General features: G+C 42.6%; 2 protein-coding genes across 6 annotated transcripts in view; one reads left to right on the top strand and one right to left on the bottom strand.

Moving 5' to 3' along the window:
* Positions 1–5,932, top strand: part of SMAD5 (SMAD family member 5) — a 9,805-nt gene extending 3,873 nt beyond the window's left edge. For 2 of the 4 annotated variants that reach the window (XM_082006132.1, XM_082006131.1), the window contains exons 3-6: positions 290–409; positions 1,058–1,279; positions 3,768–4,024; positions 4,643–5,932. In XM_082006132.1, the coding sequence (XP_081862258.1) occupies positions 290–409; positions 1,058–1,279; positions 3,768–4,024; positions 4,643–4,786 (743 nt within the window). In that variant the 3' untranslated portion in view covers positions 4,787–5,932. The remainder of the gene's footprint in view (positions 1–289; positions 410–1,057; positions 1,280–3,767; positions 4,025–4,642) is intronic. The other 2 variants (XM_082006133.1, XM_082006134.1) reach the window with 2 other exon arrangements.
* A 62,818-nt stretch (positions 5,933–68,750) lies between these two features.
* On the bottom strand, positions 68,751–139,343 carry TRPC7 (transient receptor potential cation channel subfamily C member 7; the record flags this gene model as incomplete). 2 transcript variants are annotated; one of them, XM_082006164.1, is made up of 12 exons in its annotated part: positions 68,751–68,893; positions 69,640–69,715; positions 71,036–71,089; positions 74,248–74,328; positions 77,316–77,537; positions 80,399–80,594; positions 86,835–87,099; positions 89,011–89,244; positions 94,715–94,931; positions 100,820–100,984; positions 117,534–117,716; positions 138,591–139,343. In XM_082006164.1, 12 exons carry the CDS (start codon positions 139,341–139,343, stop codon positions 68,751–68,753), a joined length of 2,589 nt encoding a protein of 862 aa, XP_081862290.1. The 2 variants fall into 2 exon arrangements, with proteins under 2 accessions (XP_081862290.1, XP_081862291.1); XM_082006165.1 differs by lacking the exon at positions 71,036–71,089.
* Positions 139,344–144,179: the final 4,836 nt, after the last annotated feature.

The raw sequence follows: 144,179 nt of genomic DNA, 5'->3' as shown, positions 1-144,179 counted from the left end.
CAGGAGTACAATTGGTAAAGAAAAAAGGCAAAAAGAAAAAAACACTTCTCTAAGTTTTCCTCAAGTGTCCAATCTTGTTATTAGTCCCATAGGTAAGAATCCAACTATTGAAGGAGATTACTGTAAAGACAGCTGGCTGGGTTATCTTCTGGTTACTTCAAAAGTGGGTCCAAATGTTTTAACATCTCTTGTTCAAGAGTATTTTTGTGTGTTTACAACCATAGAAGGAATGAATATTCTGAATTGCTGAGGTTTATTGTGGTTCATTGTTCTTATTTCATATATGTAGCTGATACTCCACCTCCTGCATATATGCCCCCTGATGATCAAATGGGGCAGGATAATTCTCAGTCTATGGACACAAGCAATACGATGATCCCTCAAATCATGCCAAATATTTCTACCAGAGGTAAGTGGCATAGTATGGTGTAAAATTAACATAGTTTGGCTTCTTACAACTCATGACCAAATTGAGCAAATAACTTCAAAGGCACAGTAAACCTTGTTGATAAGTGGAAGCAGTTCTCCAAGGCAAACTGGGGCTGTAACAAAAAGAATTGAGAAATAAAACTTGCCTTGCTTATTTGCATCTCTTACTTATAAAGCCTCAGGTGCATATTATGGCTTATGACAAGTTGAACTTTTTTCATTTCTGAGAATTAGTCTTTTCTGCTACCTTTGCCTGCTGTTGGAATTGTATGTGCACAAATGTTCTGAAAATTGAGTCCCAAAATATCTATTAGAACAATTTTTTTAAGAGGACAGAAGAATCATATTTAACCTGATGTCAGTCATCTTTTTTTTGTGTGTGTGTGTGTAGGGTTTTTTTTGTTTAATATCAGGTTTAAAATAGGAAAATAATTATTAACATCAATGGACTAGCTAAAATGCATGAAATAGAAATCATTAAGATCTTAATCAGGACTGTTTTTGCCCATTGTAACTGCTGACTAGGCTTTTAGTTATCTGTTGATACTTTGGAAGGCCTGCTTTACAGTTTTAGATTTAGTATTTTAACATTTATCTAAACTGGTATTTCCATTTTGCTTATTTTCAGATGTTCAGCCTGTTGCCTATGAAGAACCCAAACACTGGTGTTCAATTGTGTATTACGAATTAAATAATCGTGTTGGGGAAGCTTTTCATGCATCGTCTACAAGTGTCTTAGTAGATGGGTTTACAGATCCCTCCAATAATAAAAACCGGTTCTGCTTAGGTTTGCTCTCAAATGTTAATCGCAACTCAACAATTGAGAACACTAGACGACATATTGGAAAAGGTAAAGCTTGGTTGTGTTACACATGATTAAGAAGCTAAGTCCTCGTTTTGATTTCAACTTTTGTATAGTGCAACAATGGTTATTCTCAGATAAGAATAGTAGAAGTAATCTGTGATATATTATCTACTTCTCCAGTATCTGAAGATGACTTACTTAGGCATAGTTTGATTCTAATTCGTCTAGGAATTGCGTGTGTTTTTCTTCGTGACTAGTTTAAAAGATTTCCTTACCAAACTAGATTGTCATAGGGGCTTGTTTGTTACGTTTAATGGCATTCTGTATGTAGAGTTTTGTGTTTCAGAACCAAAAAACGTATTGCAGAACTTCTGGTATTCTATGTTATCTGTGCTTCTTAAATTAAAGTATTCATACCACTTTACAATATATCAAAGATTTTTTTATTTTGTTGTTCATGCAAGGTATTATGCTGCTGTCTACAGTATGTTCAAATATCTTGCATGAGTTGGCAGCAGGACTTTGAAGTGCTAATGCAAAACTGCAAGGGCTCATTTGTCTGAGTGAATCCATGGGGTGTGTATGTGTGTGGGAGGGATTCCTGGAGACAGCAGGTTTTGCAAGATCTTCTAGTTTTCCCGTACTGTTTGGCTGATAGCACATGTAGATGCACAGTTTACATCTTTGATGGAATGTGCTCTGATTATCTTAAAATGTAGTACTCCTTTTCTGAATATCTCATTTTTTGTGACTAAGTCAGTCCTGAGAAGACAACCCTGTTTCTATGGCACATAGCTGAGGCCTTTTTAACACTTAAGATCATCTGGTACAGTTGCTTCACTTTTGTTTGAAAGTCACTGTTCTGTGTAATAGTGTATCTTCAGGACCCATCCTGTCCCTTAACAGTCTTTTAATTGGAAACCACTATAAATACATCACAATTTTGCACATAATCTGGAGGTGATGAGTTATATTAGTATCTGTTGGAAACTTGGCTCTGCAATGCTGTTGTCTGAGAAAATTTAATTTTATAAAGCGAAACAACTGATTTCTGGGGTGCAGGTGGTTTGTCAGGTTCTTTTCTTTTGGCTTACCCCTTTTGATGGTATTGACAGAGAAATCCTGTGCACCTGCCTGAGGTCAGAAATGTAACAAGATTCCAGCATCATGTTGTAGAATAGTATTGGCTACAATGAGCTTTAAAATGTCTACGTCTGTAATACTAATTATTAAACTGAAACTTTGCTTTATGGTAAGAGTTCTGAGAACAATTAAGATTGTTTTGGCATAAAATACGATTTATTTATGGCTTTTGTTTGGAAGGTCTTGTGTTTTTGCCTCCTTAAAACTACCATATCCTATTTGCTTTTTTCTGTAGAAGTATTGCATTACAAGTGCAAGTGACTTCTCATTGTGCATTGGATGATTTTTGAAGTATCTATGTTCTTCTCGAACTGTTATATTACCCAGCTCGCCTTTTCAGAGATCTTTCGGAAGGTCTTTTACCCAAAAGAACTTAGCTAGCAAGAGGTGGTCTCTGTCTTTTTAAATGACTAGGGTTGTGAAAATGCATTCTTGCCCACCCCGGATTTTCTGATAGATGCTTATAGTTGGTGAATCCAATGGTTCCTCTGTGTAACCTTCATCCTATGTTAGTCCCAAGTGGCTCTAGCAATGTTCACAACAGTTGCTGCTGTCTGAAAGATTAACTTGCATCTCTTGACTTGCTGCAGCCTCATCTGGCAAACCACGGGATAGTCTGCAGTGGATTCTCAGGGTTTTGCAAGGAAGACTTAAGCTGAACTGCATCCCAACCATATAAGAGTGGTGGGTGGGGGAAAGGGAGATCATCTGGGAGAAGGAAGGCGAGTATCTCAGCTGAAGTAGCAGTAAGAATCTGTGCTCAGCTTTTATATATTAATTTTTAGTCAGTAATAGTGTTACATAGGCTTCAGAACATAAAGGGAGGGAAGCACTTATGTGCATAGCTGAATCCAGGCAGATGTGATAAATCTAGGGGCTTTGATCTTAAAATCTGTAAAGCCTGATGGTATTTAAGTTGTGCAATTAAATTGGACTTACCTCTCCTTTTGCTTGATAAAATACATTGAAAATCAGAGTAGATTAGGGATATACTTTCTCATTCATGTCTGTCACTGCCCATTCTCCGAGGACACTTATATTTCTGTTGGAATTGCCATATGGAGAAGCTACCAGTTCTATAAACTGGAGTTTTAAAAGCCACATAAGTTCTCCAGGAAAGTAGATTGAAATGACTGTTGATGTGTTGGAAGCAGTTTTTTCATTTTATTCTGCAACTGAAGAGAGAAGGACATCTAGTGGCTGATGTGTAATGAAACGTACTGTATTTTGAAATGAGAAAGTATGTTATAGTGCGGGCAAAAAAAGAGCTTTTCTGGAAAGTTCCTCAAACAGAAAATTTACTTTGTCTCTGATTCCAAGGGGATTGTATGAAGTACTATATTGGGGGGAAAATAAAGTAATCTGAAACATTTCTGTCTTTGTTTTCAAGGAGTTCATCTCTACTATGTTGGTGGGGAAGTCTATGCTGAGTGTTTAAGTGATAGCAGCATATTTGTACAGAGCAGGAACTGCAACTACCACCATGGCTTTCATCCAACAACTGTATGCAAGATTCCTAGCGGATGCAGTCTGAAAATTTTTAACAATCAGGAGTTTGCTCAGCTTTTAGCTCAGTCTGTCAATCATGGATTTGAAGCAGTATATGAGCTCACCAAAATGTGCACCATTCGAATGAGTTTTGTGAAGGTAAACAAATTGTTTGGGGGGCATTCAAATTTATTGTGGATTTGGGTATTCAGCAGTCGTTACATTAGCACTCTAAGAATGTAGCAAAGCTATTCTGACCTGATGTGGTTCTTTTCAGTGATAAGTAATGTTGAAAACAGTTAATCTAGGGAGAGGGAAGTCGATGCAAGAAAAGAAAAGCATGGATTGCTGTACTGAATGTCGGCTATGCATTTAGTTACTTCAGTATTCAGGACAGGGATTTAATCATTGTGGTTGCTATAATTTTATTAAGCGGTATTTGAATTATAGGTGCTAAATTTGAAGGAACAAAGTGAACTACAAAACCACTAAAAGATTGTGAGTGCAGAAGAGCATAAGTGATTGCAGAAAAATTGTAACTCTTTCAAATATATTATTTTTTTAATAGGTTATGGAAAAAAGACATTATTTGGATTTATAAAGTCAAACTGTGCTGTTTTTATCCCAGTAATGTTTTCTCAACATCATCAACATGAAGATGCTGTCTGTTTCAGATTTAGCATGGAGTCTAGACTTGGGCATTCCAGGTTTTGGGGTGGGTTTTTTTTTTCTTGCATCTTGTCCAAAAGACTGATAACACTTTGTTCATTTTTATAGGGCTGGGGAGCTGAATATCACCGACAAGACGTCACGAGCACCCCATGCTGGATAGAAATTCATCTTCATGGGCCCCTCCAATGGCTGGATAAAGTACTTACACAAATGGGTTCTCCTCTTAATCCCATCTCATCTGTTTCATAGTGCTGAAATTCTATCTTCAGCGTTATTTTTAGCGAACTTATTCTAATTCTAGAGAAACTTCCAGTGTGGATACTGTGAGCTATATGGAGAATGGATCTTATGGTTTAACTTTTTTTTTTAAATCCCTTTGTGACCAATTCCATTGTGTATAGCTAATCAGTTTTACATTTCAATTTGTTCTTGTGATGCTTAAATGACAGTTGAGCCCTAAGGGAAAAACAGTCTATTGAAAAATTCAGAACACTTTTCCCCTTCTTTGAGTAGAACTTAAACAGGCTTATGTCTTAACTGGAAATTTTTTTTTTCTTTTTGTCCTGTAGGGACAAGAATTATGAAGACTGACTTCAGAAAATAAATACATATCATAGTTTGGGGTTTTTTTTTAATGTTTATGAAACTGTTTGAACATGTGCAGCTCCAGCTTGCAAGCTGTATCTTTAGTGTAGTTGTTTAACATCTTAAGGTTGACATCTGTCATAAGCAAAATTTTATTATGGCTAATTTGCCTCAGATTGAACAATGTGATTTTTTTAAGTGTACACACGAAATGTACTTTTTACAAATATTGGAGTGGTGTAAAAACACTTGTATTGTCTATTGGAAAATGCTGTCATAAACACACTGTATATAATGCAGAATAGCAGTTCTTAGCCTTTTCCCACTTCAGTTTTGTAATATCTCTTTTAACCACCGTTTTAAATAGTAATTGATACAAGGTAAACATCTTGCACGTTTCTGGAGTAGTAATTCTTGTTTTGCTTTGATTTACACTCATGCCGTTTGGATTTGGTTGCTAAGGCTATTTCTTTTTAGGTACCCGTCTCTATTTTAACATAAACACTACTATTTGTAAATGGCAGTGCTTACTACTTTTTGGAAGGAATAAGTTTTTTGTTTTCTTTTTGGTGTTTTAGCTGTTTATTTTACCTGTCTGGAATTGATCTGTCTTAGGCCTTTTTAATCTCTCAGTAGACATTACGCAGTATTAGTGATTACACTGTATTTAATTCACTTTCAGTATGAGTTTGAGTCTGTTTGAAGACTGTGAGTGGCTTAGCAAGTTAGCAACTGAATGCAGAAGCTTTTACTTCCAGTTCATGTAATTTAATACAGACCTGTTGGTAATGACCAAAAGTAATCACTTCTTTGTAGCCTACATGAAACAGTGGTCTTGATCTTGTCCGTGATGTCAGGTGTTCAATCAGAAGACTTGTAACTGTAGCTGGCAGCTTTATGGGATTGAAGGACTGCATTAATATGATGATGAAATTTCTCTCTTACGTGTAAGGAATCCTGTTGCCTGTGCTGTTGTATTGCTCAGTAGAGAATATAAACACTGTACTAAACACTAAAAGAAATCAGTTAAACAACGTATGCATATTTTTCCCCTTTAAATAATAAAAAGAGGCTGAAAGAAATATTCTAAGCGAATTAGAAGTGAATTATATACAAAATTTCTTTGCATGCAGAAAAAGACCTATTGTATTTTTTAACATCTCACCCTCCTTTTCCTCTTTCCTGAACACCTCTTCAGAAAAGGGTTCAGTGTTTGGGGGAGAAGCTGAAAACTCTAAAATGCAAATACTTATTGAAAGATGTGTTGCAGTTAATAACTGCAATCCTGAGACATTGATTGCTTACACAAGTTCTTGTGTCTTCTGTGGAATGACAGTTTCTGCTCAAATGTGGAAATCGTGCATCATATGGTACCTAAGTAACAAATGATCTTAAAGGAATAAAATTGTTTACGTGTCATTAAAATGTTTCTTATGAAATGCCTTAAAGGAATAAACTGTAACACTTCTGCAGAACCCTAATGTTCTCTTGTACAGGAATTTCTATATTACTTGGTGTTTTGGTTTTTTTTGTTTTGGGCTTTTTTTTAAGCAGTTTCTCAAGTGTGTTTAAAAACAAACAAGTGCATCTTCAGGAGAAGAGGAATAACATTATTTGCCACTCACCTCTGGGGTCTTCTCTTTCATTCTTTGGAACTGCAACCCACAGATGGTTCTTTTGGAGTAAGATGCAAAGTCGGATTCGAGTTACTGAATATGTATATTTGACACTACAGGATTTTTTTTTCTTGAGTAGTTTTTGTAATAAATGTCATGGCACATTGGATTAAGGAAAGATCTCAGTTGTAGGTACAAGATTTTACTTTATCCAAAATGTTTTTCACCTGGCTTCATCTCTGTTCACTTGTATGTTTAGATGTGGCCAACTGGATGACTCAAGAATGGGTGCTGAAGTGGGTGTTCATGAGCCAGAGCTGGTGCTTAGTGCTAGTATTGTGGTTAGATTGGCTACCCATGCACTGAACCATAATTTCTGCAATAATATCCAGTTAACCCACTTCTGATGCTGTCATTAAGTACTAAAGTACTCTGGTGTCTTTCTGCTTGTGTACATATTCTTGAACTGTAATATATGCAGTGCTGGGGATATCCTTGCGACTGCTGATTTTGCCAGGGTAGGCTTGCAGGAGCAGACCCAGTAAGATGTGTCAATGTTCTACTTTTCCTTTTAAGTAGGACTTTTTGAGAGCTTTCTAGTTAGCAAATTTTACATGCTACTGGTTCATGGTGTTTCTAATCATGTTTAGTTTCGCTGTGCTGCTGATCAGATATCAGTGCACAGAGGGATTGGATGAGAACTGTTTGACCCTAACGACGTTTTAAATATAGCGATAGCAGAGAGTGCTGCTACTATTGCAGCATACTTGTGTATAAGTCACTTCTTGATGTAGATGGAGGGATGGAGAAATTGAATCAGCCAGTAGTGTGATAGTGGAAGATGGAGCCTTTCCAATATAGCCCAGCTTAGACTGAATGTTACTCTTCAGTGAAAAGTGTTTTGGCTTTTGTAGTGTAAGTATTTTCTTCTGTTTGGGCATCTTTCTACTTTGCACCAACCACAGCATTAACTAACGGCTTTGGCAATACCAGCAAAGAACCTAGAACAAGCCTATACTGAAGTTCTTTCTGGGTTTGCTTTTATAGTCACTAAGATAAGATAGTAGCTTGGGTATTCCTCCTTTGAGGACTTCAGTCTTGCTGGCAGTCAATCCAGTGCCTTGTGTAAGTATTATGTTCATTTAATTGCATTAGGCATGAAGTAGTTGTACGTGAGGGGATGACATTGGGTTATAGTATCTATAGGACCAAAATAAAACTTTCTAGTATGACTGACCGATGAGAGACAAATCTGACAGAACAGCACATTAGCCAAAAGAATGATGAAACAGCCCATGTTACGATGCGGTATAGAATTGTTTAAAATATTGGAACTATTTTGGGGTTTCCTTGAGGCTATGATTTTTTTCCCCCACAGTGTTACAGTGTGGAAGTTGTCAATTCTTGGGCAGATACTCTTGCAGTGTAAATCTGGAGAACATTAAAATGTGTCAGGCTTTCTCCCTAGTTTGAAATAATAATTTTTTTCAGGATATTGTTTAAGTTGCCCAAAGTGTTGCTAGTGATGGTTTTTAGGGGTGAACAAAAAAAACCCAAACAAAAAACCACAAAACATTTTCTAAAAAAGACAAACATGTGACTACCTTTTTTTGTAGTTATGAAGTTTCTGTTTAGGAAGGTAACCCATTCTGAATTCAGATCAATAGACCAAACCATCAGATTACAACATAATGTTGCTTTATTGTGCTGCTCCATAAACCTGCTTCTGTGTTTGTCGCAAGCATAACCTTTATGCTTTTGTTTACATTGTAGGAAACACAGTTCTAGCAATGAGTTTTTTCATTTAACTCTAAACATCTTTTTATTTTGTTAATTTCAAAATTATTAGGTTTTGCTATGTTATGTTTTTAAAGATATTTTTTGCATACTGCTGCTCATATTTCAATAAACAAAACAAAAAAAAAACCCATAGATTTTTTCTGATTTCCTTTATCTACAATTCAGTACTCTCAAATATTTGTTTACAAGGGTTGATTTATGACTTCGTGTAACTCTCGATGCTGGTGCCTCACCATGTACATATTCCTCCTCATACAAATGTGCTCTTGTAATTTTAAAAGAACTTTTCTATAGCTTTTTGGCAATGGAAAAGCTGCAAGTGCTCTCAGGAGCAGAGACTAAATTATTTAATTAACTTAAGTGTTCTTTTTTCTTGTAGAGTGCAGCCAGACAAAACAGCACAGGTTTGTTGGTATTTAAAAAAAATACTTAAATCAGTAGTACAAAAAAAAGTATATCTGTAAGACTTCAGCAACACTCTGGTTATTGTGTTGGGGTTGGTTGGGGGTTTTCTTTTTTTTTTTAACCCTTGTGGCTGACCATAATGTTTTTAAACAACTGTCGTCATATTTGAATGTGTAGAGCTTTAAACTGATGACCGATAGCCTTGTCATTGAAATGAAGGCTGTTCCGATATCTCTTGAAACTCAAGTACTGTTGCAAATAAAATGTAAATTTAGGAGGAGCTTAGTGAGCTGCTCTCTTACTGTCTATGAGCCTTACTTTTTAAGATTGAGGGGAAGAAAACTTTTTTTTTGCCAAGATTCTACAGAAATAGAGGTTGAAATAGTAGTTGATGATATGCACAGATTAAAAGAAACCTCTCTTTTGGCAGGATGAGTACAAAAATACTGAATCCCTGTTCCACAGGGGTGTCCATATAAGAACTACAGCAAGGACAAATTATTTAGTATAAAACAAACAAAAGTGTTGATACCTGTCTGTGTTTCCTGGTTTGGGATTTAATTTGGCTAGCAGGCTGCCACCTTGCAGTAATACTCTGAAGTTCTCTCATCTTCTCAGCTTTTTTCCTCTGAACGTGCAGCTGCACTGTGCTAAGGAGGATCCAATCGCTCAGGAAGTATTTTTTATTTTTTTTATATCTCCTAATACTGTTTTGATGTTTTTCCTTCCAAATAAATGACTGCTGTGTAAAGTTCCCGAGTATTTACTATGATGGTGTTACCTAGATGATACAGTCTAATTTGTAAGTAGCATCTCGAATTAAGTGTTGCAGTGTCTTGTTGGCTTTCCAGCAACTTTATATATAGACTTGTATTAATAGCTTTCTATATAAGTAAAAAACAAATGAAAAATAAATCTTGGTTATTAAAAGTTTTAAATAATTTCATAGAATTGAAGAGGTTGTGTTAATCTTACTAGTCTTTCTGGGGAATTTAGAGGTACAGTAACAGTTGATAATTACTCTCTGAGTAGCCAAAGTAACCTGTGAAATTGTTCATTTATATTTTTTATCAGAAGAAAAAAAAGCATTGGGCAAAACACAGCTCTTCAGCCCCCACTCCAGCTTGCATTTCTTGTTGAGTCAGAGGCTACTGCTGTTCACTGCTACATAAGAGGCAAATATCTCACTGGCATTTAAAGTAATTAAATGGGTGTCCTATACCCTGTGCCAAGAGAGATCTGCCTTTCTTGTCCAGGAGTGCTCCCTGCCCTGTTGTGGCCGTGGACCTGGCTACATTCTCTTGACACCATCCCAAGAAATCAGACTTTTCTAGAAAAACTGTTTCATAGAAGTTAGGAAAACTTGGGAAATGACTTTTACTGTAAGTACTCTGATCAGAGGACGTTGGTGATTGGAGTGTCAAGTCAGTGCACTAAATCAAGCTTTTCCAGTTAGCTTTCCTGAACTAAGTACTTGGTATTATGGAAAGGCTGGTTCCATTTAACTTGCCAAATTCAGTATTTTGGCCTACATGACTCAGAGCTTGCGTTTCCTAGACACTGCTAGCATAAAAAAAATCATTGGACTGCAGTCAGTGATGATAGTGGCTCTAGTTTCCCTTGAAATCTTAAGCACTGTTAATCTTCTGACTTAGGATGCAGAGCAAGCTATCTTCTGTGTGCACTGAGGCATTTGTAAAAAGTCCCCAAGAACCTGCGAGTTGTCAGCTGCTCAGTTAAATGTAAATGTTTTTAGATACTGTCATCTTAATGCTCAATTAGTATTGGTGAGAGAGTTGGCTTATGCTGACTAAGGTTTTGTAGTCAGCCAGTATTAGCACTTTGGGTTGGTAACACTGAACAGAAGTCATCATTCCCCTTAGTTTTGGGTATCTCTGTATAAACTTTGAAGTAAAGAAATGTCATCCTGTGTGTTTTTATCATACAGGCACAGCAAAGATGGTTTTAGCTCCATTTAGTAGTGTGAATTCTCACTCCAATCGCTCGCAGATTTCATAGCAAAGCAGAAAGGTGCATGCTGAAAAGTAGCTTACCTAGACTGAAAAACAACACCTATGAAAGCTATGGAGTAGAGGTATGACCCTTGTGCAAGCTACCTGTCCCTGGACTTGCAGTTGTGCTGTGGGAACAGCAAAAGTCAAAGTGGAAACTAAATGGGGTGGGGGAACCACCCTATTAATCCCCACAGCGTAAAACCATCACCAAAGCCACTGAAAGGACAATACTCTGAGTCCTTCTGACTTGCTGCTTCTCCCAGATGTTCAGTTCAGTTGTTGTTTTCCATGACTTTCCAACTCCTGCGAGTTGGAAGAAGGGTCCTTGAGCCTCTTCAGAAGCAGGTAAGTCTGAGGCTGGTTTCATCGGCTGGTGCATGCGGTTGTAGGGCACGTGGGGGTCCAGTTATAAGCAAAATGTTGTGGCCACTGACAACATACAACATTGAAATGACAAAAAATGTGAGTCTAAAAGTTCATTCCAAAAATGTGGAGGCAGGCAATCTATCCCAGCAGAGGTGCCTTGCCAGGCATTTTTTTCACTGTGTCCTGGTTTCAGCTGGGCTAGAGTTAAGTTGGTGCTGGATTGGTAGTTGTCTGCTCTTCTAAGGATGGCAAGAAGCCAGCATCGCAACAGTGGCCCGTTTTCTGAGGGCGATATCACATCTGATCCAGAACAAGCGGTTGCTGTTGGGCAATCCCTCAGCAAGCAGTTCCATGTGAATGTCTCTGTTGAAGGAGCTCTGCTCTAGAAGAACACTAAAAGTATTCATTTTAGCACAAGAAATGAAGACACAGATCTGTAGAAAATCATATATGAGAGAAGCATGTTGTTAAATTCTTTTATCCAGAATTTTTGCTGTGCTAGCTGCAGTGTTTCCCTTCAATGTCTGTGACTGGGGAAACTGCTAACAAGCCAGACCAGATACAGCTGCAAAGTAGGTTTATGCCAGGTCAGTCAGTTCTGTAATTGATTAAACTCTGTATTGCTGTTCGAATGGTGCTTGCTGGTGCTCTGCTGGAGGGAAGAGAAGCAGGACGAAAGCAGTAAGGCAGCACATCCAGAGAGTGGTCGTGGGCAGCTGTGGTGCCGTACGTCCCCGGAGCCCACCAGCCTCCCGCACGAGGTACAAGATGGTTTTGGCATGGGACAAAGCTGGCATTGGAGTGCTCCGAGTTACCGGGGGCTCAGCTGCTCCGGCGTGGGGTGGTGGCTACAGAAACACGGACAGCGTTGTGGAAATGCTTTAGGTGCCCGTACTTGCTACGGGCAATGTAGGACGACGGTGGCAAGGTAAAAGTCCAATAAAGACAAAATGATAGGTAGCTTTTATACACATCGGTGAACTCGTGGAATCTCAATTTTTGTCAGTCTTACATCTTGTAAAAGAAAATAAAATCTGAACTGGTGTTCAGAAATGAGTCTACTTAGTTATCGCCCCCCCCAAAGACAAACCCTGTATGACTACTTCACCTGCATGGAGATGCGAGGTGAGGGGTTTGGGTGTGAGGTTCTGGGGGGTGGAAGCTGTTGGGTCGTTTCCAGCCATTCAGTGTTCCTGCTCCTCGCAGGACTCTCCCTTTTTTCCATAAGACTTTTTTTTAAAAAAAAAAAAAACAAACACTCTTAGAGTTGGCAGCTGTTTTGTTCCAAGGCCAGTTTTATTTTGTTCTTTATAAATACCTTTTTTGCATTCTCGAAGTTACACATCTGCTTTTTGCAAACAACGCGGTTATTTCTAGGACTAAATAAGAAGTGCTGTGTAATCCAGTCATTCCTGTGAAATCCTGTTTTCTGAAGTCTCTTAGACCTAGAAACTGCTGTCAGCAAACTCATGAGCCTCTTGAGAAAACTCCGAGCTGTGTGGGTGATCTCAACTTTAGAGCTGGATTGGAGGCGTTTGAGAGACAATGCAAAACGGACAGAATAGACTCTTTTCCGTAGAAGCCAAATGGAGACTCGTGTCCTGAGATGTGTGAGGTCTCCGGTGAACAGTCTGACTCTGAAAGATCTTTATAGAAGGAATTCCCCTTAAGTTTCCTCTAAGAGATTAGAGGTAAATATTGTATCTTACACCTGGAACTGCAAGTTCACAAGCGAACAGCTTGCGCCCACGGAGGTTATTCACTGGTCATGCTACAGGCACTGCCTGGGCAAGTGCTCAGCCCCGTGGGGAGGAATTTCATATTGCTATGAGGGTAAAAGTGTGGGAGAGGGGAGCGAAAAAATCCTTGCAAGATGTAACTGGGTCTGTAACTTGCCCAGGAGACTTTATGGATTAATGGATTTAAACCAAACCTCTTTGCTTATATGGGCAGTTTCTGCATTTGCTCAGTGTCTTGCGAGTTAAGGCTCGGAAGAAACAACGTCCTATCACCAAATGTGCTGTGAACACAATCCAACTGTGTCTTCCGTTCATCTTCTCAGTCTGATGTGCCTGCCACTGTTTTAAATGTTCTGAATACCAGGTAGGTAAAGCTCCTGGCTCTCGGAAGGTTTAGGAGCACGAGGACCGTGGCGAGAGCAGCGTTCAGGGAGACACACTGTGCGTGGGCAGAGCAGAACCAAACCTCTTGCCCAACGCATCCGCTGGGATCAGGTCTGGCCCCGCGCTCCTGTGTACGAGTCGGGAGAAGCTGCTTGTCACTAGGACCCTTCAGCCGTTCTTTGAAATCAGTCTTTGTAAGTTTGGAAGGATGGAAAAAACTCCTGAGGTGTGTAACTAAATTGTCACTCTTGATAGCACTTGCTAACGGCTTTACCCAAGTCCTCAGCCTTTTCTTTTCTCTTAGTGGAAGCTGGGTTGCAGAGGAGCCTTCGTCTCGGTGATTCCTCTTCTGAAGTGGTGTCCTGGGATAAGAACTTTTCATTTCTTTTGAAGATGCTTCCAGAAGAAAACTCAGTAGAGCAAGTGCAGTTACAAATTGCTGTGGCTCTTGTGGTTTGACCCCCGTTTGGAAAGCCTGATCATGCAGCGCAGCTTTGCTTTCTGCTTTGCCGTGTGGCACCAGGGCATTTACCAGTCTGAGGCACCCCGAGTAGATGTGAAATATTTGGCTTTTGAGATTTATTTGTTGCCTTTGGCCTTGCTGTGTAGTTTGACAGACTTGCGAGTCCTACAGATGGGTCCTTTCCAGGCATCAGTTGTGATGGCCTTGTGGCCTAGAATCACAGAATCACTAAGGTTGGAAAGGACCTTCAAGATCATCAAGTCCAACCATTAATCCAGCACCACCATGTCCCCTAAACCATGTCCTGAAGCGCCACATCCACACGTTTTTTGAACACTTCCAGAGATGGCGACTCCACCACCTCCCTGGGCAGCCTGTTCCAATGCCTGACCACTCTCTCAGTGAAGAAATTTTTCCTAATATCCAATCTAAGAAAAGGCTCAGCTCCTGGTTTTTGCTTGGGGGAAAGGGAAATACAGGAGGGTGAATGCCCATAGAAAAACCCACCACAGCCCACCTACAGGTAAGAAATACGAGAAGAAAGATGGCTCCTGCTGGGTCTCCGAAATGTTAACAAACCCAGTGTGCGGGAAGAGCAGTGGGATGAGTGGGCCCTCAATTTTGGGGTGCTCTTGCAGAGGAGCGTCATGCTGGCGGCTCCTCCTGGGTCACTCGGTGCCAGCCGTGCGGCGAACTCCCCACGGGCAGCGTCTGTGCCCGCGGCTCGAGCAGCTGGGTTCAAAACCATCCGTGGACGGAGAGATTAAAGCCAACAGACCGAAAGACAACACTAATAATAATCTGTTGGAAGGGTGGCGTTGGATGTGGAAGGTCTCACTGCTTCCAGGTGGAAGTGATGAGGAGTTTCCCTGGCTCAGGAGAAAAAGAGTTAAAAGCTTATTTAACACGCAGATCCTGATTCAGCAGAGCACGTAGCCGTGTATTTTAAGCGTACGGATGCTCTCCAAAGCGTTGTGGGAGCTACTCATCCTTTGAAAGCAAAGCATATAATTAAGAGCTGCTCTGAGCTGGGGCTCCCCCGCTTCCCAAATCCCAGATTTCTGGTGTTTCACTCGTCCTTCGTTGGTTTAGCATGTCGACCTCCATCCTGCCTTGAAGAGAAGCCGTCGGGCAGGCGGCTGCTGCGGGGCTGCCGGTGTCGAGAGGTTTTTTTGAAAGGCACGTAGGGAAAGTGGGGTTTGCTATGAAGACACAGCGAGTGGTGTGTTTGTGTCGGGGCAGGAGCGCGGCTGGCAGAAGGCGAGGGGAAGGGGTGGAGTATACGCTTGGGACCCCGCGTGTCTCGTGCACCTAATAAACCGCTTATATATAATGAGCCAATAAACGCCTGTCGGTCCCTGTGGATTTTATGGATTGGTGGATCCATAAATGATCCACTATGAAAGTGGATTTTATGGTCAGCTCGAATTTTGGGCCTGGTGAAAGAATATTTCAGATGTTTTCTATACGTATGTTTCATCCATTGGTTAAAATGTCATTAATAGAACTTTCTTCTGCGATAGAAATGATGCTGGGTATGGATGAGAGCAGCACAGGGCATGCGTAAAAGCTTTCCCAGTAAATCAGCTAGCACCCTGAGCAGGACGGGTTCTTCTGGGGTATTACTCCAGAATTCTGGGGTATTACTATCAGGCTGTGGAGAAAAGTAGTAGTATTCTGGGATTGCTCTTGAACGTTTACATAAAGTACGGTAGGGTGCAAAGCAACATGGGCTTTATCAGGTTCTGAGGCTTTTGCCAGCAGAAATTCTTAGACCAAACTCACTGTGGCTGACAGCTGAAGACGAGCGATTGTTACTTAAAAATAAATAAGAAATGCCTGATTTGATAAAACTTGATTTATTCAAAAAGGGCTGAGACAAACACATTTGAATTCATTCCCGCTTTCCACGTTAGAGTAATTACTTGGAATTACACCAGTTAAATTTGGTTCAGAGAAGATCAAAATTGGCCACCTATTGAGGAATAAAATATTTAAGCCTGTTATATAGTAGTTTAACTTACTTAAACATAATAGAACGTGGTAACCAAGACAATGACATGGAAGTGTTTTCAACTGTGCAATTTCTGTGTATAAAAAAACCCCTTGCAAACAGGCTTCTGTAAATACACGTTTTGCCTGTGCGCTCGTGTGCAAGCCTGTATGTGTGTGTAATTGCATTGGAAAATCTCCTCATTTGGATTAAATAAGTTTATATACATATATACAGACAGCACCTCTGCTGTACTCTGCATGTTAAGAATAGATTTAGGAGTACGGCATCTGACACCACTTGAACCCCCTTCTTCTGATAAGTGATCCACTAGCAAAAACCGGAGGAAAAATAGGATTTAGGACTCCTGGATAGCTGCAATTCAGTTGTATGTTGAGCCACTGGGGTCAAAAAAGAAAAAGAAAAAGCCCTTCGCCCACTCTCTGTGGGAAGTACAGATACTGTTCTGGGCTTCGTGCAGTTTGATCAGGAACTGTGCTGTAACTGCAAGTTTACTAGAAATCAGCATCTACAAAAGAGCCTGTCAGCCAACAAGGTTAAGCAGAAGCTTTTAGAACAAAATCTGATAGCTAATAACTTAAAACGGTGGTTTTTGCCGGTGATCAATGTTGAATCAAGCTGTTGCCGTACTGATAAAACCTGCTTCTAATTGTGCTAGATTTATATAAAGAGCAAGGAGAGGGATATTGTGCATTAAAGCACAATTCCTACAGAACTGTGTTTTATGGCTTTCAGAAGTTATCTACTTTGTGTGCTGAACTCGGAGCACTCTGCTCTCCCCTTTCATTAGTTTACCTACTATTAATGATATTTATTTTCTCTCCTTCCTTCTCCCCATCCTGATTATTTTTGTTTCATGCCGTGGCAAATAATTTCCTTTGTAGCTTAACAAAGTTGAAAACAAATTCCTTGGGTATTTAGTGTTTCACGTAACCGGTAACTTAAAACCTGATTGACGAAGCAGTAAAACATTAAAAATACCCTTAACGGAATCACAATCAAAAGTCTCAATAAACATTTTTCCTGTTCTCCTCCTGCCTGGCAGGACTCCCGCTGCATTACCACGCAGTTTCAGCAGCCGTTGAGAGAAATGGGTCTGGAAAGTAAACCGGTATCCTCAGCGTGGAGCCGTTGGGTAAATATACTGTGTTTTTTCACATTTGATGCCATGGTTTCATAAACATGGATAACAAGCTCCACCAGATGCCCAAATCAGAGATTGTTGTCAATGCAAATATCCTTGTATGGACACTGAATGGGTGGATGATGACATTTGCATACGTATAGAGCTCAGTCTGGAATCATGGGGCAATTTTTTGCACAAAACGGTACAAATTTGCTAAAGCGTTCTCCCTTTAGCCCGTAACAGAGCTTTTTATTCACAGCTGTGCATACGGCATATTTTTCGGCAACCTTTTCCCGTTACTCTAAGGAGGGTCACGTCCGTTCACTGACACTAACTCCTTATTGCGCAGGGTTTCTGATGCCTGCTGCTGTTGTAATTCGGAGTTGCTCTCTAGTGTCAGACAGCTTGTGTCCTCCACGGGCTCCTCGCTTCTCTGAGCGACCTGTCGTAAGGAAGAGTAGCAAAAAAAGAATTTTTCAGCTGGCAGTTTATGAAGAGCACAATGAGCGTCACAGTCAAGAGCAGAAAGAAAAACAGAATGATGTAAGTCACCAGGTCTGGCTTATTTATTTCCCCTTCTTTTAACGCCCTGGCTGTCGACATGTAAAAAGCGGAGGAGCTCACGGGTCTCGGCGTGCCGCTCAGGTAGGGCGTGTTGGTCTGAATGATCAGGTGAGCTTCGGTGGCACTGGTTGAATTTAGCAATTCACTATACATGTTCTTCCCTGAATTTCCTCCACGGTGGAAGTAAAGCAGGACAGCAAACGCAGTCACTCTTTGGCATAGGAAAGAAAGAATGTTCCTGCTTGCAAAAGGCTGGAAACCAGCCGCATTTTGTCTACCGGAAAATTAATTCACTTGCATGGCTCAGTGACTTTCTTTTAAATCTTCTTGGCTCATATTTACAGCATTCATCCACAAATATTAATCAAAAATGATACAGGTACCTCGCGTCCTGGCCCTCGATCCCCCAGCACACCTCTTCTGGGGAAACGCGACGGATCGCCTGCTGCTCGGCCGGGATGTGCCGGGAGCTCTGGGAGCCCGTGGAGCCCTGCTCCCCCCGCGTGGGAGAGGGCTCCCGCACCCAGCTCTGGGGCGGGCAGCGCGGAGCCCCGGCTCCGGCTGGCAGCGCTCCCCGACCGGGCGGGGAAGGCGCGATGGATTTCCAGCTGATTTTTCAGAAGTGGGATGCGCACAAATCCGGGGTTAAATGGCACCTGCGGGGGGAAGCGGCTGCCGCTCTGCGATCGTGTTGAATTCGTGCCGTTGGAATCCTGGTGCTGTGGAGCATTAGTTGACTTTCCTAATCCCAGTTAACGGCGTGCTGCGGAGCCAGCGTTAAGAGGCTGAGCTTTCTGCCTGAGCTCTCCAGGCACTCCTTGCGATCGCTTTGAGAAAAAGAAATTTAAAATAACAAATAAAAATTGACCAATGTCCCTTTGTTCAAAGAAAGAAACCCGCAGAAAAGCCTCCCTGTAAATGGGAGGGGGGTCAGTTCTTTGGAAACCTCCTCTCCGCCCTCGGCTCAGCCGAGCTGCGAGGTGGGACTGTGCGGGGTTCTGCCCAACATGACTTTTTTTTTTTCCCCCTCGACAGAAGCTCCACCGCAGCGTCACTCGCTACCGTGGGAAGGGGAGGAACTGCGTGGTGGTGCCGACCGGCTCTGCAGCCCCTGGTACAGACAGCATCAGGCAGCGACACGATGCTAGAAAGGAAGAGATCTTCTGATAAGCCCCTGTGAGTGCCTGAGGCTCTGGCTAGAGGGTTTGAGCTGGGGGAGGGTAGCAGAGAATGGGACAAAAAGAAGAAAATTGCCTCAAAACCTTTCTTTCTTCCTCAGACCTTTATTATTAAAATCTAGGGTAATTAGAAAACGTCTTCCCCCCCCCCTCCACCATCTATATGGTCCCAGCACCCTCTCCAGCCTGACAATTAGCATGTCAATTTTTTTTTTTTCATCAAACTGCTTTTTTGCTGCTATTAGCTGCTGGCCGCTTGCCAGCTTGCTCTCACTATCTCTCGCTCCCATGCATCAGATAATGCCGTTAATACTTTTATTTTAATGCATTGCAACTTGAAAAGGGGGCAGGGAGCACTTGGTAACGGGGCAGAGCAAGGGGTGAAACACCTTCTCCGTTCCCAGGGTGCTGATCCAAGCAAACGTTAAAGCTGCTTATGAGGAGATATTGCAGCCAACAGTCCCGGGTGGTTAAATGTCTCAATTAGCATAATAAATGTTTCTGCTGGGAGAGAGGGAATGAAGAGAGGAGGAAATCTGGGCAGTTAGATTTAAATAAAATAAAATAGCCTCTGCTAGACGGCAACACCCTCAGGGCCTGGACAGCGTGTTCCTCATCCCCTGCCCAGCTCGGGTGCTCCAGTTAAACCCCTTGTGCCTCCAGCAGCTCTGCTGGGGCAGCTGAAGGCTGTTGCCTCCCTCATCACACCCCTCTGCATCTGTCCTCAGAAGAACCACCACCTGCACGTTTACCTCAGAGTCTTGGGGACCTTTTGAATTCAAAGGTCTTCCTTTAAGGTTTTCTTGTTTTTTTTGTTTCTCTTTTGCTTTTTTTTTTTCTTTCTTTCTCATTTTTCAGCCCAAGTGAGCTGACTTTTCCACATGCTGCTCTCCAGGATGGCTGGGGGGTCTTTCCCTGCGTTTAACGCTCCTCCTGGGGACACATCTCCTGCCCACAGAGCCGCAGTAGTTACACCTATTTATTCTGTGCTGGTTCAAAGAACAGGACACGGAGGCAGGCAGCCAGCATGGGGGTTGGAAAAATCAACAGAGTCAAAGCTAATACCGTTTGTAACTGTTTTACCTATCGAGTCTCCTTGAAATAGGAGAGTTTGTGAGCAGCAGCATGACATGGATGTCTGGTAGGCTGGGTGTCTTCCCAGGGCCACCCCATCATCAGCTCTCTCCTCCCTGAACTGTTTTTGACTTTAACCAAACTTTGCATCCTTTTTTATTTATTTACTTTACTGTTTTTATTAGCCTGGAGGAGAAGCAGGAAGGCATCTGGGGGCTGCGTCCTATAAATAGCGTGGACAGTCTTAATGTTTCACATACTTTAGCAAAAAGTTTGCTATAAACAGCTTCTCTGCAAATGTTACCAACTCTGCAGGAGTGGGGAAGAACACTGTAGAGGATGCACGTGAGTTTTGTAGTCGTGGGTGCATTTTGTCCCTGCACAGAAGTGTGTTTTTTGGTAGCCCTGTGGCACCCTGCTTGGTGACTCGGAGTCAAACTGGGCAGAGGTGGAGAAGGAAGGGCTCTGCCAGGGTGGCTCCTGGGCGGCCGTGTGCTCATCCTCCACCTCCCGCCTTCCCCCCAGCCTGCCGGGACCGTTCCCCTGAGTCCCTGGAGGTGGATGGGATGGTCTCGTCGATGGGACGGTCACGTCGATGGGACACTCGTCCCCTCACTGCTGAGGGGACCCTGCCAGGTCGGTGTCTCTGTCCCATGGGGCTGCGTGTCTCCTCCCTGCAGGCACGGGGTTCCCCCTCTGAGCCTCCTCTCTCCACCCGTTCCACATGCGGGTTGCACACAGACACAGAACCAGCATCTTTCTTTATTTGTTCCCTTTTCCTCCTACAAAATGTTCTCTCTCACTCTTGGAAAATTTGTTTTCTGCCCCGAAGACACAGCAGTTCAGCTCCAGTGCTGGCGCTTCGGGCCGAGGACCGTTCATCACGGTCACGGTCCAACCACCCGGCGCGGGGATAAATTCTCTGGGCGCTTTACGAGCACCCTGTGTGTGCGCGGCCTCGGGAGCGCGCCGGACCCCTGCGCTTTGGCTGGATGAAGCTGATGCAGCAACTGATGAGAAGCCCCGGGAGTAAATCAGGTGATGTGTTTTCTGCAGCACTGTATCCAGGCTTAATCTTAAAAAAGCTAAATTGCCATAAATAATACCTTGATGGCAAAAGTAAGAGCTGATCCTTTCCCTTTGTTGTTCTTTATTTGGAAAAGCATTTAAAGTCTTCAGTTCCTTGTAACCTTTCCTCATTAATGTATTTCTTACTTAGTAGCTTTGCTGTTATTGTTTCTTGTTTTCTTTTTTTCCTTTCTTTTCTTTTTCCCCATGGCTTCCAGCATTTAATGACTTCTTATAATAGTTTGTTTTTTTTTTTTTAATGCGCCCTGGCAATGATTCTGCAAGGACAAACACTGGCTGGAGTTTAACAATAATAAACCTTTGAGTGTTGCAACTTCCCAGCGCATCTGGCAGCTGGGGCAGCATCGCCAGCGCGGGCGGCATCGCAGGGGCAAGTCCCGGGGACGGAGAGGCTCTCCGCCTGCTCCTGCCTCCCCCTCCCCTGCGGGCATGTCTGCCCCCAGCTACGTTCAAGAGCAAGAAATCTTGTCTCAGAGGTGTTGGAGCCTCCCAGAGCCCCAGCTGACTCCAAGGAATTTATCTGTGGTCGCGGTGACTTGGTGGCAGTTCTGACCTGAGCTTTGTCCGGTCTTGCCATAGAGTGAAATAAATAGTGGCATAAACTATGCAGAGCAGAAAGAGGGGAAAACGGAGCCCGTGGCCCTCAGCACCACGCAGCTGCCGCTCTCCGGGCTGGCAGGGCCATCGTATTTGCTGTGACAATCCTTCAGCCAAGCTACCACCAAACGCGGCGCAAACCTTAGCGGGTGGGAACGGCTCGGAGTTCAGCCTCGCTGTGAAAGGCTGGATCCTTTCCCCATTTCCAGACTGGTAAATAATGCATGATCCCTCTCTTAGATGCTTACGCAACCCCTACCACGATAAATAGCAACCGAGGGAAATGAAAGTGGAAAGAAATATTATCTTCCTCAGTAATGCAACCATTTACAATCTGCGTTACGATCCTCCCGCTCTTAGGAGTGAGCAGCAGTCGGGGGGATGTTTCTATTAGCAGACCAGAATGCGACAAATCACAGGCTGTAACTTTCCAGTGCTGCATAAAAGTAGCCTTAAACCCGTATAAAGGCAAGGAAATAAAAATAATACACAGAAGATTTCCTTTTTCAATCACTCCAAAAGAAAATACTTATTTCCAGGAGCTTGAAAATCAGGTGTTAAAGACCATATTTTCAAATGCAGGAGCATGAAACTAAGCACTAGACACCTAATCTGGGGCTCTTGCCTTTGGTGCTTAAATATGGGGCTGGATGCCTGAAGAAATTGGCCCAAGTGCGGAGATGTCTTTTGTTTCAAAAGAGCTTGTGTGTGCTACTTAAAACCAACTTCTACCATTAGGTTTCCTGGGGCATGTTTGCACCAGCTGAAGCAGAAGCATTCAGAAACTTTCCAGAGAAGCCTGTGAAAAAGGGAGCTTGTGTGCATTTTATCAGGGTTGCATCCGAATCCTTCGCTCTTCTCTGGGTTGTGAGGAGCACCAAGATTCACCAAGGCACGTTCCATCGGAGGATGGGGAATAAACACCCCGCGCCTCCTGCCGTCCAGGTAAGCTTTGCCGCTGCTCAGATGGACGTAGGGAAATAACTCGGGCAGTGTCCCAGCCTCCCTGCCCTCCCGTCTCCGGTCCAGCACGCTGCGGCAGCTCGACGGAGCTTCAGAGGGGTTTTGCGGCACTAGGAGCTTCACCCATAGCGCAGGGTTTTGTGTCCTTGTGTGGTAGCTATGTGGGTTCCCTGTGTCCTGAAAAAACCCCTAATTTTCTCTTTCCAATAGCTTGCTTGGTGTATACAGAAGGGAAAGCACAACTTTTATGTGGCTGGGAGCGTGTGGGTGGGTGTCCAGTGATGCTCCAGAGGATGCAGCATCAGTACATCCACACGTGTAGCACGTGAGCAGGTCGGCGTTTTGGAAGTAAGAGCAAAAGGTGTAATTGTAACGAAAGGTTGTTTTTGGTACCTGCTTTACACTGAGAGAACCGATTTCTAGTCTCGAGGCGCCGATTTGCGAGCTGGGCTGGGTGGGACAGCCCAGCTCTGGGCAGGAGAAAGGCTTCGCCCCGCTCGGGGGGTGTGTGTCAGCCCGGTCCTTGGACCCACGCGGGCGGCAGCTCTGCCGGCTGCCTGGACGTGTCAGCTTGCGACCGTGGCCGTCCCGTCCCTGCAGCACGAGGGAGCTCCCCGGGGCTGGTTCCTGGCCGGGGACATGTGTCCAAGAACAGGTACGTGCATTAACAGGGCTGCATGCGCGAGGCAGTGTCTGTGTTCCCAGCGTTTAACCCTGATTACTGGGGGTTGGATTTTAGTTAAGAAAAGGAGGCACGAAGTGTTACAACTCCCTGTGAGGTTTTAGTTTTGAACACATTTTGCTTTTGGTGTTAGCAATCCCTTACCAACCTGCCATATGAATAAAAGGCAATGTATGTCCCGTCCCGAATACGCTCTGAGGATCAGAAGCGGATTTGGGAAGGCTGTGGGGAATAGTGCTTTTCATCTCCCTCCTATTAGTGTCTCTTCTCAAAGGGAATAGAATGAGTCTTTCTCCAGGCTGCTGTGCAAAACATCCCACCTGTACGTATAATTCTCGTCCTGCCTGTTCTACTGGTGTGCTGTAAAACTTCATGTTTAACCATAATAGCTTCGTTGTAGAGAATTCTGATGAGGGACTGTGGGGTCCCCGTCATCTTTTGAGAACGTGTTGAAGTCTCAGTTATAAATCCTTTTCCTCTGGCATTGCCTTGTTTCTCCCTACCTTAATTTTGCCAGCATTAGGTGTTTGGGGTGAGACAAGGATTGTTTGGGAAGCTTCACAGGTCGTCACAGGACTCTCTTATTAGCTAAGCCTGTCTTTATTCATGACTTATCTCTTGTACAAATCACCTGTCTGATGTCAGAAATTTTTCCTCCTTCCTTGCAGGCATCTGGGCACGGTCTGTCAGTGATGGGAAGCTGTGGCTGTGATTATCAGACAGCAAATGACAGGTTGGGTAGACAGGATTCCTCTTTTTTCCTCCAGTTATTGATTTTTTTGCTTTGTTTTTTTAAGGCCCTTATTGATTGCAAAGTTTGAGGGGGAGTCAACACCAAGTAATGAGGGTGAGGTATCAAACCTAGGTGATGCCCGAGGTATACACAGGGAAGTTGCTTTTACAGAGAAGGGGCACCCCCGCCGCCCTGCACGCATGCCAAGCCTGGGTATCTCTGGTCAGGTTCTGTGCAACAAGGGGTCTGTTCTGCAACCCCCTTCCCGGTTTGAAAAGTGGACTTGATAACCCTTCCTCACCCCGCCGGGGTCTAGGGGGTTAATCGCCGAAGGCGGCAAGGCACTCTGATGCAGTAAAAAAAGAGTAAAGAACCGACTGGAGCAGAGTGGGAGAGGGAATCACAGAATTACTAAGGTTGGAAATGACCTTCAAGATCATCAAGTCCAACCATTAATCCAGCACCACCATGTCCCCTAAACCATGTCCTGAAGCGCCACATCCACACGTTTTTTGAACACTTCCAGAGATGGCGACTCCACCACCTCCCTGGGCAGCCTGTTCCAATGCTTGATCACCCTCTCGGTGAAGAAATTTTTCCTAATATCCAATCTAAACCTCCCCTGGCGCAGCTTGAGACCATTTCCTCTTGTCCTATCACTAGTTACTTGGGAGAAGAGACCAACACCCTCGTCGCCACAACCCCCTTTCAGGTAGTTGTAGAGAGCGATAAGGTCTCCCCTCAGCCTCCTCTTCTCCAGACTAAACAACCCCAGTTCCCTCAGCTGCTCCGCATAAGACTTGTGCTCCAGACCCCTCACCAGCTCCGTTGCCCTTCTCTGGACATGCTCCAGCACCTCAATGTCCTTCTTGTAGCGAGGGGCCCAAAACTGAACACAGTATTCAAGGTGCGGCCTCACCAGTGCCGTGTACAGGGGCACAATCACTTCCCTACTCCTGCTGGCCACACTAGTGCTGATACAGGCCAGGACGCTGTTGGCCTTCTTGGCCACCTGGGCACACTGCCGGCTCATGTTCAGCCGGCGGTCAACCAGCACCCCCAGGTCCCTTTCTGCTGGGCAGCTCTCCAGCCACTCCTCCCCAAGCCTGTAACGTTGCATGGGGTTGTTGTGGCCAAAGTGCAGGACCCTGCACTTGGCCTTATTAAACCTCGTACAGTTGGCCTCTGCCCATCGATCCAGCCTGTCCAGACCCCTCTGCAGAGCCCTCCTGCCCTCCAGCAGATCAACACTCCCACCCAACTTGGTGTCATCTGCAAACTTACTGAGGGAGCACTCGATCCCCTCATCCAGATCATCAATAAAGATATTGAATAAGAGCGGCCCCAGAACCGAGCCCTGGGGAACACCGCTTGTGACCGGCCGCCAGCCAGATTTAACGCCATTCACCACAGCTCTCTGGGCGCTGAGCCCTGGGAGCGATGGAGCTGACATCGTCATAGGCGCCGACGCTCTCTGGGGAGCGAAACCCCCGTCCCGCTGCTCGGACGCAGCACCTCCGCCGCAGGTTTTGCCCGTGGCGACCCTCGCCCCGGCGTTCGCTGCGCGCGCCTCCGGCTTGCGGGAGTTAACGGCACGAACGTGTTGCTGGAGGCCGGTTGTTCGTTACCGGCGCGGGTGTGAGCTCGGCCCGCTCCCCACGTTAGCTCAGGACGCAATGAGCAGATGAACGGGGCCGACTCGCAGGTCTGTGGGTGCCCCGCGGGGACAGGAGCAGCGGGTCAAATTAGAGCGTGGCACCTCAGCCTTCTCAGGCTGGGCATAAACTTCAGAGCTTTAGATAAACTTTATTTTGGGAAGTACCAGAATCTCAGTGTGGCTGGCTACCACTTTAAGGCACGCTTCCACCTATGGCTGCAGAAAAAATGAAAGGAAAATGGAACGCAGTGCTCCTCAGCAGGTCAGAGAATTGGGGAGTTTAATTGTTTGTGTGCTGCTTGATAAAGCAGAACAGTTTTAGAATGTCTGATTTGTCATTCATAAGTCTGACTCAACAAATCACACTGCTCGTTGTTTTTTGCTCAAAGGTCTTTTTGGTGTTAACATAGAAGCCTTCTGCAAAACACTGGAAGCGGGTGGCCTGCCCTCGGCAGGGGATGGGGCTGCCTTGGCCACTGTCAGTCCTCAGCAGAGCCCAGCTTTCCGTCGGTTGAACTCTTGTTTCCCAAACAGAACAAAAGGATTTGTTTCAATTATTTTTTTTTAAATCCTTCATTAAGAAAATGCACCTCTTCCTTTTTTTCTTCTCTCCGAAACTACCTGCAGATGTAAAAGAAACTGATAAAGTTGTAGTTTTGATTCCTACAGCAGAACTGAGCTGAAAGATTTACCCCGTTCCCCGAAAGGGGGAAAAAGGCTCATAGACCTGTACGTCAGGTTTCTGTGTCTGTTTATTCCTTCTTTGGTGGTGAATTCCTTCTTCTGATTCCTGGAGAAGGACTTGATATACATTATCAGCGTTCTATATTTAGGCTTCATTTAATTATATAAGTGACTATCCAGTGTCCCTGCCTGGAGCAGACCCAGCCTTGAATCAGATGAAATTAGTCCATTTTTCTCAAGTTCCAGATTTCTGAGGTTCCCCATAAACCTAGGAGCACCCTCTCTTTGTTTCTATGGGATGTTGCTGGTCGGGCCCTTATGGAAAGCAAGGTTTGCTTTTGGTTCTTTGTGTCTTTGTATAAGCCCGGAGAAGGAGGAAAGCCCAGCTGCCAGGCAGAGATGGGAAAAGAGATCTGCGAGCGGCAAGCCCGGCCAGCAACGTCTGCTGGAGGGGAGACCGCTCTTACCCATCTTGATCAGCGTGGCTTAACCTTGTAGGTCCTCTTCACGCTCTGATGGCTCGAGGTCGTTGGCTCTCATTGCCCAAGACTGGAATTATTAGTTGAGGCAAGGTACTTGCCCATGGTTGCCAAATGGGATGGGACCGCACCCTGCTGGAACAGCCCTTGCTTTGGGAAGCCTTGGAGGGGTGCTCCATCGTAGGGTGGCGGCTCATCTGTGAGCATGGAGCGTTCTGATGTTGAGTGGCCACCACCCAGGGAAGCTGGGGGCTGCCCTCCGCAAAGATGGTCTGAAACTTAGTGCTTATCGAATACACCTAGAAAGAAAATCGATCAGCACGTGACGAGGGTTGTTTTAATAATCTAAAATCTTATTGCTTCTGGAACATCTGCTCTCCCGTGGAGCAAATAAATCAGTTTTAATTTCATTGCCATAACTTCGTGGAAATACATTTGAAAAGCTCAAACCCCGGTGTCAGGATAACAATATTATCTCTTTCACATCTGTAATGGTGCTTACAAAAGGAAAACTGCATGAAACTTAAAGCAATCAGAAATACCTCAAACCTCAGCCCCTTGAACTATTTACAGCTAATGCCCCCACTCAGTAAAATGAAACTTCACCTGACTTTTGACTTTGTGGAGGAAAGGAGTATAATCAGGTGCTGTTTCTTCTTGAGACAAGGCAGGAAGATGTTGTTACTCAGTCATGTTCCTTGCCTAGATAGAAGCAACTATATTCCAGTTGTGTTTTAATTAGTTCTCAACCTATGCTGGTGAGAATTACAGTACAGTACTGTTATTAAAATATTCATGCTCTATAATCAGTACAGTTAGTAAGGTCTGCGAGAACTGCGAACTAAAGGACTTTTAACTTTGGTTAATAGTGGATTTATCTAACTCTTGCTCTCATTTAACCCGCTGCTAAATTTTTAAGTAGGGAGAAAGGTTGTGATCACGAAGAGAAATCATTACATTGATCTTAAAGGGAAAGGTTGTGATCCTTCTCAAAGGCTGCATCGGGCCAGCCATTAATTATGAATGCTCATTAATTATAACAGACTGTCTGCCATAAAATCTCTTTGGCTGAAGTTTTGAACTTAACTTCAGTAGGGCAATTTTGAAAAATATAGAAGGGACTGTCCCTTTTGAAATGCTGGGGTTTTCTCTCTCGCGGCATCCATATTTAAAATTAAGCAAAATGACTAATGAAGTTAAGAAACACATTCTTTAGAAGATCAAAGTAATATGATTCTGTTAATTCCCTTTGGGACAAAACTGTATTATAGCTAAGAGATTTTTCCCTGTAACTTTTTGATGCATTTTAAAACTCTCTAATTGTTCCCCAATAGAGTTTTCCTTTATATTTTCCTGTAAACTAATTTGCTGAAGTGTCAGGACAAAAAAATCTCTAGGACAAAACCTATCTTATAGTCTTCTTAACATATATTCATGTTAAAAACCAGCGTAACACCCTGTTCCTCCTTAATAAAACCCTGCACAAGCTCTTTGGTTCAGGTGAGAGTCTGCTGGTGTTAGAGTACACAAAATCCACATTCACAGAAAGACGGGGATAAATCTTGGTGGTTTTGCTTAGCGCTTATACTTCTGGTCTTCTCCACTCTCAGCTGCCTCAGTCTTCTCTTTTTGTGGTTCAGGACTCTTTGCTGAATGTGTATAGGCTAAATTTCAGCTGAATTTCTTAAAATCAGCCTTCCCATGTGTATTTTTGTGTCCCCGTCCATGTTTGGGGAATCGTGGAGGGTAGGGAGGACCAGAGACACTTGGTTGTTGAACTTGGGGAGTGCAGGTGCCTTGTCTGCACAGCCAATGGCAACTGCATGGCTGTAGTTTTTATCTAGCTTTAACTGGAGTTTTTAACTCTTCCAGTGCCAGTTTATTCCTGGAGCCGCTGTCATTATTTGCCCTGTCTAGTATTGCATTTGGCTACAATATCACAGATCTACCTGGTACCCGCTCTGTAGCCTGGAGGTGCACATCTTTCCAATTACTGACAAATTTCCATAGAAGTATTTTTCCCTTTGATATTTCAGAAAAATCTTGTGGGATGAAAACATTGCATCAATATTTTTAATGGTTATTTAGAGAGCGAAGTGTTTGGACATGCCTGAAAATACCGCTGGGCACCTATTGGCATGTGTAGGTGCCTAAATAACTGAGAAAAACGACCATCTGGTGTCTCCGGACTTGGATCCTCAGAAGATATTTAGCTTACTGAAATGACAGGAATTTAGGCACATACATTTGATGATTTGTTCAACTTTTAGTGTCTTTATCTCTAATGTACAGAGGAAGAATATACAAAAGCCTTTCAAAGGCTTCGATACCTTTGTACTGTCCACGTGCGTTTTACAGATAACATTATGGAAGATTAGCAGGACAAAACCCATATATTTTGTACAAGTATTCTTGCATTACACTTTTAACATACCTTTGAGCTCTTACTTTATAACATAAATAATTACATTGGTGCCTATGTAGTATTACCAATTACTTCTAAATCAATTAATTTCTGAAATAATGTTGAGCTACCTCAAGCTACTTCCCCTTTTCTAGCAGAATTTCAGATTTGGTCTTAATTTGCGTCCAAATCCTGGGTTGGCTATAAGAGAGGATTTGGCCTCAGTGTGCTGGAATGCAAACCATTCTGATGTTAGAAAACTGAAATCCGACCTGCTTTATGCATGCCTTTACGTGGCGCAGAAGACAGAAGCGTTAGTACCCCAGTGCAGAACATTTTCTTGCCTGGGCATGGTGTCGCTGCTGCAAAGCAATACAAAAACCTATAATTCAGAGCTAAAAATCCATATTTTGCCAGATTTGGGAGGAAATTCTCCCAAAGAGATCTGGGTAACTCCCAGTGTGTGACTGCCAGCATTTTGGGTTTTTTGATGTTTACTCATTGGATTAAATGAGCCCCCTCAAAAAAGCCACTCCTAAATCTAGAAGTTGTTCCAGCGTCTACAGGGTGAAGCCTGGGACAAGGAATTAGAGAAATTATTATTAATTTCAATGTTGGCTCTTGAAATACAGGACAATGTATTGATTCTGAGCCTCTTACATGACCATTTTCCTGCCGTGTTGGCAGTAGTTACTGCCAAAATTAATTAGATACTCATTGATGCTGGGCCAATTCCCTGACTTGCACATTGTCAGTCAGGTAGAAATTCAAATATTCGCCCACTCTCTAAACCGTTTCTTTCTCCCTGACGACATCAGAAGCACATGACACATCTTGTGGATCGTGTGGAAGAAAATCAGATATTCTTTCCTCCTCGCTCTGATGGAAAAAAAAGCCCCATGATTCTCAACTGTATAATCATTTCCTATAAAATAAATTACTTTATCTGTCTTAATACTGTCACACTTCGGTTCTCCAGTGATCTACTTCTTGCATCTGTGTGCATAACTGTAATTTTTTCTACACCTACTCTATGTACTCTCAGATGTCAAAATCTAGCCTCAATCATTCCTGTCATTAGTCTCTTGCTGCTGACAGGATAGCGGGCAGAACATCACGGTCCTCAGACCTCTTTGGATAACTTCTGGGCTTGCTTTGCAGAGTTTACGTGAGCTATCAGAAATACGACACTTGGGTTTTGGTTTGGTTTTTGTCACTTGAAATTTTCCACTTGTTACTCTTGAAATGACTGGGTATTTTTATTGCTGTGTGTGTCTTGTCTCCATCGTGACTGCTGCTGCAGCTAAACGTGTAACTTCAGGAGACACTCACATTACCCAAATCCTCTGAAAGTTGACTTGCTGTTTATTATTGAGTAATTGTGTGACTCACGCTTTGTTCTCTGATATAATTTTTTTATGCTCATTTGCAGGACATTGTTCAGACAATTGTGCTTACTTACCCAAATCATCATCTTCTGTAGCGAGACGGCGCAATCACTTTCCTCTTTCATAAAGCCATTGCAAGAACAATGGGGTGACCCATAAATTACAACCATCTTGTTTTCCTTAAAATACAGATTGTACTTGGCTAAACGAAATAACTGCAGGAAAAAAGAAACCCTCTTGGACGCTATGCATCTTCATAGTCTAATGTGACAACGTGCCTCTCCTGCTGAGCTGTGACCTACTTCGCTCAAAAAATGCTCTCGTTACCTTCCCCCAAACACGAGACTGTCGGAGCCTCAGGAATCCTTCACCTCGGGATCTGAGTGTCAATCGCTAACGCCCAGTCCTGCAGTGGTTTCCTTGTGAATCGGTGTGTCAGGCGCTGCTTATCGCGTCTCGCGTAAATACCCCCTCTTCTCCTACAGTTGCTGTTTGTATAATTTCTTCTCTCTGCTCCAGATTCCACACTGCCCTCAGCGTTCACCCCTCAAATTCGGAGCTGGATAGATTTTGCCATCTCGTTAGAGATTTTGATACTTTTTTTGACTGATTCTTTTTTTTTTATCAGCTCAATTAAAATGTTTTGCTCTGCTGGTTCAAAACATTCTCTCCCCGCCCCCTTTCTTTTTTATTATTGAAAAGGAATCCTTTTCCTCCACCCAATATATTATGTGCATCAACATGTGGTGGGATGCCTGCTTATGGAGAAACAGGAGGCAAGAGATAAAGCGTCAACAGCCATGGGAATGACCTACAACTTGGTAATTATCCAACCTATGTTAGACATAAACTCATGCAGCTCTGCTAAATCATGCAAGTGGAGAGAAAGAAAATGATGGCAAATGAGTGCTCCCAAAGATAAATTTCCTTAACTATAGATTCATATTTTCTGGCTCTTCAACAAATGCTTAATATCCTCTTGTTGCATTCAAGTTTGTTACATAGCAAAGGCTTGGCTTTGAAAGGTGGTTATTGGTAAAAGAAGAGATGTTTGCAGCATAAATGTCCACAGAGAAGAATTATTTACAAATGTGTGACTGCAGGGACTGGCTGTAAAAGGAAGCCTGTGCTGGTCTAACCCTGCTCCCATTGGAGTCAGGGGAAAAATTCTGATGCGTGTCAGAAGACAGAAGAAGGGTAAAGCTGTGGACTTTGAAAAATCCTCCCACTCTCAATGTCTGGTATTTTATGTCCAAATGAGGCAGGCACTTATACTTCCAGAGGGGTGAAGTCATCAGTGTAGAGCAAACTTCCAGCAAGGAGATCTGTAAGGTTACGTACAGAATAGATCTCTTAGTACCAAAAATTAGGACATTCTGTCCTACCAACAATGGATGCTGAGTTGGATGCTACAATACAGTGAATGGGATGGAACAAGTCTGCAGAAGATCCAACATGTCGCTGTTTCTACTGTCACAAGTTTGGTCAGAATTTCTTTTTAAAGAACCTGATGGCTCCTGAGAATCTGCTCTCCAGCCCTCAAATACATATTCCAATTCTTGTCTTAGTTAAGCATCACAGCACTCACATGTAAAGACTTGAGTTTGTCCATCTGGTTGTGCATTTGCAACTTACAGCTAAAGGTACTGACCACAGCACACTCATCCACAAGGAAATGGGGCTCCCCAAGAGGACAGAACTGCAGAGCTGTGAGGAACCTCTTCCCTGGCTATATGGATGTCCTGGCGCTCAGGGAAATGGCTGAGGCTGGTGTGATTTCTGCAGGGAATTTTTTTTTTGCCCCAAATTACTTGTTGTTGAACCTGGTAACGCATTGGAAAACCAGCTTCCATGCATAATGATTTAAGAACCCTGAATTAATTTACAAACTCCCTCTGAAAACTGGTCCAGTGTGTAATTTCCTCCCTGAAACTGGAACTTTGAGTTACATTAAAGAGTTTTATTGCACATTTATCAGCTTGAAATTTGGATACCACTATATTGTTGGGTGTAGAACTGTTGTATAATAATATATACCATTATTTTTTAAAATGCTTGTCTTTGTAATTAAAGAAGTCATGTACGGAAGTGGCAGAGTGAAGTCAAGGTATTTATAAACCACGTATTTAACAATACAGCCCAAATGATCAGTCATGGAGTATTCTGTTATAGTAAGGTGTAGCCTTCCATCTTTTAAATGATCAGAAGTCGCCCCTTTGCAATGATTCTCAAAGTCTTTACATAGTACTTATGAATTCATTTTGTATTATGCTTTGCCTGCTTATGATATTGCTTTACTTGGAGTTAGAGAACTCATCCTTTCATATAGGAAGAAGCTGTTTGCACTGTAACTTCTAGGAATAAAAGGCTCTAATCCTCTGTACTCGGGTTAATAAATATTTTATAATTCCGTTTCAAATATTCTCCTTGTGAATCTCAGCAGCTCTACTTTCTGAAAATAAGGCCTGATTCAAGGATGAAAACTGTCCTCCAGGTTATGGGAAATAAACACACCCCAACGCTGCCCTTCCTCAAGAAACCCCCGAACAATAGCTGAAGTTTCAGGTGTTGCTGCATTTTCCCTCTCGCTGCAGCGTGCTTCTACCCATTGACACACATTGTACAGCGAGAACTTTATTTGATGAGAAATAAGTGACATGTAATAAATAACTCCTCTCTGAGCTTGCAGGAGCCTCAGCATCTTCCACTGGCAGCAGAGCCAAACGGGGATGTCCTGTGCTGTTCTCGCCAAGGAATAACACGGAGCTCCTCGACCAGGAGGTAAAGCTGCGGCACTGTGACGGGAGGACGAGAACCAGATCCCGCCTGGTCCCGCTGCTATGGGCTTCCCAGGGTCAGCTGAAGGGGTGAGAGAGGGTGCAAGAGGAGGAGGGTGTGAGGTAGGTGAGGAGCTTCTTCCTAGCACCACCCAAGGCCATCTTGACCCAGAGATGCCCGAGAAAATAGTTCATCCAACACCCAGTTGTCTGGGTTAAAAAATGTGGTGTGATATGGAAAAAAAGGGGAGGGCAGAAAGGTTTTTACATGGTCCTGGCACTGGGTTGTAGCTGAAACCACAATCCACCACCGGAGTCCATTTATCAACAGTGGGTCAGACGCTGCTCGCCTTCCTCGCTTTGAGTTGTTCCTGACTCTGCAGTCGAGTTCATTGATTTCACCGGGGCTGTTCACGCTTGTAAGTACAAACTGTTGCAAGTAAGGGTGAGACAAGCGTACCCTAGTCCCCAAACTGTGTTTCAGACCTCTTTGTCCATCCCCTAAAATTTTGATGCCATCTATTCAGGGTGAAAAAGTGAATTGTGTCAAAAGTCTTGGGCTTTGCTAAGAGACTTGAATTGTTTCTTTAAAAAAATTTGTGAAACTACCTCTCAAAATGCTGCAGATCCACTTTTTGGATATGTAATTTTCATTCTCTTGAATTTTTTGACGTGTGGTTATGTAAAGCATCTTATAGCAAACTCTAATCATTTACACCTTTCAGAAGGCAGTAACTTCAGGAGTTAATGCAGAGTTATTTTTAGTATGTATTCAAGTTTATTCATGCTGAAAGGTGGTACTTATCTTTTGTAATTTTAGAGTACTTATTTGAATAAAAACATGAGTATAGTTCCATTTTAACTGCCATGTGACATTTGGGAGCTGATTAAAACCTCTCCCAAGATATGAACATCTCAGCACTTTTTCTTTGCAACACCTCAGCGGTACACACAATACCTGTGCATGTGTTTGGACCTATGTCTGTAAATGCATAAAATATGAATTATCTACTATATGCTAAGAGAATATTATGCCACAAACAAGGAAAGTATCCATCGGCCAGGCTAAAGTGCAATTTTCAGTGTTCTTTGTAGAAAAAGCTTGTTGAAGTTCAATTACCCTTTTGAGTCCAAATTCCATATTAAACTATCACCAGAGACGTTGTTAGATAAAAATCTGTGGCTGAGTATTTTCCCTGGAGCTGGGTACATATTTCTGTTAGCCAAGTGACTGAGCCCTTTTTCAGTTCATAGACTATCTGTGCAGAGGTTGCAAGTTTCTCATGTTTTGGGGTCACTGTTTAGATAAGCATTATGCTGTTGTTTCTATTCTCTAATGGAATACTGAAAAACAAGGGGGCTGCAAAATCGGCGTGTAATTTTGGTGGAAGGAGTTTAACTGTTTGTCCGAGAAGACACGCGGGGATTTGGCTGGGACAGACTAACGTGAAGGCAACAGCAAAATGTCAGCAAAACGAATTTTGCAGAATTTTCTTTGTTCCCAGTTTGATTTACAAGATGGGGAGTATAAACCTCTTATTTAGAGATAACTGTGGGTCTGACACTGGAAAAAGCTATGCAGTAAAAATAATAAGTGAGTCATGATGATAATGAGGCTGTAGTTATGCAATACCAAGTTATCCTTATTTCCTTTGCGGGCAATGCACGATTGTAGATTTTGATATTCAGGATCACCTGGGTTGCCTCTGCTTTGGGGCCTGTATTGATACCTCTGTGCAGTACCTTCTTGCAGAAGAAAATATACCAATATTCGCAGAATATGACTTTCACGGTCTCTTTCACAAGCAAACATACCATAAAAGTATTTGTACTACTGGGTTCGTTGACAGGAATGTTCAAAGAGGCATTTTACGACGTGTTTCTTCTAGTCTGTATTTCTACTCAGGGCATTTTGAAAGCATTTCCCAGCTTGGGAGCCCGAATGAACCAGCCCTGTATACGCCTGTTTCCTCAGCAATAAACCCTCCTCGCTCCCAAGCAGCATCTGGCAGCTGAGATGGCGTGGCTGCAGATCAGTGGGAAGCAGATCCATGGCAATTCCTCGTGATGTGACCAAATCACAGCAACAGGGAAGCGCATTGAGCCACCAGTATTTGCGTTCGACTTCGCCCTTGCAGCAGCTGAGAGGTAGAACAGACCCTTTCTGCCAGCGCAGGCTATTTTCTTAGACCGTTAACTGTGCGTGGTGTCAGGGCGGACACCACGCGCTCCCATGGAGGAGGTTGGACCCCAGGTCTGCCCAGCTCCTTCCCGAGGGCTGTACCTGCCTCTCCAGCGGTATCCCAGCCTCTGCGCCTGCCTCCAGGTCTTCCCTATGGCTGTTCTGACTGCCGGCAGGTGACAGAGCACTCACAAAACACGAAACAGCCCTTACTCCAGCTGTTGGCTGCAGCCTTTGGTGTCAGGGTGAAGGGAGGGGAAGCTCATCAATTTGTTCGGATGTGCTGTTAATTTTCACGCCAAGAGTGTGTATCTTTTCCTAATCCTTCGTCTGAATGGAACATTTCTGTGGCTTGTTAATGGAGCTAATTCCAGAAGAGTGTGAAGAGGTCCGGGACTGAGCGAGCTGTCGTAATTCACTGGGACAAGACTCAGCAACGTACGTGGATGCAAAGAAAACTGAAGTAAATCCTCTTTCTCTCAGTTATAGGCATTTTCTCTTGAGTTTGGAATTTTCTTAGTGAGAAGAAGCTGTAAGAGATGCTCCTTCCCTCCTAGCATTGCTGCTGAGTAAGAAATAAACTTTGGTAGAACCATTATTTAAATGAAGGAACCATTTTATGCATGCAGCTCCCAGAGGTCCTGTGGGAGCTGTTGTGCTCTTCTTAACAACACTGCAATGAAGGTATTTGGATTGTAGCTAATGTGTTTAACTCCAGGCAGGTTACTGTTTCCTATTTACCATATATTCTCATTAAATTCCTCATCTTCAACTTCTTTTTGAGAAACTGAGGGCTTCCTTACTTAAAAGATGTTACCAAAGACACTCCTGAGGAGTCAATTCAGGTGACACACTCTTGATTTTTTGCTTTGGTTTGGTGTTTTTGCAGCCAAACCCTCTCCCACGTGTTTCTGTTGGCACAAGAGTCCATGTGAGCTCTCCCTGACCGGTGCCAAACATGGACCCTCCAGGATCTCCCATCGCTCCTGTCCCCTCCGGGCTCCTGCTTCAGGTAAACTATGTGCAGTGTTGAACAGAGCCTCCCTCTTACCCCTTTTTAGAAACATTTATCATAAGGCTCATGAGATGCTCGCCTGGATCCTGCCAGCTTTGGTACCATCTCTAACACGGCCCTGGCCCGTGGCTCATTTGGATCATGGCCACTCGGGCAGGTTTTACCTGGAGGTGTCACAGAATCATTAAGGTTGGAAAAGACCTTTAAAATCATCAAGTCCAACCGTCAGCCCAACACCACCATGCCCACTAAACCATGTCCTGAAGTGCCACGTCCACACGTTTTTTGAACACTCCCACTGATGGTGACTCCACCACCTCCCTGGGCAGCCTGTGTCAGTACGCAGCCCTCCAGGTCTGGCAGAGGTGTGGTTTATCAAGGACACTTGGACAGACAGGAAAAAACCCCTCTGTGCACAGCTGTTTCATCCCTGCTGCAACGTCGGGACAAGTAATCCCTGGGTATGGAGAGAAATCTGGCCATATTTCTTCAGCTGCTTTGGAAATACCCACAGGTATAGTAAGATCCTCGAGTTTGATAATTCTCTGTCTCTCCTGATGTGAGAAAGTTGCTTTGTATTGTGCTCGTCTTCCTCTGGAAGGTGGCAGCGCCATCCCTCCTGCCCCTTCACTGTTCAAAGATGCATTTTTATCTTCAGCCAGAACGCTTGTTAAACACAAAGGTCCCGATACTGCAGTCTCTCTCGCTGGTCCGCCCTCACCACGCTGGTTTGTGTACACCAAGAGCCAGAGGAGCATCCCAGTTACCAGAATAGCTGCACTTCTGGTCCCTCCTTGAGGGCATGTCTTCTCCTCTTCAACCACCCCATCCCAGGTGCCCACCCGTGCCCCTGCTGAAAGCCCAGCCTGACCCACAGTGCCTGCAGCTTGGCTTCTCCAGCAGGATCAGTGGAACTAAGCAGTGCAAGGCATTATTTATTTACCCCTCGGCCCTCCTCGTTTTGCTAATCTGTTCATTGAACTACTAATTGATGAATTGAGGCCGTCTCCTTCCTCCTCTTTCCACCTGCATCCTTCCTTTCCCTCAAGGGCTGCCTCACTGTTCACAAAAATTGCTCTGCTCCTACAGCCGGTCTCTGCGTTTGTTCTTTCTGCATTTCTGAAGCAGAGTTTTGAAAGGAATTACCTAAATCTGGAGAAGCACCACCATGAATCAGACCTGTTATCTCCCCGATGTTTTATTCTTTTGTTCGACTTCTCTTTAAATATATTTGGTGGCAAGTGACATGGTGAGACAGATCCAAAAAAGTCAGTATCGAAACTTCCGCAGCTAAAGCCCTGGTGCAGCACGTGAATTACGTACACACGAGGAAACAGGCACCCGTCTGCCCCTCCGCTCCTTGCTGATGAGAATTTTAAGTCTGCCAGGAGTGAAAGCAAGGCAGGAACTTGTCCCCGGCCCCGTTACAAAAGTCTCAAAACAAAAATTCACGGTTTTGCCCTGGGTGGTCTCCAAGCCGATGGCAATCAGCAGGTGGATGGCAGCTCTCGGGCTTTGGAGAGCTACATTAGATGTTGCATGGATTTTGAGCTTTGAGAAAGTAAGAGAACAACGCAGCTTCTGCTTGTGCAGTGAAAATGATAGGAAGCTTCTGGCAGTGGTACCAGCACGTTTCTAAATTGGCTCTGCCTCTCTTTGCCTTTTAAGTCTCCTGAGAAATAAATTGGGAGAATTCGTTTGTGAATTAACATAAGGTGGCTATAGAGATATGAAATGTCTTTGCCAGGTTTCGTTCTTACAGCTTGTGAGCAAATAATTTAATTAGTGGGAAACCTTTATACTAAGTGCATGTGAAGACTCTTCGCTGAGATCTCGGGCTCTGTGGCAGCCCCGGGGAGCCCAGCCTACGGCATGAAGGGCCGTAAGGGTCAGATCCTGCCTCGGATACGCTGGCTCCTGCTCCCTAAGCTGGTGTCTGGTATCTCTGATTTCAAAGGTCAAGGTGAAAAGTGATTTTTATCAGTCTCTATGGCAGCATCTGCACTGCTCTACAGGGATGACCTGCAAGGCTGGACTGATGGCCAGACAGCATGTTTTGGCTTGTCCAAAGATGGCCAGGCTCACTTTTGGGGTGGCCTAGGCTGGAGGGGAGGGGGGTCTCTGCAGTGCGGGCTGGCCTCCTTGGCTCCATCCCGTCTGTCTGGCTGCTCAGGGACCACTTGCCACCGGAGCTCGGGTCGAGCTCGGGCTGCCGGGGGCGGCGGGCGCCTGGTGCCTGGGACCCCGGCTCCCCGCCTCGCCCCATCCCCTGCTCGGCTGCGCCCGAGGCAGGACGCAGAGGGGATGTTGTGGGAAGGACCTGAAAGCAGCAGAACAGCTCTTCCGTAATCCCCTTCAGGTAGTGTTTTTTCTGTCCTCTATAGAGGACCTAAACACCTCCGAAGTTTTAGGGAAAACAGAGCTGATCGCAGTATTCACATGCCTCTCTGGTAACTAAGAATAATGGGGAAAAAAACCAGCTCTTGTGTTTAGTTTTTTTTTAATCTCTGTATCTGGCTTTATTTATACAATCCGTCACGAGGTATCTCACCAACGACGTTATTTAAGCTGAAATAGGAGACTCTATATTAGTCTTGTAAATTCATAAGATAAACAGTTTTGGACACTTAATTTGTTGTATTCAGGGGAAGAATAAATTACTGAGCAAACATTGTTCAGAAAATATTTAAGCAGAGGAGAAATCAGTGTTCTTTTTATACCAGGACCATATATTTTGCGTGTTCTGTTTATTTTTCTATTGGGTAAGATGAAGCGTGCAGTTTGTATTGTTTGCTCAGGGAATAATTTAAACGTAGCTAAGGATGGAGCATCTGTCGAACAACTCTTCGGTCAGTAAACAATATAAGATATATTTTTATTAAACGTACCCCAATGCTTTCCCCTTTGCATCCCTGCTGCTGGCGCATGAATTATCTTCAGCAGAAGGCACCAGGCTTTGCTGTGCGGGAAGAAATAGCTGCTTTGTTTCAGAGCTACGCGTGCATCTAAACAATTTGTGCTGCAAAGAAAAGAAATGAGGGGTAGAGCCAAAGCAGCTGGGCTCCAGAAAAAATAATGAATATCAAATAAGTGAACGCCTGAGGTACCATCCTCCAAAAGAAAGCAGAAGCTGGATTGGGCTGGTGGATAATAGGTTTTCCATTAGGGTCCCCAGGCCCACCGCTTCGCTGGGCTGGTGTTGGCAGATCACGGATGCTGGTACGAAGGTGGCTAACATGCCTCCTCGAGCGATGCGGCGGGTACCGCTACCTGCTGGAATCCAGGAGCGGCAAATGCAAACAGACACCGTGCAGGTCAGGGTATTCCCCGAGGGAGGACACATGGAAGAAACTCGGGAAACACAACTGGGTCTGGTATAAAAGGGCAGTTTGGGGCTGTTGGGACTTTGCCCTCTGCATCTGGCAGCGCCCAGAGCTGCCTGGCCCTGGCCCTGCCTTCACTTGCCTTGGCCTCCAGCGCTGGTGGTGGTTGTGCCAGAAAACACCCCGACCCTAGTATCTGTGGTGAATCAAACATCATGGTTACGCTTTTAAAAATCTCTTTGAAATCTAGTAACCGTTGAGAAATTGTTTTAAAAAAAACAACAGGTAAACATGGTAGAGGTGAACATACGGCTTCTGATTATTTTATCTTATTTTTTAGATTTTAATAGCTTCTGATAAAAAACCCACACTCGTATGAGTGAACGTGTGGAATAGACCATGGAGAAGTTTTGCCTCTTTTGCTCTCCCTTCCCTCCACACATTTGTCTGCGGCTCTCGCCTCCTTCTGACCTGCAGCGACGAGATCCTAGGGCGAGCTGGGCTTCCATGCAAATAATAAATGGTAAGTCATAGTCAAAAGATATTTACACGTACAGCAGAGCTATTTTGATTATTTCTAATGATGCGTATGGAACTCTCAAGTTTGGGTACCAATTCATTAATTACGCTCTTCATTTGGTCTAATGGCAACTGTGGTACAAACAAGGGAGACGAGGCTGGGACTGAGCAGACCTTGCTGGGAAGCCACTGCAGAGCAGCAGATGCTAGAGATTTTGCTGAGAGGTTGGATTCGATTAACTCTTCTGCATTGAGTGCTATAAATTTGGGAGCTGGATGGGCCAGACTGAAAAAGAGAGGTGGCAGATGGGAGGCAGGGAAGATGATTAATAGAAATATAAGCAAGCAGCCTTGTATCACTCCTGCTGCTTGCTTTGAAACGTGCAGACTGAAGATGGAAGGAGCAGGAGGTGGCACAGATGGGGAGAGGACCGAGCGCGACGTGAGCTAAAACCCGAGACGACAATCTCAGGATGTGAAATCCTCAGCTGCTTCGCTGTTGGGTCTGGTGGGAGGCAGGGCTGTGGCAGAGGCGTTAGCTGGAGGGTCTGGGTCAGAGCAAAGCTGCCTTCTCATTTTGCGTGTTTCGGTCTGGAAGGAGTATTGCAAATGGAGCCCGAGTAGATGCTAATGAGACTTGAGGAAGAGTTGGCAGCAATGTGCTCTGAAAAGTGTTTGGTCTTAGTTTCTTAAACACTGGAGGAAACAGAAGGGGTGTTGTGAGGATCATCTCTGGTTTTGGGGCCAATCTGTGTCTCTGCGGTTGCATATCACGTGTTGGGCTGCAGAAGCACTTCACTGTCCACGTTGCTTACAAAGCTGGGAAATGAAGCAGCAAAGGAAATTAAAAAAAAAAAAAGAAAAGAAAAAAGGGATAAACAGGAACGTAGTCCCCAACTCCCTGGAAGAGGCTGAGAAAGAGGGACAGAAGAAGAGGAGCTGCAGCAAAAAAGCCTTAAACAGACACCCCGACAGGCATAATGACAGAGACAAATTTTTAGATCAGTAAGAAACTGTGAGGACAAGCCTGTTCAATAAAAAGCTGATGGTAGGGAACCACAGGGGTAGTATGCGCTAAATGACATCATTTACCACTCTGCTTGTTATCACTCATTATACTGCATGATGCTGTAGATCCTATTACATGCTGCTTAATGCAAATCTGGCCCCCGCTGTCAGGCACAACACACAAAAAGAGGAAAAAAAAAAATTTCTTTGCCCCAAGGGGTTCATGATGGAGAGTAAGGAGTATAGCTGTGAAAAATTGCATCGTCAGTTCTGTGTTGGAGACTGTGGAAGATAGTGACAGGTGGAGAGCGTATTTCTCAGAGTCCACAGCTTTGTTACAAAACTAAATTATATATATAAAGTAGAAATGACTGTTGGCTGAGTAGATTACAAAGAGAACCTTGGCAGGTATAGCTGTTTCAATTTGTTGAGGGGGAGTGATTCATTTTAGTTGTATAGAGAGGCTGGAGATTTCATTTGATCTAAGATTTTAGTAGGCTACGAATCTTAACCTGTTCTAACTCAAAGAACCAACTCCTACGTGGTTTGATGGTATTTGTGGCTTTCATTTGAAACTTGACAAGCTTTGGCAACAACTCTTGCTTTGACATGGTGGCTTCTTCCAACGAAGAACCCAAAAATTTAGCAGGTGATAAATACCAGAAAAGAGAAGGATTCAGGCAAAGGCTTGTGATCCAAAATTATCTCTTTTTAAGTATCTCCGGGAAGTCTGTATAACACAACGGCAGCGTGAGATTAAGGGAGGAGCAGAAGTCAGCAAGAAGAGATGGCTGGGAGGAGGTTGTGGTCAACCTGTCCCAGGGTACGTGCCAGTGGCCCTCGTGGATTTCTCTAAATAGGGAACCAAGAAGGACACATTTAATATAACAGGGTAAACAGCCGATGTCCCTGGTCGCAGCGAAGAAAGGAGAATATGCAAAAAAACAGCCACAGAGAGGTTAACTGAATTTAGGATCAATAAGAGATTTTTGTTTGCAACCCTTGGTAGGAAAAAGCTTGAAGACATGTAGTTGGTTTTAAGCCAAAATTGTTCAGTTTGGCTGGCAGGGAGCATCATTTGCTAGCTGTTAATAGCTATGTATTTGATGATAGCAGGAAAGAAAATTCTCTGTGAAGGAACGATTCCTCCCAGGAGCTGGCTTGTAGCTACACAAGGATGCATCCCAAGCCTGTGGTGCCCTTAACAGCCCAAACAACTCTTTAAAGCACACAATTGTCCTGAGACCCAAGGGAGAGAGGAAGTTTCTTCCAAATTAATCTGTTGTTATAAATGGGATTTGGGTATTTTTTGCAAGAATGGCGGGGTAAGATATGAAGTTCAACAAATTTCTCAGGGTATGAATTAAACTGCACGAAGCCTTGTCACACTTCTCCATACATAAATGTATGTTTAATTCACACATTTAATCGAGCAAATTCAGGAATGCATAGCAGTGCAGGACTATGCTGCCCTGGCCCCTGCAGGGAATCCCTGCTACAACCTCCTGGAGGAAAATCCAAGCCTTAGGCTCTGCCATTTGTATGCTAAAATATGTGTTGGAGTCAACCACTGAATGAGTGTGAAAACAGCACAAATATTTCAGAGTAAAGGACTTGGATGGGAAATTCATGCCAGCCCATAGTGCCTCGTCCAAAGAAAAGACCCACTCAGAAGAGAAAGGCTGAGGCCAGACTAAAACCCAGCGCTTAGTTCAGCCACAAGGAAATTGCTCCAACTCGATTTCCTCAACTTAGTTGGGGTTAACTGGCTTTATTTTGAAGAATAGACCTTATTCTATAGAACTTTCCATATTCCATTTATTTCCATAAAGTCCCCATCAGCTGGAAAAGTTTCCTCCTTTGTTTCATTGCATTTGACAATAGAAGAGAACTTTCCTCTCTCAGCTGGCAGATTAACCTTTTATAGTTTGTCAAAAATACTGTCCAGCAGGGTTAAGTCATTCCACATAGATGGCTTTGACTTTGCTATGCCAATTATTAATTTTCATGAATTTCAAAATATGTTTTATGCTGATAAAGCTTCTTAAAGTGTTTCCTCTAAAGCTGTATTAACAAAAGTGGCGTTTACATAAGTCCTTTGGAATACCTAATGTGCCATGGCTTTTCCTATAAATATTCACCCGTTCATTATTTTCACCAAACTTCACAAGTGCGTAGGTATTGATTATTTTACCAGTTACAAGAGAAAAGTCTTGGATACTTGCATACGAGCTGAGTAAACTTGCAAAGCAATCTGCTGCTTTCAGTCTAGCCAAGTAGGCAATTATTTTCCTAGATTTCTTACCTTCTGTTTCCTCTTGAGTTGTCATATTTTTCTGCTTTTTTGTTGGAAATTAATTTGCTGCCTGTGAAAAGCATTTTTACTGACAGGATTGACCCAGAAAACTCTCTCCCCCTCAAATCCAGAAAAGTTTTTCACACCAGGGAAGAACTTTAAAAATATGGGAGGTCTGGGGGGGTAATGTGGCTCTTGGCAGCTGGGTGATGGTCGAACTGCCCCACAGCAAATCCTTCCTCTGTGGGATCGACCAGATTTAATGCTCCATCTTCACGCTGGAGCAACTTCTCGCACAATTTACCCTAATTGCCCTTATTTATCATTGTCTCTGACTCCTCGCTTAAAAGGCCTGCAGTCTTGGGTTGATGAAACTCTGGCTGAGCCTCTGCGGTGGGCTGAGAGTCGCTTTGGGGTGTTTGTCCACACAGTTACATACAACTCAAATATTCTGACTGCTAATTGATCCCTTGCTACTACCTCTAACAGGCCCAATAAAGCAACCGAAGAGCTGTCAGTCTGGTGTGTTTTAGGCACCTTGGAGCAAATGTAGCATGCTTGACTGCTGATGAAACTGTTGTCAGCTGAAGGACTTCATGCACGCTGCACTGGTGACATGCCATCAGCTCTGGGGTGGTTTATTTTTGGCTGCTTTGCTTTTCCTTGTCATTTCTCACACAGGCATAATTTCCAAGGACTCATGTTCTATTATGAAAGTATATAAAATGATCTTTTTATGACAAAGGGAAAAAAGACCCAACACAATTGTCCTCTCACCTCCACCATGGTTCAGGAGGTTCACAGACATCCTGAATATGACCTCCAATTAATCCTGAAATTTCAGAGTGAAATATTTCCCTTATTCCCAAATATCAAAAGTAAGTTTGCTAATTAGGGAAAAACAGAGGTCTTTCACCACGGGGAATATTTTAAGAAATCAGAAAAGTGTCATTCTTCTCTCACAAATGACACTTACTTAGCAATAACAAAATAATGTTTAATAACAGCAGAGGTTATTTGCTGCTGGTGGTGCAGAAGTCTGGAACTTCGAAGGAGGAGAAAAACTTGATCTGGGTTTTCAGCTTCATAAGGGAAAAAGAGGAAAAGGTAAAACAAAACAAGGTAGTGGGTAGGAAGTGAGGCAAGATGACTCTCCCACCTTGCGATGGAAATACATCCAAAGACCCATCTGGAATATCTGAAGGAGCAAGCAGAGACGATACTGCTGAGTCGCGGCTTTTTGCACTAATTTCCACCACACCACCTTCACTCCTCTCCGAAATTACCTTCGTGCTGCTGAGCTCAGTTCAGCTTGGGAACTGGGTTAGGCTGAACCGGGAGAAAATCATTTCAGCGGGGAGCAGGAGGACTTAATGCGAATGCTTGTGGCACTGACAATTCACATCTTGGATGCTTTGCACTGATTTCTCAGTGGAGACAAGCCCTGGGGATCTGACTTGGGTTGTCAGAGTCAAGGAGCTCCGCGTTACCTTAATGTTGTGCTGAGCTCATCTGGCCCGCTCGTGCGGGCAGGGTGCATTAACCACGCAGCCGAGCGTGGCCGACGGCAGCCGAGATCGGGGCGGCTCCAGGTGCTTGGAGAAATCCCGGGGAATTGCCTAGCCTGGTAGGAAACTGCGCCAGAGGAGACCGCAACAGCAGCATTTGCTCATGAGAGATGAGCCCTAATTTATTTCTGCTGTAAGAGGTTTTGGGGACAAGGTTACCCTATAAATAATGTTTAAATTGTAATTTTGTTAAATACCCTTCTCCTGTAGGAAAAAATAAATTGCTGCCGCCTTTCATTATTCCAGGTATTCAGTAACGCACCCTCAGGTCCAATGCTATCGTTTATGTTATACAGTGTATCTGTATTTTTGTATAACGTGTGTATGTTTATGTGTGTGTGTATATACACATATAACATCTATGTGTATATAGTGTATAGAGAGATATATATGTTTATCAGGAGAAAGGTAATTCATGGAGCGATGCTGGCTCCAGCTGAGATCTTCAGAGGTCCGTCAGAGCCACGGGCAGCCATCACAGCCGTACCCGCCGCAAGGGGACACAAGGCACCGTCCCTGTGGCACAGTGGGTGGCATCTTCGGGAACGTGTCACCAAGGCATTTGCTCCCCAGAGGGTTTCCTGCAGCTCATAAGCAATGAGGAGGTGCTCTCCTCCCGACCAGCGATGGACAAAAAGCGGCTGAAACGGGACGTCGGAGGCACCGGCGCGGCGAGGGAAAGGGACAGCCCTGGCTGCGTGTCCCCGTGTCCGGGCGCTCGGTGCTTGATGCGGCGCGTGAAGCCGGTGAATTCCTGTCTGAACCTTTTCCTAGAAAGCCTCAGACGTGGTTCTGGTCTGAGACGGAGCAGAGGAAACTCAGACAGATGAGTTCCCATCCCGACCCCCTGATTTGTTCTGATTCTCTTCACTGGGGTCACTGACAGATTCTGCGGCATGTGCGGTGCAGGGACCGCTCTTTCCCAGCGCTGCCTGTCGTTCGTACTCTCTCTGTGGCGGTGATGTATGTGGCTTCACGGCTACGTGGCGGGGCTTTACCCAGCAGCTCACCAGAAGCAGAGGTTTCAGCTTGGCGGGGAGAAAGGCAAGCTGCAAACGCAGCCCTTGGAAATCCTCCTCCTTGTTCTGGGGGCATGGAGCAGAGGGGACGCGAACTTTTCTCTGTTGACGCTCGAGAGTGACAAACCGTGGCTGTTTCTTTTGAAAGAGCGATTATTGATGCGCTAGCTGGCTGTTAGCTTTCCCCAGCAAATGAATGGGACGTCGTTGGGGTTTGTTTTAAAGGTTTGATTTTTAATAGCAATTTGGCACTTAATGCCATCATATTGATTTTAAGAGCCCGTTGTGACAAACCTGCTTATATTTTAAAATAATTATTCTCATAGAGACCCTTGCTCTCCTACTGTAGCCTCATGACTTGGATGTAATTTCTGAACAACAAACAAGACATTTCTGCTATCATCTGGCAGTAGGACATTAGCAAGTGAGCCCGTCTCAGTCCGTAGGGATATGTCAGCCAGCAAAATTCTGGCTGATGTCTCAGGTCCAGGCTGCTTCTCTCAAACAAGGAGAACTATTAACCTTGAATCCAGGAGGCGAGGAGTTTGTCATTTAAAAGAAACTTAGAAAGAAAACAAAAAGAGGTATTTGTTTAAGCCTGCCTTCAACAATTTAGTAGACAGTTAGAAACTTTTCTACCCTTGAGCAGGTTTGCCGGATCATGACATGAGCTTGCAGCAGTTCCACCAAAAGCTGGTTTACAGGTGGGGGTATTGCAAATATGGTCTGGAAAAACTGTTCTGAGGGGTATGAGTGGGAGGCGTAAGGGGGTGCAGGGCTGGCGACAAATCACCGAGCAACCCAGCTCGTTTGCTGGCTTCATCCCAGAGGTGGCTGCGAGGAGCAGACGGGCCCCCGCCGCCCGGGCGGGCCGGCCCCATTACTGGCGCTCACCCCAGCACCTCCCCAGGTCTGGGCTATGCCAAGCCTAAAGGTAAGTCTCCAGGGGTCCTCCTCCCTGGGGGATTTTGGCAGCTGCAGCACATGGTGCCTTGCAGCGAAGCGAGACTGTCTGCTTTCCCAAGCTCAGGGCTGTGTCCCCTCCTGGATCAGATGCAGCCAGTGAATACCGTTTCCCCCACCTCCTCAGAGACATCGAAGCGCTGGATGGATGTCTCCTGATGAACACCAGGAACTTGCTCAGCCTCTCTCCTGGAAGCCTATCCATGCTTGGAGGACATAAAGGCACAGGTAACGCGACATGACAAAGGTCAGCAATGGGTATGCTGCATGGCGAGGGTAAAAATCTCCTAAACAATCCAAAAACCTTCACGGAGAAACCAAGGAACTACTGGCACTAAAAGAAGTTGCTTGCAACGATGAAACAAGTGAGTTGTCGTGCCCCAGGGAGTCAGAGAAACTTCGGTTTAAGTCAAATTTGATTTTTGTCCATTGAGGAAGTCCGAGATGGGCCTTGCCATAGAGATTGGGGAAGGACTTCCATAAGCCCCAGCGATGCGCCTGCACACGGGGCCGGGGGTCAAGCTCCCTGCTTCACTGCAGCTGTCTGAATGGGAAGTTACCTTAATTGCCAAGTCATTTGGCTTAAAGGTGCGTTCCTGCCTCTCTGGAGTGCTGCTGCAGGTGAGAGGCACTCGCTGAGGAGCAAAGTGCAGAAGTTCTGGTTCAGCAGGTCCCATCATTGCCAGGTTAGAAGCCTGGAAAAATCATGGTTTGCAGAAGCAGGCTGGCTTAACCTTAACTACAGATGCGCTGCCTTAATTACGAGTGCTGTTTATGTGCAGAGCCAAGTCTGTTGTGTGACTTTTTTTCTTGGCTGGAATTAATGAAAGAATCCAGCAGCCCCATTGACTGAGCAAATCAGCAGTCAGTTAAGTGCATCCTGTCAGCAGAAGGGGTGGTTTTAATACTAGGCCAGTGGTCTCACTAATTAAAATAAACATTTATTATTTGTTTTTGGGATTCTTGCCAACAAGGAAAACACAGTTCGGGGCAGCTTTCAGAGCTGATTGCCTTCCACAGCCTGGTCTGTGCTTGAGACCGACACGAGGATGATCTGGGAGGCGGAAGGGAGGGAAAGATGAGGAGGAACAAAAGGTGTTGAAAAGATCAGATGAGTCTCAAAGCTGGAAGAGAAACAAATCAATGTCAAGAATTAGAGAAAGAACAGGCAGGAAGAGAAAAAGGAACAGAACAAAACCAAAGAAGACAGACAAAACATGATTGATTGGGAGGGAGGGTGGCAAAAGACAGCTGAGTGACTGGTGGGGGTAACGGCATAGATATGAACCCGGGGAAGTGGGTCTGGAGACATTGTCACTGGGCTCTCTAAGAGTAGGCTGGAGAAGCATTTGCCAGGAGTGACGTTGGTGTGGTTGTTGCTCTTTGGGGTGGAGATGGGGGAGATGACCCCTGGAGGTCTCCTCCAGCTCCGCTCGTGGTCAGGCGTCCCATGGCCCCCACTGTCTGCCTGTGTCTCCCACAGCAGCCTTCACCCCAGAAGGACTGCAGGTAGAGGCCTCACAGGTAAGATCTCCTCCCAGGTCTCTTGCCAGTCAACACAGGAGGTAGCCAGCTGAGGGGCAGGCTTGGAGACTTCTGCCCGGCCAGCAAACTGGCCAACAGCATGTACATACTGAGCACACGTGCAGAGCCCAAGGCCAGCTGGAGTGCACGCTGCTCTTGTCCCACTGTGTTTGTTCCGTGACAAGTATCAGGTAAGCACATCTTTCCTCTGGGAACTGGGAAGAAGTCCCTGGTACCTCCACGGTGAACAGTGAAATGGCTGTCCATAAAACATCAGTGTCAGGGGGACATCAGGGGAGTGCTCTGACCCCAAACCCACAGCCCTCAGAGGCTTCCCTTGCCAAGGCAAGGATGGAGATGCTGTAACCGGGTGCAGATTTGGGTTTGGGATGCACAGCCCCAAAATGGCAGGATATTTCACACCTTCCAGATTCCACCCATTTGTTCTTGTTCCTGTAGCCCCTGGGACTTTCATGCCCTGTGTTGTGAAAGCATCCATGTCAAATCTGAACGAGTTTCCTTAATTTTCTACTGCTGCAGAAAAAGCCTGAGGGATTCCTTGGGATTCCCAGGTGAGTGTGGACACAGGGAGAGCCTGCGCTGTGTGGCCCACATGCCAGCTGATAAATGCTTAGATAAATTCCTTAATATTATTTAACTCCCATGAGGTTTCTACTCTTTGATGTTGAAGTTAACGGCCAACAGTAGCAAAGAGTCACCATGATACGTTCAAATATGAGCTAAAGGCGAGACATTGCTTGTGTGCTGCAAATTAGAGCATTTGCTCAAGTGTTCTGTTGAAGAGGGAACGTTTTCCTCCCTCCTGTTTCACACTATAGGGAAACCAAAACTGGCTTTCAAAACAGCTACAGACACTGCCTGGTTTTAATAGGGTGTTTATGGAAAGATGCTCAGCACCTCCTGCGTGGTTCTCTGCTCCCACTGAGCAGTCAGCACCGTGCAGGATGAGGCCCCGTGTTGGTATCAGTTTCCAAGGAAAGCGCCTCTGTAGAAATGGAGCATCTGTTTCCATTGGCAACAGCAGCTTCTGCATTTAAGCATGTGTTTGAGCATTTAAGCTCGTTATTGAATTGCGTTTGTTTGTGGGCTTTTGCAAGACTGGGGGCTGCGTGGCGAGAAGGGAGCGGCCACAGGAGAGCAGGTTACTGTCAGTGGGACAGACGGTGGGGGAGGCAGGAGAGGGGAGGCACGATTCCTACGTTCCCCCGCTGTAAGGCTGGGCATCCCCCCCGAGCCCGCCAACACGGTGGTTTGAAAGCCAGAGAGCCTGGGCATCTGTGAGGAGCAGAAGTGAGCGTGGCCGAGCGCTGTGCCCCGCTGCTGCCAGGAAAGCCCAGGGCCCTCCTGTTATGTCCAGAAAGCTTCTCCCAGCCGGCAAGGACAGACTGACGCTTCGGATAGCAAAGGAGTGAGGTAACATGGGAAAGCTCTTGTGGGGCAGTTCTCTTTCAGAAGCAACAGGATGCTGCCAGTATGTTCCTGTAGCTATTCCCGGTAGGTACACGGAGACGGAAATGATTTCTGCCGTGGTGACTAAGGCAGTGCACGAAGAGCCGTCGCCTCTACCTTCCACCGCCGAAAGCGCCGGGCTCAAAGTCAGCAGGCGAGCTGGGCCGGGACTGCAGCCAAGCCGCTCATTCGCCCCGGTGGGCTGGGGATGCAGCGCAGCGTCGGCTCTGCCTTCCCGGCTACCCGCACGTCTGCCGCCTTCGTCCGTAGCAGGGAAACAGCCGCTCGAGGGAAGCGGCCCGCGGGAGGACGAAACGCAGGAGCAGGTTCAGTGAGGAGCCGCGCTGTGCTTCTGTCCGCAATGCCGACAGAGCAGCAAAAAGGAAGGGCACAGCTGCCGCTGGAGAGCAGCCACAAAGCAGTTGTGAAAGTTTTTTCCTATTTACCCGGAGGAATTTTGTTGCCTGTCTCAAGGAGACTTTCACATTTCCTTCGGAAGATAGGCTGCAGTCACCCGGAGAAATGGTGTGTGAAAAGACTAGGGTGGTATTCGCCAGTGAGACGAACATCCGAAGTGAGCCACGGACAAAGTATTAATGTTTTCTCATTAAAGAGAACAAACCCATGTAGCTCAGAGGGTGCATGAGGTGAAAACACACTGAGGTTCATCTCCGGTTCTGACTTTTCCTTGCATACAAGCATTACTCCTACGAAGCGGAACTATCGATTTCTGCAATAGAAAAACTGAATTCTTCTGACTCAAAAAGTTGTGCTGGAATGGCTAAAACTAATCGGGCAGGGTTGCTTGGTAGCTTATAGCAAGTCTAAAAAGCTGAGCCAAGCTTACAGCAATTCAGCTAAGCAGATTAACACGTATGAATCTTCAAAGCTGTCGGTCCCTTGCAGAGGATTTGTGTTAGGCACTTTCGGACACTTCTGGCGAATGCTTCCCAACTGGTATTGCTTGCTCACCACCAAATTCACTGAGCATGCAAACTTTTCTTTTCTTCTCGTGTTTTGTATTTTGGTTTGTTTCCCCGAGAAGGTGAAAAGGAAACACATTTGTGTACTGCCATGGTTGCAAAATCTGTCATTCAAAAGGCAAAGCAGTTCCCTTTGTATGTCCTTGGGTCAGCTGAGATGAAATGAGGGGCAAAGAATGTGTCTGAGCCCTTCAGCGTTTGGATGTTCAATGAGAGAAACATTTAAAGGACATAGCCCGGAGGTCTCCTGCGATCTTGCTGAAAGAGCTGCCGGAACCATCTCCACGTGATGCTTGCTACAACTCCTCAGCAGATGGTAGCTGGCATAGCCAAAGCCGACTACAAAAACTACGTAAGGGCTGGTACTTCTGCACAAAATCAGCTGGTTTATTTTAACAACCGTCGTCGGTACAATTAGTGACTGACACCCGTGAGCTGAGCTAGCAGGGAGGGCAGGGGAGGTGTGCTGGCCCTGTCTGCATCTCCAGGCCACCGCACACAGCCCTAGGGCTGGGGTGGAAGGGGGAGATGCAAATAACTTCTCAGCTTCCTCCATGCCAGTCTGCTGTGGAGAAGTCTGATGAAAAGTGGGTGATTTTAAGGCGTTTGAGACCTCGTTTAAAAAAGGCACACTACTGCAATTCCTGAAGAGAGCGGTGCGTGATGCTGTTTGGGAAGTAGACGGCAGCTGACTCCTGCGAGTTTCCTGGTGCTGGTGAGTGTCTCAGGTTTGCTCAGCAGGCAGCTTCGGGAACAGTTTCTGGTAGTGTTGCCGAAAGATCTTGCTTTTGCATGATGTTACAAAGCAGTTGACAAAAATAGGAAATACTGCTGAGACAGCTCATTGCACTTCTCGCACGCTCTTGCCTCGCTCTTGCTGTTCAAAACTGAATATTTGCTGTTTTTCCAGTGCTAAAATTATGTCTTAGTCCTCCCATGTACATTATTTTTATTAACAACTCCTCCCATGGATGCTGTTGATGCTCTGCCCAGTAGAGCAGAAGGCAGATGGGAAAACACACGTTCCTGGAGCCCTGCTCTAGAAAAATACACCCCAGGGCTGTTCGAGTCCCCAAGGTCAGCAGCGAGGGGCTGCCCTCTGTGCTGGCTGTCTTCAGTGTTCGATGCGGTTGGAGGAAAATGGGTCAGGCTGGGAGTACAGCTGGGATCATTCCTCCCAGGTATCCATCTCTAATCACCCTCACCTTCTGCCGTGAAAAGGCACTGCTGCTGTTGAGATCCACCTGCCTGGAAATGAGCTTTTCCTGAGCAGCCTAATGCTCTGCATCCTAGACGAATTATTATAAAAGTGTTTATAATTAATTATTAATTTTTTTTTTTTTTTACTGACACAGGTGCTCTAAGACCTGGTTTTCTTTGTCTTTCTTCTACAATGACGTGAGAATTGCAGAGTAGTTATTTCTGAATAAAGACAGTTTCAGTCTAGAATATAGATTCCTTAGAGAGGAGTTCTATGGAGAAGGTATAGAGGAAAAGGTATTCAGCATCACTATTGCCAAGCAAAGCCCGTTGCAGATGCCCATCCACAGCAGGTGAGGCTTATCCTCTGCGGGATGAATTCAGAGGGACGGTGGAAGTTGCAGAGGTGACGTTAACCGGGCAGTGAGGACACTTGGCCTCTGGCTGAAAGTACTTTTGTTTATAAACTCAGCATCCACTTCCCAGGAAAATATTTTTGATGTTGACTTCAGACATCCTCTTGCTGAGAACGGCTCAGCCTCCTGGCTTGCCCAAGAGACAATAGAAGGAAAACAAGCACAATAGGTGCATGTGCTAAACACTTTAATGAGCACTTCCACACCATTCTCCTGTATTTCCCCACATCCCCATGAGTCAATAAGCACCTCATGCAGCTTTCTGGATAATGTGTAATAAACTGATACAGCTTGTGGACTATCCCAAACATTTGTTCCCATTCACTGAATAACTGATAGAAATGTGAACTTATTTTGTTCTGTGTGGATATATAAAATGTCTCAATATCAGATTTCTAGTAATTTCTTTGCCTGTGTAAGCTTTCTACAGTGAGATTATGCTTAAAACATTTTAGATACAGTTATACAATTTTGTGCAAAAGACACTGTGACACATTTTACACATGCACAAATACACAGTTGATTTATCTGCGCCTGCAAACAGAAAAAGGCCCTTGCGTTTGTTGCCCTGTGGCTCTGGAAGATGTCTATCTCTCAGTTGTCTCAGGTTCATTTTGAATAGCAAGTTAATGACAGAATGCCAGTCGCCAGTGATTATGCTTCGGTTTCCATTGACACCCAACATAATGTCCTCCTCCAGCAGCACTTTGTGATGTTGCTCGGTGATGCACGGGGCGTTCAATGAGAAGAGCTGTAAGTTCTGTATCAGAATATCAGTGTTTATAGTATTTACTTGGGACAATTTTATCTCCTGGAGACAGGGCTTTTAAATAATGACTAATACTTTGCATTGTATTTGGGACCCTTTCCTCTCCATCTCTCTGTCAGATATTTAGTCCAGATAGAAGTCCTAAACCACTGGGTCTTTCTCTTCCAATTCACACAAGAGAAATGTAAAGGGCAAATTATCAGGATTCAGAAAATGTATTTATTTTTTAGTATTGTTTACACCCACTGAGGAACCAGTAACAGGACCCGGAGCAAGTGATGTGGGTCACAAAGCACTGCGAAGAGAAAAGGGATGTGGGTAGAGAATACTTAGGTATGGGACCTTTTAGATGTTGATAAATACGAAATATGCTAGTTTAGGATGAAATTCTGCCTCCATGTCCAAAGATGTAAGTTGGCTGAGGCCAGCTATTTCAATAAAGTTGGTCTGGCATCAGCTTAGAAATTGTTCTGATCATTTCTGCCCCTCTGCTTTAATCGTAGTTCTCCCTGTTGTTTGTATGATGAACTCCAAACTGTAGCTTGGTTGGCAGCTCAGTATCTTTTTAAGTCATTACTGGTTTCTCCTATGTCATTAATATTTTATTTATGTTGTATTACTTTTCGCATCAGTCTCCATGCCAACAGTTCATGCCAGGAGCAATGTCTGGTAGAATAATTTAAATCCTCAGAGATAGGAGCACTTTCCTTTTGGATGGTATCATTAAGTCAGATTCATTCTGTCCTTTGTTTTGCAGTGTCAGAGAGCCAATACTGGGCGAGCTCCTCCTTTGCCCCATCCCTGCAGCAGTGTCCAACAAGGACACCTCTTCACGTGGTGAGACTTGAAGACTAACACTCAAGCCAGCATCAAGTGTCACCTGCGACTGACACCAAACCCATAGGGAAAGGCAGAGCCCTTCACCGGATCAGATGGTAACGCTGGGAAAACACAAGGGTTTGAGTAGAAAATCGCTCCCCTGGGATACTTAGAAACTCCAGCTTGTGGAGTTGCACCATCCTGGCTACACCACTGTTATCGCTCTCATTCCCCTGTAAGTGCAATCCGTGTAATGACTTTACTGTTTATATTATGTAGCTGAACTGTAGGTTCCTAACTGCTTCTGCTACTGTCAAGCAAATCCTTCTGACGCTGGACTGGAGAAGAAGCCACTGAGAAGGAAGCAGAGGTAAGCTTATCTCCCTCTTAACCACATACAGGACGGTCACAATTCTGATTTATGCTGCAGATCTGCCGGGATCCATGTAAAGTGCCTTCTTTAGGCACACATCTCCTAAAGTGGTAATGGTCAGTTCTCAGCAGAGGAAGTTCTGCAGAATACACACAGCAAAATGATTTTTGCAAGGAATGTGTAACCCTGTGCTCATTCCGCTCCTGGTTCCCAGAGAAAGGTGTGATACTCGCTGCTGTAGAGCACACGGCTGGGACAGGGTGAGCTGGTGGGTGGCTGGCCCTTGGCTGAGCTGCACTGGGACCTGCCACATCTCCTACCAGCTTCACTCCTCCGGCTGTTTTCTGAATGTGTGTGTTACACATCGGCATGTTTGAGGGTCACATTTCGGCCTTTAATAGATGTTCAATAAAGAGCATGGAACAGTACTCAACCACGCAGCTCCTGCAAGAAGGGACCGCTCTGCTGGGACCGTGTGACCTCGGTCCTGCCCCCTCTGGGATGCTCACACCAGCACTGGAGGATTGCATAGACCAGAAAGAAATAAGTGAAAAAGTGAGTAGAAATAAAAAAGAAAAGCAAACTATTCAGGTTTAAATAAGAGAAGAATAAGTAGGAGGGTACGGCCAAAAAAGGATGGATTGTCAAGGGAAAGAGCAGCAAAAAAGCTTGAGTATGTTTCTTCGTGTTTAACAAAAAATGGATACAAGGGACTCCTAAAGGATTGTTATTTGAAATGCAAAGTCTGGATAAAATAATGTAGCAAAGAAGATAATCTAATGCTGCACAGGAAAGATGTGGCACTGCAAATACTTCAGACTCCTGGGGCCGGACAAATTCAAGTTTTCTCCCACCGTATTCTTAAAACCCTGAGTCTGCAAGACTCGGGGAATGGAATTAATCACGGGTGTAGCCAAAGGCAGAGATCCAGGAATCACAGCTGCCTTCATAAGCCTCTGCACCAGAGAGGATTAAAGACATGAGCTGACTGGAGGAGCTGTGGAGTTAGCACATAGCATCCCAGGAAGCAATTTATCGGTATACAACACCTCTGTGCAAGTGAAGGGGAAGGAAAAGAAAGACCTCAGCAACAACCTCGGCTTATACACATGGCTGCATTGATTTTCCTTGCCAATTAATGCCAGCTAAGAATACGTCCCTGGAGACCACACAGTGAGCTCAATAGACAAAATCGCCTCGCCTGAGATTACAGACGGCTTTGCAGACTCGTGGTACCAGCCCTGCTTATTTGCTTCTGTTTCTTTTATTAAAAATCCACAGTGGGAAGGAAACTGGTGCGTCTTCCTGACACTCGCAATGTAGTTGAGGGAATATCTGTCCGCTTCAGCAAGCCAAATCTACCCTCTACCTTGTTATCTCTTCTTTTAATTTTGTTTTGATTTGTTCTTTGTGAAATATAATGGGTGGCCTTGCTTATTTTTCCCAACTAGCAATTCCTTTACAGATCAAATTGCAAGCAGCCCTATAGCTTTCTGACACGGCAGGATTATGAATGACCTGCAGAAGTGCCACGCAGTCTCTGCTGCGAAATCTGACAATTTAAGAGGTTCCATCCTGGTCCTGACAGTGATGATTTTTGATACCCTTTTAAAATGCACTTCTTTTTCTGCTCTGGCAGGTATTGGAGAAATAAATGAAACCTGCAAGCCTTTGTGCAGATGGGAGGGCATTAGATGATTCACCGGCTTCGAGGGCGCTAACAGCCATCCTTTACACGTCTTGTGTTTGTTTAATGGGTGGTTTGCAGCTGTAGGATCATTGCTATATTTTGTCGTTTTGTTCTATTATTAGCTATTAAAGCAATATGAGACCACAGACAGCGTTGTATTAAACTACCAGTTCCTGTATTTATTGGCACCGCCCGGGGATTAAAACAGATGCTGTCACTCGGCAGAGTCATCTTCAAAGCAGGGGAGATATAATGAATACGTGATGAAAGCGCCCTCGCTTTGTCCCGTTGTGCAGTAATTACAGATGGAAATGTTTTCTGAACCGGCAGCGTTGGCTCGGGGGGGACAAGCGGCGCAGCGGCTTCGCCCACACGGCAGGAGCCGGCACGGGAAAGCAAAGCCAGTCCCCGAAGCCTTCAGTGGTTCAGAGGTGGGAACTGATGCTGTCTTGTCACCATGGCCTCTTCCCAGGAGAAAGCCGCTGCAGGAGGGTCCGGCAGTACCCTCCGGAGCATGTAAATGCCCTGTGGTTACCCTCTGGGCATGTAAATACCCCGTGGTTAGCAAGACAGCTATTTATTCACAGTGACCAGAACCATTTTTATACTAAAAACTCTTTCAGGGACCTTTTGTGATAATTTGAGCTCATTCTGCTGTAGCTACTGGGCATGTTTCTGCCTCTCCAGAGGTTGATTGGGACCTTTTCACCCAAGAGGACCTCTGCACCCAAGAGAAAACATATTTACCTTGAAAATAGCATGGTAATCTGTGTTTTGGAGGAAAATTGGAAGAAACAATTGGAGCTAGGGTAATGTATGAAATCTGTGGCAGAGCCACTAGCTCATGTTCCTTGCATGTGTAGGCAAAAGGGACACAATAAATAATGCAGCAAATTCACAGTAAATCTTTCATGTACTGTGCAGCTCAGTTGAGACACCGAAGGGCCCCTCCTAATTTGCAGTGCCTCTCCCTTTTTGCATCGCAGGAGGTCTGCAGCCTCTCAGACCTACGTCGGTGGCATCCTGAGCCTGTCCCCTACCCGATCACCTTTCCAGCCACGCAAGGCCAGCACAACCCTTCTCAGCGCTCCGCCTGAAAGGCTTTGAGCTCAGCTGAATCGGGGCCAGCGTTGGCTGAAATATCTAAGGTGCGTCCACCAGCGGCCACGTTTTCAATGTCAAGTGATGTCTCCCAGCCACCTCGGGCCCTGAGCTGCTAGTGCAGGGTCTCAGAGACTGCCTTCGAATGCTAATGGTGATCTTTATGGTGTTGCTGTTCAAGGTTTGATGATAAGAACATGTTGTGGTTAATGCTAAATGTTCCTCCTTCAAAAATGTGGGAACTGCTAAGGGAAACCTGAAGCTTGAGGTTAATGAGGCAAAGGCAAGACATGTCCAGGAGCTGGATCCCTGCAGCCCTCACGTTCTCGCAGAGCCCTCATTATAGTTATGAATAAAGCACCGTTCTTCCAAATCACTTTCTAAAATAAACCATCCAGATGGGTGTAAGCAAAGACCTAGTCATCAGGATGAGTAATGCTTATTTCGAGTATGTTAACCAAGAAATGTGTACGATTGTGCTGAATTATGCACAATGCAACTCAAACAGATGCACACGCAGAAGCACGAATATCACAAGTGTCAGACAGCGGTGGTTCACGTGGTCGTTCTGGTCTACAGGACTGTCCTGAGAGCTATTGAAGGGTGTCTAGCATGTAACGTGTAGAGAGGAAGAACGTCTTTTCTCTCCTACAGCTTTATAGGCACTGGAATCCCTCAGAAACATATAACAGGAGATACTCAATGCTAAGAGAAGGTAAATGTTCTCTCTTCTTTTGAGAGGAAGTCGGGAGGACAAAGAGATTTTCTTACAGTCAGTGAGAACAAGGTTACTTGGCTTTTCAGCGCATACTGGGGTTCTTTCCCCTCCTTTCCCCCAGGATGTCCAGCTCAAACTTGGAAAGAATAAAATTTGTAAAGCAACGCTATCAGAGGAAGGCAAAACCCAGGTGCTCTGCAAGGGCTGCCTATGTCCATAGTGTAATAGAGTAAAATAGACATTCACAGAGAGGTTTTCTAGCCCGCTCTGCCCAAACGAACGTGCTTGTCTAGTCCTGAAGTGCCTGGCGGAGGCAGAGAGGTGTGCTTGACTGCTTTTAATGGGCACACTCAGTGGGATGGCTTTCAGCAGCATTTACTGCCCGGGCGGTGAGGAATCCTCACAAGGTCTGTCCAGCTGAGGGACGCTGGGAGGGTCTCGTTGGCTGCTGCCGCTGCCTTATGTTTCCTGATGCCACTCCTCAAACCTCAAGCAAAAAGCTTTCTGCAGGGAACACCCCCCCACGGTGCACGGTGTTACGGGGGCTGCCGCGACGCGCCCCTCCGGCGCGCGGGCGGACGGGAGGGCTGTGCATCCACGCAGGAGCCCACCTGCCCACGGCGGAAGCTTCAACTGGGAAAAATGCCACCTGAAACTGCCTTTGTCCACTACACACCAATTTACGTAACTCAACTTTGTGCTAAAATACAGCCTGAGTAATAGCAGTTGCTTTATTTATTTTTTTTTCCTGAATGTAATTTTTATTTGCTGTGAAATCAAGCCCTTTCCCCAGATGGAATTATGTGAACAACCTTCATGTATAGGAAGATTATAGTGGTACAGCAGAGGAATAAAACTATCAGAAGCTCTTGAGGCATAAATTCAAACCCTCATTAATCTCTGTGGGCTGTATCTCAAATCTGAATTTTTATAGAACGTGGGTGGTATTTTGAAAGCGAGTTGCTGGAATAGGTTGGCTTAGAGGATCGACTTAGACGATAACGGTATGTTTCTGAACCGCAGCCCTCTGCCTGAACAAGATGCAGGCTGTGGTTTGTGCTGTGTACGTCACGATACACGGTTGTGCCCGTGGCGTGGGGGTGGCTCCAGGGCCCTGCAATTCTAGCGCTGGAGAGCAGAAGGGCTGTGGGGAGTGCGTGAAGCAGCGGGACTGACACACAGAGCTGTTGATAGACCAGTTTTGATTTTTCTGATACTCGCTAATTCAGTTGTGGCATGCTTTTCATATGTCTTTGCTTTATACTTTTTTTCAAGAAACAGTTGAACTCCCTTATATGGGACAGCTCAGCTTTTTGACTGTGAAACCCCAATTGAAATTGAAGAGTGTGGGGAATGTGTCATCCCGATAATTCTGCATCACTCCTGTCTTTCATCCAGCCCTCAGAGGAGTCCCTTATTACTGACAGTGCATCTTGGTGTCACTGGAGACCTGTCCCTGACCATCCTGTCAGGGATGAGGTTACGCTGGCTTCGGCGCAGGAGAGGTGCACTTGACTCTTGAGCTTTTGCCTGACTTAATTACACCTGGGAGCATTAAGTTCGTTGGTTTAAGCTGTCATAATGCAAAGATTTCTGGCTCACTGCTGCAAGAAGAATAGCGAGGAAAGCTACAGTACTTGTGGAAGTTTAGGTTATGACTGAAGTGTTGTCTTTAATCAAGAATAGACTTTGTGCCTAGAAAGAGTAAAAGCTAAATTCCAGCTCCAAGAAGGATACATGCTGGAGGGATCCCCTGTGGATTTGAGGAGAGCTATCACTCGCTTTACTATCACAAGTGTCTTGGTACTTCGTATCTAGGAATTTTCCATATTTTGTTAGAAATACTCCTAAAATTTGAAAGATGGATGGATGGATAGACAGATGGATGGATGAGGAAGACCCTTCTTATTATGTGAGATGAGAGCAGAAACGCGATTTTGTTTTCAAGTTTGAAGCAGTTTGGTTTTGGCTTGGATAGGTAGGGATTGGAGAAGAACCTAATCGTCATATTTTTTGAATAAGTATAAATAGATGAATCTCCATTTTGGGGCAGCAGCAGCTGGTGATTTGGCCACAGTAGGTCCTAAACACAAAATTCAACTGAGAGGAAAATTTTGCATATTGAGCTTTTTGTCTTTATTTTGTGGAGGTGTGAATGAGTGCAAGATATTGAAAGATGGGATCCCCTGGGAGCAAAGTAGATATTTACAAAAAAGAAAAAAAAAAAGAGTAAGACAGTACAAAGAAGAAAACCTACCTGAGTGCATCAAAGTCAGCTGAAGAAATATTGTCTTTCCTTCTAACAAGAAAGCAGCAGTTCAACATTTCTTTGGTTTAATAATACAGTTTAATAAGAGCCAGATTCTTGCGGCTTCATGCGTTGTTAAAGCACGTAGGCAGGTTGCTATAATGAGCTGAAGAAAAACCCTGCAGAAAGAGGATTATTTTTTTTTTTTTTCTCTTCTCCTGTAGCTTTGGTTTTACTTCAGAGCATCACAGAGGCAGAGCTGTGGATTGCTTGTTCATGAGCACAGCCTGCCGGCTCCAACCGCAACCAGCAGTGATGAGCGCGAGTCCTCCTCCGTCACCCGCGGGGTTTGTGTTTGAGTTTGGGAATGCTTTACATCGTGTTTTCCCCTGGGGAATGGACACACCCACTGAAATCCCTATGAGATACCCACAGCCTTTACTCCAAAGCATGGAGAATGTATAGGGAGACAGCTTGCAGCTCTCTGCAGGGACAAGAGGTTTGAACTTTTATGGGTAAAAGCCAGAAAAAAACCCCTGAAACAATGGAAAAGAAATAGTTCCTCTCCTCTCAGGCTACCTGGGGGTCTCAGGGATTGTGGGCTTATTGCAGGCTGCGGCACCACTTGACATTACCAAGCACAATTATTCCTCTTACCTTACGATGCTCTGTCTGAGCTACACCCAGCACTTAGGTTCAGGGTTGGCTTTTAGCAGAGTCTGTATCTATGCCTATGCCACGTTGACACCCCGGAGGCAGCTCTGAGGTAGCTAGTGTGTCTGCACAGCCTGGGGGGAAAGGTGTTCAGGGGCAGCAGCTCGTGCTGTGTGGCTGTACCTCCAGTCGAGGAAGGGCTATTATTTTGACTTACGCCTGCTGACGCCCATCTGTAACACTTCTTCCTCTCATTTCATTAAACTTTTAGTTGCACCTTCCCCTCCTCATAATTTTCACCTTTGGAAGGCTGCAGAACATGAACCCGACAAATCCTTTCCTAAAGGTTTAAAAAAATCAAGAAGCAAAGCCCAGAGTGCGTGGGCTGTAATTTATGCACAAGGGTGATGTTCGCCGCAGTCTCCGTGCAACGGCTCAGCTGCTGTGGGTGCAAATCTCCTGCCCCCATTGCCCTGCCTGTCCTGCCTGCAGCCGCCTGCCCCCGCCTTGTTCTGCTCTGAAGGCAAAACCTGCTGGAGGGATGGGGTTCAGGTCTGTAACATCATCTCTCCCATCCTGCCCTGGAGGAAAGGGGCAGCTGCTTTGCTCCAGGAGCCCGTTCCTCTCTGCAGCTCGTGTGCCTGCGACGGGCTACCTCTGCTGTCGCGCACCCGCACCGTATTTCCCACGACGATACCTATCGCAGCAGAAGCAGTGACTGTGGAGCACCATGAAAAATGTGGTTCTGGTGTGATGCCTAGACGGTAGCAGGGACTGAGCCAGGTGTTAATGGTTATGTGGTTCAGAGTGTTTAATAAGTTCAAAAGTCTCCCTCAAGTTGTGTCTTTTTACTCTGCCGTGAATATCGCTTCTGACGAGGTATCTGTTATTTGCTCGCTGTCGTACTTTAATCTCAATAGCATTGCTCTGCAGAAATCAGATACTGCCGGAAAGCCACGAGCTGGAGTGTTGCTCTTGGATGTGCTTAGGGGCTGCCCCTCGAACAACGTTGGTGGCCTCTCTTTAGCTAAAGGTTCGCCTAACTGTTACGTCTACAAGCTTCAGGTTTGATGGCCCTGAAAGCTGTGACATGGATATGGTGTCCCTGTGAATTTTGGGAGAAACAAAAACCAAAATGAAAATCACTAAGCGGATTTGGCTGGCTGCAAATGCAGAAGATGAGTAGCTTGCTGAAGCACTGTCTGCCTGCCTTGGGTGGCTGATAAAATCAGTCAGTGCTGTTTTTAAATGCATGTGCCCAACGACCTTCTTTATAGGCTGAATTCACTTTTGTAATTTGTGTGTAGGAAGCATCATGCAGATTTGGCCCAAAGCATGTTATTGCACAGAAAACACTTTTGCATAAAATCAGCTTTTTAATTTGATGGAAGCTTTCACCTTCAAATGAAAACCTTGCAGTGAGTTACCACAATCCCTATTCCACAATCCTTGCCATCAGAAGTGATGCTGGACACCAGTATAACGAGACTGGGAGACCTGCTCTGAGGGGAGAGCATGGCTGCAGCGCACGATGCTGCCAGCCGCGGGGGTACGGTGGGAGGTTTCCTTTTGGGATTTGTTTGCTTGTTTTCAAAAGCAACGTGCTATGCAGCCTGTGTGCCAGCCATCTGGGTGTACAAGAGAACAACCTCCATCCTGAGGAAGACCTCCGCCGCCAGCCTCCTGCCTCCCCGGCGGGCGGGCATGCTGTGGCACCTAACACTGTGCCCACCGTGGGGGGAGCGGCCGGGGGAGAGCCCGGAGTTGGGGCCAGCGACTGCCGCACGGATATTCAGCTCAGCGCCAGACCCCCCCCCCGCTCCTGCTGTGTAAGCCCTAATTAAACCCTTGCAGCAGAATAATTAATCATTAGTAGGGGAATTAAATATTAGTCTGTGTTATAGTAAACATTAGTTATATATTAACAAGCTCGTTAGCTATTCATTAACCTTTTAAGCCGTTCCAAATCCCCTTTATCATACTGCAGTTTTGTGTTAAATATCTGTCTCAAATGACCGTAAGCGAGTGCCCTTTTGCTTGCTATTAAAGGCAGCACAAATTCCAGAACCAGTTTAGTTATCTTGCCCCTTTGGTTTTTATCTCGCTTTCTATTTGGCTTTATTCAAATTCACCTATAGCGAAGACTTCTCTCATTATTGATATGGAGCCATTAAAACCTCACAGAGACTGAGGGAATCACTTCCCAAAATGATATACGGTAACTGAGGCGATGATCTTTTTTTTTCTATTGCTGGTCTTGTGCTGCTTGCATTGGGCATTGGCAGATCTTATTGCTCACACTGGAGTACGTGCCCTACAAAGATGCAGAACAGGGACCAAGAGAGGGTGAAGCTAAAGGGTATATACAGCCCCAAACAAGATTCGGAGCCACAGCCCCATTTTTGGCCCCTGACTTCCAGCTCGTTAAGGCAAATCCCTGAATTCCTCTGCACCTCCCTTCCCTCACTGGAAGCTAAGGCTATTTCTCCTTGTGCCCTCTCTATCCTTTTTTACTAAAAATGTAAGTAAGAAGTTCCTTCAGGCTGTAGGCTGGTGTCCAGCATCAGGTCTCCCGCCTGCAGGGTTTACAGCCCAGCCACTGGCAAGGTAAAATGACAACCATGAGCCAAGTGGGTGAAGAGGGGAGTGATGGGACCTACTGACTTAGAGCATCTTAAGTCCATAGTGCTGAGAGTTTTCTGGCCAAAGTAAGGGCAGAGCTGCTTTTAGGGGTCAGGATGGGTCACAAGGAAAGTATTTATAATGTCTGGATAGGGAAAACCTCTGTCCTCCCCATGTGAAAGCCATCTTGCAGGACAGTCCTGGTAGCCTTGGCTATGAAGTCATAGAATCATAGAAACTTTGGGCTGGAATGGACCTTTAAAGGCCATCTAGTCCAAGTCCCCTGCAATGAGCAGGGACAGCTTCAACTAGATCAGGATGCTCAAAGCCCCATCCAGCCTGGCCTTGAATGTTTCCAGGGATGGGGCATCCACCACCTCGCCAGGCAACCTGTGCCAGGGTTTCCCCAGCGTTTCCCTGCCTGTTGGTTAGTGAGGGAGGCAAATGCAGACCTCACTGGGAACGAAAGACCCGTTTGCCAGGTTCCTGCTTGCGGCGTGAGAGGCGGCAGATGTACCCTGTGGTGTACGTCATCGCGGTGCTGCCCACGATGCAGGCAGAGGTCCGCTGTCAGCTGGAGGTGTGTTTGAAACCCTGTCCACGCTCCTCAGGTCTCCTGCGTTTGTGGTGATGGACTGTGTCCCGGCTTGTCCTTGCTGAGCGATCCTTAATCTCTTACGTCTTTTAATTAGGGTGTTTTCTTTTGACCTGCTGGAAATGCTTTTCTCATGTAGATTAATTAAAAATAAAGCCCAGCTCTGACGATTTAATGTGCTGTGAGCCCTGCTCAGGGTGCAGGCAGTCTTCTAAGTCATTATTCATTACACCATTCTTGCTTCTTATTTACTTTTAAACGATGTTTTGTGGGAACTGGGGACAGTAGGAGTTAGTCTAGTTAGTTGTTAGTCGTTCTCGGTAAAGTTACAGGTAGAATGAGTCCAGCTGTGAGAGCAAAGCTGGGTATGAAACATCACCTCCACCCTGAGGGCTGCAGAGCCCAGCCCGTGCTCTGAAATGCAAGATGCCCCATGCCCTCGGGCAGCTCCTTTCTTTCAGGATTTGCACCCCTGGTCAACGGGGGTTCCTGGCTCAAAACCTTGCAGTTCAGCTATTTTAAGGCATGTTAATGGTTTCTGCTGCTTGCTCCCTTTCTGTTAGCAGCAACTGACTGGTTTGGTCTTTGCAAGGCGTGAAACAATTGTCTGAAGACTTGGGCAGTTAACAAATCGGTATTGGCTAGTTAATGGCTTTGTTCTGATCTTCTTCAGGGTGTCTATTTAAGTTCAAGTTTGACTGGCTTGCGGGATTTGCAGTATTAGGATGATTTCTTGGAGAATATTCACCCTTGTGTGGATACTCCAGGTTCGTTTCCTCTTTCTCTAGCATATTCCCCATAAAATCATATATTATAAAATCATAATTCTGTATGTAAGAAGAGCTTGGGCAAAGTTCCATTCCTTCGCAGTATGAATTTGTCCAAGGAACATTAAATCCTATATTTCAAAGCCAAAAGTAAGGGCTGTTACGGACTGGATCAAATCTGCCTCAGCCAGGGGGGTTGATGTGATACAGGCCTGCCATGAGGTCCCATCGGTGATGGGAGATGGGACAGGGGACCCTCATGTCTCAGGGCTAATCCAATCTGGCACCCACCTACTATGATTTTTCCTCTTCAAAATCTCTTAAGTTCTCTCAGGCATCTTTCAGTAAGGTTTCTTAATTTTAATTTCTTATAAACAGAGCTTGGAGAATAAACCATGAATTTAACATCGTTTCTGCTGACAGCACATTAATACATAGTGTGCAGCTTCCTGGGGTGTGTTCCTGGGCCCAGATGAGAAAAGCGCTCTGATGAAGTGGGATTCTGCTTGTCATGAATATTTATATAAAAAGTCTCAGTGCCTTGATAGTTCCTGGAATGTAAATGCAAAAGGGGAGATTTTTTTTTTAAGCAGGGTTTTTTTTAAAGCAGTTTTTTTTAACAGTGTTTTTCATACATCTTTTAGTCTACTTTCGAAGTCTTAGAAAATATTATGCTCTTTCATAGCGAATTCCCAAATGCAGAGCAGCATGCTAACCAGCTGTGGCAGGACTGCACGGCTTCACTTCTACATGTGCTATAGGGGCAGCAGGCAGTAGCTGAGAGGGCACGGCTATACGTCCACCTGGGCCCACATAATTCAGCAAAGCGAGTCACAGTTGGGTGTTATTTGTCCTGACCAGAACATGTGTTGACTACAGTATTCAGCAGTAGGAGAACATTCCTGTTGGCGTTGCTGGACTTTAAGATAGGTCTTTTGTTGAGTTGCATTTAAATGTACAAAATGCAAGTAAATGTCTCATAGTCTTTCCACTTAACTTTCTTGTGTGATTTGAAATGCAATATCATGAGAAATGAAAACTATGGTGGTTATTGTATGTTCTACCTAGAATAATTCTGCTTAAATTCCTAAGGGATGCTAGAACACTGAATGGGAAGGGTAAAGCAGTGCTTTCATCAGCAGCCAGATGTAGAGTTGTAATGGAATTCATTTTTAAGACAGAGCTGTGGCAACAGGGCTGGATTTTTCCAAAACTGAAAAAAAATTTACATAGTGGCTGGAAATGGGGCAGGGGAAGCAGTATTACCGTGAAAGATATTCCTTCTTTTTATGGGGAAAACTGGATATTTGAAATCAGCAATATTTGCTGATTTGAGTAGTGGAAGACAGCCCAAGCCAATGAGTTATCATTCTTGCAGATATTATTACTTGCATTGTCTGCCTTTTTACACTGGCATTTGATACTCTCTGCTGAACATTGACGTTTAAGTGTTTCATCATGACCCTACATTGCAAGAACTATCACGCCAAAGCAACAGGTTTCCCACATTTATAAATAATGGCTGTGAGAAATGCTACCCTGTGTGGGAGGGCTGTAAAGTACCGCTTACCCAGATGGGGTAATCCAGGGGCAAATACTGTTTCGGTTGTTTTACCAGCTAAAGCCTGTAAACTTCAGTGTTACTCATTTGGCTTTGGACTGTACACTCAGTACCAGCACTAGTCTTGCCTGAAGCCAGCTGAGCGGAATTTCTGTTCTTGGAACGCAATTTTACAAATGCACTAATAAGGATACAATGATTTCAAATTAAGCACCACAAATAAGGAGGCATTTTTGCAGACTACAGTTGGTTACAGAACCTTTAATTTCTGAGTTTTACTCCTTTTAAATGTATTGTAGTTTAAGTTTTCTTTTCTGACTCTGTCGGGCTTCCGAATTCCAATGGAAAAATTGCTTTATGTAATGATGTCATTGTTCACTCATGGCAGAAAATCAAAAAAAGTATTGGAGAGTAAAAGATCAGGCAAATATTTCACCCAATGTACAACAAAATATTATGAGGTAATTTTATTTTTTTCCCCATTTTTAGGTAAAAATATTACAGTATACAAGATAATCTTATTAAAGGTAAAAATACAGTATTTTGCTTTTTCTCTAAACAGTTCTACGTACAGTTCACTTTTTTATTTTGTGTTTTTTTTTTTTACAAATATAACTATTATTCTATTAGGCTATCTGTGTTCTCATCTGGCACTTAAGAACTGATCACAGGTCACCTTCTGGCTCTGCTTGTTTTTCTTAGATGATACCTAAATGTAATGTTCATCTTCTAGGTGTCTCTTGTAAACAAACAGTACAGTTCGTTGGTTCCCAAGTAGTAAGGTGTGCTTTAAGTAGTTGAAATCATGTAGCTAAACATAAAAACACAAGCAATCCAAGTTTGCACTTGTGTTGCGCAGACACATCACTTTCTAGTCGTTAGAAGTGCAATCCAAGTACTTGTATTACCGCAGCCTATAAAACAGTTTTAATCCCTTCTTCATCCTCTGTAAGAGCCAAACACATAAAACCATATCTGCAATGTTTTTTCCTTTTTTTGTCAGAAAATTTTCAGTGGAGTTGAAGCCTTTTCATATTGATATAAAGGTTTGAAACTACTGGGATATGTTCTTCATGATTTTTCTTACCCTATGGCTTGCTGTTTGACCTTTGGAATCCAAAAGCCAAGCTCAGTTGCATCGCTGTCACTGGATTAATGTCGTTCCTTGAACTGAACACATTAGCACAATGTACGTTATTTGTGGGTATTCCTGGGAAGTGAGTTTCACACCATTATGAATATTTCAGTACGCTGTTGTTGAAGCTGGGATCATCTAAGGGTAAAAGAGAGGCTGGGTGTGTACAAAGAGACGATATCCATTAGTGGACTAGCTAACGTAGCTGGAAACAGCAGAGAGGAGTTTTTGGCTGGGAATCCCTTTATCAGTTTCTAGCAGAGGGTTGAAAGGACGCTTCACCCAACAAGGTTGATTCACTTTTTCCAGCGTTGCCATCCAGTCTCAGAAGTAGATGACCTCTACCTGCCTTACTTTACCTTGGTGATTTCAGCAGATGATTTCTCATTTGCTTTTCAATAACCACAGTGCTTTTCAAAGTTACCTTCATGGATGCCTGTGTAAACATAAAAGGAGAATACACACCCAAGGATAGGAAGTCCAAAAATTTTCCAAGGAATATGCGTGACACATTTTTTCTTCGGAATTCACCCAACTCTGATCAGTACAGTCTCAGTTGATATAAATGAGCACAGTTGCATCATCTTCACTAGAGTCAGATGGGTGAAGATCTGGGTTTTTTTGCCTTTAACTAGAGGTGCCTTCCCCATGGTGCATCTATTTCTGATGTCAGAGGACATATATTTTTACCAGTAAGTCACTTTTGTATCATAGAAGATTTAACTGGTAGCTCACCAAGCACAGGAGTAATGCAAAGTGTTCCTCCCAATACTTGCTAGTTAGCAAAAGTTGAGTGTGCGGTACCCATCTTTTGCATGGTTTTTGCCCTCCTACGATGCTGGTTGAGACTGAATAATGTTTAGAAAACCAGTTGCCTTTCTCTGTGTTCACCATCAAATGTCCTTATTTAAGTTCTTCCCAAATTTGTCGCTCAGCTGCTGTATTAGTCTTGCCAGCTCACCTGTAGCTTGTGACTTTTCCTCTAAAAGTTCATAGCGGAGACTAGAAATATCTTGCTTAATCTCTTTAAGTTCTCCTACAAGGAGGAAAATGTTCTGGTTAGCAATATTGAACCAAATAAGTGATCGTTATGGTTTTAAGACCTGAGAAAACATTAATTTCAGTGTCCTTGTTCATGAATGTGTGTGGAGCTCTATATGATGTCCTTGCATTTATGCACTTAATATTTGACTTACAAGAAATAACCTGTACTTACAGTAATGGTATTCACAGCAATAGCAAGTATGTATGGAAAGTTAATCTTTTTTCTTAAGTCTATTCCCTCTCCACATATAGATGTCCACCTACACAGGGCATTTGCAGGAGGGTAGCTGTTAAAAGGTCTTAGAAGGAGGTTCTTTTCCATCTGGATACAATTCCTACATGACACCATGGCCATACAAATCCTTCTCCAGTTCAAAAAAAGTCCTTGGGACAGGCATGGGTCGTACAGTGAGAAATTGATTTCCTTAGATCCCAAGACAAGGTTTGGTGTTGGCAACACTGTAGGTGGTGTAAAGCAAGGACAGGTAGAACTATAGGGCAGAACAGTGTTATGTAAAAACAGACCCTATTATATATGTGTTCTGCTAAGGAAAATTAAGGACCCAGAATTTCAAGAACGTAAAGGTGGCTCAGAGTCACTACTGCTCACCTTAGTACGAGCACGAGCATGCTCTCTTTCTGCGGAGGATGTTATCTAAGCTCAACCCTATTGTTGGCCGTATAAATAGCAATAACATTACATGCTCTAATCTGTGTCAATTGTAAAAATCCACTTGCCTTCATTGACCTCATCATTTTCTCGGTCAACCTGAGCCTTCAGTACATACCGCTTAATCAGACGTTTCATTATTTTCTGAAAAGAGAACAGAAACACTTATCTTAACATGAACTTATCCACATTGCCTTAATTCTAGACTTACTATGAGCAATTCAAACACCTGATTTCACCATGGATAAAACCTGGCTTCAGAGGATGCAAAGAGAATTTTTTATTGACTTCCCACTTATTTTATACTTTATATTATGAACTTTGTACTATAATAGTTGATTGATAGCCATTCCATAATGAGCCCACATAAGAGGCACTCTGGGGTATTTTGTGGGATGCACATGAATGTAAAGTATGTATGTCCCACAGACAGAAAGAAAATACAGATGACCCAGTAGCAAGCCAAGAAATGGGATCCAGAGCCTTCTTTTAATATGTTGCTCTTTAATGTATCTATAAAAAATACTTTACAGGAAGAAATAAGTGGTTAATTAATGATGTTAACAAACTCACTCAGGATGATGAACTAAACATTCGGCCTGAGGTTAACAGAAAAACTCTGTTTGTCTTGCAATAGGGGTTTTAGGAGAGAAAATAAATTTAGTGAAGGATAGAGAAAGAGAGTTTGAACAGAAGTGGAGACATTGGCTTGAGAGAAGTTTCTTAGGGAAATGGCAGATTTTAGGGACATGCACAGGGGAAAAAATAGAGCCATGTAGACTTATAAAATAGGATGATTGTTAGTAAGGAACAGTGCATATGGAAGTAGGAGATGATGGCTATAGATATGAGCTTGCAATGTGATATTGTTCCAAAAATGCATAAATTACATTTATCTAGAAGGAAAGTAACTTTGGCAGTCTTGGGCTGCACGCTGCGTTACAGCTGAAGGCTTGTGTCATTGCCAGTTCTTCACTACAGAAAAGATATTCATCAACAGGGAAAAAAATATCAACTGTGAGAAACATAAAAAGGATTGCTCTATCAGAGACAATGATTTAGATGCATCCTCTGCAAAGAGGAGAGCTCAGTGAGCATCCAAGAACAGATACACAAGTGTCTTTCATTGACCAGATGGCCACTGTTAAGGGAAAAGCGTCGCCCAGCATGGGCTCACTTGTTCACAGAGCAATCACATGCCTCTGCCTTGAACGTGACTGAAAAATGCTGCAAAGAGTATGAAACGTGAATTAAGAAGTCAGTACACCTGCTCTTTTTTCTTAGTAGCCAAATACAAATTATAGCGGTGCGAAAGGCAAATGAACATCAAAGAAGGATCCAGTCATTTGTATATAGGTCATGCAGTCACGGAATATGGGATGTCTAAGACTGTCCTTGTATCAGAGGCATCTGGCTAACTGGGTGGGGCGTTAAGGCAACAGAGATGAGGCACAGCGCACGTACGGTGTGTTGGAGATGGCCAAGGTAGTAGAATCCAGAGGGAGGTAGGGTTGTCACCTGAGAAAACATAAATGAAGTAAAGTTTGGGGAAAGTAGGGAAATCCTGGATCCAATAAGAAATGACTTCTAGAACAGACGACAGAGGAAATTTAGACTAAAGCAAGGAATCAGGACACAGTGAATGCTCTTATTACCTGGAAAAATCTGATAACGTAACATCTATCTAATCCAGTGCCCATACAGCCTGTATTTTTGATGGACACTACTCAAATGCTGTACTATATGAAGCACTATGTGTGACAGAGGTCACAGTCTTAAGGCTGCCTAGTCTATCAAACATATGTTGTAGTCAGATTTGTCTACAGAAACTAAATATTAAAAATATGACCACTTTTTAACACGAGTCTACTTAGGCGCTTAGTAGATATTTCTGCAAATAGCTTTAGGAAAGTAATTCATTTTTGCCTGAATATTGCACTGTGGCTTCTAAACCTTGCTTCCTCCCTTCTCCCCAGTACTGCTCCTTCTAGCTGCAATGACTGAAATAGCCTCTTGGCAAAATAATCCTGGTTACTGCAGGGAAATGCTGAACAAAACTTACAGACAGCTTCTTGGTAATGGATGCTGAACTTGAAACAAAACAAATATGTCTGATTTCTCTAAAGTACTGTTCCTCCATTCTCTAAATCTTAATTGAAATTCTTCAGGTCTTAGACATCTTTTATACTATGCAACGCTCAACTACTGAGTGTTGCTCTTAAGATGGTCTTAAGAGAATAGGCACTTGTAAATTATAACTCTGCACTGAATCCAATCTTTTTTTATGTATTTAATGGCACAGCCTTCAAGGTCTGCATTTGCCATCAGCTAGCTGAACACCTTCTATACCAGCTAGCACAGAGGGAACCGAGAAGAAAAGGACAGATTTACGGCCAAGGCACTGAAATTGAACTCATGAGATTTGGGGCTCAATTTCTGGTTTAACCATAGGCTTTTTGGGTCTGATAAGTCCCGCTGGACCGCAGCTCCTTGTCTTTAATGCAGAGGACGTGACGTGTTCCCACATCACTGTTTACAGTGTTTTATTCTGGACTTCACTTATATGTGCCATTGAAGACCACGTTGTTACAGGCCTTGGTACTGCTGTGTAATCCACAGGTTTCTTCCTGATGCTGTGTTTGTGGAGACAGCAGATGTCGTTTGGCATGAGTGCCGGCGGTCCCAGGGCAGCACGAATGGGAGGAAATGCTTTGCACCTTCATGTGCCTGGTCAAAATCAAGCGCAAGTCAGCAGTGATCAGATGGGACAACTGCTCACTGGGGCATCAGATCCCAAACCTGGCGACCTCAAATGCACATGCTATCCATTAGGAAGTAGAAGAGCTTGAGTGAAGCAAGCAAAGGAATTTGCTCATTTCTCACCTCTTTGTTATTTTGTTTCTCCAAACGTTGAAGAAATATACTTCTGAGACTTTAAGAGTAAAAACTATTCCTTCTGGTTTTTTTCCTGACAAATCGTTTCCTGAGTTTCGTAGATGAAGATATTGTTGGTAGCATGACACACTCCAGTGCCGAATGTGGGAAAAACTTGTGAGCTTAGCCCAGCGTTTTAGCCATGCTCCATCTTAAAGTCTCAGCTCAAGAGGAATTGATAAAGGTATCATTGCCTAGAGTAGTTTATTCCCAGATCACGGCAGCTGTGTGTTGACTTGTTTTTCCTGCTTTTCAAATTGTTGCATGTTTAAATTCTGTATATTTTTGTTATACCTCAAGAGCACTGTATGTATGTATGTATGTATGTATGTATATTCCAAGTACACAGACTGCCGATATGTTACTTGATAAATAAAATAAAGAAAACAGTTCAGCAAGAAGCTACTGCTTCAAAGGTTTTGCCCAGTTGTAGAAGAAAGCTTGCTGGCTGGTTTATCAAACTGTTTGTTCTTTATATTTAGATAATCAAGACTACTACACTCTCCTTATATTATTTGGGCAATTTCTTCCTGCAGCAACTGAAACTTTCTAAGATCTTTTGAAGACAAGCCTAGTAGGAGCATTATTAAGGCAAAATAACAGCTAGTTATCTTTTTCTATCTATTTTTCACAGCTGCCTTTAGCCTTTTCAACCTTGGAAATAAGGGTCTAATTTACCACAAACATTAGGTGGTCTAATTTAGAAATAACAGCTACAGGAAGAGAACGAGTCCAGCAGCGGGACAAATACGTCTGTTACCTGGGGTTTGAATGGACAGGAAAATGTCAGAAATGCTGAAATTCCATTTTGAGTGGGACACAATCATCTCTTCCGTTTGCCTTTGATGGTATCAAGCCAACTAACTCCAGATGCCAGAGTGAACGTATCCCATTTCTAACTTAGATTTTTTAGACACACCTTCTATCCTGGCACAAAAACCTGGACAACTCTTAAAACCAGTAGAAATTTAGTACTGGTCTGCTGGTCGTGTTGGATGCTGTACCAACACAAGGCAAACCAATTCTAGACTGCCACTGCACATTTTATCCAACTTAATTATTACTTTCTTCAACTCTCTTTAATGTCAGTTCCTTCAGACATATCACTTGCCATCAGATGCCTTTTGACTTTATGTTAAAAAATAAGGAAAAAATCCTGTGGGGCACATTTTGCTTGTTGTGTTACCCTACTGCACATCTTTGCACAAGAAATAATGCATCTGCTGGGACGAACACTCCAGCCGAATGGACAGTTGTGTTCATTCCTGCGGTGGCTGGGGTACCCCATGCCACCGCCGCAGCCACAGGTATTTTTGAACCGTACCACATTGCAGGTTTAGCTCGGTAGGACAAGTCACCGCCGGAGAAAGCACATGCAAATGTTAACGCGGAGGCTGGAGAGATGACGCTGCATCATGACAAAATGAAATGCTGTCAATGCAAGACTGGAAGATTAAAGCTTGAATGTTATTTCTTGTATTAAATTAAATTAAATACCCTTGAGTGGAATTAACCAGCATGCCAAACGCCAGCACCATGTGTATTTCCATGGGTGACAGGCTGCGTTTGTCCCAGAGCACTATGAACGTGAAGTGCCCAAGTCCCGTCCTGCGACCGTGCTAAGCCACAGCCTGGCACGTCCCAGGGTGGCATCGACTGGAGGAAGCAAACAGGACCCGTGCAGGTAAGAGCTGTTCGCTGACAGATCTCTTTCCTGGCTCTTGCTTTCATGCTGTGATTACCTGATATCTTGTGGGCTTGTTATAAGCGTTCTTCCCAGAAAAAATTTCTGTATTTCGAGTGCTAGAGTGAAAACGAACTTTCTGAAATTGTAAAACATCATGATACAATTAAATCAATGATAGCTTCTCATATCCAGACAGCCCCAAATGAAACAAAACTTTATCAAAACAGTAGGAAATGGTTTAACGTATGAGTAGAAGAAAAGCCAGAGCATTCAGATCTAAAAAAGGAAACTTTTGAAAGGCAGAAAAGGGTCAAAACCCACAAATTACTGAAAAAATTCAGATTCTAAATTGTCTAGACAAAAAAGGTATTCTCACATGAGTTTTAGACAAGAAGGTGTTAAGAGGCACAAAATACGTTATTCTTAAATAGATTGGTGATTATCAACTTAGAACGTAATCGAAGAAAGGAAGATACATAAATACTTGTGTTTAAGGAGAACAAATCAATGCGGTATGAAAACAAATTCTGAAAGAGAATTTATTTTCATCAGTCCTTTTAAAACAGTAGTACCATTTGCTACTTTTTTAGCTCAACAAAATTATGCTTTTTTTTTTAGATGGAGCAGTATTTTTTATCAGTGGACATCACAGCTACTAATTTTGTGCTCTAGAAGCTTTGCAGGAGACTTTTCTGAAGACTACACACAATATTTGTAAGATATTTCTTTGACCCTGTTTTCCACCACTGAACTTTGTGGTCCAAGTTCTAATGAAAAAGAAATCACTTATTCAAAGGAATTAATTCATACCATAGACTCAAAGGAGCTAATAAATATCGCAGATCTCTGCACCTACATGCAAGTGTATATACAGGGAAGGCCCTGGGTAAGGATTTTTCTTCCTTGACTGGACCAGACATCTTAAGACATAGGTGATGTTTTTTTCTTTCTCTTTTTTTTTTTTTTTAAATCAGTATGCCGATAATGATTGGTGTAAAAGTCTGAAGTAATAATGTAATTTTTAAGATTTATTTCTCACTCATCAGGTGTGCCATGGTCTTACAGAGACTGTTTTGAAGATGATCTGTGAGCAAAATCAACAGGCAAGAAAGAAATGACTGATACTCTTAATTGTTTATGTCAAAGCCATGGAAATTATGAATTTTGCATAAGTTCCATGAAAAAAGGCAAGCCAGGCACTTTCACTCATGGGGCTTGGGGAAGGAGAGGCTTAGAGAAAATTTTATTACTTTGGTTTATGCTTTGTAGCAGAAATTAAATTTCAAACAAAGCAAGCTTCATGTTGTTAGATTTAAATAACTTTTTAAAAATATTGCCTTTTTTAATCATTATTTGAGCTATTTAAGGGATAAACATTTCTTTCATTTCAAGACTCCACTTTTCTAGTGAGTCTTTCAGTAAATTATAGTAGCGTTAAATGAATTTATAGAGTAAAATGCCCCCAAACGCATATCATTCTTGGCAATGTTCACCATGTTGGGCAGATTAATGGATAACATGGAGGAAACCCCATGGATATACTTCTCCCTCCAATTTAAGCTCTGGCAGAGACTGAATGAACATCAGACCTGGGCAGCTCTCAAATTCATGGGAGAATGATCTTCTCAAAGGCTGTGGGCTTTGCCTGGAGCCAGATGGCTCACCATGAGTTGTCGTATTGCTCAGCTATTTGGTCCTTCAGGGAGAGCCAAGAGATCAAGACAAAGCCCAAAAGCAGCCTGCACGTTACAAAGGCAAACTCTGCAAAGCCTCCTCCAACCTTCTTTTCCTTTTCCTCAGTATCTCTTACTACACGTCTTCCCTTCTGCAAGGTTAAAACGGGGGGTTGGCTGCCCACTTCTCAGTTGGAGAGTCCCAACATCACCCACTTCCTCCCTCTCCTGTGCAGTGCCACACAGCTGGGGTTTTAAAGCCTGGACAGATGGATCTGAGCGTGGGCTGAGGGAATAGCAACATGCCTTAGAAAGGCTGGCCAGCCTGCTGGGGAGCCACATCAGCCTCTCACGTGCAATCACTGTAAGAAATAAGAGACAACATATTTTGGAGGGCTTTTCTTTCCCCCCAGGAATGGGTTCCCAATGTTGTTCTCTTGTTTCAAACCCAGCTTGAGCTGACAAAATTAAATAAAGGCCAGGACACTTTTAAGTGAAGCTGCCTCTTCACATCTTTAAATCCAGTGAATTTGATGACAGCAGCCAAGCCGCTGTGGCTGAGTTCCTGTGAATGTTTTGGGTGTTTTCTTCTCCAGTGTAAAGCAGGTGGACTTGCCCTATGAGTGGGATTCTGTTATAAATTTATGTGCTGGGAACGCTTCATCCCAGTGACACTCTGCACGGCGTTGCAGATAAGCATTTCCATGGGCAATATAATTTTCTCTAATTTCTCTGGCATTTGCCCATGGGGGAGCAAAGCAAATTCTGTTGGGATGGGTTTGGATGCTAACCATATTCTTACATCTCTCTTGCTTTGTCATGCGGACACTCACTAGTGCCAAGGAAAGCGTGCTGCTGCGTAGCCAGTATTTCCAAAGCAAATTTCTACTTCAAATGACCAGAGGGGCGGTGGCTGAGGCAGGATCTACCCATGAGTGGCTACACATCACTAGGCAGATGTAAGTAGAGAGGTGGTTAATTACAGCTTTAGGTATTTAGGAGGTGTTATTAAGCCCTGCTTGGAAACCTGTTCCCAAACCAGGAATGGCAGTAAAAATTAATTTGGAAACCACTAAAAGGAAGGTGGATGTTTTGAAGAGGCATAAAGACCTGCTGGGTAGATGAGGAGCCAGACAAGCTGGCATCCTATTTGTGCCTCTGCTTCTGCCCTTGGTCTTTGTCCTTGCCTATTTGGTCTTGAGAAACTCCCTTATAAAAAGCCTGCTTTTATAAGTCTTGCTCTTTCCCTGGTGTCCAGACAGGGCCTAGTATAATGAGGCCACAAGTCTGGGAGGACCCCCCAGGTGCAATGTAATACAACTAACATGGAATGATGAGGCTAAGAGGCCGTGCTGTCCCTGATCTACCTGTGTGCCATGCAGCCCCCTCCAGAAGGTCCATGGCATGAATCTTTTCTACAAAGAAGATGAAAAGTGAAGATACAACATACCCGTTGTTTGGAATTCAACATCCCCATCTCAAGATCATTTTCACAGTTTTTGGCCTTAGATTTGCAGAGTTTTATGAGGCACATTTTTATTCTCAGTATGAGATAATAAAATGATTTAGGGCTTGGCACTAGATTAAAAGGAGCAGGTAAAGTCCTTCCTTCATCAAAGTAGGATAGCCAGAGCTTAGCACGTGCAAACTTCCACTCCACATCTGCGTCCTCCTTGGGAAGGGAAGAGAGAAAAAAATACAACACCCAAACACATAATTAGTAAGTAGGAAGGAATTTAGCTATGACAACGACAAATGTACGGGTAGGATTTAATTAGAATTGGGTTTCTTTGTCAAACCAAGACCCCTGCACACAAAGCATCTTTACAGGCTTCTCTGTGGTGATCTCAAAATAAGGAAAATATGGACAAAGCAATGGATAAACAGGAACTATAAGTCCTCCAAATACTAGACTATTTCCTATTTTCTTGGATATCAAAGGGCTTATCTTTCAGTAACAGTCTGGTGCTTGTGCTATGCTGATAAATGAATATATCAGAATATATATGGAGTCATGTAAAGCAGAAGAAATTGTTCTGTGCACAACAACAACAACAGCAACAAAGACTGTCTCTGATTACCTGCGACGCTATCTAACTGCCAGCTAACTGTTATCACTGCATTGGCCAGGAATCCCCCATAGAAGAGGCTGGGTTGCGGATTTCTTCTATCACTAGCTGGTTTCCTCGTGGATCCTCTTTGCATTCACCATCACATATCCCTAGATCAATACACCTTAATTCTATTACTATTCACCTCTGGCCACTGATGAAGGTGGAGAAAAAGTCTGTCACTCAGTGCCTGTGAATCTCCTTTATGAACTATCAAGGTGGGCCAGGATCATTTCCAAGTACAAGGGCAAAGTTAGCACATACTTTATGGATCTGCTTGGCATTTGTATAGGAGGAGGATAGTCAGGGCCATGTATCAGGCAAAAGAAAAGATGAGAGACAGCTGCTCTACAGCTGTTTTCATTGTGGTCTATATGGAAGCCAGCAGCATCAATAGAAGTGTGGGTCTGCCAACACCCTGCACTCATGTACATCTGTGTTCTGCTGAAATCAGTAACCTATGATTACTCTGTACCTCTGAAAGCCAGTCAAAAACTGGCATAACACAACTGAGATTAGTTCTGCCACAGTTACAGCGATATGTCTTTGCCAATGGAGCGGCCGTCGTTTCTGCGGTTTGGTTTTCTCATTGTTTGGGGTTGCACCTCACAGAAGGCTTAAGCTGAATTACAGTAGAAATCAGTTGTGAATGGTTTTGATGCTTTTCTGTTAAGCACTTAAGAAGCTACTGATGGAAGTAGTTCTGATTTCTGACTGGCAAAACTATTTTTTCTTTCCATAAACGCAAAGTTGGCTGGAAGCACTAATATTTGAGGCATAAACAGAAGAAAACCAGAAGCAGCTGAAGAGAGGTGTTCAATGAAGCTCATGAGAATACGGTCTTGTCACTCTAGCTAACAGTAAAGTCTGTCCCCACTGACCGTAATGGAATTTAATTCCTAAGTAATGACCATCCTCTGTCGTTATTGACATTGTTGTCATCAGATAAATGCATTGGCAAAATTTTGCAACTACACTCTGCAGTCAGTAGGATGACTCTGTCTTTCATCTCCCTACTGAGGATTGAAAGGAATTCGCATGAGATTTACTAGTTTTTCCCAGTCCTCAAGCAGGAGGATCTGGGCCAAATTGCTCACACTTACTTTGCTTGCTGATAGTTACAGATAGTCTTTAAGAAAGATTTGAAAACTTCCGTGCAATCAAGAAGGATTATAAAGCATTTTTCCAGGAAAATGGTCATCACAAAGTTTAGACTAGAAAGTTAATATAGACCATCTATTCAGATATTTTTAGAGATTTTTTGTGAGAAACTTTCAAGAGCATCTCTACCTACTACAATAAACTAGAAAATGCAGTAAGAGGCTAAGACCCCTTCAGACATAAATCTTGTTTCAGTAGAAGAGGATTCAGGAAGCTGCTTGATCTTAAGTGAGTAGAAACCTTTGGGGAAATGATTGCCTTCTGCATGCTGGAAAGCTTCTGGGGCAGAGAACATTTGTAAGGTCTCTCTGATATTTAGACTCAGCTACACACACACAAGATAACGTTATATTTGCACTACGGTACATGGATGAATCAGACATTACAGTGAGAAGATATTTTCAATTCTGGCCTTTTGCAGTGTCAGGTTATGAGGGGAAACTAGAACAAATAATATAAACCCCACTACAGAAACTTAACATTTCACAAATCAAAAGAAAGAGGTGACTCAGCACTAACATCTAAATATTTGGGTTTTTTCTGCCTTTATTTACATTAGCAGGGAGTTGTTTATGTCCAAAGCATTTAACAGATCCAGTCTGCTAATAGCAATATTACTGAACAAGGTTGGTAAGCCCTGCAAATACCTTTCTGCAGAAATGTATTCGTTTCCCTTGAGGGCTGTGTTCATATCCTTTAAAAGTTGCTTTTTGTGAATGTTCGTGCAGTTATGTTTTGCAGACCTAGACACTCCTCAAAAAAATCTATAGCAAGGTTGTATACCTGGTAGTTGGAAAATACGAAATCCTTAAATATGCATACATGAGTTTCAGGTGTGGATGGGCTTGGGCGTTTAACCAGTAAAAAACAGGGCAAAAAGCCAGAAGAAATATTACTTGATCTGTTATAAGTGAGCAACACAGCTAAAGTAACACACATGGATAAACTATCATAACTGACACAAGGAGCAAAAATATCACAAACCGCTGACATTAAATACATGTAAAGGAAATTTGCTTTATTCACAGATGGTCATTAAAAACAAGGAAGTTGAAGTTGTTCTAGAAATGATTCATTTTAATTATTAATCCAATCGGAATTTGAGGACAGACACAGCTTTAACTCTTACCCAGTGTAAGATATGTATTTCAACAGCACTAATATTGCATATGGAATAAGCTACATCTTCCTTGGTTTTTTTACCAGTCATTGTCAGTGATAATTAAGTACATTGAGTTTGTAATCTAATGTCTTATCTTACCTCAATTTCCTGATAGGAGTTGTTGATCATGGCTATTAGCATATTAAGCAGCACCACCACCATAGTCACGTTATATACTCCATAGAGTACATATCCAATATTCTCAATGAATTTGTGATCGTACTTGAGCACCACAGATATCACTTCAGATAAGCCAAATATTGACCAGAATAAGGTTTTAAAACTTTCTTCTACCCTAAAAATAAAACAAACAATCACCTTACAGAGTTGACACCAGATTAGCCAGGTCAAATGTTAGTAATAAAAGTGGCAATCCACCAATATAAATATGGTGCCTTGGCGCAGGCTTTGCAAACCATTATCCATCACCCAGGGATGTGCCAAATCGTATTTCCGGATATGATAAAAAAATATGACTACTGGTTAATACTATAAAGTTACAGTGCAGATATTTGCTCTATCTGTTCTTCTCAGGTGTATTATTTGTCACTTGGATTTTGTGTCCCTATCAAGGACTTCTCCATGGGCAAATTGTACTTTGAAACTTTCTGTGTAGGGCTTTTTACTTCTACTTGCTCACCCTTTTCTCATCCAGAGAAGGCAGGCAGAGATTATCTGGGAAAGGGAAGAAATTTGACCTTCTTTTATGTGGTTTCCAGAGCAGAAGAGAAGCATTACTTTTTACTGAGGAAAAGTTCTGATTTGTGGCATTGATATGAAGAACACAGAGTGCAAATATAGCCAGACCATAGTCTGATGTTCTTCCCATCCTGCTTTGGGACTGCAAACAAATCAGGCACTCAAGCATTTGTAGCAAAAATTTGAAAGTAAGGAGTGGTAAAAGATGTTGGAGAGAGGCATTGTAATACGATTGTTATCCTTGCTTGAAAGTAGAAAGAAACCAGAGGAAAATAAAAAGGTTGAAAGATAAGGAAAAAAAGAGGGGAATTATCCGTTGATGAAAAGAAGTTGAGCTGGAAAGGATGTGGCTGGACTGACAGGTCAAAAGGAGAGTCTGATGCAGAGGAATCAAGGCCATAACAGGCAGAAGGGAAGCAGTCCCAGCTGAAAAGGAAGGAAGGAAGGAGGAGGAGGGACGCTGGTACTAAATTTTTTAGCAGTTTGCTTAATTTTTAATTTAGAAGCAATTTTGCCTTCACTGAACAGTCCTCAGCATGTTAACAGAAGATTACGTCCCCTCTCCCCCTGCCTGTAGGAGGTAAACACCTTGAAGAAAACAAGGCCATTGGCAAACTATTTTGATGAAATGTTTTTTACTAGGGTGGCAGCTTAATCCTGCTAAATCTGTTTATAAAAACAGATTATAGGCACAAAGTATGACATATCCCAAGGGAACAATAAGCTTTACATCAACTCCAGTATCAATTACGCCGTGTATAAAAGCAAGAGAAATTAATTTCAACCCTTTGAAAGGCTAGTACAGAGCTATGGGCGATCCCTTTCTGCCACAGCAAACTGGTATTTATCTCCCAACATAACTTATGGCATTCCATATTAAATTTACAAGTAATAGTAAGACTGCAGTAAATATTTAGGTATCATTCTCGGCCAGCGTAACTGCAGTGACCTGTGGGGAATAACCTAAGTGGTGTTTCAAGTAGGTGTTGCCCAACATTTAAAATGTGGCTTTCCATCAAGCCTCCGTGACACCCAGAGTCGCTGGTACCACGTTCACTCCCGCTTGCTGCTTTGCCTGAGGCAAAGACACGCTTGTGGGATGAGCTATGACTGTGCTGCAGACAAATGCCACCACTTTTCCACTTGCTGGACATTTCCCCTCCTGTAACGCTCCGCTCTTGTCTCAGGTCCTCACCCGCAGCAAAGGGCAGCTGGCGGTAACGCGTCAGATACACGCTTCACTTTTATGGTAGCCATCTGGCCAGTGCTTATTCTATTAAATGTTGTGCTTTCCAGTCAAAGAATACGTATAACACCAGAAATCTTTGGCTTTGAAACCCACCACCTAAGTCACTTACCTAACTGATAGAAACCATAACCCCCAGCCTCCATCCCAGCTGCACCCTGCTATTAACCTTCCCTTTTTAAATGGGAAAGGTTCCCTCAGTTTTCCATCCTGCTGGCAGATTTTAATACAATGTGTCAACTTCGCTTCTATTCCACAGCTTAAGCATTAACCTTTGTTCTGGAGTCGTGCCAGATTCTCCTTGAAAAGTTAATTACGGAGTGCGAGGGGCCCTGGCCGCCTGGAGCGCGGCAGAGGAGGCAGGCAAGGGACAGGGCACGGGGCTCGGGGAGTCCTTCCTCCCGGTGCCAGGCGAAGGATCAGTGCCAATGGTGATGGGACAGGGACGGCGGTGTGAGAAGTGGACCTGACCTATAGGACCCCGAAACAGTGCTTAGCAATGCCCCCAGGCAGATGCAGGTCTCCCTCTTATAGAGGAAACATTTCCAAGGAGACCTTGTACTAGTCCACCCCCCCGCCCCCAAAAAGCCTGGATGGCTCTTTCTCTTTCCCTTTTCTGCCAAATTGCACGAGATTTGGCACAGGTCACAGGGAACATCAGCTCGGCTTTTTTTTTTTTGAGAATATCTCACTAAAGCACAAGACAAGGATGTCTGAGGCCAAGTTCTCAAAGATTCCAAGATGCTGATGTGTCTCATTCTTGCCAGCCAAGCAATTTACCCCCTTCCTGCAAGGTCAGCAGGAGTTTTATCCTTCTCAAAGGCAGATAAATGAAGGAATGGAGGAAGTCAGGAGTCCTGCCCAGACTGACAGCTCCTGGCAGCAGGAGGATCTGGCTGTTGGCAGATTGACTGATGCTCCCTGTGGAGATGGGTACTCCACACTCTCTCTCTACTGTGGTAGAGTAGAGAAGAGAGCAGAGAGATGTTTTTGTTTCAATATACATAGTCCTGTGAAAGTTAAATAAAGATTTTGCATCAAGGAAGAAAACAGAACATAAGCAATCATGTAGTTGCAGATTTTCCTTGCATCTGTAAACAGCAGTGTGCTGTTCATCAAAAAACATCATAGCAAGGCTATGATTTCATGTCAGCCTTGTGTCCTCCTCTTTAAGAAAGCTTAAGGCATCCTTTCAGACTGATTTATTTCCTTAAATTGATCGGTTGAGGTTTAACACTGCCAAAAAAGCAATGCAGTCAATACAATCTACAAAAATATCACATTTTGACAAAGTAAAATGAGAAGAAAAAAAGCCTTCAAGCCTCGAAGTAACATTGGCACTGAACAGTGAGTCACATTTCCCTTTGGGGAGAGGGAGACAGAAAACCTTGCTTGTCGCCTTCAGCCTGATTTGTGATGTGGAAAGCAAGATGAACACAATCAGTCTTGCCTCCATTTCAATTTTGTTTGCATAGCTTGTTCTTAATTACAGGCTCTTTTGAGAGCTGTGTTCTGTACACAGCATACAATAAACAGATAAACATAGTTGGGGTCAGTTGGAACAGTCATGAAAATGGTCTACTTTTCAGCATTGAAGAACTTCAGAAAAATTTTGAAAGGATTCCATGGTTGATAAATAATCTCTGTATTTAACAGTATGAAGTGAAGTCTACTGCATCTTTATTTCTGTTGCATCAAGAAAATTAAAATGGAAGAAATGACAGAAACTTTGCATGATAACTCAGTTCAGAGGCCACTGGGGTGCTACGTGCTTGCTCTGTAGATGGCAACACAACCAAAACCGAGCACATGATTTCAAAAGTGCAATAGCAAGGGAAAATGAAAGTTAAGTTATACCAAACATTCACTGATTGTTATCATTAGAACTAAGCAAGCAATTCCCTCTGAGTGTTATTTGGACAACTGTGCACTCTTTTCTGTCCTGGGAAGCTGTGGTTTTCTTAAGTGTGTCATTCAACGTTATTTCAACGAGTAGCTCTTTGTCTGTGAGGTTTCTCCCTGAGGCTATCCAGTGAGCTGTCAGTTCAATGCCCTTTGAAACTGGCCACAATCAATAAGCGCACAAATCCAATGGGTCTTTTTCTGTCATGACTAGCCAAGTGACCGCTGAGAATCAGGTCCCATAGTTGAATAGTCATATTTCTGAGTATAAAATTGCTTTCTGAAAAATTTCACCCACCCTCATTTCGCCCCACCTCACCCAAGTCATAAACGTGCCTGCCACGAAATGCATTCAGTGAAGTCACAGAAGGGTTATGAGGACACCAAAGTAAGCATTTTTCTTCTTTGCTCCAGTGAATTTTCACAACAGTTGAGTTACTTATTCAGCTCTAATACTGAAATCTTCCTTCTATTTCATGAAGAAATTAATTGCAGCAGGAGCCTGCCATGTTCAGCAAGGCCCACAGGCAGCTCACAAAAACTAGAGAAGGAAACGTTGCTACAATTGGTAGCTGCCCATCTGCCAATATAACCTTGTCATTAGCTGTTTAGAATTGTTTGAGTCTGTATGCCTCAGGGTTTCTAGCTTGTTGAATGAGAAGGATTTTCAGGATGAATGTTAATCTATTCTCTTTGTTTCATATGATGAAAGGGCTCATTTTCAGATCATCATTTAACACTCCTGTGTGTTTAAATAATCAGAAGAAAGTAAGTCTATTTTAAATCTCTTCCAAATTCTTAGAAGGAAAATTTATGCTCATGGAAAATTGGCTTCATAACAACATGAAGTCCCTCCAGGGTAAGAAGTCACCAGGCTGAAGTTAAGGAGGAAGAGCACTGCCTTTTGACAAGACTCTCCCCAATCCAAACATCCCTTGGGCATTTAAGCAATCTTTCTCCAGTGAGCAGTTATCATTTTAGTCAATGTTTGCTCATTATTTCCATCAAAAGATAGTAACTACTGGAAGATCCACTTAGGTAATGAGTGCATCAGAGACTGGAATTTGTTAGCAACGCCTGGGGATACCAGAACTGAGGGTTACTGTGCCACCAGGCAGTCAAGGACAGTTATCGACTCAACTTCTCATTAACTCCTGTGCTTCAAGGGCATTTCCTCTCCAAACAAGAAGCAAGTCACATACCACACACTCAATTTTCTTCTACCTTTCTAAGGAGCACGGATAAATGTAATTGCATTTGGCTTCATAAATCCTTCCATTAAAATGTATCCTGAGGTTACAGGAGAGGTCTAGAAGGCATGTTTGGCTCAATTAGAAAAAGCAAACATTATGTTGCAAGGTACATGTTGCGTAACAGGGTGGTGTGGTAAAACCGGCTCCGGTGTATTTGGAAGGAAACAGCCACTTGCAGGACAGAAATGATGCTGAAAAGGTCATTTCTCCTAGAGGAGCTACGAGCTAAGCCCCCAGCTTGCTGTGTGACACGTTAGAGAAATGACACATCAAATGCCAGCTGCTGTTTGCGCTGCATCTGGTAAATGCCGTGGGTTCAGGCACTAGAAGCGTGGCGTGGCTGCCTGGAAGTCAGATCAAAGCAGGGGGAAAATATTATGCCAAGCTTTTCTCCTCCCTCACAGACAGGTGTGTGGGAAGGAAAGTCCTCACCATGTCCCTAAGGCAAGTCATGGTGGTTTTGTGAGACACAAAGCTGACTGCCACGGTGATATGCTGGTGCCACACTGCAGTGCAAGGGAGGTGGCTTTCCTGCGGATGCATGGGACACATCCCTCAGACATGGCAGAGTACCAGGCTGTGTCCCCCTCTGAAAGCTCCTTCAGGACCTCAACTGTCCCCCACAAGGTTGGGGCTTGGCTTCCCAGGGTCCTGGAGAATCAAGACTGCATTTTGTCCTACCTCTGAAAGGCTGTAGGCTTTCCCTTTTCAAAAGCAGCCTCAGTCGGAATCTCATTCCAGAAGCATTTGCCAACCTCTTTCTCATCCTGACATCCCTGACAAGGTGGAGATGGCCTCTGGCACAGCCACCTACGCAGGGCTGTGCGGCCACGCAGTGAGTGCTGGTAGGTGAGCGTGACCCAGGCAGACCCTCTGCCCTGCGTGGCCAGTGACCTGGCATGATGCTCTGTGCAGCTTTCACACGGCCTCTGCTGAAAAGTTCCCATTCAGGATTTAAAAGACACAGCCTAGGCATCCTCGTTGTTTTTGCTTTTTTCAGCATGGCAGCTAGCAGCTGGCTCTGCAGACGTGCACCTAATAATCACAGCTGCGCTCAGGTGGTATCCTAAACCAGACCTCACGCAAGCAAAATCCTCCCTTATTTTACACACATTTTGGCTTGCAGTTTTAAGAACAATAATCTTAGGTCTAACCTCTTCTCCACTGCTTCTCTTGACTCATTAAACTGAACATTTCACAAAACATTTTCCTGATCTGTTATTTTGATTTCCAGAAATAACCATTTCTGAACTATACGTCTCCCTACACTCAGGCCTTGAGCTGGCTGTCGGGTCCGTACAAGTTTCCTTGGCAAATTCTGGGTTTGACTTCCCCACGTAGCTGGAGTAGAAACTATCTGAGCAGACCTTGCAGTACCAATGGACCAGAATGGATTGAGCCCTGCAAGAGCAGCCACTCTTCCATAGGTACTCACGTTGTAAAAGCAGGGTTGTATTTTGCACCAAGGTAGTAAGAGTAAAGGTTGAACATTCCAATCATGAAGGCCAGGAACACCATGATGAAGATGACCATGAACTTAAAGATATCCTTCACGGTCCTCCCCAAAGAGATCTGCAGGGGGCCGAAGCTTTCGTTGGCTGGAAGAATGTAAGCAATGCGGGAGAAGCTGAGTACCACAGCTATTGCATACAGTCCTTCTGAAATGATCTGAGGATCCGAGGGAAGCCACTTGTTCCTGGCTAAAACAATACACGTACATTAGGTATTAGTAACAAAAAGTGTTAGATGGAAGTTATGATGATAAATGACCCTTTTTCAAGGCTGAATCTTGGTTTTGGCCAGGAGTTAAAGAAAAAAAAAAAAAGGTTTGGAATAACTGGTCACTGAAGTCCTCAGTATGCTCTACACATATGGGTGAGAAGAATCAGTTATATTTTTCACATGGCAAAGATGAGAAATGAGCAAGTCATTGGGATTTACCAAAGTCACACAGCAAATAAATAGCATGGCTTTAAACAAATTTGATATTTTTTGTTTCCTAGTTGAACGTCAACTGTGCTGTGCCTTTTCTATCTGAAGCTCTTGAGATGGAGAACCAAAACCACAACACAGGACAGCTTGGCTATAGATTTGGATACAAGACACTGTGTCAATATTTGGAAAGGAAGCATTAGGGAGACTGAGATCTCTATCCGTACCATTAAATAGGAAAGTTAGGATTTGTTTGGATAAAGTAGATATCATTGTGTGTCATTTTCATGTTATCTTTAAATTAAAACCAATTCTTGCCGTCTAGTCACTCTCATATTTTTACTTTGAAAAGCTCCTTGTTGATACCAGATATGCATCATTTATTTAATCTACTGAAAATTTGAACATTTCTATTAATAGAGCTTTATAAGTGTCCTTGCATCAACTGAGCTTCTTAATGAAAAGATTGTGACTCAGAGCTAAAACATGTGACGTCTTTAAGGACACAGCAGTAAACCTAGGTATTATTTTCGGTAATGTGAAGCAAACAAAAAGCAGCAGATGGAGGAATTCCCAGGATCTGGTTGGGACATTCTGTTCCAGACCCTTTGCACCTTTGTATCATGAACTCACTTTAAATGGGTTGGTGGCAAACCAGAGAGAGGAAAAACATAGCATTATCTCAGAGGCCCCTTGCTTGCCTGGGCAGGGAGAGGGAAGCTTACCTTCTGAGGGGACACACCAAGCAAGAGGCTGAGCCCTGGTGTGGCCAGCTCACGGACCCGCCAGCGAGCCTGTGGCTGTACACCCTGGTGTGGGCTCAGGGCACATGTCTCTGGTGCCACATGGTGCATGTCTACAGTGGATGAAGTTTCCTGTCCCAGATCTTCCTCTCCAGCCCAAGCACATCTCTAGAATAACTACCTTACAACCCTAGGGAGAAAAAGGGCCTCCTTTGTGCCCAGCTCTCTAGCTCCTGCAGCCCCTCTGTGAGCAAAATTCCTCATGTATTTTGCTTGGGGTTACATCTAGAGCTTGCAGAGGCATGCAGTGAACCCAGCCCCACACTGGGGTGGAAAGCTCTATTCATTTGATTTTGAATATCAAAGAAAAACCATTTCAGCCATCAAAAATAATGTTGTCAAGGCTGTGCTACTGCTTGCATTTCCAAATGTTAGCACTTAGAGATGGTATAGGCTCTCCAAAATAAAGATCTTCCTCTTGGAGGAGCAGCAGCTTATATTTCAATAATTCATATAACTGTTGGATGTAACAGTGGTGCAGAGTGCACCAACAGTTAGAAATGCAGCTCCAGATCCTATGTTTGTTCACACATCTCCCCCCTTTCACATTTGGAAAACCAAACAGGTTCATTCCTCTGTAATTTAAATTATATTCTACTCGCTCCCAGTTCCTGATTGTTTGTTGCTGAAGCCATTTTGTCAGGATGTGATTGACCTCAGTGTAGCCTTAGCACAAGATCTGAGACCGAATGAGGCTCAGATCTCAATCGCTTTCTGACTGTTTAGGAAGATGGCTGGAATGGGTAGCTCTTAGAAGAATAATTTGGTTGAATTAGAAAAAAACTACATAAATATGGCAAAAAGAAAGCTGCTTTCAGCACTGCCACATGTTAGCCTAGAAGAATAGGAAGCATTAGATAGCAGAAAGCATCTTACCATAAGTAAAGTAAGCAACTTCAGGGGGAAGGGTGACATTATTGAGGTCATCATCTTGAACGTACTGATCTACGTACTGTTGTGCTTCAGTTGCTTTGAGAAAAGCCATGAACCTGGCCGTGAACGATGCCACAAAGATGGACAGCATCCCAAAGTCCAGCAGGTTCCAGAGGTGCACCACGTATTCGCGTGGGCCCTCTTCCCAGATCTCCTTGCACTCTGACCATATCATGCCTGTGGAAAGGCCAAAGCACATTTTACCAGCAAACACAGAAGGTCCAGACAGACCCATTTCCTGGCTAACAGTGGCTCCTAAGACCAAAGCAAATAACTTTTCAATTAAACTAATTTTCTTGAGAATTTTTTGTGTCATCTTTTCTAAAAAATTATTAAAAACTTTAAGTTTGGATGTCCTTTTGTGCATATGAGGTAAAAACTTCAAAATTTCACTATAAGAGTCAACGGTAACGTAGATTTCTGGTGATGTCAGAGAAAACACAGTTCAGGAATACTGAAGACATTAGCAAATCCTACTGCTGATGTATTTGGAAAAAATTGACATTTCCTCTCTTGTCCCCAAAATCTCTGCTAAACTGTGTCACTGAATATGGTATTGCTTGCTCTGCTGATGTTTTCTTCCTTCCCTAAAATAGTGGGTGGGCTCATCTTGAGAATGGAAACAGATCTTTGTGAGAGAAAATCTGATCCAGGAGTAAATACAGTATGATTAGAGAAAAGGTAAGACAGAAGTTCTGCCCTTGCAGTACTTTTCATATTAATGGGTTGTTAATTCCACACAGACCATTACATGGTCTGATCTACCACTTTGAAAACACTGAGTTTAGCATGAATTTGGGACTCTTCTGACAATAGACTTAAAAATAAACCTAAATGCCAAACCCAAAAACTCAAACGTTTTGACATCCATGTTCTACTGGGGAGTACTGGGGAAGACAGGTGAATTCAGCGGGCAAACAGGAGCCAAGATCTCAGGTCAAACTTACCAACTTGCCCAACTTGCAATCACAGCAGGGCTCCAGGGCCAAAATCTCTCTTCTGAATAGCTAAAATATTGGAAAATGTAACCCACTGATAAATATTTCCTGCACTCTATCCAATCCTGTTTCCATAGCAGCAGCAAAATCCACATTTAATCAAGCAGGAGGAATGCCTGCCAGTTTCCATGTGGCCTCCTGCAACCTTGTTCTTTTTGTGAACTCTTCTTCATCCTCTTTGCTGGAAGCTCTCGTGGTGTGGCATGTGAATACATTTACTTGGCCACTTCAGAGACTCCTGGAAATGCATGGTGTCCCAAGAGGCACGGCTGAACGCTTGGTTATAGGGAAGGAAACACAAGTCAGTGTGAATCTAGCTGGAGGCTGGAGGAATGAAGAACTGCTGCTGTCAGTCCTTGTGCACGGGGAAAGTTTTGAGAGAAAAAGGAAAGCTAAGCTATCGATACCACTGGTGGCCAAGGCACCGCTAGCCTGTGACCTCCATAGTCCTGGAATCTCCAGGCAGGTCCTTGGAGCTGTACCCTGATATAGGTTATGCCCCATATAGATCTGTCTTGGGAGAGAGCCTGAGGTCTGCTGAGTGCTGAGCAGAGCCAGAGGACAGGCAGGAGAGGAGCCTCCCTGCTCTTCTCCAATCCTCAAGTGCTCGGCTAAGTAATAGCAGGAACTTCATCCCAAGCCGTCATCCACAACGAGTAAGATTTAATAATAAATAGCCTAAGGGAGAAGGTGGAAGAATTGGTTTCTCAGGAACTGTCCTGGAGTGAGAATGAAATATTTAGAAACATTTCTAGCTAAAAAAGAAAGTATCCCAGAAGTGATAGATAGGAGATAGCCCTATGCCTCACGCATGCAAGTTGTATAAAGGTACTAAAGCACTTCAGGAAATATCGCGTGCGTGGGAACATTGCCGACCAGAGTACTTGTTCACTGATGCCCAGAAATGTCTTCTCTGGTTTAAATATTAACTCTTCCATCCAAATTTATTTCTAATCTTGGTCACTTAATATACCTAAGTCGCAGATGAATGAAGTAAAGAATGTCTAAAACTGAGTAGACTGACTAAAATTAGAATGAATCTGTGAAAGTATCGCACTATTGGCCTATAATTTACATCATTCTTTTTGTCAACTGTGTGGCAATCATTTTTTAGCCACACATATGGAAATACGTCTATTCAGGACAAGTAGAAAAGTTACAGTAATTATTTGGTCAGTACTGCTGAGTACTTGTATATACATCGTGAGAGAGTAATTCAAAGCATCTCTTTAAGTAAAAATACTGAGAAGAGAAAAAGAGCTAAAATTCAGGGAATGGGATGCAAGATGGGATGGAAGAACAGAAGGGAAGGCGACTAGGGTAGAGCAGATTTGCCAGGACGTGATTACATTTCAAAGCGGTGTTTCTGAGGCCCCTGATGGCTCTGGAGAGGTTGTTTCCCTGAGCTTGACGCACAGAGAGGAGGGATATGAGCAGCTTCTGCAGGTCTCCTGTGCCTGTTCTCCCACAGCAGGGGTAATCAGAAATGTCACCTTGACAGGCATTTCTGGTTTCAGCAGGGGAAGGAGAGTCAAGCTACAGGCACACAAAGAAGAAAAATAGAAGTGTGCAGGAAGTGCTGTTCACCACCCGTGCACAAAAAGGAACAGTTTGTCAGATTTTTATATCCACTGGCCTGGTACATAAATCATGAGCAGCTGATGTTGAAGAGCTGCTTTTGAGCCTTCCTGGATGCGCCAAAGTCTGTTGGATTAAGAGAGCGAGCCGTGCTCAGATTGCGGCTACCCCGAGCTTAACTGCTACCTTGGCTGCTTTTGCAGCGAGGATTTTGTCCCTCTGAATGAAACCTCCCTGCTTCCAGTATGCACTTGTGCCCATACTGCTCACGAAGGAAATCCCAGCCTTCCCCACTTGAAGGCAAGAAATGGGAAGGTTCAGCCACGGGGGCAGGGGTAGCCAAGGCATACAATGAGCCACAGATGCATGAGTGGAAACTGCCGTGCCCCGTGTACGAAGGGGCACGTTCTCCTTTCAGAGCGTTGTGGTATTTCTCTGCCCTGACAGGTTTATCATCTTCAGCCCTTGGATGCTCATTGATAACAAAGAGGAGTGAGACCAAAAAGGCGTTCTCCCACTTGAAATGCGATCTGGCTGTTCATGGGGATGTTAAATGGGCTACTAACACTACCTGGCTGATACAGCGATGCTCTACAGCCATTGCAGAGGTGCAAGGTAATGGAAAGTAAAGCCTCTGATATGGATTTTTGGAGCAGGATGAAGTGTTTGCCAGGCTGAAAGTCGTTGCCTCTGCTTGGTTTACTCCATTACTCGCCTGCATTACAAATAGTTGGGAGAGGGAGATGGCAATGGTATCTTTTTCCATAACTCCAGTCTGAAATTCTCCTACTGGTAGTTTTCTCTTAAAAGATATACACGTGGGTCAGTTTTCGTATCTCCAGCAAAATTATTGCAGGGAGTGCTATCACAGGGTGTGCTCACTGATGGCCACACTGTGCTATGCTAATGTAGCACATTATCCTCAAATAATGCTATTCTGTACATGCGTCACAATTTTATGGTTGATAGTCAGATAACTCAGACAGCCAGTTTTCTCCCCAAAAAAGAACCAAGTTCAGGGACCTGTAAACTAATTTCTCAAAAATGGCCTGCTATGGTTGCAACAAGTAATGTGTCATCAGCATTCATCATTGCTGCCACAGTATGAAGAAGAAAAAAGAACGAACAGAAACAGAAGGAAGGACTTACAACCTGAGAATAAATAAAATTACACTTTTTGATTGTACTATGAATTGAAATGTAGGTAACACACCTACACTGTTGAATCTGAAGACAGCAACTGCAGGCGTTGCCAAGTAGGATTAAATATAGCTGTGTATATTTAGTACACAAGAGTTAAATTTATAATACTTTAACATATACTTACTGTCTACTTACATTTGCCTCTCTGGAAAAGCATGTCGTGGCAACTTCACCTGTGATATTTATCTACAGCATTTACTTTTATTTAATTGTATTTCTACTTACATACACATATTTGTAACAACTATAAGATTTTTGCACCAAAAGGCTGGGCAGTTCGCCGCCCTTCGTGCTTTCATGGTCCTTAAAGTTCAGGGTCACATATAGAGCTCGGCAAGTGCCCAAGTCCCTGTGCCAGGCGTCTGCAGGCCACGTGCACCAAACCTTCACCTCACTATTGCTGAAACATTATTTGAAGCTTTATGTAGGCAGAGAGGTAAAATGGCCAGAGAAGACTGGCAGTGCTGATGTAGTCAGTCATTAAAAAATCTCATTATATTCAGAAGTCGGTACAATGAATCACCTTTCTTCTCCCAGAAAAGTGAAAACCTTAGCTTTAAATGAAATGTTTTCTTCTTCAGCTCTCAGGAGCTCACCAGGCAGACGGATACCTACTGCCTATAAGAAAAGAATACCTAGTCTAAAATCTAATCATCTTGTCCAACTGCTTTAATATAATATAATTTTAAAAATATATCTTACAGACTTACTCTATCCAGTCTGGCATCTATTCAGTATTTTCTAGCCTAATATCCTGTACAGGATTCTGATTATCACAGGGAGAGGGAACAAAGAAATGGTGGCCAGGAGGTCATCAGATAGAGCAGCCCTATCCTATTTTTCAGGGGGGTTTAATGCCATCAGTACTTATGCAACAGTGGAATTATTTGCTGCAAGAAAAGAATCAAAATCATGATGGTGAGTAAAAATAGATGCAGAAGAAGTAGACAAAGATTCTGCAGAGTTGATAAGCTCAATTTCCCAATAAATCCTCCTGAGCTTGTTTAGATTAGTGGTTCGAGGTAGCTGACCTGCCAGGAATAAATTATGCCTATAGGAAAAGTAATACATCTGAATTTGCCTAAAACTCCCTGGAAGTTTAACTTGTGCCTGTGACATACTTTTGCACTTGAAGGGCTCATCCACACGAATCCTTACTTTATAATTGTTGGGTAAATTAATTTATTTTAAAAGATTTGACTGCTGTGCTGTCCTTTCGCCAGTAACAATTTCATAATATGAATTTAATACAATCCAACTCATATTTACATGGCAGTTTTCACCACTAGATTTCAGAGTGCATTACAAAAAAAGTAAATAAAAATATACCTGTTTTGCAGATGAAGAAACTGAGGTTCAGTGAATTGTAATAGGATCTCATGGCAAGGTAATAAAAAGTGGTCACCCACTTCCCAATGGACACACTTTCTGCTCACTTTAGATAGAGCAATGTCCTGTCGTGAAGCTGTAAGTTGCTATGACTATATTACCTTCTTTAAGGTGCAATGATTAAACGGACAGAGGCAAACAGACAAAATCTATAGCACTCACCATAGAAAGTGGAAAATCAGGAAAGTGAGAATTTGCTAAGCATCATTCAATATTTTCGAAAACAGTGACCAAGATCAAAGTCGTCTTTGATCCTGTTTTAATAAAAATTCTTCCATCGACCTCTAATTTAGCCTCATGGTGGGGTTTTTTGGTTTTGGTGTGGTGTTTTTTTCTGTGAGTTTTTTTTTGTTGGTTTTGCTTGTTTGTTTTTTGGGGGGGTTGTTTGTTTGTTTTTTCCTTTGTCTTGTCTCTGTCATGCTATTCCTAGTCATGCTGAATTTCCCTAGAGGACTTGTAGACATTTTGTTTCTGCTTACCCAATACCCACTTCATGATCAGCAATTCTGTCCATGAGAACTGAGTTGTTTTGACTCTAAATATTTGTTTGGGATGATCTGTGATGGTCTCGTTGGGGAGATTTTTTACTCCTTCAAACCGATCTGAAGCATTCACTACTAACAGTCCAAGGAAGATTGTGAAAGAAACTGCATGTGCCACAAACTTCATGAAAGGACTTCGGAGGGTCCGTCCCAACTGCAATGAAACATACACAAGACATAAGATTTTTTTTTCCTTTTTCACCTCCTGGAAGTTTTTTTCCTATAAAAGTTTGAACCGTTTGCCTAAGGTGAAAAGGATTCAGAAACAAATTCTAGATCATGAACTAAATGGGGTTTCAATTTGTTCCAAGTTGTTCTTTGCTGTTACTAGACGTTATGCATTGCAGTTCAAGTTATGCCCTTTGGATAATTTTCTGTGCATGGGAGTATCTTATATTGCTTCTTTAAACCCACATATAATATCTAATTGTCCTGGCCGTATGGTAAGTGGAAAATGAAGAGACTGGACGTTTATATGAGACATGTTTCTGTGTATGTGTGTTGTATGGACATACTCGTGTGTGTCAACATAAATCCTAATGACTGGTCCTCTTCTCATCCTTACATCATTGTTATATATTAGAATCTCTTTTTAATGCTGAATTCTTGGTTTATTAATGATGTCTAGGAAATAGCCTTCTGTTCGAAGATTTTTTAGTAATGCTTTTAATATGCTTTGGTATGATAGTCTTCTCTCATAATTACTACCAAAGCTGGAGATTCACTCCCCACACAAGGATTTATTTCAAGACATTAAGCCAAGAATCAAAGCAGCAGATCTCTTCACTATAGCTAATATTTATTCCATTCTGTTTGAAAAGCTTTATTTATTAATTAGTTTAAATAACACCCTTTTTATTTTACATTTTCTGTGATCTAAGAAAACATTACTCCAGAAAGATGTCAGAGTAGAAGCATTTTCAGGAGCGCAAGGACTGATGCTTGTGGTGTTGGACACAACAGACAGCAATGGAAGTGCCGTCCTGCATGTGCCCTTTCCAAAACCCCCTCAAGGCAAATGAGAATGTTTTTTGCAGTATATTACTCATTGATTCATTTCCCTTGATGACAAGGTATCCTCAAAATTTTCTAAATATCTACTGACTTGATCATAAAACTTCATAGGAAATATGAAAAAGGACTGAAAAAGGAAATTCCTGGTTTTCTTACTTATCTTCAATAGGAGCTTTGTTCAAAGCCCAGGCCTCTGGTCATTACAGAGCAGGAAATATTTTAAAAACAGGGCTCTTTAGGTTAACAGAAATTTAAAAGAAGCTTTATGATTCTGGTTCTTATTTTTTTTTCTTCTCTGAATTTTTAAAATGTCAAATAAATCTTTTATGAAGTTGATTGATGGAATAGTAAATCCTATTGGACAGTTTGCATGTTTCTAAATACCAGAAAGACTTCCCAATAAAGAAAATGAAAAAAAAATCTGCTTTATCCCTGAGCCCTGTTTAACATGCTTGCTTTTTTGTGAGGTCGATAACGATGTGTTTAAGTGGGTAAATATTACACTGAATCAAAATCTGAGTTTCTTTAGTCTTGTCTGGGAATATTATGGCAGATGTAGGAGTAAATGAAGTGTGTTAAAGCCAACACCTGTGATGCTGGTCCACTCCTCTGCTGTAAACCTTGCTGTAGCGTTAGTTCTCAACAGCTTGTTATGGCTGGTGTTGCATAGATTTACATTTTGTAGCAGAACTTACATTTCCAGTACAGAGCTGATGGGGTGATGGGATATGTTTGAGCAATGTCCCATACTGTAATAATCTCAGATGGCTTCCTCATATGACTTGTCTAAGAGAGCTTAGAGAAATTGCAAGAGTAAAGTGGAACAGCTATGGGCACATGGGGCCTTACCAAGAAAGTTTTAAGAAAGTGCATTTGCAATCTGTGCAAGACTCTTTTCTACCCTGAATTCACTAAAAGAGAAAAAGCACTTTCTATTGAACCATGAATTCTCTCAAAATAATTAGACTTTTTCTGCTCTCTATAGAAGCTTAAAAAAAAAAGAGACCTGAGATTAAAGTAGCACAGCCTTGGTTATCAGAGAAATAATCTCATGTGTTACAGAACCAAATTAATTCTCTGTGTAATTTCACTTAGTTCTTCTATGATTTAACAGAAGTCTGCATTTAGTCAGTGTTACATCAGCATTTTATCCTCTTTATTACTGTGGAAATTTTTTTCCTTGAGCTGATGCTTTTCAAATCTTCTCAGAAATGTGATTTTTAACTAAGAGCTACAGGAAGTGAAGGTGTTGACTAGAATATTCTGTAAAAAATTAATGAAGTGTCAATTCCTCCACTCCACCTAATGCTTTATGACAGTAAGATATATTTTTCAAGCAACATGATACAGTTAAACTCAAAGGGTGCAACAACTTGGATGCATCAATTTTTCAATTATTTTTTAAAATCAAAATTTCACCTTTCATCAAATCAGGATTGCAGGGAAGTTCCTGACTCTCACTGTTAAGACAGAAATGCTGTCAGTCTGTGAATACAAAGATTCATTCTTAAGAGACTAGCCCATTTCATGACTTAGTATCCTATCTGCATTATAGGAACATAACGAAGCATACAGGCATGTTAAAAAGAAAATATATAAAACGTGACAGTGAAACAAATTTTCCAAATGCACAATAATCTCAACTCCAAGAGAAAGGAAAAAATAACTATAGAAACCTCGTAAAGAAAAAAGCCATTATTATTTTCAGTACTATGTTCATAGGAAGAGCATGAAAAATATTGTTGTAGAAACAGTATGTAGCTCAACCGGGGAGGAAAAAAAACAGAGTAAAAAAGCTTTAGGTACAGCTTTAGGTGGAGTGAACCATTAAAGTTCCAGTGCTTCAACGACTCTGCCTCTGTCCCAGCAGGAGCTACAGTCCATAAATCCCCAGCACAGCTACATGAAAGCCAGAGAACCACCCAGGCAATGAGAGCTGTATATAAATTATCTCTATTGCTATTGTAATATTTAAATGTGCACTTCAACCATCCAAAGAAAAAAAAAACAACTTTTTGAAGTTCTGCAGACAGTCCAAACAGTCCTGCTTGGTCTGGTCATTATATTTTTGGGCAGCAGACTGCGCAATTTTTCCATTCTATCTCTTATGTTCTTTTTTGATCACCAGTGAACCACATTTCGGGCACCAACGTATAAAGCAACAGTTCATTTCGGAGTCACAGCCTCCATGAGATTGATGAGTCAACACAGGATATTTTAGGATAGGATGGGCTTACAGTCCACAGTTCTTGTCAACAGTTTGTGCATCCAGAAGAGAATGAACGACTGCCAATAAAATTGCTTTTAATAAAGCAAGCTCTGTGCAATTGAATGCAAAAGAAGGCTTAAAATTTCAGTCGCACACTCCAGTTAATATTATTTACTGAATCTTCAAGGGTGGTATTTGGTATATTCTAACCCTGCAGAGATTTATTAAAGAATGTTTTCTGTTAGCGAGTAAAGGCTTGAAAACGTATTCCTTACTAAGGTGCACCAGTGATGGAATTATTTTCAGTTATGAAGTACTTTATTACCCTATGTGAACCTGCAGAATTTGACCAATACATCTTAAGAACGTGTTATGCAATAGTATTGGCCAGGACAGTTCCTGTAAGCAGTATTCCACATTACAGGGGTTTGCTTCTTTTTTTCACTGTCTTAGTCCAGACATGAGTCCCTGACTCATGCATGGGCATCCATGTGTCTTTTAAGTCAGGTCTGAATTGATTTAAGTTAAATATCTTAGCTGATTGTTACTATGGAAAAATTATTTCATTAAATTGTAAAACATAAACATAAATACATAAACTTGTAAAATTGACCAGGACAAAACCGGGCTGCTCAGAGCATCACGCGCAAATCTTCTGTTAACATGGTCATCCTTTCAGCGGCTACGCTGCCTATGTAAAATTGTCTGCGATAACACGAGAGGGTACAAAGCTCATGCATCAACTCCTCAGCCCTTGAACCTAATAATGATGATTTTGGGTGAAGTACCAATTCACAGGGGAAAAATGCATTCATTATTCAGTTATTTCTATCAGAGGCCCCAATCAAAAATCAAGACTACATTGTTCTGATCAGTGCAAACCTATGCATTAAAAGACAATTCCTGCCTGAAAGAACTTTCAATTTGACTTTATGATAGAAGGTTACTTACGGTTTTTCACAGTCTAAAGTGGAGTGAAAAGAAAGGGACATTGAAAAATGAGAATGCACAAAGGTTTAGTGTAATGAAATCACAGTCGATGAAAAGTTAAGTCCCCCTCCCTTCATTTAAAAAAAATTTTAATACACTTACCTCAAGAAATTAAAGTCAAATAACTTTCTCAATCATTCATTTCTACTGCAAGACCGATTTATTTTGAATTATTTTCTTCAGTTTTTTCCCCCTTACTTTTATGCTTTTCATTTAAATTCTACACTTATTTCTAGTCTAATTGTTCTCTCCACCTATTGCTATTTTCAAATGCAATCTCTGTAATTCTGAAAATAAACCACAAATATTGCTGTTGGCTGGTGTATCAACTCCCAGCACATTCAACAGAGGGGAAGGAAATTAAACAGCTTCATAAATGCCTTCTAGACCGAGGTCTGACATAAAGGAATCAGCGTGGTAATTCCACACATGACCTTCCTCTGCTACCTAACCAAAACCACCCACAACACAGCCCTGCTTTCACATGCCCTTCTCTGTGTGAAACCCTGTCCAGTATTCATTAAAGATGTGGGGTTTTGTGTTGATACAAACCTTGATAAAATGACGTTTCATTCTCAATTCTTTAAGAGAAAGTACTTTTCTTGGAAATATTTTGGAGGCCACCAAGCCTTAAGCATGTTTTACTGTCTAACTCAGATGTTCTTGGAAGAGTGTTTTCAAAAGGTTTGTCTCATTGCACTAACATAAATCTTTTCCAATTGTAGTCTTTCTTTAATACCCATCCATGGGTCTATAACTTCTCGGGCTCGACTAATTCAGAAAGGATTCCTTGCTGGCTTTTAAAGGAAATGGGAGAAGATGCTTTCAAGAATGAATAAATTACCAGCACCAGGGGTAATTTTGATCAAAATTAAGTACCTTTGATAAGCCTCCTGCTGAAGACCTTTACCTTGTAATGGATGATGTTGCTGACTATGTGAATGTGAAATGATCTTCTTCCCTGCCACCCCTTTCTTCTGTGGCAGGAATAGTGAAAAAGCTATTTATCACTCAGCTGAACACCAATTTATCTCCACTTGCTTGAGCAGAATCTTTCAGGATGGAAACCTTATTACAGATTTCATACCACAGACAACTCAAGCTTTTACCTAAGCTGTGGTTGGCTCTGGTCCTTTGATGTCTAGGTCTTGGCAAAACTGTCCTGCTCCATCTGATGCTGTGAGATATACCACAGCCGTATTTATGTAGGCAGTTAATTTTCCAAGTTTCATTATCTTTTCCCTCAAAACCATAAAGACTGTATGATGAGTCTACTCTTCTCTGCAGCACTAAGCAGTCCCCTGGGGCTTGCCAGGGTTTCAGGCACATGTGTCATAATAATGCTCCACTAACTAAAAATACAAGATGAAAAAGAAGAAGGAAAGGAAAGAAAGGAGCCCTGAAATAGGAAGGAACCTGCAACAAAAAGTACTTAAAAGGAACAAGAGTTTAAACATCAGAGTTAACTGAAAGGTCAACAAAGCTCTTCTTTAGTTATTCCCCATTTTGGCGACTATTCTATTCTTTCTTCACCCCACTCCCGTGATGTTATCTCCTATACATTCCTTGTTGTTCCTATTCTTTTTTTGTCACCCATTGTCTTACCCTCTTCCCCCACCTCTCCACCTTTATTACCTGTAATGATGAACCCCAAACCCTGCCTAACAGCGCCTGCATATCAAGAAACTCCCCAGGTTTGCTCTCCTCTGGGGCAGTCTTAGAGGACAGCATGAATCAATTCCCAATGGCATTACAGAAAAACATGTGACTTCATTCCAGGCCCCAGATAGAAATGACCATAAAACCCATGCACCTTAACGAGTCTGTACCTTGCTGCAGGGAGCGATCCAGTAGGCTATGGCGAGGAAGGGCAGGCCGATGGAGACCCCAAAGACAGCCAAGAACTTCACAGCTATAGATTGCTGCCGTAAGCCTGAGAGGTTCTCGTACCACATGGTGAGCAATTGCTGCTGGCAGTTGGGGTGAGCAACAAACTGTAGGAGAAGTAGAAAGAGAATCATGAGTAGCATTGTCTGAAGAAGGTGAGATTTCAGTGAATAGCCTGCTGAACTTGCCAGTGGAACAAGACAGGGTGCGTCTTTGCTGTCCAACATAGCTTATGGTGCCACGAACACAAAACTGCAAACCAGGCACACAAAATCCCCAGGTACTGACAGGAGGTGTTTCATTTCTGCCTCTTGGCTTCTCTAGATAAAAGTTTTGGTAGACAGCAGACCGTCTAGGTCAAAACCCAACATCCATCAGTGACCAGCACTGACAAAGTACCTCTGTGGGGTCAGCACTTACATCTGAGACAGTCTACATTGAGATTCAGAAAAGACACAGAAAGGCACTTTGGTGTCAAGCTGGAAAAAACCCTCTGACAACCTGCTAAAGACATAGGCCACTGAACTAGTAGCTCAACACAGCACTAACAATCTATTGTTCTATTCACCGCATATGGCCCCAAAGTGAACCATTCTGCATGGTTCTCCTTCTCCTGTAAACTGCAAGAGGTCTGGCTGGTATTTTGCTACTTTAAATGCTTTATGTCAGATTACCTTCAAAAAATGACAGCTCATTCTTTACCGATTGGGCAAAAAGACAAATTTAAAAGCAGAAGGAGAAGCTGTGGTGCTCTGGTACAGAAAGTACACGTTTTGTATCCTGTAGCTGAGACGCGTCTTCAGTTTATTGTTCAGAGGAAAAGAAAAGGTGAGCAGCAGACAACTGAAAAGGGCAATTTCTTAATGGTAAAATTACAGCTCCACTGGATCCCACAGCCGAGTTTTATACAAAAAGATGAGACTTCTTTGTTTCATATTGTTCTTCACGGTGATTGAATTTAGAATGTGACTATCTTTAATCACAAAGAAAGATAATTAAGAGGCAAAATAACTGAAAGAAAAGATGAAAAACAAGTATGTTGCTAACGCAGCTGATTGTATTAGCAGAACTGAGAGTTTCATTTACGAGTTTTGTGGTGAATAAATGTTCTTAGAAGGGAAATGTAAAACCCTCCACTACTGCAAGAAGCAGAACTTTCTGGAGGTGAGGGGGTGGGTAAAGGGTGTAGAGAGGGAAAGAGAGGAGGAAAGCAGAGGCCACCGGTGGGCTTGGTGGCCGCTGTTGCCTCTGCTGGGCAGGGTGGACACGGACCATGTCTGGCAGCTGCCCCGTTGCCCTCCGTCAGCCCTTTCAGCTGCAACAGTGCTTTTATTGGGACTGAGAAGTAGAGAAAACTCCAACTGTGCTTTCATCTTCACTGTCTATGAAACGATGATCAAACTGGGAATTTAATGGAGTCTTTTCTAGATGTTTGCATAATAACAAAACCGTTATTGTGATTTAAATGATCGGTTCATTGCTAGCGCAGAGCGAAATACGCGTGCGCAGTAATTAGGATTGTTGTGGAATAGCACATTTCTTTCTTTAACGGCACATTAGCAGCTATTTAAAATGTGTTTCTTCAGATGGAACAGGCTTTGGGGCCTGTGCTTCTCAAAACCAAAAAAACCAGAAAATAAAACTTTACTGTTCCCACTGAATAAATCAGAGTGAAGAACTTTGATAGGTACACTTTTAACCTCTTTTGTCTTCATATTTTTTCCTGGAAATATGAACATTTTAATACCTTTTCTTTTAAGCTTCTTTCAAAAAAAGAAAGTTTTCAAAAAAGATAATTTATAAATCATCAGTCCTAGTCTTTCTGAGCCTTTAAAGTTTAAGGTTAAGGTGATGACAGCAATATTGCAGGGAGGCATTTCCTAATGCCCAGTGTTTATGTTTGTGCTAATGCTGCCAGGGCTTATTATCTTTCTGGCAAATGGACAGAAAGATGAAGTGGAAGGAAGCTAGACAGAGAATTGCTTCCCTCTGTAAATTTTATTTTCAGATATGATGAATTCAACAGCAATTGTAGCAACTCATAGAAAGGAAAATTACACTGGTAGATGTGCAGACTTCTGAGATGAAGGGCCAAAGCAACATCCAGGCTTCCTCCTGCTCTTGTAATTGTTCACCACATTATCAGAAATGATTGAGACAAAGAAATTCAGTTGTCCTTGGCAATGAGACAGTCAAAGACTTTTGCTGGTTGGCATTTCAGAGAATTCATCAGACATTTTAATCTGTTCGTTGTTTCACTCTGGGAACAGCTAAAATGAAAATACAAATATAGGAAAATTGAGAAGGAATTGCTATAAAACCCAGTTCCTTGGAACAATTTATTTTGTACAAGGCAATAATGATTGGCTGCATGCCACAGTCTTGATGGTGTTCATCTTACTCTGATTATTACAAAAACAAGTGAAAAATAAGATCAGGATAAGAAAGATAAAAGCATGAATGAGTTTTGATCTATTATTTGCTTACAGCAAGCAGTAGAGTTTTTCATTGTTTGCTCCATCAGGTGTTAATGAAATACGCAGTGACCCTCGGACAATGCCAACCCTCGCTCTATCAAAATTTCAGAAATTGATCTTAAATCTCATCAGAGCCATTACTGGGCCGTTTAACTTTCTCTCTTCTCTAGGAATAGGCACTGACACCAAGTTAAAGATTACACTAATGCTTTGCTTAGTGTCACAAGCACAGAAAGGAACAGAGTTTGAGACAAAAGCTTCAAGGCAGAATGCTTCAACGTGCAATGAAAAATGGTGATGTGGTATATTGAATTTCAGAGGCCTAAATGCTGCAGTGCTTTTTCAAAGTTCCCATTAAATGTTATTTCCCTTTCTTCAGTACTGTAAAATGAGGCTGGGAGGCTTTTAGGGGCAACCTGGGGCTGCTCCTGTGCAACCCAGCAGAGAAAGGCAGAAAGCGTTGCGACACGACCAGCGTGGCCAGGGCTGTGCAGAAGGGCAAGATACTGCTGACTGAAAGGGAAGCACTGGCAGCGGAGGCGATGGTGCGCGTCCAAAAAGAGCCATTTAAAAGCTTTATCTCATGGGCAGAGTGAGTCCCCTCCAAGTTGATAAAGGTGATGTATCAGGATGTGGGAGCTCAAGCAAAATGTTTTCCAATGCTTCTGCATTCAGGAACTGCAGCTTGTCTCGTCCCATGACACAGGGACCCCAGTAGATGGTGGTGGTACCATGCATACCTCTCTGATTTAGGAAGAAAACTATACTGCCCTCCAGCCTATCAGGTACACATTTTTTTAAAGTTAAAATAAGGCTAAAAAAAAATAAAATCACACATTAATCTGGAGAGCCATCTCAAATAACAAGGCTGCCAAGGTGGCGTTTTTGAGAGCCACTGAAAGCCACAGGAAAGTATTGACACCTCCAAAAGCCACTGTTCTGTGCTACAGGGGATTAAATGGATATTTGCCTAGAATATGGAAAAAATCTCCCAAAGCCTTCAGTGGGAATTGAAAGGGCCCAAAGGAACTGTTTTACACATAGAAATAAAAAGAATATTTGAGACACCACTGTGGATACCACACTGAACAATAACTTTTCCACATTGCTATCTAATTTGATGTATGGCAGCTCTTTCTCATAGCTCATCATGTATATGCATTGTGGGAAAGCACTTTACAGCTCTCATGACATTGTGAGATTTTTTCCTCAGCGTACTTGTTCCGAAATGCATGAGTTTTACTATGCAGAAAATAAAGTACCTTCATATCTCTCTAACTGTATAGGAAGTTAGTTCTGATAGAAAACACTGTAAGAGAGAGACTTCAATTTTTTATTTTCTGTTATATTGGACAGAGAAGAAGTCTGATGAGGACGCCTGTCACTGCTGCTGTTCGGTATTAGCACTGCGCTTGCCCGACCTGCCAGAGGTTAGGTGCTGTTTAACCCCTTATCCAAAACGCCCCATCGTCCCTACCTGAAGGGCATCTCTCTCATCCCGCGGCACATAACAGATAAGCTACAGCCAGGTGGCAAAACCCCAGGAAATTCTTGAGAGTGTCAGACAATGCTCACAAATCAAACAGTAAAAAAGGAAAGAGTTATCTGTCTTGGACAGAATAATGATGTCAGCAAAAATAAGGAAACTTATGGCAAGACAGGTAAAAGGCAGAGGTCAGCCTCAAATGATTGGAGTTAATCATGCAGAAAACCCCCAGTATCTCTTTTATTACTGAAATAATTCTAATTCCCTTACGAGTGCAGAAATCTATCACTGAGGCGAAAGAATTAACCACTCGGACAGGATCATCTTGCGTTGCTAATGCATCCTATGCTAAATAGCCAGGGGCTGAGGTAGGAAGGAAGAAGTCATCAGTGAACCAGCGAAAACACTTTAAAAACCTGCATGTCAGAACTAACAATGCAAACTTGTGACTTTAACGTCCTGCTTTCACAGAGCTACTCCTGCCGTGCCCCCTCCAGCTCACCCTTCACTGTAAGCCTTGTAGCAAAGGCTGGCAAACCTCAGCAAGCAAAAGCTTCGGTTCAGGTGAGCAGCCGTGCGCCTAATCAGTCAGGGAGAGCTAGAAAAGGAGCTGCATAAATACATTTTCAGGGGAAGATTGGTAATGTCAAGAGATACTGGAAGGGAGGAGCCATTTTTCTTTCTATCACGTAGCTGCGTTCACGTCCTTCGCACATAATAACATAATAACGTTCGTTATTAAACATTTGCCTTTTGATCTAGCTCATGGCTTCTGCAAGCCTACATCGATTAACAAGTTTTAGGCTGCGGCACCTGCTCCCAGGCAGCCCTGGGTTGGTGCGTCACGCTTCAAACGCCGAAGCGGAAATGCCGAAACCGTTTGGATTGACTCGCTTGAGTCGATCGTCCCCTCGTGCCTCTGAACCGCAAGGGAAAGCAAGGGGAGCATCAAGTGGATTGCATACGCTGCTTTTCCCCACTTTGCTGGGCACGTCGCCAGGGAGCGGAGGAGCCGCACGTTGGAAAAGCCGGGGGGATCCGAACCACAGGCATCGTGCGCTCTGGAAGGATGACAGTAGGTAAGTCTTCTTAGAGAAGACTTCATGACACGCCTCGCGGAGAAGCACAGAGCCGAGCTTGCCGTGCTGGCGTTCCCAGCAGGACCGAAGCCAGTCCTGGTCTGGACGGGGAGTTGGCATTCGCTCGGCAAACCAGAAGCCGGGAGGGATGGAGAGCTGGGCTCGCCCGTCTCTGCTTCTGTATAGGCGATGTCGTGTCTCTCCCAGCGAAACCCTCATCAGAGGAGATGTGAAATGATCCTTTTTCAGTGGGTTGCTGAAGATGCTGTGGGAGTATCGGCAAACATCGGCAGGGGTGGAAGAAACTCAGGGAAAGGTCGAAGAAAGATATTACCGCTCTTCCCCTGAAGGGCAAAAAATATACTGCCATTTCACCAAAGACGATCAGATGAATTAAAGGGTAAACACGTGCCCACATGCACGACAGGAAAAAAAGACAATGAAAATGTCAACACAAAACATAATTTCTTTGCTTTTAAACCACTTTTCACTTTTGAGGATTCCTTTGGTATTAAACATTTTTAAGACTCAAAACTTAAATAAAGAGTCTGAATTTACACTGAATAAAACACTTTTCTTGAACTGAAACATACTTTCTTGGGGAAAAAAAAAACTGGGGAAAAAAAAAAAGGAAAACATGTCAGAACAGTTTTTTGATCCATTAAAAGATCCATCTACTTACAGAGTCCTTTCACCCGATGCAGCGCAGGAGACGACAGAGCTCAGTGGAAATTACTGACACTTGCTAGGAAATACGCAGTACGGGAAAAGGCCAGCATATGCATATGCCTTTTCTTATCTTCACCTTGTACTCTGTTCTCTGAACCTTCAAGTGAACAAAGAGCCCTTTGTTTTGAAGAAGCTATTCTGAGACACCATAACAGAAGCAGATGGGATATAATATATTTATTTCATGATCCGGGGTGCGGCAAAAATCTGCCTTTAGCAAGTGTTTGTGCTATTAAACTACGACAAATGAGGTTGTCTGAGGGTAAATATGGCTGGAACTTGGCTTGCTGTTTGCTGTTGTGCCTGATAAGAGGTGCAAGTAAAACTGTCGAAAATTTAAGAAAGAACTAGAAAACTACTTGCCCTGTTATTTATGAATTAAAAATAATAAGTGAAGTTCCAATCCAAGTACCCATGCTGTGAGACTGTGACCTTTTCACAAAAGAGACCTGCTCTAATTATAGTTAAATTCTCGCCATGGCCACAGGCCCAGTTTTTAAAACACTTTGCACCCGAGTAACCTTACGAGGGAGAACAAATCAGCAGGTCCAAATTCCTTCATCCAGACACAAAAAAGAATTTCATGGAACCCTGTTCAACTTGGATGAAAGAAAATTCAACTGATCGAGACTTGTTTCAATGGGACCTGACCATTGCATAAAAATAAACACTACGTGAGAAATGTCTCAGTATCCTGAGATATTGTCTCAGTCCTCTGAGATATTGCAGTCGCTGCAGACACACACAGGGAACACGAAGCAAGGAAATGTCCCTGCCCTGAGGATTTCTGCAGCTTTCCCTCTGTCCCTGGGGGTCATTTGACTGTCTAATGGCATCACACAAATATTCATGAGGTTCTTGCTCATCCTGTAGATAAGCTTTATGACAGTCTTGGTGAATATTCAGACCTGATATCTGGAGTCTAACATCAGCATTTACAAACCTGGTAGCACAGGGAAAAGGTTTATAGTTGTAGGCAGAGCCCAGATGGGCTGGAATTACCAGGAAAAAAAACCAAACAACAAATTGTGCAACCTCAGTCTCTGAGTTACTTTTAAGGCATAAACCCAGCAGTATTTATTATGGTTTTAGCAATAATCTCCACCTTCCGTTAAACCTTTCACTGCACCTTTCTGAACCAAAATATCTTTCTCAGAGCCATTTAGCAGTGGGGAAATACTTGCTTGTATCAAGTCCCAAGATACTCACATATTCCCCACTTCTATGGAAATCCAATATCTGGATGTACTTGCTGGTTGACCTGAGTTATTGAACCCAAAATTCTGATTTTGAACACTTAAAACCTTAGCATAGCTACAGTTTACAACCACATCTCTTTCCTGTGACTCAGGCTGCTCTACAAAAGCACGCATGTCATTTGGGATAGATCTTCTGCGCTCTGCTAAATCAGTGAGTACATTAACAGGATCGAGATCTCACTTTACAAAGGTGACAAGAAGACAGAACCAAGGCAGTGAGGGTCATCCCAGCACCCCAGTGCTTGTATAATTGCCCAAAACCACCATGTGGCACAGCTCTGTAAAGGAGAGGGCATGATCCTGTTAGAATGAGCAATGTGGATAGAAACAGGATATGACCAGGAACCAGATTGTTCAACAGGCACAAAATAAAACCCAATAAAAACAAATTAGTCTAATAGAAAACAAAAATAATGGGGTAAATAAAACTGCCAGGACCATTTGCAATTTGCCCATCGACAGAAATGCTTTTCAGTGCTGAGTGAAAACAAAATTAATAATCCTCTTAGTAGCGAAAGGAATGTAGTGGGGATTTTCTTGTCGTTCTGTTAGATTTTCAATTCGTGATATAAAATTAAGTCTGATATATTTGAAGTGTATAACTAGAAAATATAGAGTTTAACTAGAAAATATAGAGTTTACACAGATTCCTTAGTTGGTTCAGTTTAGACCTTGTTCTGCCTAAACTGTCTTTATAATTTCACTTCCCCGAGACAAGGATGGAGGCTCTTTTTTGTGCTAAGCATTCTTCTGTAGGGTAGTGAATAAGGGGGTTGGCTCGTGAGAAAACTTCAGTTTCATATTCTAATGGGCTGCATGTTTTCTGAAAAGATTTATTGCTAGTGTTTCATTTCTCCTCTTTTTACATGTATGAATAAATCTTATAATGGAATTATTTATCTGAAAACAAGCAAATGAATCTGAAGTCCCAGCATCTAACATTCCAGGGTTTTCTTACCTGTACAGAATCAAAACCACTTGGAAATCCTTCTTATTTAATTATTCCTCTGAAAACATGTCACAATAAAAAGCTAGCAAACAACAAGCTCCCCTTGGTATCTAAAAAAACCGACCACAATGGGCACAGGAGAAATTTAAAATGCTATAACCTCTTCATCTCCCAGGAGAGTCAGTAAACTATTTTCCTTTGGCTATGTGGTGAGGAAAGGCTCGGCTGGTGCTCAAACTCAGATGCCTCCAGTGTAGATGGCTTCGCTCCCAGCAGAGCTGATGGAGACAAATGCTCGCTCATAGGATGAGCCTCCTCTCACCGTGAGGCACGGAGTCCCAAAAATGTACTCGAATATAGACATCTACAGCTGTGTGACAAGAATCTCACGTAGGAGAGCCACACCCTCAGTCAGTACCCATGCAGACATCCAAATTTAAAGACCACTTAGGAATATTCCCTCAATAACTTGAAATACTGAATCTTATTATTTTTTTGAGGGGTTGAACTCATCCCCATCTGGCTTTCCATCCAAAATGCACATTAGCAGGTCTACTGCCTATGGGGAGATAAATGAAGCCAAAATTGGGGGCAACTAAGGTCAGGTTTATAGCAGACCATATTAATTGCTCTTTTCTAAGAGGATTTTATTATTAATAAAGGTAATTTTAAGTCCTGTCATCTGTGATGGACATCCATGCAATGGGTTTGATGTGTTCCTCTGCTCTCTTGTCAATGTCTTGGTGGACATCTAAGACCCTGTGGCACTTCGCAAATGAAAATAATTAAGTCTGCATATTACACTAAATTGGGAATATTGCAAACACCACTCAGGATGGAGAAATCATTCACCCAAGTCCTGAGAGGATGGATGTATGGGCAGGAAATAACAACATGATATTCATCTTGGAAAAGAAAAGAAATTAAAACATCTGGCCGAAAGGAAATCATCAGAACCACAGATTTCAGTGGGAGGAAGGAACCTTGCTAATGAAATACTCAGAGACATAGAAACACTTTCTGTGAGGAAGGGAAATAACTCCTTCCCTTTCCAATCTATGACAAAACGTTTGTAATATGCAATGAAAAATGTAAAAAGAAAAATTACATGGATAAGCTTAAGAGTCCAGAATGGCCACAGTGTTTCTACTGTTCACATAGATATTAAATTACATTTGTACAGTATTGTCTGGTTCTCCAGGCATGGAAGCAAGAGACACTTTTCTTCCCACCACCACAGTCCAAACCATCAATGACTCCACAAGACCTCAGTTAAATGCTCCTGAAACTAAAGAGTGGAAAAAAATTAACCAGAGACTACAGAAATAAAAGCAAAAAGTCAACTTCCTGGAAGCCTTCTTTCTTGAGGAGTTCTCCCCGAGGCTTCACATTTAGGTGGTAAAACATAACCCTGTCGTGCTTCATATCTGTGCACGTTCCAACGATCGGGGTACAGAAAGACCAATGTTCATCCCATGGCAAATTCCTGAACTTAAATTTGTTCCAAAGAAGGACAAACAGCCGCAAGAGAGATTTTCTGTGACCTACACAGCTCTGAAAGCTGTGGAGCTGACACAATTCGTGTTACCTAAACGCAGTTTTCCACTTGTGCGAGGGCTAACGCACCGGCTGCGCGCGGGGCGGGGGGTGGCGTGTCCCCGTGGCCCTCTCCACCTTTCCCCCGCGGCGGTGCCTGCCCAGGGCGTTGCAGCAATTCGCAGGAGAACAGCGAATTGAGAGCGCACAGAGCTCGCAGAGCCACAGCTGTGGCACAGATATACTCCTTGCTCTCCAAAGGGAGGAGTTTCAGAGCTTCCTGTTGTCCCTGGGCTTCTCCTGCCCTCTGTTCTCCAGCTTATTTTCTTCTGCTTCTCCTGCAAACACCGAGGTCTCCCAGTGAACCTTCCTGAGGACGCGCCAGCTGAGCTCTGCCCCAGCCCGTGCCTGAGGCAGGGCTGCGACCGCACATTTTGAGGGGCAGAGCTGCCTCCTCAGCAGCAGCAGGGATGCTTCTTTTGCCCGTTCAGGGACTAACCTTCTCTAGCTCCTGTGTGGGGTGGAAATGCTGCAGGTGTGGCCCCATCTCACGATGAGAGCTATCCCGGAAGGCATTTTGTGCACAAGGAATTGTGCAAGGCAAAACCACATCCTCTGAGCAAGTGTATGGCGAGTGCAGGTTGTTGCAGCAGTTGATGAGAGCCGGGACTTCTCATGCGCTTAAGTATCGGAGTCGCGTGATCAATGCAGTGAAAAATTACAATCTGATGCAGCCATGATTGTTCTGTTCGGAGCATCCTCCATAGGTTAATTATTAATAATACAGTTATGAGAAAAGTTCCTGTTCCAGCTCTCTATTAAATAGGATTTACACAGCCATCTGGTGTTCTGTTTAATTCTTATCAATTTTTTTTTTAAACCCAATTTGTGTGTCTTACTGTTAATTAAATTAAAACTCGTGAAAGAGGCGGTCTGCCTTTGTGATGGCTATGAACTGAGCTGCTGAGAAAACAGAGGTGAGCACTCAACATTTCCAATTAAAAGAATACAGCCACGATGATCTGACATTGGGAAAGAAGGAGAATGAATGTCACCTCCTACAGAGAAGCAAGATCTTTAGGCCTAAAGGTAAATGTCAACATATAAGCCCGCTGCCAACATTAAAGGATGAAAAGAAAGGAGCATAGCAATACAGACAAAAATGAGAAGGGCTCTGGAAAGCTGATATACACCAGTAAAGTGGTTTAGTTGTGGCACATTAAAAACTGCATTGTCTCACTGCCCAAGGGAAGAGTCTAAGACTCGGTTCCAGCCGCTGGACCTATGCCTCTCACAGGTAGAATTCACACTCCGGCTTAGTTAGAAATGAGTTCACACACAAGGAAAACCTGTGCTACCCTTATATTTCCAGTATCCGACTGAAAACAAAATTGTTTAATTGTTTCAAGAAAAGAAAAAACATTATTCTGCAATTTTCAGTCAAGAACAAGAAGTAAACTCTCACTTAGATGTTGTAAGCCTACACGAACAACAGCTGAGAGTATCCTTGGCTTAAAGAAGCTCAAGATCAGTTTTATTTTATTTCCTTGGGACTAGAATTCCAATTTAGTAACTCAAGCCACTTTTGGCTATAATCCACCAGAAACACCCAGGCCAAATAATTCCCGTTTCACCTTAATGCTGCTTTTAATTTTGCCATTTCCGTTGAGTAGCTGCTGGACGCCACCATGGTGTTTGCTCTCACGCTGCGGCGGTTCCCCAGCCCTCGCCTACAATACCCAAAGAAACCACCTGAACAGCCTTGCTCCAGCATCAGCAGGGTGCTCTGTTGCTCTTCTTGCACCCAACCTTTCTCCTCCCTTTGCCCAAAGCCCTGCACGGCTGGAGGAGAAAGAAATCAGTTCTTGACTGGAGTATGCAAGTGCAAAGAATAGCTACATAATTTCACGGGAGTCAACAGTAAATTTGCAACAATCCCATGATGTGGGCTAGAAGTCCATTTCTTGGAAAGAATCCAGGACTCAGTAAATGCTCAAATATTTGCAAATTGTTTGTTTTGCTCTTGACAAACTGTTCCCATTGTAATAATTTTTGGGGGATCACGAATCATTAAGATGGCTAATCTGAAGGGAGAAATGACTCTGGAAAACTTGAATGGAGGACATTTGAGAGCAGTTTCCCAAGAATCCTGGGGTACAGAGTGGTTATTTAGTTCTTTCAGGAAGGGTAGAGAATTGGATTAATACAGCATTTTAAAAGAGCACTTTGTAAACTACTCAGTTTTCTCCTTGCTGTGAAATATGTACAAGCAGAGTTTGTACAAGTTTGCACTTCAATGACCTTCTATATAAAGTCCTTCAACTATATTAGAGTCTCAAACTTGCTTTCTTGCCAGCATCTCATATGTGCCAGTAGCATGCTTTGCAAAAAAAAAAAAAGGAAAAAAAAAAAGAGATAAACAAGTGACGTCTGGAACTTTTGATGCTTTCTTGAGTGACTTTCCAAGACTCATCTCAAATTTTGTAAATTAGGAAAAAAGGATAATGATCAATAAAACTGTGTCCTTTCATTTGAACAGGGAACTGCTTTTTTGGAGTAGCAAAGGGGCAAGGTAGCAGGGAGCCCTATGGGAAGCACAAAGGAAAAAACGCAGAGAAAGGTCGTTTGTGACCTGGACAAAAACCTGTTGTAGGTACCAGTTGCAGGTTTATTGAGTAGCGGTAAGAAGGCTTCAGTCTCCTTTTTAGCCCCGATGTGCATACAAGGTTTTCCTGCACTGATAGAGCACGATCAGTGAACAGGTCTGTGAACACTGAGCTCAAGGGCAGGTCGCCCCCAGATTTGGGGATTTCCAAGCAGAGAATTGCCCTGCAAAAACAGAGGCACAAGAAGCGCGGTGTTTTGGGCTAAAAGCTGCCACGGGGTTGATGGCCGAGCTCCTCGCTGTGCAGGCGTGACGTGCGCTGTGCAACAAGGCAGGGCAGCCTCCACCTCCGACCAAGTGTGACTTATTGGGGAACACAATCGCTGAATTCAAGATCAAGAAGATACTGTGTTGGAACCAAAATTAGGACTTGAAATTTAAACTGTGTACATAGCATCAATTGCATCCCTGAAATTTTCAGATGAGCACATAGAAAGAAAGAGACAAAAGACGGCAGAGTCAATTCAATCCATAAAATGCAATCTGCTGGCTTCCAGTTTCAAAATTCTGCTACCTCTGCTTCTTCCTGGCCTCCGTGGCCATTGGCCTTTGAGGGGGAGGACAACTCCATGAGGGCCGTGAGCTGGGCTGAGGCTGGGAGAAGCTGGTAGACCAGCTGCTACTATTAAAGAAAAATACCATTCTTGGACACTGTGGCTGTGGTGACTGCAATGTATGAGGACAATGAAGTAACACAGAAATTTAAAAGAACAAGGAAGTTTTTAAAAGTTTGTGCAAAGGCCTGATGAAGCTCCACACATGCAATTGCTCTCCTGCCTGGGGATGGAAGCCCTTGACATCTTTCCTAGACTCTGGAAATAAAAGTGTGGTAAAATGCAGACTGCATCAGCAGCTGTAAAAACAAAATCATGGCTATTAAATAGTAATTTTCAATCTAAATTTGTCTCTGCAAATTTTTCTCAAAGAAAGCCTACTGTAGGCACTTTGAGTACAAATATGGAAATGTAAATTAAGAAGCTAATGGAATAAATAGATTTTTCTAACCATCAAATATTTCCTAAAATTTCAGATGCAAATGTAAATATTTAGTCTGGATACTAACTTAATGAAAAAAACCCCAGAACAACTAACACCTTTTTTTTTTTTTTTTTCCCTTTCCTTTCCTTTCCTTTCCTTTCCTTTCCTTTCCTTTCCTTTCCTTTCCTTTCCTTTCCTTTCCTTTCCTTTCCTTTCCTTTCCTTTCCTTTCCTTTCCTTTCCTTTCCTTTCCTTTCCTTTCCTTTCCTTTCCTTTCCTTTCCTTTCCTTTCCTTTCCTTTCCTTTCCTTTCCTTTCCTTTCCTTTCCTTTCCTTTCCTTTCCTTTCCTTTCCTTTCCTTTCCTTTCCTTTCCTTTCCTTTCCTTTCCTTTCCTTTCCTTTCCTTTCCTTTCCTTTCCTTTCCTTTCCTTTCCTTTCCTTTCCTTTCCTTTCCTTTCCTTTCCTTTCCTTTCCTTTCCTTTTCCCAGACCATTCTGAAGTCCCTAAAGTTGTCCTAAGATTCTTCTTGCTGTTCATGGGAAAGAATGTATACAAAATACTTCAGGAGCTCCATACTCATTTAAGTAAGAGCATCTTTATTTCTCTGGCTCATCTAGAGCTTGCTGAGCTAGAGAATGCAAAACTGACCATCTGAACGTGGCTGCTAATGGTAGAAGTGGGGAGCAGGGGTGGCAGGCACAGCTGTAGTCCCTTCATGAGTCCTACCCTGCCAGCTAAACTTCCAGGACAAAAAAAATGGCAAACACAACTATTTCTGTGTCATTCCAGTCCCACAGCGCAATTGAAAAAACTGGAAAGGTCTCCATGTCCCTGGGGCTGTTTCGGGGTGAGTTAGAGCCACCCACATCTCAGCACCCGTCAGACCAAGCGATGGGGCTCGGGGGTTTGGGCGCTGCGGGCGGGGAGTCGCATGGTGCCCTGCCCCGAATGCCTTTCCCACTTGGGGGGCCCCGCACGGTCTCGCCTACGCCTATGAGGCATTGCGTCGGCTTCGAAAAAGTGACTGGAAATTTGCAGAATCTGTCCAAGAATTGATTTATTAAATACGTGTAATAATTCACCCTCCATCTCACCTCTCTCTATTATAGGATTTTCTTAAAATGAAAATAGGTTTAAAAGCACAGGTTTTGTATACATAAGCCGAAATATCTCTCAGCTGGATAAAAAACTTGTACCTGAAATGTATTGCCTCTTAAGGAAATCATTACTGTGTTACCATAACACAATCTCCTTGTTCAGCGAGTGTGATAAATACCAGTCTATTATCATAAGTCACTGCCAATAATCAAAGCCATTTATCTGGACGTGTCTCTGCCTCCCACAAACGGAGCTATCTTACTTTCGAGCTAGCTGTTAAATGCTCATCTTCCATGTAGATGTATACTGCCTGCTGAAAAGGATATTCTGAGAAGTGCTAACCTGAGAGTCAACATGAGGCTGACGAATGCTCGTGTTCATGCTCTGTAATTAGTTTAAGAGTTATTACCAGCGAGCAACAAGTTGCTGTGATCCAGAAAGGATGCTCAGCTTTCCTGGCCATAGGAAGATACTTATACATAAAAAGATCAATTGTATATGACCTACCACAGATGCTTTAGGTCGGTGTTCATGCATTATGAAAAAGTGTGCACATATACAGTGTAAGAAATGGAGGAAATGTTCCTCTGAAACCAACTAAGCGAGGATGAACGTGCTCAAAGCAGCACAATAACTAATAGCAATTTAGTGCCAGCTAATGGTCTTGGTATCTAAAGGATGACACAAATATTTAGAAGAATAAACAAGCAAAATGCAGAAGACTTCATACATTGAAAAGGCTCGAGGTCCTGACCAACTTCCTGATAATTCTCAGACCAGAAGTCACTGGAGACTATTCCCTGATGAGATGCTATCAGTGCCTTTTAGATGAGTTCATTTTCTGAAAGAGCACCACAGCAAGTATGGCCTCCTGTTAGCAAAGCAACAGCTAATGGTAAAATGCAACAGCTAAGGTAAATCAGAACAAACTTGACCCAGCTTGTTGAAAGGCATCTAAAAGTGAACTGGGATGTTATGCTCAGTTTTGGTGATGAAAAGATGCAGAGACACAACATCCTAGGAGGAAATATTTGGCTCCATCCTATGTGCTCCTGCATGAAAGAAATTCATTTCAAATAAGAGTTTTAAGATTCTCTTTAATTAATGGTTTTCATAACAGGAAAAGACCTTCTCTAGCCAGCACAGCAGCACAGTCAAGAGGCAAACTGGAGCAGGTGCTGGGTTTAGGAGGGGAAAGAGAGAGCAGATGATAGCTTGAAAATTTGGAATGCTCTCTGAGTCCTGTAGCAGGAGCCCAGTTTCCATCAATGCATATTGTAGGAGCAATTAGTTGGGACCACCCAGGCCTACGATTTGCCAGAAACAAATTTTCCATTCACACAACATACTTCCGTAAAGCTGAATGTTTGTTTGAAATACTTCTACAAGTCATCCAGTCTTCACGTTTTTCCTTAAAATATATATCTTCCTTCTGTTTTGTAGATTTGGGGAAATTTGAACTCTTAGAATATGGATCTGCAGCTTTAGGAGAGTGGAAGCTGGGAATCTATCCCTTTTTATCAATATTTATCTACTCTCACATGCTTTCAAAAAATCAAAATTCCAAGTTAATCAGAAATTGATTTTTGAGGTTTTGACCTAATTCTGAATAAAAATTACAAAAGTTCTTTTTTAAAAATTTAAATTCCGCTTTCCATCACACTGCAGTAAAGGGTCTCGACTATGACAAAATTGCTAATTTTTGTATATGTTCTTTCTGTAACATTACAGGAAAGGTAACATTTTTGATGGTTGGAAGTGGCTTTGGAGACTAACATGAGATTTGGATCAGAGCTAAGTGGTCAGGGAGCATCTGAGAGCAAACAGTTGAGACAGGAGGCTTGGTCTGCTGACTTCAGTCGAGCTGCGGATTCCAGCTATTTCCTCAGTTGAAGCAGAAGATCTAGTTTGAAGGAAAGACAGATGGTTTGGGAATGGTGAGGATCTGGACTAAATCCTCTGCTTTTATAATTTGTGGCCAAAGATGCCACAGCATCTGCTAGCTTCATCCCTTACCTTAATGTAAATCACAGTGAAGGAAGGAAGACCCTCAGTTTTGTATGGTGACAAATTTTGGTCCCTGCTGAAGTCTTCAGAGATTCATAGTCATGACCTGCACAAGAATCACTGTGCTCCACGGGCATTCCCTTGGGCCATCTATATCTCCATGTCTATCACTTTGAAATAAATGCCATACCGGCTGTAATATGCCCTTTGCAAATAACCTTCTCCATATTAAATTATGTGAGAAAATGCAAATCAAGCCATAAAACGCTAAAATTCTAGGGGTAGTCCTGGTCCCACTGGAAACTATCTTTCATTTATTATTTTTCAGGTGACATCAAGGAAGGAAAATTTACATGTGAAGACATGTTCACCAGGGACCCAAAGAAATAGATTACCTTTTTGACCTCGTATTTAATAGCAAGTTTAATCCTGCTCAGACTTGGCCGGTGGTGCTCGGGGCACAGATGTATGTTCACATCTCCGTTCAGAATAGCCTCTACTTCTTCGGTGTCTCTGCACAGGTCCAGCACCCCCACAACAAAGTCCTTGCATTGCATAGATAGCTTCCTATAGTCATTCTAAGGGAAAACAGAGAAAAACCAGTTATTTAATTGTGCCCTTGAAAGCATGCCTCAAACAAACAAACAAAAAAAGCAAGAGAGAGCAATTGTGAGCAAGGTTACTGCTGCAAAACTGCTGGCTGGAATAGTAAGAAAGCACTTGTTTTCACCCAGGATGTAGCTAGCTTTTCACAAATAAACATGAACTCCTCCGGACCCAGTTAGCAATGTTTCTACCAGCAGCATAGTTTCCATTACAGTTGAGCATGCTTTACAGAACAACATGTAAATAATTTATAGGGAACTTTTGATTTTAAGCAATCACTTGATTTCTCCTCTCTGTGTGGCATATCTTCTAGGAATGTGGAAAGATGGCCAAGCAAAGATCCTGCTAACGGGTTAGAATTTACAGCAAATTTTACAATTTAGGTTCTTTGCTAGTAATTGTTTAGTAACTTTCAAGGAGATTCAGACTGGTACAACAATCCGGAGCATCACACATGGATGTGTTCAAATGAATTATATATTTGTAATACCAATTTCAGTTTCAAATTTATTACCTAACAATTTGGTTAATCAGTCCTGAAAGAGCATCCAGAGGATCATTTTTGTCATAACGCTTCTCCAGGAAATGGGACTTCAGAAACTCAACGTGATTTCCTATGAAATAATTTCACCTTTCAAACTCAAATTACACTTATGGGAAAAGAGATAGTATGTAGCTAACTTGATAGAGGGCTAGAAGAGCAATTTCATTGCCTTTAATTAAATTGTGACTGATTTTCACATGCTGACACTCAAAAAAATGAGGAAAATGCCACTGTCTGAATAAATGCAGTAAATTAGGACACAGTTAAGGCTACCATTAATATTCTAACAAAATGCTGATATTAAAGACTTGATGCAACAAATAGAAATAATAAGCATAAGACAAGCGCCTACTGACTTGAGAGATCTTTTCAAATTAGGTTTGATGAGTTAATTAAATTCAGCAGCTTATCTAATTAAGCCAGCAGCCAAAAAAAGAAGATAGTTAAACCTGTCTTTGATGAAATGATAAGAGTAACCTGGCTTTGTACTCCTATATTTTCTAAATTATTAATTCTAACATTTACACATAGCAACGTATTAGCTTTCCTTGTTAGGCAAAGATCTCAAAGCACTGTGCAAACATTCATTAATTAGGTAGAACAGCATGGTATAAAATATTATTTTATTAGAGGTGACTACATTTCTTTGGACAGTTTTTCCCCTTCAGAACTGAGATGCCCTTGATAATGAATATTTTTTAAATAAGTTGGTTTAATGACTTTGTCATAGGTTTGAGGTTGCTACTAATACGCGTGTGTGTCCCAACTTTACTTACTATGCTGTCCTGTACACTGAAGGCTATGAAGAGCGGTTTCACTCAGCACAAAAAAATTCAATAGTCACAGGGAACCAGAAAGCCCTTCAGGGCTTGGTTTAGAATATTCTCGCAAAAATGGGACATGTCATTTCTGATAGGTGTTTAGGAGAAGGGGCTGAGGAGGAAAGCTGGGGAATACCCTCTACTTTAGTGGTGAGACCTTCTGCAAGGTGGATCTTCTATGTTGACAACCTCTTATCTATCTAAAAAAGTTGAAATCTGGGTTTCCCTTTTCCTCCTTCAGTGCTGTAATCAGACGGCATGTTCTAATTGGGGTGTTCATAAATGGAGATCATCAAGAACTTCAAATCTTCATTAAAACAAGACATAATATAATAACAAGCAGGTGTTTATCTCTGGTAGAGGCGGTGCATGCCCCATTGCAGAAACTGGTGCACCGAGGCTCCTATAAATGTGCCAATTTAGTGCACTAAGATTTAAGATGTCCTTAAGGTTCAGGCAGAAAATGATTGTACATTTGCATCCCAATCTGGTACCTAAGCATTTTGTGGAGATAGGATTTGTAGACTGAATGTTATCAAATACGGGGTGAAGTAAGGTCTGAAATGTAAATGAAAGACAGATCGTACTTTATGGATTCAAAGCAGATTCAAAGCGCTCCTCTCAATCAATTCCATGCTTTAATCTTCACCATACCAAGATGAATTTCAATAAATAGAAAGCTTGTCTGTTCACTGAGAGAATAGATGCCCAACCAAAAATATTAGCCTGGAAATAAATGCAGGAATTGTGAAGGACAACAAATATGTCTAGATCTGAAAATAGATGTAGGCTGGGAATGAAATACCTAGCTGCCACAGGTAATGGAGACACATAATTAGCCCAGAAGGTTTAAAAAAACCAAGGGTGAGAGCTCTGCTAAGCTTTAATACCATTCTCTATGTAGTGTTTGCAAAGTTCACAAGTTTATCTCTTAGCCAGCACATTTTAGATAATTCTCATCACCATTCCCACGTCATCTGAACAACTGGTATGTATTACCTCAGATTATTTTTCTTCTGCTGCTTTCTTTAAGGAAAGCGGTTTAGTTCGCAACTAGGAAAGTGCTTCTACAGCAACTGTAAATGGCAGACTCCCAGCTGGCAAACGTCATCAAGACCCAACTTTATTCACATCTCCAAACCTAATGTTTTTACTGGTTCTGTACATTTGCAGAGGCGATGAATGGTTTTTCATCGGCCTTCCAGCCGATCTGCAGCCAAGCAGGAGAGCAGCTTACTGCTCTCAGGCGACATCGCTCATGTGTTAAGACAAGCCTCAATGATCACTGAACCTGCTGTGTCTTCTGATGATCCCTTTTACAAAAGCATTTGTCATCTTTGTTCTGGCTTCCTTAGTGCTCACAGTCAGCATAGGAAATCCTGTTCAATCTGACGGTGAGAACGCAGCCACTCAGCGACTTTCCGAATGTCAGTGTCTTTCCCTTTGCAAGCACAGGTTATTGAAGGTATCTTTACTAAAAACTGAGATTAGCAGGACACTGACAGCCAAGCTTCTCCTGACCCTGGCTTGCATAGTGTAGCTTTGATGACACATGCAGAATGACCTACCTGCATATAAAATACTGAATTGCAAGTCATGAAATATGATAAAAAACTCAAGGAGGCCCAGGTTTACAAGCAGCATGTAAGCTATATTAGTGTATGTGCCAGTGCTGTATAAATTGCCTGTATTTCACACATCTGGAAGCATCTGAGATCCTGCATATCCTGCCCAAAGGAGTGCAGTGACAATGGTGGGGCTCGCTTTTGCATCGGACAGAAGGCTGCAGTCCCAGGGCAAGGGTTAGCGAGAAGTGGAAGAGTCAGGAGGAAGAGCTGAAGGAGAACCAGAATGCAGTTCCAGTTACTTTTTGTTGCACCACGGTTTTGAAGACCAGAGCCCTGAGAACCCCTGGTGACTGCCAGGAGACAGAGGGGCAGGTGGCCACTGTGTCTTGGGGGCAAAGGGCCCATCCTCACTGCCTCACTGCTTCTGCCAGCCGGGTTCAAATCCCCCAGTCCGGCAATTCATGGCCCTCCTGGTCTAAATACATTTCTGGGGGGAACTGTTCTGGTTGCAAGCCTGGCCAGGCGGTGGGCTGCAAGTGGAGGTCCTCCCTCCCACCGCAACAAGGAACTCACAAAATCCAGCTCAGTCCTCTGGGCAGCACTGCAAAACCAGACACAGGTAATGACAACAACCCAAACCTTCCCGAGTACTCCAGTTAGCTACTGCGTTATGGAAGTCTGAGGAGTAGGAGTTTCATAAAACAGATGGATGAAAACCACAAATCATACATGAGGGATGCTGGGGCCTCATCCTGACAAGCTGAGCACTGTCAGGCCTCAGGGAGGAAGAGGAGGATACGACTAAGTACACAAGAGAGCCAGTCTGCTTCAAATAACATGTGGAACAATATCTTATTTCCTATGGAGACGGCGGGCAGAAAAGGATTGGGATAATGTTTGAGAATGTTACAATATAATTTTTGAAAACTAGAACATAATAAAAGGATTCCAAATCAGTCATTTCCTGCTTCTTCTAACACTGTTGTGCATGTGGAGTTAAAAATGTCTAATTTTGCTGTTTTGAAAAGGCTGATGGTACTTGTCATTCACTGCAATTTCTCTGAGTACCCTATTATTATCTGTTGATTATGTTCTAAATGAACTCTGTCATGTCTCCACATCTGTTCAAAACCACCCAGATTTCTTCAGAAAAGAGCTGTTTCATGTCAGAAGGATACAGTCCGAGTAAAAAGTTAAATGAAATGAGAAAAAGTAAGACCAGCAACCTATCTTGGCTAGTTAAGGAAAAAAATAACTATTTCAAAAGCAATCACAGACAAGGACTGAAAAGGAAATTCTTCATCCATGGGAGTCAGTCTACCTCTGAAATGCCGGCATCGCAGATGCATTTTGGATGGCACATAGAGAAATCTGGCCTCGATGCTGCAACGTATAGCGGGCAGGTCTGAGATGAGCTCTCACCAGAAACTGAAGTGGGGCCAACGGTTCAGAAACTAAGAGGATCAAACCACTTTATATGCAATTGCAAACATCCTCCAGCTCCCTCAAAATTGCTTCTGAGCCTTCTGCCTTCCCAGGCCCAGATTCAGGAACACACTTGGGTTTACGTTTAAGTCCCACTGATGCCAATAAAATACTTGCAAGCATGTGTTTCAGCGCACTGAAGCAATCTTTTGGGCTTCAGAAATTTCGAAGTGGGATGAATTTGTCAATCAGCTTGCAGTTTTTTTGGTTGGGTTGTAAGTGCTGTAGATTATACACTGCACAGTTGTTACTGGAAACAGGGCCACAGACTCACAGGATGGTGCATGCCACACAAGTACAGAACAACCTGTACAAGTGCGCTGTTGATGAAAATCACTCCATGTGTCACCATTTAGGATATTTAATTAAATTCACTCTAATAATTTCTTCCAAATAACATCTGTAAAGAGCAGGACAGGAACCACAGCCCATTAATAGATATTCTAAGCAGAGATAATTCCAAGTTTCACAGTTTTTACCGCTATCCTGTCTACAGCTAGTTGTTCTGTTAGGCTACACTAAAGCTTCAGGGTCAGACTTCTGATCAGAAAACCTAGTATCACAGAAGAGTTTCCTTTGAATATATAGCTATATATGAATATTTAATTTAATGATTTAATCTACAGACCTTTTTCTATTAAAAAAAGAAACCTAATGTTGCTAAAAGGAGGAAAAGGGGAGCAGACACAGGATGATGGCTATATATTAAAGCTACCATTTCTCAGTAGCTCTCTCCATGGTATATTTTCTGTCCTATAAATCTTCTCCACTGGAATTTGAGGGTTTCCACACAAATCCAAGACTTCTGGAACTAATGGACATGAATGTCCAGCATCTGTGACTGGGGCTATCATAGCACCAGAAAGCCTCTGCGTGCTCTCAGTGCGTTCACGGATTAATTGCATGGCACAAATCTGCTGGATCCAGCCACTTGGCTGTGAGCAGCACAGGAGCTGTGTACTCGGCAGTAAATCTGGCATTTCTGGGCAGCATTAAATTTGCTGTGCAAAGGAAAGCTGTAGGCACGCTGCACAGAGCCTCTCTCTATATTTCCTTGAAGATCTTGGCTCTTTGTATTTAATCTACATCACACGTACACATCTGTCATGGAGAGAAATACTGCATTGCTTAGATTATCATTTTGAGGAGAAGCAGCAGAAAAGAAATAAAATGGAGTAGTAATTCTGTAAAAATGAACAGCAACTCCCCCAAATAAAAGCGCTTGTAGAAAGAAAACAAAGGTTAGAGAAAGGAGGGAGGCAGAAAGCCAGTAATATTACATGCTAGAAATTTTTAAATAAACCATCATGTCAAATATTCAAAATGCTTATAAATATTTACCAATTAGATATCACATGAAATATGCACAAGCCGGTTTAGAAGCTGTTGGACAAATTTCCTTCTGGGTATTTACATTATCTGTGACTGGCCATATGTTCAGGAACGAAAAAAAGCACAAGGCCTGTGGGAGGAAGGGCGATGCAAGAAGACGCTAAGAAAGGGCCCTGCACTGATCCTGCTCATATAACCACGTTATCATCAGAAATGCGCTGAACACTCCTTCCAAAGAGCTCTGTCGACTGTGCACACAACTGCTGACGTGTTTGAATACAGCTGAGTGCGTTTCTATTGTCTCCAGCCTAAATGTCTACGCTCATCGACTATGCCAAGGCTATACAGTTAATTTTCCAGGAAACACAACATCCAGTTGCTTTATGTTCTCTTGCTTCTTAAGTGGCAGCAGATCAGTGATTTTTTGGAGCTTTGGGTATACTGTGTCATATTCAGCGGGCATGTCTCTCAAAATAAAGCCAAATGCTCATTTAAAACATTTCACTACTCAGGTACGTGTTGCTAAGTGTGTCTGGAGGTAGCAACAGATGCCGCTGATTCATTTTTTCAATGATCCAGACCTTGACTTCTTCACCTCCAGCGAGCATAATATAATAAGCAATCTGTTCAAACACAAGAGTTTGACATTTCGAAAGTGTGTCTCTGTTGCTTTCCAAGCAATTTGGACCTTTCTAAATGGAGCCAAGATAAACATGGCAACTGTTTGCTCTCCGAAGAGTGCCAGGCTGCAGCGTGCTGGTGCAGAGGGGCAGCGCCTCCAGGCAAAAGGGGTTTTTAAATCCTGTGAGGGACTATCAGGAGACACCAAGAGATGTGCCCAATGAAAGAGACTAAGGACAAAGCAATGCTGTCTGTGTTGACATTATTTTCGGCCAAAGTCGTCCAGAAAACAACAGCATGCTTTCACTGAGGACCCAAAATTGTGTGGCTTCCAATGAGCCATGCAAATGACACCCCTTGCACCATTATAAGGATTTTAAAGGCAGTTGCATTGACTCATTTACCATAAGAATTTTTTTGTGTGCCTCTCTTCTCCTCAATAGGTTAGGCTTTCTAGCTGCAAATTCATCTTGTCATATGCACCGCAGAAGCTGATCTCTGAGACAGTGTATCCTTTCAACAAGGGGATAGAGCAGTAAGAAATCAATCAAACCACTGACTGTGTATTTCACCTTATACCTCTTCTCTGATAGATATATCAAATCATTAAAGAAACTAGCCAAGATGGTGTTAATGGTTTCTCTGGTGGCGTTAGAAAATCTCTTAAAATTTGTTACTGCGCTTTTACAGCATCCTTCAGTGGTCCAGGCGTATGTGTAACCTTCAACAGCAGCGTTCCAAGAGCTTTCAAGTGGGAACTGTCAAGAGCAGCAGAAAGGATAGGTTTGCGCCTCCCTGTTTTGATTCCGGTATTTTGCTCTCTATCTGTTATGTATCTACAAACTCTACTGATAATTGCTTCTGGGAAATTGTTCGGTTTTGTGATAAACACAGCTTCTGTGGGACTAAAACCAATGAATAAATTTTGCAAGCTCTTTCCATCAATAAAAAACTTGGAAAATGCAAAATACTTCACTTTGATATCCCCTTGAAACAGTTTTTTAAGGCAAAATTCTTTTTTTTTTTTTTTTATTTCTTAAACTAAAATTAGTGGATGGATTATTTGGGGAAGTAAAAACAGGAATCTATTCACATAATCCTAGGAGAAATCTAAGGACTGAAACCGAAGGCAATTCCTGACCCTGTAGCCAAACCTTTAGATTCCCTAGTTTAAGAGATTTCATAATCAGTCCGCTCTAAACTTTTTTTTATTACTTATATTGAATTTTTTCTATTTGAAACTTAAAATAAGTTTCTTGTACATGTGAGCTCTCTCTACACTGAAATTAGTGGATCACTTGACTTATTTAAAGTTCTCACCCTGAAGAGAGCACAATCTTTTTTTAAATAAGCATCTAAGCAGTTGCCATAAGAACACCTCCATCTCCTCTACTCCTTTCCCACAATGTCACCTTCTTTCTTACAAGTACTGAGCATCTCCACAGCACGCATGTGTGCAGAAACATCAGTGCTATTCAGCGTAGAACTAACACCCTACTCCAAGTCTCTGAAGATATTCAAATATACTCAGAGCAGAAATTACGTTGGTTGACAATGATTTTTTAAAATTAGAGTATTTAAAATCTCAGGGTTGGTATAGCAGCTTTTCAGCATAAGATGGCATTTGGTGCTTAATGTACTTCTCTTTCATATCATCTCAGCTTGTTTTCAAACCCACGTCACAAATAAGCCACATGCTTTTGATTCCTCGACTAATTAAGAGGTGGGTTTTTTACCTTCTTGCAGATTTTCCCAAGCTCATTTGAATGTTTATGCAAAACAGCTGTTTTTGGAAGATAAACTATTGAGCCCCTGGATGTCACATGAACAGGACAGGAAATATAGAGGTATTACTAAATGCTTTGGCATACAAAACACAGGGAATACACACATTCATTGAAGCAGAAGGTCTGTGTCTCTGTGTCCTGTCAACAGCTTCTCTTTATTAAATAGAAACTATACATTTCAGAATAATACTCTGCTCATTCTCTTGGTGAAGAAGAGTTTAGGATTTGTTAATGTCAGCAGTAAAATCAAGCTCACGATGATGCAATGCAAGACTCCAAACCTCTCTCCATTATTTTCAAATATTTGCTTGCTCTGTGTGTGGGAACATGACACTAAGAAACAGATTTTATTTTTTTTAAAAATGCAAATGCCCCTTGCATTAGAGGAACCTTTAACTCAACCTTACTTTTATCATCATGGAGAAATAATTCCAATTCCTCTTTTACCCCCAGATGCATTTCACGAGGGCAGGAGTCCAGCACAGTGTTGGGGTTAACTTTTTTTGTTTGGCACCTATTCTGTTTTCAACAGAGCACTTACACACAAGATGACGGGCAGCAAATCTGCAGCTCTGGTGTGCTAGATGTATCAAAGCACAAAAGTTACCTCTGGGCCAAGCTCCTCATTTCACGTGCCATCCGTACTTTTTCTCTCTGGCATTTTCCCATGTGTATTACATTCCTGATTTGTCTGCTACAAGCTCCACTGGGGAAGGTCCATATTTCTATACAATTTGAGACTGAATAAATAGTTTCCTTGTGCTAAATGCATTAGCTGCTCTCCTTCAACTGTGTGTCTCTTTTCAGCTCAGCTGCTTGAAACCTCTACATTTCCTGAAAACCAGATGGGAAAAACAGGGAGAAAATAATGGATTTAAATTTAAAGCAATAGTTTGTTTAACTCAGCTGCTTTTATCCCCTAAGCTGAACTAAATTTGGCACATTCAGATTGCTTAAGGAGCACATTCGTATGTTCAAAGGTGCTCTGAGTCCCATCTCTCATGGGAATTTTGGCTACAAACTGCACCTGTGTATTAGGAGAAAGACTCCCTCTAAATCCAACCCACAAGTGAACGCCAGCTCAGAAGAGAGCCATGATGCAGCCACATCGATAACTAAAATAACCGTATCTCTTCCAGATCTCAAGCAGCCAACTACCACAGTTCCCAACGTCCAGCAACAACAGCTCCTTGGAAAACCGGTCACAAGCATCAGAGTGGATGAAATTCTGGTCCCCACAGCACCCAAGCAGCAACCGAGCACTTCAGAAAAATGTGACCCCAGCTGCAGAGTCCTGGCACAGAGCTCTCTTGACCATCCAGACATCATCCTCTTTCTAAGAGGAGCAGATTTAGAATTTATGCTGCAGCCCTTTCTTAAGTAGAAATATGAATATAAAACCTGTATAATTACATTTCCCGAGTCCAAACCCTGGGGCTTGGATGGTGACAATGGAAAGACGCACTTGGCAATGAGCAATTTCCACACTACACCTGTGTAAGCTTCTCTGCAACATGATGTATTCCAAGAGATTGCCATTTTTGATCATGTAAATGCCAAAACCCACAGACACTAAAGTACCTAGCACCATTCTGTGGCAATGTAAAATTGTTTGTATACCATTCCTGTTTATCCACAATCCAGTGGATAGTCTGCCTAGACGCAGCGAGGATGAGTTCATTATAATTAGCTACAATAACAACAATTAACACCACAATGAGGAATAAACTAAATCACTTCCCATCTGCATCCTCTTTAAAGTTGGACTTGAGATCCTCAGAATGTGTTACTTCATTTACATTCATTATTATAATATTAATTCCCTACAGTGCCTTGGATAAACGTACCTGACTCCATTCTCCCATCTGCTGATCTAGTATTATTATTCTATTCAGAGCAATAGTCCTAATTATGATCATTTGTAGCTCTGGTAGATATCCTTGCCCAATGTGAATAATCAGCAGCAGTCTTTGGAAACCAGTCATCTTGCTCATAATAAACCGCCCGGCTCCTAACTATTCCCTGAAAACCAATGCTGGTATTAGCTGCATGCTTGGGCACTTAGTGTTACCAATTAAACACAAGACTTACCAATATTGTATTGAACTGATATCACAATAGTGATAGCATCATTTTCCGTCTATATTCCTCACCAATAATCTGATTTCATCTTTCTGAAAAAATGTCGTCTTTGGCGCTCTAGGGTGTAACCCCTCCTGGTACCATTTATTGCCAAGGGGAGGAGGAAGGATAATTATATTACCGTGTAATTTTATATCACCTCTAGGGTGGATGGTGAGTGCGATAGTAAGGGCAAGCTCAAAGTCATACAAGCCCTGTACTCGTTGCAGAGGATCCGGTGACCTAGAATGGAAAGGGCCAACATGTCTTTCCTTTCAGAAGAGCCAGCTGCAGGTGGCAGGAGCCCTCCCCGCATTACCATCCAGTAGGTGCACCAGTTTGAATACCAGGACTCCTTTTGTCTTGCATGCTCAGTGGGCAAGAAAGGAAAACGCAGTCTCTGTTAACTAAACGCAGGCAACTGGCCAAATCTTTCCCCCTATTTATCACAGTGCTACTAGCAGCTGGCAGCAAACCTGGCAGAGAAATGCGAGCTGCTCCTCTCCGGAGCGGCAGCGAGGGCCGTGGCTGAGCGCAGTCCCGGGAGGTTCGGCTCTGCTGCAGCAGCCTCCATCTCCCTGCACAAAAAGAAAGTCCGCGGGCACCTGGGCTGGGCAGCCGGCAGAACAGCGAGAGGCAGCACGGAGGAGTTTGTGACCCCTTAATTGCTTAGAGACTGGAGAGACAAAGGTAGATTTCTGTGGGATAGCCCAGATCGTTGGGAAAGGTTGTGGAAAAGCATAAATCCTACCTACTGAAACAACTGCTTTGATGGATCTCTTAATCCAAGATGCCACCCGTTATTTCTCATTTGTACAAAGAGAGGAACCCATGAGCCATGGTCAGCCCCGGAACAGACCCACCGGTTAGTCCACCAGCTTCACTTTACAAATTCCTTTCAAAGGGTGAGGATGAAATCATGATTTCAACAAATCCGAAGAGGATTTGGCCAAATGAGCCAAATGAGCCATGATTTTGCCAGCTCCTGGGGATTTTCTCCTATGTTAAAGCTGTTATAAAATACAAAATGTGAAAATAATAAAACTGTGGTAAGCTGAAGTTTTTAGGTTCAAATAAATTTTGAAAGTACTTCTAAACTCTTTGTTGCCTGTCTGTTGGGTTTGTCATTATAACTGTTAGATTCATCCTTTTAAGCACCTGTACTCAAAAAGTTGTTGTAGAGGAGTAGTGCTTGCACAAAAAAGACTAACACAGTGCAGACAAATCATCTTCACTCCTAACATCTAAAACCAAACAATTTTCTTAACTCCTTGTTTCTGAGAAGCAGAAACAAGGTGAGGAACAGGTGTTACAGCATCACTTTCTCTAAAGGAGTTCACAAAAGCCAGTTAAATGCCACTTAAATCTTCACACTGGCTAACTACTGACCTTTACTCAGCTATACGTAACATATATACAGCTATATGACTCCACAACACACATGGGCACTATATTAATTTAATTTAACCTTCTTTCACTTACTTTTATATCACAGCAACTTTAGCTTAATATAACCCTGTATTTCACCTTGCTTTCATACAAAACCCTTTGACACACAACAAATTATCTCAAAGTATCAGTTGTTGGGTTTTTTTCTACTTAGTCAAAACACTTTAAATTCCCAATTAACTTGTTACAAGCTTTATTTTGCTTCACCCTGACTACAAAATAGTCAGAGATTGCCTGTATCAAAGGTAAATGACTCTCCCCTTGTATTCACTATCAAAAGTTCACGTTCAAGAAGGACGAAAAGGAGACCTCTCAACTCTAAAACACTTTCTTCTAAATATATTCAAGATGCTCTAAGTTACTCTATGTAAGGTGTCACACAGAGATCTATTTCCCGAAAATCATGGCTCAGTAAAAGCAGTTGCCACTAGGCAGTTCAGAATAATTTATAAAAGTCACCTTACATAACAAAAATTAATTTCTAAATTCCTCATCATACCCAGGGTTTAAGAACTATGTGGAAAATCTGTACTTACATAACCGCTAGAGCAGGCCACAGGAGGAAAAAAAATTAAAATCACCAGCCATTTATGCAGAGAGAAAACACACTGACAGCCCTGGTGCAACCCATTTACTGGAGTGTTGAAGCTTCTGATTCAGAAATTTAGTATCAGACATTTCTGTCAGGAAAAAACACATTAATATTGCTGGGGTTTCCCCTCTTTTGCTACAGATTTCTCCCAGGATTATTTATGTGTAAGGGAGTTAACTCTGCTCACCACCCTTATCGACTCCTGCCCTTCAGGTCCCTTAAAAACCTGTCCATTAATAAGGATTTTGCAACTTGACAGAAGTGCACTCTTGATGGAGGATAGGCTGCTTATTTGTAAGGAAACACTGAAATCCCAGGAGCAAAATGACATCAAAGCAGCTGAAATATCCTCACTTCCAATTGGTTCTGGATTTTGTGCTTATCTCTCTACCTGGCTAAAATGGTGCATTGTTTGGCTTAAAACCTATTTATATGAAAATGCTTCTGAAACGTTTGACAATGGCGAGGCAACTGTTGTGCTGCTTTGTTATGTGAACCATTTCCATTGCCCTGCCCTTCAGCCAGCTTGTGAACCCACCTCTTGTCTTCCATTAATAATTATAAGGGGACTCCATGTTATTTTACATTTTTGTGATCTTGCCTGAACTGGAATCCTGCTCCCCTACTAGGGCTGTTACGTGCAACCAAGCTGGCAAGAGTAACCTGTAAGTGCCACAGTTGCAACGTTGTCCACCCTTAACTGAGTAGGACTAGAAATTACTTCCCAAGAAGCTGGAAAGGGTAATGAACGTTGCACTGAGGGTGTGAAAGCTGGCATTGCCAAAAGTCTCACTTGCAGTAGCACCAAGGGAAGAAAAAGTATCCCAACTGTACTCTCTGGGAGATTCAAATATTTCCAGGGTTGCTTCTGTCTTGCCATCTCCAAATGCCAGAAGTTTCCTCCAAAGAATTTTTTGAAGGGAACAAAACCCTTTAGGCATTAATTAAAATATTAAATTTTCCTACACTGACACACTGTCTCTGATTTCGTGTGCTGAAGGAATCTTTTTTCCCCCTCCACTCTTGCAAAAGAGAGACATGGGCTTGTTCCTCTGGGGGAGTGAAGAGAACGTTTTCCTGCAGAAATTATTTTGTCAACTTTTATAGAAGTTTTCTTTTTCTTTTTTGACCAAAGTTAGCTAAGAGATTTTAACAACAATGTCACTCAATCATCCATAAAGTAAGTTAAATGACCTTGTCGGCAGTGGCCAGGATCCAGTTTTATGTGGCTGCTCAGCGGCTAGTGCTGTCGCCAGAGTTACAACTTTCATGAATAATGGTCTTATTTTTTCCAGGTGCAGATGTGGGTTGTAGATGGCTGAGCTATATCCTTCACTATGAATCACAGCATCTACTACTCTGCTCTGCTGTGAATAGGCATAGGCAGATGTTAACATACCATCACATTCACAGATACAAATAGATTTTTTTCAAGACAGCTCCAGGCATCACAGCTTTGGCGTCAGTTCTGAACCACTCTGAAAAGCTTTGGAGATTTTCTTCTCATGCAACATTTTAGAACCATTTTGCTTGGGCAATGTGCCAGGCAGAAAATGATTTAATCACAGAACAGACATAGAAAGAACACTTGCAATAACAGCTCTCAAAATATAGAGGATATTTCTTAATTTATAAATATTTAAAGAGAACAGTACAAGAGTCACAAATTTGGCTTTTGTTTTTTTTTTTTTTTAAGGTCAGGAGTGTTCTCTACATCCGTTTTCCACAGTCTCTGCCACACATCCATGCAAAACATATCTGCAATTAATTAATTTAACTCTCAAGACAAACCCAATGTAACCTCTGTTATTAGTAGATTTGTCTCTGAAGAACAGCATGGAGAATGAATTCCGCATGTACAAAGTGAGTCCCACTCAGCGAGCCAAATACAAATTTCACTACAAAGGTTTAATATATTCTCCTTCTCCCAAGCTATTTCCATGATAATTTTTAATTTCCTCTGCTATTTTTGTACCTAATTTTTTCCAACAATAAGTTAAAATTTTAATAGGAAATTTGTTTTCCTGCTTTACTGGGATTTGGTTCTTTCCTGTATTATGAGTTGGGTAATTGGTTCTACCTGCTTATACATTTGCTTTGCACAACTGAAAATAGAAAAAAAAAATGTAGCTTTTAAATGCACACGTTTTCAAGGCAATAGAGAAAATTTGCTTTTGGGAGTGGGGGAAGAACAGTTCTTTTTTAAGGGTGAAAAACCACCAAACCACAACTTTGATCCCATCTCTAAGAAAAAAAATGTTCTCATTAAAGACTGACTTAGAAATAGCAGTTTTCATAATTTCTACAGATGTGTATGACTTTTTTGCCTGTACACTAGCTGTATAAACGTATAAATTTGTCTTTTCTCAGGGATCATGCACATTTAGTTAAAAAATAAATCAAAAAGTGAGTCATCCTTTTGACTTTGAGTACCAAGATGGCTTCAAAGGCAGCAGGGATCTCCCTTAGAGATGCCAAAGGTACTGAAGTAGCATAGAGCCAACAGGAGAAGCAGAGAACAAGCTAATTTGAACATAAATTGCGACACAAAAATGGTCTGTAAGGGATGTTCTGTCCCAGGCACATCAAAGTCCGGTGTCATCAGGCATTAATTTGGGATAAAGCTGAATAACCCAGTGGCCTTCTCTCTCAATTAGAAATTTAGCAGTGAGAGTCACAAGAGGTAGCAGAGGAAAGGGATGCAATGGGAAGAGGTGGTTTTCACTCCCAAGCAGCTGTGTTTTGGAGTGGTTGTCAGAAAACTCCCACAGGAGAATAGCAGTTGCTTTCACAGCTGCATATAGGACCTGGTTCCAGAGATAATCACTTGGGAATAGTGGCCATTCATATACTCAGAAGTATTTATAATGATGATGCTTAATTTTCAAATTTCACTTCTACAGTGTCATCTTCAATGTGCGGGATCTGGTCCCCATTTCTCATTTGCAGAGATAAAGCTAGAAACACTGAGAAAATTAATAAGGTAATTTCTCTTAAGATTAGGCCAAGCACATCATGTGAGGTTAACAATTTCTATTTATGTAGAAGAAAGGTGGGGCTGACTTACTGGAGCAAGAGCTGTGCTGCAGGAATGCCAGATCATCCCTGACAGACACAAATCATTGAGTTCCAGGGCTGTTTGCCACTCTTTCAGCATCATGAGAATTTAGGGATTTGAGCCTCAGCCGTTTTACATTACTGCAGCCCCAACGAAACAACAAGCAGTTCCTAGCAGGCCTATCTCTGTAGGCATCTACACACTTGACTTGCTGCCACACAAGCCATCACTCCCCACGAACACCATAGCAGCCAGTTGCAGTCCCTCAGCCAGCTGAGCCTGGACATGGTGCTCACCTGCATGCCAGAGCAGGCTCACAGCTAGGGTCTGCTTTTGGATCCCAACGTTTTTTAGAGAAAGGACAACAGTTAAAAGAAAAGCGACAGCAAGAGGCATATAATTTAGAAACAAAAGATGTTATGCTGTAGTAAATGAACGGACAAAGTTGGTAGGATTGCTAAACAAAGACCACATACCAGATCTCTTCCAGGTGGTGGTTTTGATCATGCCTTCAGTAACATTTTAATCAATAGGAGCCAGGATTGTATTTATCACTTATGGTTGGTGAGATCTTTTCATAGCCTCCTTTGCGATTCTGTAAGTTAATTTGTCTGAATTGCTAAATGGAATGAATTGGCTGATCGTCTTCATCACAAGGACGTTTTCTGACATACACAAGCATGTAGTCTAATTTGAGAGCATGCAAGGCTGTAAAACAGGCCTGGGCGTAGAGTGGGATCTCACCAGAAACAGGAGTGCACAGTCACAGCTTCAGAAAAAAACCCAAAACCACAACAAACAGAGCTATTATTCAGTGTTTCACTCACTGTTTCCAGGACATGGATGGTAATATTAAGCCTAACACGGCAGTTAAAGGCAGTTGCAAGGGCATTTCCTGCCAACTGTTTGCTAGAAATGTAATCTCCTAAGGGGTTAGAGGGACATATAAAAATGATTCTGTTGACTCTGCTTTTAATATTCCAACCTTAGAAATGCATTACCTGGCTGCGGACAGCTGGTAACTGTGAAGACATCTTCATATGGTTTCACACCAAGGTGACATGGGGAAGATTGATTTCTCTGGACCAAAGAGGAGAGCAATCCTCTTCAGCCTGGCTCATGGGTGGGGACTTGTTCATAGTGACAAATCCAGGCTATGATATTCGTGCTGGAAGTGACATCAAGATTCCTTACGTGAGTAAAGCAAACAGAATACACTGGTAGATGAGAGGATTATTTGCTTTATGACTCAGGCCCAGGGTCTGCCAACTTTGAAAGAAATGGGAGGGTACACACATTTTTTTCAATTTGAATAAAAGCACAGCATGGTTTTAAAAGGAGATATTATACATCTAAAGTCATCTGTGTTTAACACTCAGCTGTGCTTAGAAGCTGTGAAATACCTTAACACAATATGAGTTATAGACAAACTAATAAGGAAGTATTATTCTGTAATTTGCTTAAATTCCAAAATGGCATTTCGTTAGCGACCGTGTTTCTGCAGACTGTAGGCACAGCTGGGTGGGAAACTGAGAGGTTTATTTCCATTAAAAATCAAAAGTAGAATGAAAACAGAAATATAGGACAAAGCTAATGTGCTTTGTAGTTTTCCATGAAGGGTAGAAAACAGCTATTAGGCCAGTGATTAAAATATGAAGCTCTTTCAAGGGAGAAAACCAGCCTAGCAGAACTAGGATCCTTCTAGTCCACACAAGGAGGAAGACTCTGTTCTCTTTCTCTCTCTTTCCAAGGGCAATATAGACCAAGGGTCTAATCCAGTGGACTAAATCAGGTCCCCAATTTGTATTGCCCTTTCTCCAGTGGATTTTGACTTTTTTTTTTTAAACACAAAATGAAAACTGGAAAGAGTGAGAAAGTCATTAACTGGTTCTTAATTTTGAGCTTTCAATTGGGATATACAAAAGCGGCAAAGCACTGAATTAAGGTTGTTTTTTTCAACTTGGGCTGCCTCTGCTATCATTGCATAAAGACCTGCAAAATACACAGTGACTCTGACATTAACTTCTCTCTTTTCTAAAAGTTCAATAATCCAGCTCTGGGGGGTTTCCTACCCACCCCATTTGTAGGCTAATTACCAGGACATTTAATGCAATCACATTGCTGGTATTTTCAGTAGAAACAACCAGTTCAATGTTTTTCATCTTATTTTGGGGAAGGGTGATTATTTATGTCCAGACTCATGAACTACATCTTTCAAAGCAATTTGTTTTCTTCCATCAATAAGAAAACTTTTGCAAGACTTTGACACTAGAGAATTTAAAGGAAAAAAAGAAATAACTTCTATGTGAAAGTAACATTATTCCACTTCCCCCCACCCCTTCAATAAGCATTGCAAAAGCTGCCATTTGCCTGAAATAATGGTGCAGCAACATTGATCCAAACTATACATTTGTTCTAAATAGCGGGACAGATCCTCATCTTCTGCAGCCTCTAAGCTTCAGGGAAAAAGCACTGATTTACCCCAATAGAGTATCTGCTCCAGTAAAACCATCAGTATCCATCAGCTTTGACAGCTTCCCTCTTTCCTCTAACTCCAAGCCTCCATGTAACAGTGTTCTCTTCAGCATTCTCCTCAGCATGTGGAAAGCCACATAGTAGCTGACTGTCCTGACCTTGCTTTTGAGTCAAAATCAACACATCAAGAAAGTAGTTCAGTAGGGCAGTATAGCCACTCCAGACCGACAGCCAGAACATCCACTCTTGCTATGAAAGACCCGTTGGCTGGTCAACAGAAAGGCTGCTAAAGGCCAGCAGTGTGAGCTATCATACATCCAGACTCCCATTTTCACCTTAATAACACTCCCATGCTACTTTGTGATGTACGACATCTATACAAAGACACTTAGTAAGAACTACAGTCTATGATTGAATCTTAGCAATTTAGGGTGAGAACAATCTGTTCAGCTTCTGACGTCGTAAAAAGAACGGGTAAAATTATTCTCACCCAGTAATCTTCATTAGAGTTTCTCTCAAACTGTGGCCAACCACAGAAAGGCAACTTTTCTCCTTTAAAGTGGTTCACATCACTGTTTTGTTTCATCTTTCATATCTGCACAAAGGTGCCACTCACCTAAAACATTTCATGTTCTCTAAAAATATATTGCATGTACTTGCTCCTCAGTCTTATGTGCTGAACAGTGCTATTACACAAGAGATTTAGGGCAGCAAGCAGCAGGTGAGAGGCACTGCATTTATATTTTAATTATCTCATGCTAGGAGTTCCTTCAGAGATAGGTTATCTAACTCTTAATTACTATTTGTCCACCTACGTTATTAAAAATCTTACTCACGTCCTTCTGTTTCAAGGACTTTTTATACCTCCTGAAAACTGTATTGCTAAGATTGCATATAAATAACCATTCTGAAATAATCCCAAGTGGTAATTTTACAAATGGTAATTACAGAACACTTGCAATAAAAAGTAAAAAGCTGGGGAAAGTATTATTTTAAGGCACAAAAAAAAAAGTCCTCTGGAGCTTGTCTGATTTCATAAATTTTCATTGTTTGTGGACTCCTTAAATATATTTTCAGAAATTGCATTCTTTTCCAGAAATGAATTCTCAAAATGTCACTTTCTGTGAAAAAAACCCTACTGTTTTATTAATACCCTCTTCCACATCACATTGATTAAGTTAATAAGAATAAATATTTTTTGCATAAATACATACATGTGAATTTTTCCTATAGTAAGGATACATTATAATCTTGAGATGTTTCTTATTTCTGGAAGTATTAATATCCCACAGGAATGTGACAACTTTGAAGTACGCTAGTGGTATATGTTCTTTTGAGGTACTTCACTAACATACATAGGTGTGTCTGGCACAGAACCTTCCAATACGGCAATGACATTGGAAAGCCTTCCTGGAAATATAATAATTTGGCAAAGGGTTTGTAATGATTTTTCCGGTATCGAATTACTTGCATCCATTTGCCAATGCTGAGGAGAGATAACCACCATGAGACTATTTAGCATTTGATTGCTTGTTTGCTCCTGGAGGATTCAGGTACCTGCCAGTGCCAGTCTAGACCATGATGGCAGCTCTATGAACAAAAGAAGAAATTCTGGTAGAAATAGATTTTATCAGAACTGACAGGCATGCAATACTGAGGCTGCTCATGCTCCAAACAACATATATTTTTCTGCTGGGAAGAAGCTGGAACATTAATGAGATATTAATGTTGTTAACTGTGGGTGCAAGCACACAGCATTTTCAACACTGGAGTAACCCTCACTCAAGCAGCCAGATTCACTGAACCCAGGGAAGTTCCTTTACTAGGACTGAATGCCAAGCAAGTAAAAACTCTCTTTTAAATTCTTGTGTCCCTGGAATTCTGATTCACATGGATAAAAAGAGTTTGCAACATTTTGCCCTAATTTTATTGCCAAAAGAGCTCAGTGGTTTGGGTATTTTTTCACGTTCGAGACTTACTACAGAGTTTCAAAGGCAATAGCCTGAAAACATGCTTTCTTCTCACTTTTAAATTGGAGATCATATAGCTACAAATCCTGAAATGGATGCTTTAACACTTGAATAGTTTTCTAAATTAAAAATAATGGATTCCTGGCAGGCATCCTACCCGAGTTTACTCATGACATAGATTTTATTACCCCAGCGTCACTGATAGTGATTGTAGCTGCTCAATAGTCATAAGTCAGAAATTAGTCTTATGTTGATGACTGAGCCACTGAAAATGAGGTTTTTTCATTACTAATTTATTTTAGAAAGAGTGACAATGCTATTTATGTCATGTAAATGACTTAGAGAAATAATGCAAATCACATTGGACATTTACAAACTCATTATGATAATGGAAACCTTGAATAACTTGTAAGAGAGTTCTGCAAGATCCACTGTTATGTTTGGTATGATAATAAACTTCATAACAATCTCTTGATCATTTGTCTCCTCCTTTTTCATGAAATTCATCATATACAGATGCAGTACCAAACCATTAAGATGCAATGCGATTTAAATTATTTCACAGAGAACAAAAATAGCTTAATTTATACCTTTTATCATTGTAACAGAACTAGATGTACTGGATTTTTAAGCCATTAAACCAATCTCTAGAACTCTGCCTCTAAAATAGATTGCTCAATTAAAAAGACTTACCTTTCTTACAAAAATTATTCTCCATTTTTGTAATAATCTAATTTTTATTCTTACTGAAAACTAGAGATTCTAAGCAATCACAGTGTGCAACATAAAGTTCTGAATAAGAATGGTTTTGCTATAATATGCAATATTCAGTTCCAAATATTTATTAACTGGAGGATGCACAGTGATCTGAACCTATGTGTAGTTAACGCATCTGGCAGTTTCTGTAGCTTCTGTTTCCACCCCCACCCCTTCAAATGGCAAACCAAGATTTAATCAAACATGTAAGACATACAGTACCCTGAATACATTCAGCCCCAGGAAAAAGGCACAGTGGTAAATTACCTTAAATTCAGTTTCAATGTTGGCTAGTCTGGCCAATTCATTGCTTAGCTCTAAAGCAGTAAGGACAGGGTCTTCACTGGAAAGAGACAAATAAGCAGCACTGGCTAATCCTTTGTAGGCATTCATTCTCGATCGAGAGTGACTAAAGGAATCTTTCCTCTGCTTCTCAATACATTCATTGCACTTGCAAAAATAGTCGTGTGGCCTTTCAATCCGTGCACCTTTTAGAAGCAAGATGTGAACAATTTCATACTCCTGGCAGTGGGCAGCAAGTATGATAGGGGTTATGTCATGGGAGAACCGTGTTCCATCCTCATCGTAGGCATAAAAATCGTCATCTCTCAGTTCCTGCTCAAGGGGGCTGAGTGTGAGACGCTGTCCCTGTGCAAAAGCTGGATGGTTCAATATTGCTTCTACGATGCGCACATATCCTTTACTGATGGCTAACAAAAGCGCATCTCCAACTCGAGCGAGATTCTCCTTTTTGAGGAGGAGCTCTGTCACTTCCAGATGCTCATTGCCTACAGCTAACTGTAGGGCGTTTTGTCCCATATAATCGACGCAATTAAAGTTCAATGTTTTGGATTCCTCCAGCATTTTTCGCACAACAGGAATGTTGCCATATTCTGCAGAATCAAGAAAGCGTTCCTCTTCTGCAGTCAGGCTGGTGCCTTTCTCATTGAACATGTAGGCTGGGCCCCGGATGGCCTGCCTCCGGCCCTTCTCCCGAAGGGTTGTGTGCCTTCGATGCATGTTTTTATAATTGCTGTTTCTCAACCTGCAGAAAATCGGAAAGGAAAGTTCATTATATTCTTGGTGATTCATATTCTCACATAACCTGAAATAGGTTAGAAATGTCTCATTATAATCAGATCTTGCCAGTTTTTTATGATCTGCTCCAGTTGTTGAAAATCATTTAGGATACATGTGGAATAAAGAAAATTAGCTTTCTGAACAACAGACAAGGTCTCTTCTGACTTGTACACCCTTCTGGGTTTCAAGAAGGATACACAACACAATCTTAACTTGAGAAATAGCCAAAAAAAAATGTGTGAACACATTGTTTTCCATTTTTATTGGTTAGAACTTCATTACACAGTATTTAGGAATGATATCCACAACATAATAGTTCTTTTAATTACTCTTCTTGAGTTTCATCCTTGAAGGCACAAGGCAAGCTAAAGAAAGTTAGCAGGACTCCCTATGTCAATAGACCTTGGATCAAGCCAATAAACTATGTTCCATAAAGTTAAAAAGCAAGCTTCTAATTTTAAACACACAGTAACAAGGATAAATATGTTGGATGTTCTGCTAAGATTTAGCTGATACAAGCAAACCACCTATTCATTCACTGCTTTTTTCATGCTACATAATACCATTTTTCTGTTTCCTGATCTAGAGCAGTTTAATGAATGACTGTTTAATTTTCTCACTGAAATACAGTTTGCAGCTACTCTAAATAAGAGTACCCAAATCCAGGGACCAGTCTTGTAAAACACAGGGATAACTCCTGATTTAGTGTCACATCACTCCCCAGAAAGCATCTTTCAGAGATCTACTGCAGAAAGAGAACACCACAGGTATCTGACCACAAACAGAGGCAGGTCTGAAAGGCTCATTAGTTTCCCCATCGATTAGGTGGCTGGAATGCCTTCACTTGGAGTTAGTGGGATGGAGACAAACTATTCTTTTTCTACCTTCTCTGGAACCCTCAAAGAATACTATGCTATGAGCAACTGGGCTCGGGGGGAGTAAACAACCTGCTGTATGAAGTTAATAGAAATCCTAAATCTGCCTTTTTGAAACAGTCATAATTTGCATTCAATGCCATCTCAATGTTGGGTTTTTTTCATTTTATTGCAGTAACATCTCAATAAAATCATAGTCCCCCTTTTAGAGTCTAAGCACGTGGAGTTAACTGACATCCTAAGCCCACAGAATGTGCAGCCCGAGTAAAAAGGTAAAAACAACACCTCTTTCACAAAAAGCATTTGCACTCAGTCCAATAGCAAGTCCTAAATCACTTGGGTAAAACTTTCCGGAGCCTCTAAGTTGCAGTGGGCAGATGTAACAAATAAACAGGTGTTAATGCTCAGTGGGTGGCAAAAGTTCATCTTTCCACCTTCCATCTGTTCTCCAAATCAGTTTTGACCTTCAGTCAACGAAAAGTTCATGTGTTGCTCTGAAAAAATACTGCTGGAGTTTGAAAGTACCATCGTGAATGACAAGAAGGAAAGGTTCCAGGAGACAAAATGCAGTTGGATACATCGCCTTTAATAATATGTAAGAAAAGAGTAATAGAATCAAGCAAAAACCTGGGAAAACAAAGGGTATCAGAAACCCAAAATACCTTAAGTGCCAGGACACAGAAATTCTCAAGGTAGTTGTTCTTATGGAACTAACATTTATATGCATCTATCATTTTAATTCATCACGTTTTTACTGATCTAGAACAGAAAGCTGCACTAGTACTGAAGAGTTTTGAACAAGTTTTACAGGAAATTTAACAGCTACATTAAAATTTAAACAAATCCTAAGAAAGCAATTTTGTGACCATACAAGGTTGAAAGAGAGGTTCATAATTAAGAATCTGTGCCTCTTAAGCTTTGATGCATGGGTATAACAACCTAATAAAAGCGGGAAGAAACTGAACATATCATCCCATGCTCCGCGGAGGATAAAGCGCTATGTGAATCTTAAAACTAATCTCTTCCAGTGTGGTTGAAAGTTGAAGAATCCCACAGAGTTGAGGGACATAAGAACAATGAAGAAGATATGATTAAGTAAATTAATTCCCAAGATTGAATGAAGTTTTCTATAGGAGAAAACAGTAATAGCTAACAAAATGTACTATTGACACATCTAACACCGACAGGGAGGCAGAGGTGTGAGAAGCAGCAAAACACCTGGGGTAAAATTGGGTCTGCTTTGAAGTCAACAGTACAAGTTCCATTGAATTCAGTGGAGTAGAAATTATGCAAACACGTATGCATGCACACACAGAGACACACACAATGCCCCCAGCAATTAGCTTTCATCTCAGAAGCAGTCCCAGTCAAGCCAAGAGGACTAACGTGTGCTTAAAATGAAGTATTTAACCATGTGCAAAAGTGATTATCTGAACTGGAGGTCATGTCTTTAGCTATTCAGGACAGCATTTAAGTTTTAAACCTGTGCTGGAGTCTTACTGAGTTCAAGTAAGGACTATACATACAAATAAACAATTCTGAACTGTGACTTTGTTAAATGAGGACTTATAGTACCAGAAAGCACTTTACAAGTTTGCAGACTTGGGATTTCCTGGATGTTAAATTAAACTTCTTAACATTTTAAGCAATGTGAAAGTATGAGCTGGTGATGGCTTAAGCAACTGTTGCTGGGATCAAGTGGAAACCAATCCATCTCCTGTAGCTGCTCAGTGATGACCCATGATCATGCAGGATTGCAGATGCCTAGTTATTTTAGGGCAGTTAATTGCAATAGCTGCTTCAAGCTGGAGGAATTCCACTGGGCTTTTCTGATGTTTGAAAAAAATGTATGGTAAGATATTTGGCAACCTTATATTTGTTGTTATATTTAATGGTCAGTACTGGAAGCAACTCAGAAATATGGATCATTTCCATCAGTGAGGAATCTATTAAATATTTTACCTGATGTCCAAGTATAATTCTTGATATTTTATTCTTTTTTTCTTCGAAAGTTTTCTCTCCTGGTATATTATTACTTCTAAAAAGTCCAGATAGATTGGACAGATAACCTTACAATCACACCCAAAATAAACATAAAAATACATAAAATATTCCCATTGGCCCAGTTCTAAGATTTTTGCCTGAGAAAGAATGTTAGAATTTGTCCTAGAGCTAATTCACACCAGTTTGTTGTATACGCAATACCATGCCAAAAAAAGGACCTTCATTTCACCTTCTTAAATTCAGAGCGCACACTGGTTTCATACACTGTTTCTAGCAATAGAAATTATATCAGAAAAAGAGGAAACAGAAAAGCATACCTGCCCTCCAAAAAGATAATTACTATACAACGTTTATCTTACAATAAATGTTCTGCAGGGATGTCCCTGCAGCACAGAGTTGATCTCCACTGCCTGCAGGTAAGGGCAAGAGCACCATAATTCAGAGGGCTTCACCTCAGATGAATTATGACCCCCAGTCTTGCTCATGAGCAGTGAAGATCAATATCTCAGCTATCACACTTTGTCATCTTTATAGAGAACCAGAGATGAATAAAAAATTATACTTTTAACTTTGAATAATTTCACAAGATATGCTCAGCTATCGACTCCTGTTCTGCAAAGAAAGTTATAATTATGTTTGACCTGGGCACTGAATCGTGATAAAGAAGTGGTAGTGCAAAGAGTAATATATGCAGTAGCTGAAGATCTTGGAGACTGAACCCTACCGTAATGTCATGACTGTACTTGGCATCTTTTCCTATTCTGCTTTTCAGTTGCATGCAGGCAGTTTTAGAATTAATCATATTTACCGAGTGTGTGTAGTATGCCCCCTTAAAAAAAAGTAATTGTAAGATAAATGTAATCAAGTTATCATTTTTGTTTAACGGTGCTTTGCATTGAAATGACTCTGCATTTGCATATTTTATTGAGACAACTAGTGATCAAACTCATCAGGCACTGCAATTAAATATTGTGTTTTTCTAGGAAAGAATGCCAATGTATGCAGTGTTGCTGGAGAGAAAATGATCTGGGAAAAGAAAACCAAAAATTTCAGGGCCTAAGTGCTGCTTGCAGCAAGCGCATCCAGCTTTATACAGCTGAGGGAGCCATAAGATGTCTGGACTCCTGTAGTGAGTGAAGAAAAATAGCAATTTCTGAAAGGTGATTTAGCTCTTAACAAATCATCCTCTGGGAGCATCTCAGCTCTTAATTAAAATCGCTATGAGTAGGTCCTTGCAACTTGCACTGATGGTGCTAGGCACTGAGACACTCAACGTCTGAAATGGGAACATGGCATATCATGTGATTTGTTCTTAATGTGGTGTCTCTGAAAACACCGTTGAAGCTGAAGTTCTTTGGTTTTGCAACCACCCTCTCTTAGCTGCTCTGAGTGCCAGATATGTAGGACAAGGGACACATAGGAAAGAAATTGGGCTGCTTCATATTGAGCCTACACCAGCAAATGTCCTTTCTCTCTGATCCTCCTTTCCAGTGTGCTCCAGACTATGCCACGTAGGACCTTCTGCTGCCTCTCTAGTCCCACACAAGAACCTGTGGAGGGTCAGGGCTACCACCTAGAGCTAAGATTTGGAGAAAATGTTCAAAGTCCCAAATGCCTTAGGAGGCTAAATTGGAGTTTTGAATGGTTTTGAACCAGCACTTTAAAATGTAGAACAGGATGAATAGTATCTGCTTGAGTATTTTAAACATCTGAAGTCTGAATAGGTATTGATATCAGTGGGTATTAGGTACCATTCCATTCTGTAATTCTCAGGTGATGTCAACCTTTACTTGTCTTGAAGTCTAAAAATTGAGCAGGGCATTTACAAAGGCAGCCTTAGGAGCTTACGGTCTCTGACTGTGCTTTGTGTTTGCTTTCACTCAGTGGAGAGAGGTCG

The sequence above is a fragment of the Phaethon aethereus genome (genome assembly GCF_964289735.1).
Source record: "Phaethon aethereus genome assembly, chromosome: 14".
Taxonomy (NCBI): domain Eukaryota; kingdom Metazoa; phylum Chordata; class Aves; order Phaethontiformes; family Phaethontidae; genus Phaethon; species Phaethon aethereus.
The sequence above is the reverse complement of the archived record's forward strand: the minus strand, read 5'-3'. Positions and strand labels throughout refer to the sequence as shown.